The sequence below is a fragment of the Panthera leo genome, chromosome B3 (genome assembly GCF_018350215.1).
Source record: "Panthera leo isolate Ple1 chromosome B3, P.leo_Ple1_pat1.1, whole genome shotgun sequence".
Taxonomy (NCBI): Eukaryota; Metazoa; Chordata; class Mammalia; order Carnivora; family Felidae; genus Panthera; species Panthera leo.
In genome coordinates this window covers 103,902,585-104,025,052 of record NC_056684.1, presented here as the reverse complement: position 1 = coordinate 104,025,052, position 122,468 = coordinate 103,902,585, and the positions used below count along the sequence as shown (strand labels likewise).

Sequence of the window (122,468 nt, the reverse complement as noted above, 5' to 3'; positions counted from 1 at the left end):
CACTTGGGAAGTTCAAAACAAGATCAGCCAAGGAATTTATAGAATCAACATGTTTTGAATACTATGTGGAATGAATAGAGTCCTCAGGATTCAGGCATTTAAATCAATTCATCTGCTTTATTCCTCAAGCTCTTTATGATGATGATGATGATGATGATGATGATGATTATTATTTTTAAAGTTTACTTTATTGGGGCATCTAGGTGACTCGGTTGAGTGTCCGACTTTTGGTTTTGGATCGTCATGATCTCACGGTTCGTGGGTTTGAGCCCCACTTTGGGCTTTGCACTGATGGTACAGAGCCTACTTGGTATCCTCTCTCTCTCCCTCTCTCTCTGCTCCTTCCCTGCTCATGCTAGCTGTTTAAATAAACTTTAAGTTGTTTATTTTATTTATTTTGAGAGAGAGAGAGAGAGAGAGAGAGAGCGAGCGAGCGAGCAGGCAGAGAGAGGGAGAGAGAGAATCCCAAGCAGGCTCCCCACTGTCAGCACAGAGCCTGATGCCGGGGCTCAAACACAGGAACTGTGACTTCATGACCTGAGCCAAAATCAAGAATTGGATGCTTCGCTGACTGAGGTACCCAGGCGCCCTGTTATTTTTTTTTTTTTTTAAGGCCATTCTGGGTTTGATTTCATGTACTGTGTTCCTCTGAAATTGTATGAGAATGCTACTCACATGGGGATAAGGACATGGTCTCATATATATGTGATGAAAACTTTCCTCTTGACAGATAATACTTTTATAGCAGTATCTTTCTTCTCTTATATTAGATACCTAAGAATCTAGAAACATTTTTCCAAAAAACATGTTCTTCAAAGTCACAGCATCCAGCAAGGATGATTATGCTTATTATACATACAAGAGGCAGAAATGCAATTGTTGTTGAAACAATTTGTTCAAATGATATAACAACTTCACCACTGAGCTATAATTTATCCTGAATTGCTAGGGTCCTATCTTAATGATTCTTGCTGCTATTTGTTCAAATAAAAGGATATTGATTTTAAGGCAATCACAACTGAGATGTGGCTCATATTTCTAATAATTTTCTCAGCAATACTGTTTCATTTCTCACCTGGAAGTAGAAGCACGTGTAAATGTATTGAAATTGTGTATTTTGGTAGTACAGTCTCTACGTTTTCATAAATTAAAAAAAAAAAAAAAAAGATGGGGGCTTAGTCAAGAGACAAACGTAAGATACGTTAATATATATCCTTCTTATACTTGTTATTTCTTGGAGAAATGACAAGGTGAAGAAATCACAGAGTCTCAAAGAGGTAAAATATGTAATGATATTGAGACTGAGCTCGAAATGTGTCTCTATTAAACAAACAAAAACAATGGGATTTATTTAACTGGTTACCTGAATTTTTAAACTCTGAATTTCCAGATGACCATCTCCACGGACTAGTTCCTTTGCTTCAGCTGGAGCACTATTTATAGGCATAAATTATTATAGTGAATAATTACCCCATATTGATTTTCCTGAGATAAAGAGGGATATAATAAATTATGCTCAGTAACCTCCCTAGAATAATATAAAAATTACCAAAATTATGGTCATAGACTTTCATTTTTATGAAGCAAGTAAAAACAATTTTTAAAAAATGACCAATTGAAATTAATACACCTTCTGCAGCAGAAGTGAAACTAAGCACATTATCAAGCATATACAAAGAAGGGATATCTTATTTAAGAATTCTAGGGGGCATCTGGGGGGCTCAGTTTGTTAAGCATCTGACTTTGGCTCAGGTCATGATCTTATAGTCTGGGTTCAAACCCCACGTTGGGCGCTGTGCTGACAGCTCAGAGCCTGGAGCCTGCTTCAGATTCTGTGTCTCCCTCTCTCTCGGCCCCTCCCCCACTTGTGCTCTGTCTCTCAAAAATAAATAAATGTTAAAAAAATTTTTTTTAAAAGAATTCTAATAGAACAGTTAAACTTACATTGACTTCAATAGCAATGGCAAACATTTGTTTAAATATGCATTTATTATTGTCAATATCCTACAGCATCACATTAATGCTGACGATTATAAATGACAGCAAAATGGGCATCTCGATGAAGGCAAAATGAATGCAAATATACTTTGCAGTTGTATAGTTCTTTTTTTATCACAGGGTCTCACATTTATTATACTATTTTATTCTCAACATGGACTATTTTATACATTACACCTATTCGCATAATTAAAAATCTCTTTTCACGGAAGAAAACCAACCAAATATCCACCAACACTTCCACCAGTTTCTTTTAACCTAAGTTGGTTTTCAAATGTTACTTTCTTTTTACTAACTCCGGTATCACTCTATCTGCTTTCCCTTGTTTTATTCTCTGGAATACTGCTACGTCAGGAAAATCTTTATCTCCATGGTCAGGACTCTTTCGTGTTTTCTTTCCTTTTCCCATTAAATAGGACCACTTGAAGTCTTTCTTGGTAACTATGGAATATTCTTCCGTGTATTATAACACTATTCATCTTGTTTTGCCACAGGATGTATTATACTACTCAGGCCAATTTGTACATTTCATTCAAAACATAACAATAGAACAGAGATAATAAAGATTTAATAAAGTATCAAGTTTAAAATTAATTATGTTTGCTGTATAATAAAGGCTGTATTTTAAGACACCAGAAATACCATATTCCATGTTTTCATGTTTTTACTACAACTGCTTCTTGGTTGAAACAGTTACAAATGCATAACACCATGCACTTAATAACTATTTGTTAGCATAGAAATATCTTTAAGATATTATCTGAACTGTCTTTAAAATGTATCACCTGTGTACATGAAACTAGAGACTTACTAAGATAACTTGTCTTATTTTTATGCTTCTTCATTTAACTTTTTCCTCTGCCAAAACTAGTCTACTTACCTTTGTGATAATATTTTTATTGAGACAGTGGTATCAGTTACTTCTCCAAAAATTAATTGGTTTTTTAACATCGTAGAACATTTGTGTTGAGTCTGTTGGCTTACCACTGTACAAGTTATCAGAACTTAAAATCTCATCAGTACTGCAATACTTGTACATTTTCTATATATATGTTCATTGTTGTACTCAGAAACCAGATCTACTATTTTATTCTTGAAGTCTTCTTGTCTAGGAATTTTTCTCTTGTGAATTTCCATAGAAATTATTATTTTTTTAATGATTTTTTTTTTTTTTTTGAGAGAGAGACACATACAACACAGTGGGGTAGGGGAAGAGAGAGAAACACACACAGAATTTGAAGCAGGTTCCAGGCCCTGAGCTGTCAGCACAGAGCCCGACGCAGGGCTCGACCTCATGGACCACGAGATCATGACCTGAGTGGAAGTCAGACACCTAACCGACTGAGCCACCCAAGCGCCCTTCCATAGAAATTATTTTTGGCAAGTGATCGACTTGTATCTTCTAGAGACTTTTGCTTCCACCACTGCCCCTGGTGGCACTTGCGTGTCTCATGGTGGTGATCATGTCTACACTGAGGAATTGTGTGATTGACCATGAATGAAACAATCCCAGTGTCATTTTTACTTGTTTTGTCTTTTTAAGTTGGACTCTGAATGAATTGCTAACCATATGTGGATTACTAGCTATACTGTGAAAAGCTATGCTGTTGACCTTTTCACAATGTATTTTCTTAACAAGCTGTGGGAATGGGCTAGAGGGGTGAATTTTAAGAGAGTAATAGTTGCAAGGGTAGTCATCACAGTATTGTAAACTTCTTGCATGTCTTTATATGCTACAGTCACAGACGATATTTGAACTTAATCCAGCACCATTTCCATCTTGTTCAAATAAGAAAATGGCTCTCGTGGGAATTCTTTTGACTCTGTCCACCTGCCACGGGGTATTAGCAGATTAGAACAAATGTTGGGAGGTGCCTCATGCCATCTAAGTGAACAATAGCACATTTGTTTGCCTTTCCACCTTCAAGGATATTAGAAGGTCGAATTTTTGTTTGTTTGGGCCAATATTTTTTAATCATCAGGCTAGACGTTCCAAAAGGGCAGGGAACCATCACTATCTCGAACAAAAGGAGCCCTCCTCAGTCAGCACCAAGAATATCAAAGTATTTCCTCTGAAGCTCTTAGGAACGAGTTATGAAAATATCTCAGTTACAAGTGGACAGCTATCTCACTTGTTCTCGGGACTTCTCCTTTATTTTTTTAATTTTTTAAATTTACATCCATGAAGGTCGACTTTTGAAGAGAGTGCTTTGTGAACATAAAAATAGCCATGTACTTGTGTAGAAGAAGACCGACCCTTGATTGTAAGGAGGGCCTTCCAACTACACAGCTACAAATCAGAAAGAAAGCCCAACATGACAGACCAGTCCTCCTTGTGTCCACTGTTCCAGAACGCTGAGGGTTCCATTCACCCCTAGACATCGCCCACTCAGGGAGGCCCTGTCTTCGAGATGCCCAGGATCACACTGGAGCTGTAAACAGCGATCAGCAGTCCTGTCCTACTGTTAGCACGGGAGAAAACCCAAAGGGGAGGTAGTGAGAGAAGTGTTTTTCCTTTCCACAATTTTGCATTCCATATAAAGAATCGAAATGTGCAGATTTCTTGATGCTATTCCTGCACTGAAAGAGAACAAAATAATACAGTTAAATCACCTTTTGGATAGTATTGCAGGAATTTCTCATGTCCCTACTACAATGGTAGGGGTCTGTAGGAATCATGCAACTGGCCTTTATTTCCTTTTCTATAAAATAGAGTAATGGGTGCCTCATTCTTACGGAATGGGATGTTCTATACACATTTAAGAATGTTTACTTAAGAAATAAACCCTATGAGCACACTGTTTTTAAGATCCAATAAGTATCTTATTATTTTTGACATCTGTGATATTAAATGAAAGAAAATGCTTTTTTGTTTTACTTCTTATTGAAGAAAACAATGATATTTTCAAAAAGTTGATATACCATGACAAGGGGCAGAAGAACAGTGGTCTGTGAAGATTAGTTTCGCAGTAAACAGTCAGTGGATAATTGAAAGAGTGATTAGTCTGGGTTGTCAACAAGTAATGTGGGAGATAGAACTAATATCCAAGGCACATGGCTAATTCCATATCCTCTGGAAAAAGGAAACTGCACTGGGCTTCAGTTATTGAAGGAGAAATTATTTTTAACAGTGTGTCGTGCCTCATTTTATAGTTCATTTAAAAAAAGCTCAAGCTTAAAACTGGTGAAGCCTGAGGAATAAAATCTCCATCTGCATACACATTCAAACACGTACAGAAACCAGGGGCTTCAGTGGCCAGAGTCGTGCCTGCTCACCGAGGAGAGTTTTCCAAAGGTGGGAGGAGATGCGGCCACGCTTCACCCAGACACAGGTGCAGCCTGTCTTCTGCAGAGAAGGAACAATGTCCGGAGTCGGCTGGCCTTGGTTTGTCGTCTCCTGTGGCGACTGCCAGTCGTTTGCGGGCTTTTGTCTATGCTTTGTGTACTACTTGACTCAGCTTGAGCCAAAAGCATCAGCAGCCGAAGCTGGAGTCTACCTTTCTGCAGAGAGCGCAATGTTTGATGTTTCTGAACATTTTTGCAACACATAACCACCCTGAGCTCCTGCTGCCTTACAAGCTCTTCTCACATGAAAGTACAAGACTCTAAAACGGCACCTTCCGCACACTATCCTTCCATTTAGGAGGCAGGCAGACAGTGTGTGCTGACAGCTGGCTGTCCATCTGGTGTTTGATGTGTGGCAGAAAAGCACCGTGGGGTAATAAGGGAGATGGATGTTTCTCTAGGTGACAGTCGGGCCTTCCTGAGAGCAGACTCCCCTGGGCTTCCTGCCCTTGTGCCCTGAGCACTGCCTCTCCCCACAGGACCGCAGGCTCTGCCTTCTTGGTGTAGGGCAGCTCAGCTCTCTCTATGTACCTCCCTGGCTTTTCATTGATTTGCAATATCCTGATCACAACAAACATTTCTAGCACTTTCGTTGCAGTGCCGCCAGCATGAATGCATTGGTAAAGGTTTGTAACAGCTTCCGTTCTTTTTCAGTTTTTGTTCATACCTGAAATTCTCCTTTATTTTTATTCATTCGTGAACCTTTTCTAGTCTCTGTTCTATAAAACTAGGAGGAACATTTAGACTACACAAAAAGCTATCACCTTGCAAGCTGTGTCAGGCCAAAGAATTTTTTTAAACGTGGGTAATCTTCAGTTTGCTACGTTTGAAGTTTATAAATAGTTCAAATATCTGTCTACACATCGCTGTATTATGCATATCCAGTTTAACAATTATTTGGACAGTTAGCTTCTGAAATGACTCCATTTTTTAAAAATTGCACTTGGTATCTACAAAGATGTTTTGCACTTTTGACAGATAAATGCCTTACAAGTAATAAAATGTAAAAAAGCAGCATGAATTTTTTAAATGTCAGAACTGTCTCAATTCCCTTATTAACGGTAAAAGGACTATTTTTTTTAAATTTTTTTTTTTAACGTTTATTTATCTTTGAGACAGAGAGAGACAGAGCATGAACGGGGGAGGGTCAGAGAAAGGGAGACACAGAATCAGAAGCAGGCTCCAGGCTCTGAGCTGTCAGCACAGAGCCCGACGCGGGGCTCGAACTCACGGACCGTGAGATCATGACCTGAGCCGAAGTCGGCCGCTTAACTGACTGAGCCACCCAGGTGCCCCAAAAGGACAATTTTTTAAAAAAACATAAATAGCACACTTAGAAAAACGAATCGTGTGTATACTAAAACAGAAAATATTTAAAAATTTGTTCTCACTGTTACCTTTTTTTTTTAACATGAAATTTATTGTCAAATTGGTTTCCATACAACACCCAGTACTCATCCCAACAGGTACCCTCCTCAATGCCCATCACCTACCCTCTCCTCCCTCCCACGCCCCATCAACCTTCAGTTTATTCTTAGTTTTTAAGAGTCTCTTATGGTTTGGCTCTCTCCCTCTCTAACTTTTTTTTTCCTTCCCCTCCCCCATGGTCTTCTGTTAAGTTTCTCAGGATCCATGTAAGAGTGAAAACATATGGTATCCGTCTTTCCCTGCATGACTTATTTCACTTAGCATAACACTCTCCAGTTCCATCCACGTTGCTACAAAAGGCCACATTTCATTCTTTCTCATTGCCAAGTAGTATTCCATTGTGTGTATAAACCACAATTTCTTTATCCATTCATCAGTTGATGGACATTTAGGCTCTTTCCATAATTTGTCTATTGTTGAAAGTGCTGCTATAAACATTGGGGTATAGGTGCCCCTATGCATCAGCACTCCTGTATCACTTGGGTAAATTCCTAGCAGTGCTGGAATTGCTGGGTCGTAGGGTAGATCCATTTTCAATTTTTTGAGGAACCTCCACACTGTTTTCCAGAGCGGCTGCACCAGTTTGCATTCCCACCAGCAGTGCAAGAGGGTTCCCGTTTCTCCATATCCTCTCCAGCATCTATAGTCTCCTGATTTGTTCGTTTTAGCCACTCTGACTGGCGTGAGGTGGTATCTCAGTGTGGTTTTGATTTGTATTTCCCTGATGAGGAGTGACATTGAGCATCTTTTCATGTGACTGTTGGCCATCTGGATGTCTTCTTTAGAAAAGTGTCTATTCACGTTTTCTGCCCATTTCTTCACTGGATTATTTATTTCTCGGGTGTGGAGTTTGGTGAGTTCTTTATAGATTTTGGATACTAGCCCTTTGTCTGATATGTCATTTGCAAATATCTTTTCCCGTTCCATTGGTTGCCTTTTAGTTTTGTTGAGTGTCTCCTTTGCAGTGCAGAAGCTTTTTATCTTGATGAGGTCCCAATAGTTCATTTTTGCTTTTAATTCCCTTGCCTTTGGGGATGTGTCAAGTAAGAAATTGCTGTGGCTGAGGTCAGAGAGGTTTTCCCCTGCTTTCTCCTCTAGGGTTTTGATGGTTTCCTGTCTCACATTCAGGTCCTTTATCCATTTTGAGTTTATTTTTGTGAATGGTGTAAGAAAGTGGTCTAGTTTCATTCTTCTGCATGTTGTTGTCCAGTTCTCCCAGTGTCTTAAAGAGACTGTCTTTTTTCCATTGGATATTCTTTCCTGCTTTGTCAAAGATTAGTTGGTCATACTTTTGTGGGTCCAGTTCTGGAGTCCCTATTCTATTCCATTGGTCTACGTGTCTGTTTTTGTGCCAATGCCATACTGTCTTGATGATTACAGCTTTGTAGTAGAGGCTAAAGTCTGGGATTGTGATGCCTCCTGCTTTAGTCTTCTTCAATATTACTTACCTTTTTAAAAAAAATTTTTTTTAACATTTATTCATTTTTCAGAGACAGTGAGAGACAGAGTGTGAGTGGGAAAGGGCAGAGAGAGAGGGAGACACAGAATCCAAAGCAGGCTCCAGGCTCTGAGCTGTCAGCACAGAGCCTGATGCAAGGCTCAAACTCAGGAACCATGATACCATGACCTGAGCTTAACTGACTGAGCCACCCAGGCTCCCCCTTAGTGTTATCTTAAAATAAGCATTACTTAGAGTTGATTAAAGGACACTACCCAAAGGCTGTTGCTTGAAAAGGAGCAACTCTTGAGCTGTGATTATCAGAAAATCCATTCACTAGGAGGGAGAGAAACATCCCAACCATCTCAGTGGCCTACTCTTCAGGATTAATGAACATTTTGCTGCCAAGATGACACCAATCCTCTTTCTCCTTATCCAGTGTTGTCTCTGTTTTGATTTGTCCTCACGTTCTTTGCCCATTGGCAGTGAGGGTGAGGCCATCTTGATTAGCTGTGGCCTGGCATCTAGTCTCAGGAATCCTTTAGTTCATGAGATGGGAGAAAAGAGCCCAGGGATGGCCAAAGTCAGCCAGCCATCTGGTCATTGCTCCCACCTCCTATTTTGGAAAACCAAGTGTTTCTGTCCTCCCTAGAAGACAGAAGAAAACAATGGATTGAATTTTCTTGCTGGTCATGGGGCCAAATTGGCTGGATATGGAGTATAATGAAAATGGAAATCTTTGCTATGAAATGTATGGTTTGGAATAAGTGAATCAAGGAGTTCTTCTGAGGATTAGGACATAGTTGTTTACCTTGTTTAAAATGGAGAAGAAAAACTCTTTTTAAAAAATATTTTTTTTAATGTTTATTTTTGAGGGAGAGATACTGAGCGCGAGCTGGAGAGGGGCAGAGAGACACACACACACACACATACGCAGAATTGGAAGCAGGCTCCAGGCTCTGAGCTGTCAGCACAGAGCCTGATGCGGGGCTTGAACCCACGATCTGTGAGATCGTGACCTGAGCTGAAGTTGGCTGCTTAGCCAACTGAGCCACTTAAATACTCCAGAAAATCTCTTGTTTTAAGAAGCACAATTTTAAGGAGACTACTGAGGTATCAACATTTGCAAGTAAGTAGACTAAAAGGTAGTAAGTATCATACTGTCTTGAAGGTGTACTAAAAGGTAAATCAAGAAGAGGCAAAAAAATAAAAAGATGCCAAAACAATGTAACAACAAAATTTGTTTACAGAAATGTATAATCGATATTCCAATGTGCACGAATTATGTAGTTTCTGAACTTCGAGCAAAGTGAAAAGATAGAAAGAAAAAGCAAAGAAGGAGAAACCCTTTAGTGAAATGGAAAAAAGTTTCAATACCTAAGCTTGGTTTTAGATATTATATTTTTTTGTCTAAAACATAATATTTTAATATGCTTTCAGATTTTAATTTTTTTCTGAGATGGCCATCCTGCAGAAAATGTTGCTCACTCCCATCTAGAAAAAGGACAGAAGGAGAGAAAGTGAACAGCAGGTAGCAAGCAGCAAGGTCAAGTGAAAGAGTGTGTGATCAGAAATGAAAAGACATAGGACAGCCTCTGTCTCGCCCTCATCGAAGCTGAAGTAGGACTCTGGTACAATTTCCCAGAAGCAGGCACATACCCCAAGGCATCAGAGAGTTTTGCAGTTCACACTGAATTTCACACAGTGTGGAGATTGGGGCTACTTTGTAAGACCACAGATTTCATTCAAAATTAGTGAATGCCTCATTTTCATCTTTCTATTTATCCATCAACTCTCAGGTATTGAAACTCCTTCCCCTTCACAGCCTCATCCGCCATCTTTACCTTTTGGTTTTCTGCGGTTTGGATGATGTCTGGACATGGTTTTCTTTGAATTTATCCTGTTTTGCATTCACCAAGCTTCTTGAAATCTGTAAATCTGTATCCTTCACCAAATTTGGGAACTCTTCAGCCTTTATGTTTTCAAATATTTTTTCTCCACCAATCACTTTCTCCTTTCCTTCAGCGACTCCAATACCATGAGTGTTACACCTCCCATATTGTCCCTCAGGTCCCTGAAGCTATTGTTTTGTTTTGTTCTCTCTTCCAAATGGATCATTTCTATTGATCTGTCTTCAGGCATATTGATTCCTTGCTCTGCCATCTGTATTCTGCTACAGAACTTATCCAGTGAGTTGTTTTTTTTTAATTTCAGATATTATATTTTTCAGTTCCAAAATTCCCACTTGGTTCTCTTTTATACTTTCTATTTCTCTGCTGAAATAATTTATCTTTCCATTCATGATTTCATTAATATCTACCTTTATCTCCTAGACATTGATTATAAAATTTCTTTAAAGTTTTTGTATTTTAATTCCAACATCTGGATGATTTTGGAGGTGCATTAACTGATTGTCTTTCTCATGCGAATTGGGCAGAGTTCAAGGTTCTTTATATGTTAAATACTTTAGGATGGTATCCTGGACATTTCAAATATTACATTGTGATTCTCTGGGTCCTGTTAAAATGTCTAGAAAATGTTGAACTTATTTTTCTGGCAGGTGATCAGCCTGCATAGTTTGAATCACAAGTTCTAGCCCATCTGTGGGTGGTGTGGTTCCAATATCAGTTCAGTTCTCAAAGCCTTCACGATGCTTGTAGGAGAGCCTGGGACTTGTGTCAGTTTGTTTACAGAGTTAGGTTCATTCTTCAGATCTCTCTTCTCGGAGATTTTCTTCATACTCTCCAGTTCCCGTGGATCTTTTTTCCAGGCTCCTCTGGGCATAGGAATGGTTTTCTTTCAGAGTTTTATCCTCCTGGGGCACCTGGGTGGCTCAATTGGTTAAACATCTGACTCTTGATTTCGGCTCAGGTCAACGATCTCACAGTTTGTGAGATCAAGCCCCACGTCGGGGTCTGTGCTGACAGCATGAAGCCTGCTGGGATTCTTTCTCTCCCTGTCTCTGCCCTTTTGCTGCTTCTCTCTCCCTCTCTCTCTCTCTCTCTCTCAAAATAAATAAACATTAAAAAAAAAAAAGATTCAACAAAAGGGGTTTAGCCTCCTGTGTTAAAGGAGATCCCAGGTCCATACAACTGACCCATCTTCAGGGTGAAAAAGTGAGAAAAAAATGAGAGAAAAATAATGGGGCTTTCTCTATACTCTTCACATAACAAGACACCCTTTTCATGCAGTGACAGTGCCTCAGGTTAGGGCTGGGAGAGGAAATAGAAAATAGAAAAACAAGACTCCTCCCTTACCCTTCAGCTTGTAGGGATTCTTAAGTCCTCTGGTCAAAAAGTGTTTGTTGTCTGCAACTACGGAGCATTTCACTGATCTGGCCCACCCTCTAGTAAAAGCTAAGAGATTAAGAAGCAGGAAAGCCAAAAACCAAAAAATGGCCCCAAACCCCACAAAACTCTCAGCAGAAAAACTGCCCCCACCACAGCGGGTATTTTTTCCCTTCCAAATTTTGAATTCCCACCTTAATCTGCCCTGTTTTATTTTTCAGAGTCTCCAGGCAGTTGCTTTTTGTCTTTTGTCCAGAGTTTTTATTTATATTCGATGGGAGAGGTAAAGTTAAACATAGAGTTTGATTACATTATGTAAAAATATATGTGATCGTATATAAATATTTTTTAAAAATGTTGATTCATTTTGAGAGAGAGAGAGCATGGGAGGGGCAGAGAGAGGGGGAGAGAGTGAATTCCAAGCAGGCTCAGCACTGTCAGCACAGAGCCTGATGCGAGGCTCAAACCCAGAACCATGAGATCATGACCTGAGCCAAAACCAAGAGTTGGATGCTTAACTGACTGAGCCACCCAGGTGCCATTTGTTTTTTTTTTTAAAGACCAGAAGGTCAAAATTCTCATCTTGGTCATTTGGGACTGGTAAGATTATGGTTTTTTTTCCTCATTTTATATTTTCTAAATATTTTATAACACACCTTTTTCAACTCTTCATATTTAATTCTGTTTCTTCCAAATATTTGGTTAGCTAAGTCTTTGCTGAAGGAGCATGTAGTTTACAATCATTAGAAACCATTAAATTCTGTACCAGCTAGATTTCTTTCAGCTTCAAGAAACAGATCACCAACTCAGTGACTTAAATGATAATGAAAATATTTTCTTACATAATAAAAAATCCACAGGAATCGTTGGAAGTTTGGTTAACTCTGTAGCTCTGTCTTACCACCTGCCATTCTTATGTTTGGCCCAGGCTTCAGGCTTAGTTCCTTCATGGTTGCACAATGGCTGCAGTAGTTCCAGACATCACATCTAGAAACAACAACATTTAGAGGCTGAAAATAGGCCATCTTTCTTTTTTAAATTAAAAGGCATTTTCTTTTTAATTTAGAGAGAAAGAGTGTAAGTGGAGGAGAGGGGCAGAGGTGGGGAGAGAGAGAATCTTAAACAGGCTCCACACTCAGCATGGAGCCTAATGTGGGGCTCGACCCCATGACGCTGGGATCATGACCGAGCTGAAATCAAGTGTTGGATGCTCAACCCACTCAGCCACCCAGGCCCCCTCTCTCTTTCTTTGAATTAGTGTTTGATTTTATTATAAATGACAGAACACCCAAAATAACAGTGGGTTAGGTGTGGCTTCATTTTGCTGTTGTTGTTCTATACATGGTCTCCATTCCCAAGGTTGTCCACAGTCCCAAGTGATTGTTTTACCTCCAGCTATCGTATCTGCATTCCATACAGCTGAATAAAGGAAGAAGGTAAAGTGCACATGTCAGTGTCTAATAAGGAAGATTGTCAGGAGTTGCCACACCACACTTCTACTTTTATCATATTGGTAAGAACTTATCAGGCTACAATGGGCTGTAAAAGAGAGTCAGAAATGTATTCCTTAATCTGGATGTCCGTGTGCCCAGCGAAACTTTCTACCACTATGGCTAAGTGAAGCATGCATGTGGGCAACAAGGAGACACTGCCACTTTCTTGTACCTCTCAGTCACTTTTCTCAGAAGCCACCAGCAGACCTTCCCTTATGTCTTATTGGACAGACAAGCATTGCATGAACATGCCTAGGCCAATCCTGGTAAAGGAATGGTACCATCATAATTAGCTTGTGTCAATCAAGGTTCACCATCTAGGTTTGGGGCTGGAGTTATCCTCTCCCAAAAAGACATGGCTTCCAGAATGAAAGCAGCCACCTGACAAAAGTTAGAACTCATAAGAAGGAGGAAGAGGCATAGGAAAAGGAGGGGCCCAGGGTGGATGTGGTAGGCAAGGTCACTTGCACACTTCTTTCTCCTCCTCCTCCTCCCCCTCTTTCTTCATCTTCTTCTTCTCCTTCTATAACGTTTGTTCATTTTTGAGAGAGACAAAATGCAGGTGGGGGAAGGGGCAGAGAGAGGGGGACAGGGAATCCAAAGCAGGTTCTGCACTGACAGCAGTGAGCCCAATGTGGGGCTCCATCTCATGAACTGTGAGATCACGATCTGAATGGAAGTTGGATGCTGAACCAGCTGAGCCACCCAGGTGCCATCCTTCTGTATAGAGTACAACAATGTTCACATCTCTGATTTTAAGTACAATTGAAATATCTATCTGTTGAATGGATAAAGAGGATGTGGTTTATGTATACAATGGAATACTACTTGGCAATAAGAAAGAATGAAATCCTTCCATTTGCAGCAACATGGATGGAACTGGAAGGTATTATGCTGAGTGAAATAAGTCAGTCAGAGAAAGACAGATACCATATTTTCACTCATATGTGGATCTTAAGAAACTTAACAGAGGATCATGGGGTAAGGGAATGGGGAAAAATTTACAAACAGAGGGGGAGGGAGGCAAACCATAAGAGACTCTTAAATACACAGAACAAACTGAGGGTTGATGGGGGGTGGGGGAGAGGGGGAAGTGGGTGATGGGCATTGATGAGGGCTTTTGTTGGGATGAACACTGGGTGTTGTATGGAAGCCAATTTGACAATAAATTTTTAAAAATATGCCAGGATACTGTCCATTAAAAAAAAAAGTAAAGAAAATATCTGTCTGTGATGGTTCTTGTTATAGTTTCATCTCTTCACAGCTCCCCAAATAGTGAATTTATTGTGTATTTGTGGGAAGAGGAACAAAGCCCAATCAAACCCAGTTACTGCTAACAGCTCCCCCATATGCATTCTCTCCTTCTACTTAAGAGTTAATTTGAATTAAATTCTGAATATTGAAACTATTTGCATTAGACAAGCTTCCCAGGAAAAATATAACTGTTCCTTACTTAGGGTTATTGAGGAGGATCCCTGAAGAGAACAAAACGAGAAAACAAAGTTGGCATTTAAAATTTAGGGCATTTTGATTAGTCACATGGACTCTTTTTTTTTTTTGCCATACATGAACTTTTTTGGGAAGAAGGAACCAATATATGAAAAGGGATGAAAAAAAAAAAGGATGGAAGAAAATGGCAATGAATGAAACTAGATGAGAAACAATAAGAAGGCACATATGTGAGAGGGAGAGAAGGGCCTGTGTGCTTTTGTCACAGTTATGTTGCTATGGTAATGAAGCAAAATTGGGCTGATGCTGCGCTATTGGTTTTGTTGGGAATGAAGAACCAAATATGTATAAGCAGAATGACAAATCAAGTCTTCAGTAAACCGAAGAGATAGTCTAACTGTATTTCCTCTAAAAATTCAATATAAGAACTCCTACATTTTCAAAATAATAAAATCTGAAGAAGATTCTGTAGACTTACACAATAATATTGAAGTTTCTTCTTAGGAATTAATATGAAAGAAAATGTCTCCATTATAAAATATATGTTCACCGTAGAAAAAATTTAAATACATAAGAGAACAAAGCAGATTATTAAAAAAGACACCTGATCCTGTCCATTAATGTTTCGATGTATAGCTCTTCAGTCTCTTCGTTTATATGTTTTTACCAATTGGGATCACATTCTATTACTGCACGTTGAATGTCTAAGTTAATTCCAGTTCTTCACTGTCTTAGTCAGCTTGGGCTGCTATAATAAATTACCAAAGACTGGATGGCTTAAACAACAAATATTTGCTATTCCTCACAGTTGTGGAGGTTGGGACATCCAAGATCAAAATGTCCGCAGATAGAGTGTCTGGTGAGAGCCTGCTCTGTTCTCACAAGGGGCGCATCCTCATGACCTAATCACCTCCCAGAGGCCTCACCTCCAAATACCACTGGAGGTGGATTAGGGCTTCAACATTTGAATTTTGGAAAGACAAACGTTTAGTCCATAGCACATCGTTACAAATAAGATTTCAAGGAAAGAATTTTGCATACATTTTTGTACCTCTATAAAGTACCTAGAGCTACTCTTGACACACATGGGCAAATTAATACAAAATTTCTCATTGGCAATGAGAAATACAGAGAAATATAGCTGCTAGGAAGATGGTGCATTTTTATCTGCAAAACTAGTACATTCTCTTCTTATAATCAAATAATCAGGTAAAATGTAAGTGCGTATTCACAGAGGTAGCTTACTTTCCTCACCAGTTCATACACTCTATTTCCAGTTGTGGTACCACATAATTAATTTACTATACAAGTTTATCCTTTCTAAACACAATTTCCAGATCACCTTGATTGGAATTGAGGGTGTTCCTAACTGCGGGGATTTAGGTCACATATTTATAATATCTTGGTTTATTTCCTTAGGTAGCTGTTGATGTTCATTTTATGTAGGTGTGACTTACTTAACTCTAGGAGTAACTGGGTCACCTCTTCCTCGCCATATTCTTCAATGGACCCTGTTGGTTGGGTATTTTGTCAAGAGAGGATTAAAAGGTTTCATTCTATTTATTAAAATGCTCATGGAATAGAAATTTAAAGGCTATGGATGTCTGCTGAAAATTTCATTTGCCTGACAGATATGTATTGAATACTAAATGGGAAAAAATGAGTTGACTGGGGAACATTTGTTGCAACATTTGTTGCTTTCCACAGCACTCTTATACCCTTTGGGAAATAATCCTTTCAAGTAAATGGTCCTAGTAGAGGCTGCCTTCTTGGCCATAGGGTTGGGCATACCATCCAAGTCAATCAGAATCCTTCCACAAGATTTTTCAGTACTTAGTTGGGCAAGTGGGTGGTGCTTAGAAGGTAGAAGGCAGTTCCTCTCAGGGCAATGAACTATGAGGATACACTACACTGTCCTAGACAACGCTCCAGACAACTCCCAAATCTGTATCTCTGACCTGAATCTCTCCATTATCCTCTAGAATTTTTATAGACCTCTCCATCTGAATGCCTCATCAACCAATGACCCAGACAGAATTCTTCACACCCCCCCCCCCAGCCAATGCACTCACCTCCTGCCCAAACTGATCATCCAACATTGCTGTCAGTGTCCAGCCATCCAAGCCAGAAATATGGAAGGCATCCTCAACATCTCCCTCTCTCTCACCCCAAACGCAATCAGTCACTAAACCCTGTCAATTCTACTTTATAAATACTTGCACATTTATTCTCTTCTATTTCCATTGCTGTGGTCTTGGTACAGTTCTTCATCACAAGCTTTTAACTGGTCTGCTTGCCGCCAGTCTTAAAAACCTTCAATCTGTTCCATTCTGTCCCCATGCCCAGCCTCACCCCAGGCAGAATGAGCTTTCTCCTTCAGCACTTTAGGGACATTCCTGCTCCCTCTGCAGCCTCTTCTCTGAACACAATCTTGCCTCCAGCCACACTGAACAGTCTGCAGTTGCCTGAACGGTGTTCTCTCCCTGCTCTAGGCTGTTCACTTTGCTTAAAATACCTTTAAATACCTGTTTTCCTTTTTTTTTTTTTTTCCCATGGCTAACTCCTGTTCATGGTTAAAGGTGGGAATTGGGTAGGGCTGTTCCACACATCCTGGGTGACAGTTTTCACCCGTGCCTGCCTGGTTGAGATCCTCTGGACACACTCTCACAGCACTGTGGTCTATACTAGCAGAGGACTCGCTACCCTATGCTGTGAAAACACGTCTAATTGTCTTTTTTCCTTACTAAGCTGCAAATTCTTTGAGGAAAGAGATTGGGTTTTGTTCAAATTTGTATTCCATCCCCTGGTTTGGAGTCTGACACATAGTAGACCCTTAATAAATAGCTATTGAAGAATAAATAAATGAAGGAGTGAACCCAGGGAAGATGTGCCATTAACTTTAGTTCTTCGATTCTGTGAACCCATTCTCTTCCTGACCAACGATGATTCTATGAAGCACTGCTAGATCAGGTCTTGTGTGAACACGGTACCCTCATGAAAATTTCTTTTGCTATAAAAGCTGGGAAATAGAGGTCTTCATGTTTACAGATGAAGAAACTAAGGCACAGAGAGGTTAAACGACACTCAGGGACACACAGCAGGGCCAAGCTGGGTTAGCAGTCTGGGCTCCTCTGTCACCACTCTTGTTTTTTTCCAGCTACTAAATTGCTTCCCTCAGGCACCTGTAATTGCAAATACTTTTGATCTTGTTTCTTTGAGAACTGTGTTGAGAGCTTCTAGCCTCAGGAAATGAACATTCCCACCTACAGACAACTCCCAACAGCTACTTAGCTCCTTTCTGAAACGAATTTACTCCATATTTCAGGCAAGAGAATTAAACAGAGCACCTTCCAAGTCAGCTGCCCCTGGCCTCCTCCACACATTTCAAAAATTCCAGGGAGGGAAAGTCACCTTCTTGTTTGGCTGGGAGCATGAACACGGTCTCTGAGATAGGATCCATTTGGTTGGGGAATGGGCCTCCCTGGTAGGTTTTTATAAAAACGATTCACAGGTTAGTCATGGAACTAAAGCATTTGGTGCTGGAGGTGGTGGGGTGGGTGTTCAGAAAATAAAATGCAAAGATGAGAGTTGTTTCCATGATCATTTTTCATAATAGTTTAGGCTTCTTTTCAACCAAACCTGGTGTGAGTGCTTGCTTCTATTTCCTTTTCTCCCCTAGTCACTCTGTATCTGCCCCCATCTGCTAAAATGATTTCCCCTGATTTGTCTTCAGTTTGTCTGATTTCTGTACTTATTGCTATGGCATTTAAACATGTTTAGCACATCAGCTTGACTGAGGTGTCCTTTAGTATAGAACATAACCCAGTTTAAAAATATTTTATTTATATGAATTGTTGAATTCAAAATACTGTTGGGTATTTTACATTAATTTTACTTTATTTTTTTAAAAATTTTTAATGTTTATTTACTTTTGAGAGAGATAGAGAATGCGCGCAAGCACGAGTGAGGGAGGGGCAGAGAGAGAGAGGAGACACAGAATCCAAAGCAGGCTCCAGGCTCTAAGGTGTCAGCACAGAGCCCGATGCAGGGCTGGAACTCACAAACTGTGAGATCAGGACCTGAACCGAAGTCAGATGCTCAACCAACTGAGCCACCCAGATGCCCCTATGTTAATTTTAAAAAGAGGATGTTTTATATATGGCTAGTCTGTTTGTCAAATGATTGCCTTTTACTATTCCTCAGAAGTTTTCGTATTTCTTGTGGTCTTTAAGGTTGTTTAGTCACTCAAAGAATAACATAGAAAAAAAAGCTGTAAACCTGAACCCTAAGGGACAAATTGATGATGAAAGGTTGCCATCTCACCAAGGCTTCTCAAGGGTCCACTTTGAACCATAGACTGCACACAGTGTGTGTGTGTGTGTGTGTGTGTGTGTGTGTGTGTGTGAACACATACTGTGTGTACATATGTATTTGTATACATGTGCGATATATACATGTATATTTGTACATAATATATGCTGTGTGTACATATGTATATATATATACACATGTGTATATGCATACTGTATGTGTGTATATATATGTATATATATGCTATATGTGTGTACATATGTATTTGTATAAAGATGTATTAAGTATAGCCACCATGCATGCTTGTTGAAGTATTATTAGATCAAGGCACCCTATGAAACATTCTCTACTAAGGACAGGAATAATTTTGAGCACTGTGGGGGAAATTCTAAGGAAGCCTAATTAAAACCACTGCATGAACAGATATTGCTTTTATATTACTTTCTCATATCAAGTATTTATCACAGAATTTGAGCTTTCTTTAAAAAAAAAGGCACTCTAAATGTTTACTAATAAAACCTTCAGAATCAATTTCCTTCTGAATTGTAGTTGAGAAATAATACAAATTCTAGGTGATATATACCTAAGGTTTATGATTACACAATAGAGAAGAAGTGATTCTGAGACTGATGATGCCTCCATCTGCCAGGTGGAGGTCTGAGCATCCTCTCAGCTTCCTTCCCTTCCCCCCCCCCACCCCTGCAGCCTCCAAGAATGCCTGTCCAGGCAGCCTCAGGCTTCCGGTAGGGGTTGCTGTTGTCTAATACAAGGCCTATTGTTCTCAGTACAATTTGGTTATCCCTTCAGATCATTTCTCACCTTTGCCCTTTCCCAGGATTTAATCTATTTAAATTGATATGGGTTATTTGCTCTTGAGTTTAATGTGAATTTAATCTTATGTTACTGTCTAATACATGAAAGTGCTATTTTGGTTGCTGATTAGCATTAATTTTCCCCAGAATGTGTTCTGAATATCAGTGAGCTTGTTCAGGAGAATGAATGATAATTTTGTTTTAAAAGCAGTGAAATATTTGATTACTTTACAAAATTCAGCATGGAACTGAATTTTGAAGTGATCAGTTCTGGAATCAAATGAAGCCTTTAAGAGGAATTGAAATACTGGCCTTAAGAGACAAAGTTCTTTCTTAAAATTTTTATTTTTCTGCTGTAGAGATGCATTATATTTGCATTTTTGAGCCTGAGTAATTTTAATTCCATTTTTATTGTACAAACCCAAGAGGAACATTTACTTTGTTTTCAGTGATTGGTTATACAATTATTCTTTTCAGATACTACAAGAACCATGAACCATAATATTATATTCCTTGCTAATACATTTTGGCAAAAGTATTTACTTGAAAACACAATACATAAATGTAATGACTTTCTCAAATGAGTACATTGTTGCCATGAAGCAATCACCTTTATTTTAATGCAAGTAAAATTCATTAAAATTTTCTCAATTAGCAAAGCGACTTTTCCAAATGAACTAGTGAAGGAAAAACACTGTCTGTTTTATCCTAACCCAGCTGATTGGCCTTTTATTACCAGATGCCTATTTAAGGAGGAGAAAAAAAAGAGTAGTTTTTAATTTTAATACACTTGATGCAATGCTGACTTCCAGGAGATTAGGTATGCTTCTGATACACTTAGTTTCTTTTTGGTTAGTTTCAAAGTAAAAGTTAGATGCGAAAGCAAAAGCCTTTCAAGCAATGATTTTACCTTCAAGACTCTCTTGTGTTGAAAGAAGGATCTTGAAGGCCCAAATGAACAAATCCTTTGAATTACAAAACTTAATTTAAACAAAAGAATGTTGTATTTGTCTCCTTTCACTAAAATGTTTAAATCCCTCCATAAACCCAATAACCAGATTAAGTCATTTGACACACGCAGTTGAGTTGAGCCTTATATCTGTAAGTGCAAATGTAGCTTTTTGGAAAAAGAATACAATTAACTTTGAATTCACATTTATATAGTATAGATTTCAGATTAATTGAACTGCCTCTTTCTAAAGTAATTTTTTAATTCTAGTGTTGGTTATTCATTTTATGTATAGAGTGAAAACATCTTTTTCTTTTCTTAAGTAAAAAAAAAAAAATGACACTAGCTGTGCACACACTGAATGACTCAGAGTATGGGATTTATAAAATCTGTTAGATATTCCTAATAAAAATGCAAAGACTAAGAAGTTAACTATCCTATGTATTGATGGGATTCCTGCTCTTAAAATACTTAATATCATGGAATCTAATTCTTGGAATACCTGTTTAGCATTCTTTGGATGAATTGTAAAATGCTGGTTAAATAATATTTCTGAGGGTATAAGGTTAAGATTGAAAATTCCAATTTCTAATACTGTTCTTTTAGGATAAGTGACAATTAATATAGCCTCTGTCTTGTAAGGAGCTAGAGTGAGGTGTTAAAATAAAGTCTACCTTAATCCTGAGGAAACTTGTCAAAATTTTGCTCTTTCCCTGATATTCCCAATAGCTCTTAAGTTGACAGGGGGTAGAGTCCTAAAAGAAAAAGAAAAAAAAGAATCACAGCAATAAATTAGGGGCATATGATATTCTCTAATAAAATGAACCAGACTCCTTGGGAAAATGACTGATTATAGACCTGAGGGAGAAAATATTCCAGATGAACTCAGAGGATCCTGTAATGCCAGAGAGTAGAGAAGTACTCAAAAAACAAACAGAAAATGAGGCATATCAAAGGGGAACAGGAGCCAACCTAACAGATCACCAGTGGACAAACCTGGAAAAATTTAGGCAACAAAATAAATAAGGTAGTATCGGATTATAATCCAAAGAATATACAACTGAACAAATAAAAAATAAATAAAGGAGAAGGGTATAATTCTAAACGATTTAAGTAGATACTCACCACCTGTCTCAGTTCTTCACCCCTGAGCGTGGGCTAGGCTTAGTGACTTGCTTCTGAAGAGTAGAGTAGGGGAAGGAGAAATAATAAGTAACTTTACATGGATAAATGTGGGAAATGCTATCTGGGCCAGGTCATCCTGGTTAACAGCATCAGTGATGTAACATTGATAGCGTGTACCCCGGACATGATGTGACGAGAATGATACTTCACCTCCATGCTCTTCTTCACAAATACCCATATCCCCAGTCTAGCCATGAAAATAAACATCAGACAAACCCATATTTAGGGACATTCTGTATTTCTCTAATTTTCTTAAGTCTGCTTTTATATTTTCTATTTGCCTTTTAATCTGATTGCAGGAAGACTTTCTCAATTTCTCTTCCAATCCATTTACTGAATTTCTCTTTTCTTAAATTTCCAATAATTCTTTTCTTCTACATTTTTCTGAATGTTCCTTTTTAATAGAACATGTTTCATGGATGCAGTATCATCTTTTATTTCTCTGAAGATTTTGATGATAGCTTTTTAAAAAAGTTTTCAGCTCCCCCTGTAGTCTTTGTTTCCTCCAAGCAGCAACTTACTTATGTTTTGCTTTTGGTTCATTTTGGACTATATCTTTTATTTTGGAAGTTTCCCTCAGATATCTAAGAATTCTTAACTGCTTGATGATAATTAAGAGTAGATTACTTAAAAGCTCAGTGAAAGTTCTCTGGTTAGCTGGGAGGCTTGATGACTAAGGTCTCACTCTAGAGTGATCAGGCTGTTGATGAGAACTCCCAGCCCACAGCAGTATTTCTAGGTCATCTTTCCTGGTGGGGTCAGGTTTCTGAAGAAGAACCTTTTTCATTCCTCCCTGAGTGGTATAAAAGTGACTGTCTGCTGTCTAGAAGCCAAGTTGGGAGGCATGCTGGCAGTAGTTTCAACATTTAGCATGTATACGTTATTTAACTTCATCCTTTCAAAATAAGGTCAACACCATTAACTTGTTTCTAGCACCTCCCAGTCCAGGGACCCTCTTTCTCCTAGCTCGGTAAGAGAATCAGGTACTGGTTCTCTGCCAGGTAGAAGAAGGGATGGGATCCAGTTATAACCTTCTACCACTCCTTTCTCATATAGAGTTGACCCAACTCCTCAAAATCAACCTGGTTTTCCAAGGTCCTTCCGATCAAAATGGATCCCGTAATACTATCTAGCTGCATAAGGGATGAAGTTCTCTATCTATTGATAGGAAGAGATTGACAAGATACATTGTTAGATGAAAAAAGCACATTGGAGAACAGTATGTCTAATATACTTCCTGTGTTAAAATAGAGAGAATAGGGATGTATTTTTATAGTTGCTTATATATGCATGAAGAAAATATTTAAGGTTACATATAAACCTCTGCACCATCCTTCTTGATCCCTGAACCAATCACTGTAGTCAGGATATAACATACTGTATTCTGATTGGCCAAGCCTAGATCACAAGGGGATGGCTAGGTTGCCCTCACTCATCATACCACACAGAAAGGGGAAGAATATTCCCCCAAGCTAGGGGAGATGGGTAATGAACACATATCTACTACAGAACCAAATGTGCTTAAAACCAGAACAAACCTAAAGGCTCAGACCTTTATATCTAGACTTGCTGCAGAACCCAGGGAGCCACAATACTAAGGATATGGAAAACGACCATTAACTCTCCAAAAGCATGCTCTCCATTTCTGTGGGCTTTGAAGTTAAAACTGGAATAGGACATCTTTCTCTAAGACCCTACCTGACTGAAGTTACTATTGCACACTGAGAAACACATTAAACCCCTTCCACTCACAGACTGTTTATTCCCTCCTGGTCTAATTTTTGAATCTAAACTTAAATGGTGAGACAAAGGAAAACGTTTGCCAAAAGAGAGCAATACAGGAAGCTCCGGTTTCAGAAATGCTGAATTAATCTTCACAAAAACGGCCAACTTTTTAGAAAAGAAAAAACTCAGCTAAGCTCATTAGAAAGTCATCTAACCTTATGTTGAAGACAAAAGTGTGGATGTGCAGTTAGTGAATTACCTACCTCATGCGTCTTGCAGCTTTTTCGGAACCTTGGGAGAACCCAACTACTTGAAGAGAAAACACAGGTACGCTCAAAAATAGCTACACTCCATGCACTGGGAGAGGAAGCAGGGTGAGTTAAACCACTTGAGTCCCTGAAATATCATTTCCTCAATCTGCAAAATGGAGATAGGCCTGTTTTATAAAATTGTGGAGAGTTATATAGTGCCCTGTTGCTGCTATAACAAATTACCACAGATTTAGTGGCTTAAAATGACACAGCCTTCTCGTTTACCATTCTGATGGTCAGAAGTCCTAAATGGGCTGACAGGACTGCATTCTTTCCAGAGTCTCTAGAGGGATAAGCCATTTTCTTGCCTTTTTTAGCCTCCAGAGGCTGCCCACATTCCTTGGCTCCTGGCCACATCACTCCAACTCCTGCTTTGGTGTCACATTTTCTTTTCTGACTCTGACCCTCTTTCTTCCCTCTTATAATGACCCTTGTGATTATATTGGTCCACCCAGATAATCCAGGTTAATTTTCCAATATCTTATCCTTACCTTAATTACACCTGCAAGGTCTCTTTTTCCATAGAAGGTAAGAGACTTTCAGGGGTTTCAGGGGTTAGGACATAGACATGTTTGGAGGCCATTATTCTGCCCTACTACAGGAGTATAAAATGAAATAATATCTGTGGAGATTTATAGTGTTGTGCTTGCCACGTAATAGCTACTTGACCAAATGCCAATTTTCAGATTTTAAGTTTTAACAATTTAGATATTTGACTATGCATTCAGTCCACTACTGAATTCTTTGATATTCAATAATCTAATGGGGGTGGAATACATAATTCTATGTTCTCATGGATGCCAACCTAATTTGTTTATATTTATGAGCTCTGTGTACTGACCTTAGAAGATACTTTCTGTTCAGAAGTAAAGGGCAGTCCTTGAATGGAACCATTTTAAACAGCAAAATAGTTAACATGCTAGTTCTCTTCAGTGACTCTAATGAAAGCCAAATGGAACACATAGGTTGTGGACAATATCCAGAGAATACTCAGTGTCCTAAAAAATGTTACATCTTGTAAAAATTAAAAGGTTATTTCATCAAAATATGTTGTAGGAGGCCAAGATTTGACAACACAGATGTTTGTGCCTCAGCAGATCTCCTCATTTGTATTTGGGGCAACAGGTTCCCAGGTCATCCCCTGGGATGCCCTTTGGGAAGGGTCCTGCTGGCCCTAAGCTGTACTCAGCACACCCCAGTGCCCTGAATCAGGGTGGTAGATGCTAAATACTTATGTTTTTCGCATGGCCTGTTACACTCCAAGGACCTCAATGGCCAAATAACACTTATCACTTTGAAGATATGCGGTAGCCTTGAGAGCCTCCCAAAAAGATTCATGAAACTATATTCATACATCTAAAGAAAGATAGAGACGATGGCTTTATTAATTTTAGCGAAACAAATAATCACCCATGATACCCAGAAGGGTCAATCTTTGCAGTAATGAAGTTTATATTTGGTATGATGGGCCATCCCTCATACGTGTTCTTCCTGGTTAATAATAGTCTTTGTTTGGTAGGCGCTCTCCTAGTAGGGAATGCTAATGTAATACTCACTGAGTTTTTCTGCTGCCGGCTGGGAATTATCAATAGGTCATAAATAAACTACCACCACATAGGAAAGACAATAAGATTATATATACTCCTACTACCTCCAATTATAGTAAGAGCAACAATTATAAGGTTGCACTCCTACAGCCACCCTGGGGAGAAAATGAAAGGAAAATGTTCCATTAGCTTAATGAAGAGAGCACAGCAGAGCTACAGTCAAATTTTCTCACTATTAGCACCTATGGTGTGCCCCAGCACACAAGGGAAGCTCGATACACAGAGTAACAATTAAATTTCCTGACAATTAGCCCCTACCATGTACATTCCCTGAACCCAAAGGAGACATTTCAAAGCATCACATTTACATTCCCCACCTTTCGATGATGGAATCTGAGTGAGTCATTTGCTTGTGGAGATGGAGCTGGGACTAAAAGTTTATTTTATAGATGACTGCAAAGTGTCACTGGCAGACTTGCCAGAGAGTACATACAAACTGAATGGTGGGTTTGTAAAAGGGAGGGCTTTGAAAGATGAAAGCAGAGAAATGTTCATGCCAACCTAATTAGGAAAAGATGGACTGGATCCATGTTGGTAATTTCAGTGTTTAGAGTAACTTCACTGTTACCTGTGTTAGAAAGACCAATTGTGGGGGAGGTGCTGGAAATAGATGTGAGGTCTCTCATTCCAACTGCCAAAGAACCAGGTTTGCTTCCCGGAAGGCATTATAGAGGAGAGAGCTCCTGAGACTGGCTCCCCTGTGTCCAGATTCTGGTCTACCACTCCACCTCACCAAACTCCAATTTCCTTCCCCTACAAAGTGCAGGTAGCAAATTTCCATGGGTTATTGGGAGGATTAAAAGACAAAAAGCCTAGGGATCAATCAACAGTAAGTGCTTAACAAATGTTAGTTATTATGATCTACATTCAGAACCAGCCTAGAACAGTATGCATTTGTATGGCCTAAGTAAATATTGGTGTGCAAAGAATACTCTCAAAATTTTCTTCTGGAGACCAAGATTTAAACTTTACTTGGGCAGTAGACAGGGAACAGTTCACTTTGTTTCGTCTCAATTTAAGAAGTAAAAGATGTTTTTTGCAATTTGGAGATGAAACTATCTGAACTGCTCTACAAATCATCCATAAATATATGGATAAATGTGGACAAATAATGGGTATCTCCCTCCCCCATCATCTAGAGCACAAGAGGCTTTTGCTTGGTCCAACTTCTCCACCCCACGAAGTGGAATACTGACCTTGAGCACACCAATCCACTACTGCGACTGCTTCTCGTTGCCACATAGAGTTGCTGTCGAAAAATGGGTGCTCCACTGTCCAACAGGCCTGACACATAGCGCTAGGAAGTCTCTGGGCAGCACAAAGCAGTTCTTAGATGAAGGTCAAGTCCTCTTCCTTGGAGCTAGCTTTGACCAAATGTGCACTTCCAGCGTAAGCCTTCACCTGTCTTATACCCCATGGCCTCCAGGGCACGCGTTGGCCTCAGTAACTCTGGATCAGAGTGGGTTCAACCCAGAAGCCTCTCTCACCCTTCCCTGGAGTTCACACCTCCAGGAATCAGATAACTTCTCAGTTTAAATCCTCAAAACACCCTCCGGAGGGTTTCCTGGATTGCAATTTCTCAACCTTTGACTTCCAATAGTAGTTACTGATAGAAAGCTGAAAAGAAAAATGGCAAGTCAAATAGCAGACTTTATCTTATTGAGAAACACTATTCCCTAGGATAGTGATTCAAGCATTATTATCCTTAGTGTCTGTGGATTGTGCTGGTGTTTCAGAAGGTAGTTTGGAACTGCAGTTAGAATGTAGGTGTTTCGTGAAATTGCCCCAGTTGTTTTAATATCATTTAGTTTGAATCAAGATACTGAGTTTAAAAAGTGAAAGCACTTCTCAGTAACACCTTCACCTGTCCTTGTGATACCTGCCATTTTGTGACAAGCAAGGTCACTTCTTTCCCGAATGGTGTGGAAGCTGCTTTTTACAGCACTCGCTGCTCTCTTCCTGATTACCAGAAGGTTCACTCTTGTCCTCAGTTGCTGTGACAGTTGTACATCATGTAAAAATCATACCTTGCTTCCATCCCCCAGAACTCTTCATCCTTCTTCTTTCCCCTTTTTTTTAACTGTAAAGAATTTATCACTACTGACATACCACATATTTTACTTATTGTTGTGATTTTGTTAACATTTGTTAAGTAGAGCCCTAGGGTGTTGGAGGGTGGGCCACAGTTCAACAAAAAGCACAAGGGAAAGTAAAACAGAGAAGCTTATTACTCACAGATCCTGGAGGAAGTACATGGCACGCCTCAAGGGGCCCGCACGATGGTCAAGGCAAGGTGCCAGGGGAGAGAGTGTGGTAAGACATAGGGTGTTTCCTTAATAGAGTCTGCAGGTAGACCCTGGTGTTCCTGGCCAGATTGGCCGATTCAAACCAAAAAAAGCAGGGTTTTCATCTCATTTAAGGGGTACACAAGGATAAGGCTGAGGGAGATGGGAGAGACTGCTTATCACAAAGGTCAGGAACTTAGATTTACTTGTGACTGTGGGCGTGTGTTCAAGGGAGGGGCAAGTGTGAGTTCCACACCCCAGCAGGAACCTTGGCCACACAAAATAGATGCCAAGGCAGCAATCTTACAGTGTAGTTTAGCTATACTCTCAACACCTGTTTATGTCTCTATTTTCTGTTTCTCCTTAATGTAAGTTCCATGAAGACAGCGGGTTTGTTTTATTCATTGTTGAATCCCCAGTGCTCAATTTAGTGCCTGAACATAGTACATGCTCTATATGTTGTTGAATTAAAGAAGAATCTGTAGGTTCACAAAATCATGTGTGTGTGTGTGTGTGTGTGTGTGTGTGTGTGTGTGTGTGAAAGAGAGAGAGACCCAATCAAGGGACTTCCATAAGAGAAGAAATTTCTTTTTAATTTTATTTTTTTATTTTAGAGAAAAAGCACAAGTGGGGGAGAGGGACAGAGGGAGAGAGAGAGAGACAGAGAGACAGAGAGAGAGAGAGAGAGGGAGAGAGAATCTCAAGCAGGCTCCATGCTTAGTGTGGAGCCAGACACAGGGCTTCATCCCATGACCCTGGCATCATGACCTGAGCTGAAATCAAGAGTCAGACACTCAACTGACTGAGCCACTCAGGTGCCCCAAGGAAAGATTTTCATAATTCTACAATTTGCTTTCTTAACCATGAGCCCTGTGATCATTGTCACTGCTATCACTTTTTCCTGTTATTAACAATTTGTCTCTTCTGTTTCCTCAAAATTATGTGCCTATAAACGACAAAATTTGGTTTATGTAAAATTTGTTTTATATGTACAATAGAAATATAGAAAGTGATAGGAACCTTAGAGATTATGTAGTCATCGTGCCTTATTCCTACATTTTTTGAATGAAAAAACTGACAATAAAGGATATAGTCATGATTGCATAGCCATCAGCACTGTCTTTTGTTTTAGTTTTGGGATAGAAAAGTCTTGTGACTTTAGAAAAATATTTGCAAACCTGTCCTCATCAGGATAGAAGCTCCCCTAAGCTCATGAGCCCTCATGTACTATTTGCAATCTTGAGGTGATGACATGGGCTAAGTCACTGTATCAGGCAGGCCATGGGAGTAAGATGAGCAGAGTGGTGGATGTGGTGTGATCTGATCTGAGAGGTGGTATGGAGGCCCTATAACGCAGGATACAGAACACTCTCCACGTCAGAAGTTGCACCTTTGGTCTTTGTGCTAAGCTTTACTCACTCTGCAATCCTATTTGAAAAGTGAATCCTCTGAATGGTGGAACACACAAAGTTCCTAATACTTTAGTGGGGACACAAACTTTGAAGTGATCTTAGATTTCTGGGATTTCACAGGAGTACTGAGATTCTAGGATTGGGGAAAGAACAGAGCGGAAACTAGGTTGTGCTCAAAGATGAAACAAACATGCTGAGAGCTCAGAGAACTTAAGGAGTTCTGAGTTGCTTCTCCAGTTAAATGGTTTTTTTTTGTTTGTTTGTTTGTTTGTTTTTTAAAAAGGCTTTATAGTGTCAATGGTGGGATATGATGCCGAACTAATCATGTTGTATAGTGGCTCTGGGAAGCAGTGACACACAGTTACTTAACAACTGTTAATTTTACTAATTAACCCTTGGTTCTCCTCACTGAGTATTGATGAACGTGTAAAGATCGGTGCAGAGCATCTCTGGATATTTTCTGCAGCTGGTGTACCTGGCACAAAACAAAGCATGTTTTGTGGGTAGAGATGAAATGAAAGTATGCAGTCATGTGTTGAGGGCCGGGTGGTGCCCTCCTGACATTGTCTGTAGAGAAGCTTAAACACAATAGTGAAACTGACCAACCATGGGTTTGCTTTTTATTGTCATGTGCCAATAATTCTAAACAATGTTAGTGCCAAAACAGTTCTCTCCCAAACTACCTCTTGTGTGTCTAAATTCTAAATAATTAGTTATTGTAGAGTTGAAATAAAATATATGTAAATTTCAGATTAGCACATTTTGATAATTTATCCTTTAATAAACAATGCATCCTGCATGGAAGTTAATGTGGAGAATTCCCAGTTATACCATCAGCCTACACACACGGACTTGGTTGCATCCATTCCTTTACATAGTAATAGCAGTTGGGGATGTTTTTTGGTTTTGTTTTTAATTTTTTTTAATGTTTATTTATTTTTGAGAGAGAGAGACAGAGTGCAAGCAGGGGAGGGGCAGAGAGAGAGAGGGAGACACAGAATCTGAGACAGGCTCTAGGCTCTGAGCTGTCAGCACAGAGCCTGACGTGGGGGTCCAACCCACGAACTGTGAGATCATGACCTGAGCTGAAGTCAGACACTTAACCTACAGAGTCACCCAGACACCCCAGTTGTGGATTGTTAAAGCCTGCTTTGCAGGTAATTTCTATCTACAAACTTTATGGTCCTACATAATCCTATTGAAATTAATAATTTAGCACAGTGATTTTAAAGATAAGAAACAGAACTTGAGTCATCTCAATCCAGTCATTCTGGGAAGTTTTATTACAATAGCAAGACAGCATGCTAAACCTGAAGTGTGAACTTTTTGTTTGAGAAGTATAAATCTTATTTCAAACATCAAATCTTTTACTAAATTTGAATAATACTTCTTTTTATTGTTTATCATTTGTTTTCAACTAAACAGTAACTCAAGAAAATGGAAGGCTACATCATGGTGGTATGATTTAGTTGTCTAAACTGTACCTTTTGTAGACATTTTGATTTTATTAAAATTCACATCAGTTACTGTAATGCATTACTGTGACAAGCCAATGTGAAGGTATAAATTCACCTTTTAAAACACACTAATGCAATTTAGGGGCACCTGGGTGGCTCAGTTAGTTAAGTGTCTGACTTGATTTCGGCTCAGGTCATGATCTCATGGTTCATGAGTTAGAGCCCCACGTCTGCACATCATCAGCACAGAGCCTGCTTGGGATTTTTGCTCTCTCCCTCTCTCTCTTCCCCTCTCCTGCTCATCTCCCCACCCCCTCTCAAATAAATAAATAAACATTAAACAAGTACATTAGTGTAATTTAAAAGTATTAGTATTTTTTCTTTACTTATTCTGCACTAAGTATTCCATTTTATTTTTTCCCCCACTGGCATAATTATTATGCCAGTAAAAAGCCCCCAAAATATCTATACATGAATGTTCAATAAAAGACAGTTTTCATTTATCTGCACTCCTTTTCTGGCCATCATTCTTATTCCTTTCATGATTATCACTGAAAACCACATGGAGGTGATAGGTATTAAAAATAATCCACTCCAGGTGTCAAATAACCTAGTATGCCACTAATATCTACACTGAGTCTATACTGAGATCTTCAACTAGGATCTCCAGTAACCAGTTGCAGCTTTGCAAGTGGGCTTTGCATTTTGGTTGATTTGCTAGGGATTACTAAGCCAATGAGCTGTATAAGAACAATTTGAGTTCCATTTTTAACTTCGTCGGAAGAAAGGAATTCTTATTATTGGAATTACTTTGTCTTTACTGGTTAAATTAACATTCAGCTATTGAGGTTGCTGTGCAACAGACGACATTACTTTACCTACTGTGTGTTCAAAGTACTCTTGTCACAGAAACAGCATGCTAGCATGAAAAGCCATGGCAAATACGTAAATACATGTCTCTTGTGAATTAAAAAGGGGTAATTATGTCAGCCTCGCTGCATTTGTGTGTGAACAGCTAAAAATAATAGAAGTAAAAGTGTCAGGTAATATTTAACACTAAATACAAATAATCACAAGATTGTTATAAGGAAAAGGAGGACCTATAAAACATCATTTTCAGTTTCTCTTGAGAGTATCCAAATTAGAATATGAAAACACATGCATGAATACTCGTTTATTTTCCCTTCTTTTTAGGCAGTTCCAGTCCTACACGCTACAGATTTGATGGCTGCAATTTTCCTGTCAAAATAGATCTTTGCTCTAAAAGGGCCTCAAATTGTTATTTTTATTGAAAAAATTATCTTTATGCTTTATACAAACAAAACTCAAATATCCTGATATTGAAAATATTTTGGTTTCCTAGAAGAAACAAGCAGAATTATGCTGTATGGGGTGTGCTTATGAATGAGATGCATTTAAAAACAAACACACCTAAACTTGCAACAGAGCTCCAAAACTGTCTCTTTGGTTAACTACACACTTATTCCAGTGATTTCTGTCCTCATACCAAATCTTTCTGGAAATCCCTTTTTCTTTGTGATTGGCCTTCAAATCATGTGGCATACTCTTCCAAATACTTGACTTCTTAAAAATTGAATCCTATGAATATAAGATGGTTGATTAAGCTAGATAAAGTGGGTGTTATTTAAAGAGGCAATCAGAAAGTTCATTTTTTCTTCTGCAGCGTCTAACTTAGCTTTGAAGGCTTTTGCAAAGAGAAGTCCCCTCATTACTTTTCTAGCTATGATGGTTTCACTAGAATCATCTCTGGAGGAGACTAATTTGAAAGACAATATGTATGTGAATACATAAGCTGGTAGAGTTAGTGAAGTGAGTCTCATTTTTAAAAAATGGTCAAACAGATTCTAATGGCTTTTGACGTAAAGTCATGATTGGTGGCATAACTAAGTTCACTGTGTTTTAGCAAGAATGAACTGCTTAAAGTTAGAAGTCACCAGGGGACTGTCTGACATGATCAGTTTCAGGATCATATTAAATTCTCTCTAATCTTTTTCTTTTAAATTTTGCCTAGAACTTTATCAGTTGTAGATTAATAACACTATTTTGGATATAATTATTAAATATAAATAAATATATAATTAAATAATTATATAATTATTCTTAACCTTATTCCAAAAATGACTTGAGGAAACTAAAATAAAGGATATAATAGCAATAAAGATTGAATAAAGATCAATATAATAGGATAAGGTAGTATAATAGAATAAAAATAGATGCATTGAAATAAAAAACAAAATAGTAAAAGGAATACAATACAAAAATAATAACCAAAAATATATTTTAAAAGCTCTGGAAAAGGTCAAATAAGGTCAACATGTCAATTCTTAGTCTTTTTAAATAAATTTTTAATGTTTGTTTATTTTTGAAAGAGAGAAAGACAGAGCATGAGATGGGGAGGGGCAGAGAGAGAGGGAGTCGCAGAATCTGAAGCAGGCTCCAGGCTCTGAGCCGTCAGCACAGAGCCCAATGCGGGGCCGGAACCCGTGAACCATGAGATTATAACCTGAGCCGGTCAGACATTTAACTGACTGAACCACCCAGCCACCCTCAGCTCTTAACTTTTGGTTACCAAAGCAGAGAGGAAAATTGTGTGTGTTACAAGAATGAGTACGTGTGTAGGTTCACTTACTGTGTGTGTGTGTGAGGAGAAGCAGTGAGGCTGGTTAGCTTCACTAGATGAAAATCTACATCTGACTTCGCCAATAACACAAACTTTTAATTTTTCTGTGCTGCACTAAATGTGGGAATTCAATATATTGCTTTCCTCTATTTTGCTAAGACATTCCAAAAAAAAAAAAAAAAAAAAAAGGACTGGAAATAATTGTGACCTACTTCCAGTTCACAAGTCATTAATAAAATAGAAACAGCTCACATTATATGAGGGTGAGTCGAAAGGAACGAATGAGATCACCTATGCACTATCCTCTTTATATGTGTTATGTCATTTAATTCACATACCAATCTTATAAGGTAAGATTCCTATTTTACAAATGAGGACCCCAGGCCCAAGGTTTACTTACATGAAGATGGTATTTGAATTGTGTCTGCCTAACCCAAAAGGCAGAGTATATACTCCGTAGACTACACTGCTTATCAGCCCCTCTGAGGACTTGACTGAAAAACTATCTCAAGTAGCATAATGAAGAGCTATTCCTATTTTAGATTCCCTAAGTGTCAAACTTTGCTTTTCCAAGAGCTCCTAAATAATTTTTGTGCACTCATCTGTGTCTCCACCTTTCTGTTCACCACTTACCACCTGAACTATTATTTACTCAATATTTTTCTTTATGTGTATTCATTTTTATTTTTTAAATTTAATTTTAATTCCAGTACACTTAATACTGTTATATATTCATTTTTCATTTAAATTTAAGGAGGAGACTTTATATCACTATTAAAAATGTAAAACCAGTGTATTTGCTAGAAATAGAAACAAAAAGAGAAATACCTAGGAGAACTGTGGGTTCGAGCAGCCCCTGGGAAGCTCTCAGGCGCCACCAACCGGACAACCATAGGGAACCCTCCAGCGCAGGACTGGGAATTTAGGAAGCCCCTCCCCTCCATGGGTGTAGGGGCGTGGTCTTCAGCGGGAGTTTCCTGAGGGTCGCATAGGCCTCGATGTTATCTTGTTCCTCACTTCTCCACTTTCAGACAGCAGGCAGAGAGACTCAGACCTTGGGAGGATGAAGGAATATACCCATTGCTATTAGCACCCTGCAGCCGCAGCTTATTGTACTGTATTCAACAGAGCTCATTTGGGCAAAAGGTCCAGTAAAACAAAACAAAACAAAATGTTCCTAGTCTGTTGGGAAAGAACAAACTATTTTCAACCCTTTTTAGCATTACTAAGATTTAATTGCCTGGTTCTGTAACTTCAGATCTCCAGCTAAATTTGACAACTCAAATGGTGCTTTAACTCAATAAATCAAGCAATTTGACATTAAAAAGAAAAAATTATGTTGTCAACTAAATCAATTTTTTTCTATTATTTATAGGAAAAAGTTTCAAGAAAATCCAAAAGGTAACAACTTAGAGCCTTTGTATATCTTAGATTATAAATTCTGGGAAAGCAAGCACTTAATCTTTACATTTTTTCCTATAGCCTAGTACAGTAGGTTACATTAAATATGTGTTTCAGAATATTCTGAATGTATTCATTTCCTTACCAGACATTAGACTCAGGCTTAATCAGTGGTTCACCTTATGAAGAAATGACTTTCACATGTACCTATTAGTTATGAATGGCACAGACTATATCTTGGATGAGATACAGAAAAGACTTCCAGAATTAAGCTCTATCAATAGTTTGTGCTATTACTGCATTTGTTCAGTGTTCCTGTGGATAGATTTTATTTTCATTCAGTCTCACTTTTGGCAGATTGCTATTTTTTCAAACCTTATAATATGTAAATTTTGAGTGAATGTCCTTCCAGGAATAATGACAAATTGTTAAACTTCAGTGAGCTTTATAAAACTTACACCCACTCAGTTCTACAGCCATTTTATTAATTCCAAGCACCCAGTCAAGCAACGGAGTAGGCATTCCTGCAATATAACATAAAGTTGAACATTTAAAACCAAGGCCAAATAGGGGCACCTGGCTGGCATAGTCGATCGAGCAAGCAACTCTTGATCTCGAGGTTGTGAACTCAGGCCCCATGTTGGACATACAGGTTACTTAAAAAACAAAACAAAACAAAACAAAAAACAGCAAGGCCAAATGTTGTCCCAAATGGACAACTCATACAATTTGGAGAATCTGAAGGCATAACTGTCAAACTATGGGCAGAAACAGTGGCATGAAAAGGCCATTCTGAACATTTGCTACAGAAGGGAAAAAGCACTGATTGAATACCCATGCAGAAGACTTGGTATCCTTTAATACTCAAAATAACCCTATGAGGCTAGGAGGAAAGTGAAGTTCACAGAAGTTAAGTAATTTATCCAGGACCACCCAGCTTGTAAATAGCAGAGATGGGTTTTGGGATCAGCTGTGTATGACTTCAAAGATCACGTATTTCCTCTACAGCACTTAATTATATGGATATGTTCCATATATGTTAATGGATATGCTCAAGATAATCACTTGGGATTCTTGGATACTAGCAACTCTATTTCATCAGTATAGGGAATCACTGAAAGCTGTGGCTTTATGGGATGAGAGGAGTCATAGCAGATCAGGTCATACTCTATTGAATACAATCAGGATCAACTCTGAATAGTGGGGAACTCACAAAGCCATTGTAGAATGAGTTCCAGAAGGGATTTCTAAGATGGAAATGCCCAGTGCTTTAAGGTTCACTGAAGCAGAACTGCAAAGAATGTGTCCTATGATGGGCAACAACTGCAGGCCTCAGCTGTTGCTGGCCCAACAGGCTGAGCCAAAGCTCTGCACAGTGTGTCTGAAGAAGTGTCATAAATGGTGGCATTTCTTGCAGTAGTGCTACAGATGGCAGTCATGGGGCAGAAATCACCTATGCTGAATGTGGACCGAACCACTGTTTGCACAATGAACTTTTTATATACACATGCAAAACCATAATCACTGAAACATCATTGATTTAAGTGGAAAGACAATCTGCTTTATTATATATTTAACATTTTGCTACTTCATTGAATCAAGACTAAGCTTCTTTTGTGGCATGGGGAATACAAAGATGGGAAGAGGTCATTGTCCTCAAGAAGTTCAAAATATTGGTGTGGGAAGCAGGGGAAAGGCTTGCAAACTAATACATGAGACCAGTGCTTGAGAACTTGTATTTTTCTTATTTTACTTATACACATATATATGTGTGCATGTATATTTATTCAAATGAGACAAGGCTAAGAATGTGTTCCAAAGGTACCAGTTCTACTACAGGTGAACTAGAGAAAATTTTAGCTTATTAATTGACTATAACATATATTACCATATCAAGTTATATAAATTCTTCACTTATAATTTTCTTTATAATCCTATTTATACATCATCCTATTTCCTTGATATTACAGAGGCAAATCTCAAACTATGGATTCAAAATTATCAAGGAAGGGGAGAAGGGGAAACAAAATAGGGTAATGTATACTTAGTACGTAGAAGTGCTTTCATATATTACGTACGTTAGGGTGGAAGTTAAATATTGCAACAACTGTTTCGCTTAGAAATTTGTATTTATCTCTCCCTCCAAATTTCAGACATTTGGAAGCAAAAAATATTCCTTTACATGTATACACTTACCACGTTAGATGTTCAGGTTTCTGGAATTCTGTTTGTCAGATAGACCTACACAGATATGATGTTGCCCTTCTGATGCCCTTCTTTGTTTGCCTGGTGAACATCTACTACCACTTCTTTGAACAAGTTCTGTATTAATAAATGTATAGAAATAGTCTTCCATATTACAATGCTAATACATTGTGGGAGTTATAAGGTATCATTCAAAATCAGATATTATCTGTCTTTGCGTCTAGTTCTCGAGTAGCATTTAATAAGAGTACAATAAAAGTTTAACACTGAATTTTTATTGACCAAATTAAGGTCTCCGTTTCAACTAGATTACTCAGCAGTTTTTAGTTCCAAGTCATACCTTATGTTCAATTGTGTTTAGGCCTTTAATGTTAAATCAAATGACTTGTGCTTTTAATATGAAGGAAATACATATTATGGACATGAAGCCACTGATAGCCACATCAGTTAAAGTCCTCTTGCGGGGTGTCTGGGCAGCTCAGTTGGTTAAGTGTCCAACTTCACCTCAGGTCGTGATCTCACAGTTTGTGAGTTCAAGTCCTGCATCAGGCTCTGTGAAACCTGCTTGGGATTCTCTCCCTCTCTCTCTCAAAATAAATAAATAAACTTAAAAAAAAAAAGTCCTCTTGCCAGTATTAACTAAGCTATACACATTACTAACCACTTTTCCTTGGTTACTTCCTTAGTAAAATCAGCGTTAGAGGCATTTGCTTTTTTTCAGATTAAAAATTTTTGTTTTTTTTAAATATGGACAAAGATAAGTTTTTTTAGTAATGTTAAATAAAATTCATTTAAAATATAAACTTAAATATAGCAATTCATAACTTTTAAGTAATTTTTATCAATTCTTTCTGGACTTTAAAGTATATGTTGTAGAAATGGTAAGTAATAAAATATCTGGCTGAGAGGTTCTGAATAGCCTACAGCATGTGCTAATGATCTTTGCTAATTGTGATAGATCTATTTTTTAGGCTGAAATGTAGAAGATTGACAACCTGTCCTATTGGTGAATCTAAGAAAACTGTCTTCAAAAATTAGTCAATCCATAAGAGACTGCAGAATACTGAATTACACTCAACAACACTTATTAAGAGACCAAGTAAAATATGGTATTTTAATCCCTGTTAAATACTATACTTTTCCTACTTCTAAAATATAAAAGTGATTTCAATTGTTCATTTTAGATAGGTGAAAGGCTAAAATTATTTCTGAACCTTTAATTATTAATTTCCCATCTTACCAGTACATACAATACTTCTTAAAATTTTTTAAATTTTATTGTTTATTTATTTTTGAGAGAGAGACAGAAACACAGAATCTGAAGCAGTCTCCAGGCTCTGAGCTGTCAGCACAAAGCCTGACACAGGGCTTGAACCCAGGAACCATAAGTACATGACCTGAGCCAAACCAGGCGCCCCGTTACTTCTTAAATGTTTAAATGTTAGATTGACATGTTATCATTTGCTGTCTTGTCTATTGTCAACTTAGTTTTTATGAAGTAGTTCAAGATAACTGCAACTCACAAAAGCTCTCACAATTATCATGCTCTTTCTCCAATATACATATTACATATTGTTACACATTCACTTCAATAATTTCACAGCTGTTTTGTTTTTTTTTTTTGGTTTATTTTTAGCTCATTATTTCTTATGCATTGTTGTTTTGGGGAAGAAAATTTTACCAAGCATTTAGAAGTAATTGGAAGGTATATTCAAGCAAATGAGTCTTTTCTTATGGGATACATTTCTTAGATGAAAATCTTCAAAAAAGAAAGTATTAAAGTCTGATACTTAAATATTTTGAAGATAGATCAGAAACAAATTAAGTTAAATGTCAGTTATTTTTCTAAAATGTACACACAGCTCATTTTTATTATGACTCATGCACTAGGCTAGAGAATAGCAGGTTGAAGATGCAACAAATATTCTTTGAACACTTCAATAAACACAATGTAAACATTCCCTTTAATAATGTTTCCTTTGTTAATACAAAACTGAGTGCATTTTTCCCTTGCCTCTGGCTAAGCCATGACTAGCTGAGTAGCAACAGCAGAGTGCTGAAAGAATTTTTCAACAGTAATTTGCTTGTTCTAATTTACTTTTCAAGGTTGATGATCAGGAGCATTATGTTGCTTGCAAAAAGATCTATTTCTATTAATTTGATCCAGTCATTCCTGTTCTCATCATATTTAGTTTCCCTGGTAGCATTAAGTGAATCAGAAAGCCACTGGCACTTCAGTTCTATAGTTTATATACAAAATGAACTTCTAGATCTTTAAGAACAGAACTGTTACACCTGTTGAGAAAGTATGGGTACACTGAAATGAGGGACTCAATGAAACCTCCGCCGTTTGCTCTTCCAATAGAAATGATCCTTCTATTTAGCAGACTTATACAACAATACTGCAACGAAGCATTATCTGTTCAATCCTTTCTTTAAAGAAATTCTAAGAAGCCTTGGTTTTTAACTTGAACACAATCATCACTCATCAATAAGATCAATACATAGAACTCATATGTAATTTAAAATTTTTACATGGTGCACACTGAAAAAGGCTTTATCAAATGTATAATATTCTAAAATGTAATGGGAAATAATCAAGTTATTCTCCACATCTCCAACAAATTTGAAAATCGCTAAATGTTTTCCTGATCTCCTTTCTTTGAGGGAGTGTGTATGGTTAGTTCCAATGTGTATAGTTCCAACATTTAAAGAGTCCCAGCTAAGTGATTTGGAAAATTCAATGGTAGTATTTTTCACACTACTGGCAAAGAAAAGAAACTCTTTCTTCAATCACTGGCAAATGAAAGAGTTAACAATATAAATAAAATGGATTGCACTTAATCCAGGCTATGCTTCTAAAAGGGAAAAAATCACAGGGTTTAAATGTAGTCATTAATTATCTCTTTATAGCCTGCAGAGGGCACTCAAGTCCTTTGAAAGAAAAAGTAAAAATTTTAAGAGGGATAATAATTTTTTTATTTTTCATTTCTATTATTAGTATGTTAACTAAGCAATATTGTTTTTACAGAAACTGTCATTTAAAAAGAAGACACATATAAAGGAAACATACAATTTGACCTCAAACGTTTAGTGGATTATTAAGACATATAAATTTCCACATGTCTTACTGGAAAAAACAATTTAGCAGGTGGTTTCCATCCCAGGGTACCTGACAATCCATAAATGGCGTGCATCTTACATTAGCACCACACTGCCAACAATTACACAGATTAGTCAGGGCCTAGAGAAGTCAATCTGGACCTCAGAGTAAACTGATCATACAGAAAAGGCATTGACTTCTCCAGGCTACACATAGACAATATTATCATCTCCATAAAATAGCTGATGAAAAAAATTAGAAACTAGTTGAAAAGGCTTCAGTTCCTAAGAGCTGTAACCGTCTTCTAGAGTAATTGCATGAGTTCTTTGGCAATTTTCATTTTAATGAACCTCTCCATCACTATTAATAAATATGTTTAGAGAGAAGATACTTGACTTCAATATTCTTCCTTTGACATGATACACAAATATTTCATAGGGAAACCCACCAAGTCACACATACTAACATATACATTATACAAATACACACATACATATGTATACACGTTTGATATAGTCTTTCTCTGACAGCATATTTCAAAATACATTACATTTTATTAACTAAATATTGACTGCATAGAGTAGTAATTATTAAAAATACTAGTTTCTTAGCAACATAGCCAGGGGATCCTGCCCTTCCATCTTAAGTCTTTTTCTGCTTTTCAATTTTCCTCTGGCTAAGTAACTTGGTATCAAAAAATATTTCAAAACAGATTGGTTACTAAATTGAAACTAGAGAGACTGATTCGGCACCAACATGAATTAGATATGCATAAGACATTGTTTCAATTTAGAAACTGGATCACAAAATGTTTGAGCCAAAAAACGTGTAAGAAAGTTATGTATATATGCAACTTACAATGCAAACTGCTACTAGAATAATGAACAATTATTAAGCATTTAAAAAATGCCCTGTCAGTAATAATAAAATTAATAATAATTTAATACTAAAAAACAATTTTGTTACACACCATTGTTTCTTTTTTTAAGAGTCAGTCTTGAAACCTACTTGAAATATACTTGAAAATAAATCTCCAAATTTGATATCTTGGATGATAAATACTGACATTGAGGTTGATAATAGTTTTAAGTGAACTTCTTGAGAAACCTAGCATAAAACACATCTTAATATTTTATTCTTAAAATATTGTGCAAAATTACATAAAATATTTTAAGGTTTAAAGTTATGGAAGAAGAGGTACTCAATTAAATGAGAAAAAGGCAGAAAAAATAGTGAGCAATACAGTGGGAGGCAGTTATTTTAATAATTTAAAATAATCTGAATTGTTTTTATAATGGCATCATTTACCTTCATAGAAAAAAACATCATTCTGAAAAAGAACATGATTATCTTATGATGGCAATGTAACAAGCCTTTTTTCCTCAAGAAAGAACAAAGTTAACAAATAAAGCTTTGAAACCCTAAGTCTTAAGATGAATAATTGTGTATTACATGTTTCCCCCATTGGATTTCTTTACCACATAGCATGACATTTTTTTTTTAATGGGGGGGAGGGCGAGGAGAAACCATGCAGTTTAATAAAAATAGAAGCATTTTCTCAGCCTAAGTTGTAGCCATTGCTTTGATTTTGGGTTTATCGCAGGGCCAATAAGTATACACTCTAGTACATGAAATAAAACTAGAAGATATACTTAGAATATAGTCTTTGTTTCTTCTTTCTTCAAAGCCTATGTTGCCTAAAATCATTGTTAGTCAAAGCAAAAAGAAATGTTTGTTCTATTACGTAAGAAATAAACTTCATTTGGTATTCAATTGACTTTCTAACTTAGCAGACAGGACTTTACATCTTCAAATACTGAAAATAAATTGCATTCTTGGCCCTTGCTTTAAAAGGTTAGAGAGAATAAACGCACACCCTGGTAGTGTTCTAGTGATCTCCCTAATCTCAGTTGCACTTTGTCAGAACGAGGTAACTGGTAGTTAAGTGAAATACCCTAGATCAAAGGGGGATTAATCACCAACTGAATCCTTGCTGAATAAACCTGTCATTCAAGAAAATTATTTCCACTGAACTTAGCAGAGGATTGAAGGTATTTGCATAACAGGGACCAACGTACTTCAGCCAGGTTAAAAGGTTCAGAATTCATCCCATGTTTAGCTTTTTGCCTCCTTTTCCTTTCAGCAGCTGGGTACAATGGTTTCTAATCTGATAATACAGCTAACTATCTAAATGATGTCAGAACAGGAAAGTATTGCAAAGTTTGGATGAGGGATGGATCAATTTCACTTTCAGTAACTCCTAAATCTGATTTGTTGGAATTTAAGATGTAATCCTAAAAAAGTCCCTTAAACCTGAGGACTGTTTATTAACATCCCTTTTCTGACCTTTGTCTTAGAAACGACCGTTCTGCTATGGCAGCAGTCCCCACAGAGGCTCTGGATGATAACTCGACCTACCTACCTCTCAGGGGTGGTACAGGGGTATATGAATATCTATAAAGCAGCCTGAAATACTATAATACAACATGAAAGAAAATATTAGTTGTTACTGTATATAAAATTGTGCTTTGAAAGATCTTAAATCACACAATGTATAAAAACGACAATAATTTTAACTGAGAAACACTGAGTTGGTGTGAAAAAATTAGTTTATGAGACAGACTATTCTTTAATCAAAAAAGCCTTTTTATATAAATAATTCTCTTAAGAATTCCTGAGAAGGCCATTTACTTCAAACCTGACGTTCACACTGATTATCTAAAAAAGAAAAGTAAAAAGTGCCCACCAGTGTAAAGGTATTAACTTATACTCTAAGAGTACTGCTGGCTTTATAAAGTTTTAAAAATATTGTTTAGTAAAAAATGAAGAAGGGTTTTATGAAAATCATGAATTATTTTTTTGAGTCCGTTTTCAGAAATTTAACACTTTTTGTACCTTTGGGGTCTACTGAAGAATAATTACCCTTACGACAGACATCAGATTTCATAATCATATTTTGGCACTAAAAGGGAATTTAGCAATTTTGCGTCTAGAGTATGTCTGACACCATCCAAATCTTTAACTGGAAGTAGATGCTCATATTCACCACAAACGCAAAGCATCTTTCAAGTTAAAAAATGCAAAGAATAGTTATCAAAGAAAATGAATAAAATCCATAGTGAGATAATTTTTTAGAAAATGATTGAAGTTTTAACCCAAGAAAGGACTCTTAGAGTGTCTTATAGCTTAGAATAAGAACATGTCAATCACGATTAAGCTTCTGGAATCGGAATCCCTTTGAAATGCAGCTGTTTCTTCTTTAATTGTGGCAGCGGACTCTGAAGAAAAGAAAGGTCCAGCCTTAAAGATGAGTAAGGAATACAAAATAGCTCAGGATTAGTTGTGGAGTTCAAAGGTCGCTAATTACACTAAGGAGTTCCCAGACACAGGGAAAACATTAAACAGGTCACCTACCAAACGGGAAACAGACTTTGTCTTCAGAAATTATCCTGAAGTGACAGGTTTCTAGACAAAATCAAAAGCATCACAGTGTGCCCAGCTGATCTCAACAGGATGAAAACATGAGTTGGTTTTAGTTCTGTAGCATTATGTTAGAATGGAATGGCAACAGATGGCATCAGGTTCCCCTTCGCCCTATACTTTTCCAGGACTCCCTACATTTTCCTCAGGCTTCTAGAAATGTCAAACCAAAGATTCACTGGTTTTTCTGATAGCTTGTAAGGAAAGTTTTCCCTAGGGGATTATTATACTGACTATCTGTGTACTTACTAGATAAATGCCTCTTGCCTATCGTAGTGTACTCTACCCAACATTTATACAATAATCAAGATGTCCAAATGGCTCCATTAATATTAACATAAGTTAAATGTTAAGCTTCCCTTGAGTTTAAGAGAGATCAAATAACTTAAGGGAAATGGCTTTTTCCTTCTTTCAAAAGAAAAGTTTTTACTACTGATTATCTATGATTAAGCTAGAATAATAAGTTAAAGTCCTGGTCAGGCAGTTATTCTATTTTCTTTGTTACTTGGGATAATTTTGAACATGGAGCATTCTGCCATGATAATGCCTTGAGAAAATGAGAATTTATAATGAGTGAGATTGACCCTAATTAAAAAAATCATATTTTAAATCCTAAATTTATTTGCAATATCCCTTCAAACTATCATTGCTCTCTTTCAAGGAGTTAGAAGCTTTCTTTAAGCTCTTCCTTAGGAGACTCATTAAGAAATAGAAACCAAGAGATAATTTAATTGAATATTAATCTGTAATGCATATTTTTTATAATGCTTCTAATGCTATTCTGTAAAAAGAAACTTGACATGGATTAAGTTTTAAGGATCTTGAGATTTCATGTTTTCTTGAATGGTCACTTTAAGTCCAACTTGACAATGAACTGCTTTGAAAATAGAATGAGACATATAATTGTAAAGACAGGTAGAGAATAAAGAGTACAGGTGGTTCCTAAAGAAATCAAGAGAATGCTAATAAGAAAGCAGGAGTGACAAAATATGCCACATGAGATTGAAATAAGACTAATACTCTCTACTCACAGAACAGCTTTTGAATTTTTACCTGAATTCATTAAGAACTTTCATATAATAAACATGAAAAACAGTATTATTCCTAAACTTATTTTTAAAAATTTGCACGCATTAAGTGATCACAAAAACACTATGCTCATTTTTTGAAGGTATCCCACTCCTCTTAGTATGCTTACTGACATCCTGAGCAAAATGTTGTTGTGGCAGATTAGTAAGTTCACCTGAAAAGTAAAGTAACTCTAGAACAGATAAACAAACACCTTATATAGAATTATGCAGATTCTTTATTAGTCAATAAGATAGTTCTGATTAAGAACAGGTTACTAATTAAACAACATTACTTTGTTTTCATTGACTGTTTTTTTGTTTTTTGTTTTTGTTTTTTTTCCAAGAGACTGACAGTGGTTTCTGATGTGGTATCTGGTATTCTGCAACAACACATTGTACTAGGAGCTTACTACTCAGGTTTGAAAGGTTAAAGAGTTTTTTTATCTTGCACACCATCTACAATCCATTGGGAATGGCTGCCTGCACCTTTGCAATGAGGAGACTGAGCCCGTATCCAGGAAGGCTCAGTGGAGAAAGAAGCCTGTGACTGATTGGCCATGTCTGCCACAGGGACAGGAAAGAGCATGTATGGGAGAGTGACCCAGGACTAGTCTAAAATAAGCCTAAAGTGAATCATGACTGTTTTATGCTCTGAATCTTATTTGAATAAAATCAAAGGGTAACAAAATAGGAGACATTAGCCTTTAAAATGTTCTTTCAAACTATGTCAATCTAAAAACATTAAACAATAACATTTTTATAATTAAATCACTCAATGATTTTTTTTCATTCATAGTTTATATGCATACACATTAAAAATAAAAGACAAATGATTTGAACTATGTTACCATTATATAAATCCTATTTAAATATGAGATAATTACAGTAATAATGATCCATATGTTACTGGAGCAGGAGCCTTAGAATTCCAGATGTAATAGTCAGAAGAAATTAGTTTCCGGTCTATAGAAAAAGGAAATAAATGGTAAGACTGTATTATCTTAACAAAAATTCAATGAGACAGCAAAGTCATGATATTTTAGAATTGTGGGACACAATTATTTCAAGAAAGGCAACACTCTGAAATATTCATTTTAATTTCACTTTATCAAGGCATTATAATTTTTACAACTTTAAAAATATGGGCTTATTAAATATATGAATCCATCTTTGAGCTTATGCCAAATTTATGCCAATATCCCTTACTCATATTACTTCTATCAATTTTCTCATGGTTTCCCTAAATTGTTTCTTATGGACCATTATGTCAACTACAAAAAAACTAAAAATTTTTTATTGGTTTCCCTTCAGTAACCTCTTTACCATGGTCCTAACTCTGATCTTACTATTCTTTTCCCATTCAAAGTTTCAGAGATAGAAATAAATATCCAACTTTCTAGTAATAGTCTTAAAAAGTTGCTTCGATGGTTTCTTAAAGTTCTGATCAAATTTAAGCTTTTTGTTTTAATACCTTTATAGCTTTGAACAAATGACAACCTCTCCGAACTCAAGTTTTCTGATATGTAAGTTTGAGATAATAATGCTCACTTGGAGCTAGATCCATGTAAATTCTAGTTATGACACGTATCACTAAATATCTAATTCTGCCTTTTTTACCTTCCTTCTTCATAATGAAGAAGATAAAGGTAGGATGTATTACCTTGTTATTGATTTATCTTTTTCAGTCTGAGAACCTAGTAACATCGAAAGGCAACACAGCATATTGGTTAAGCGCGCCGGCTCCAAAGCCAGCCTGCTTGGTTTGAGTCCCAGTCCTGCCATCTACTACCTATGTGACCCTAACCCCCACGTTCCATTAGCATCCTCATCTGTAAAATGGAGATAATTCTTACATAGGATGCCATGAGGATTAATGAGTTAACACACATAGAATACTTAGAACTGTGCCTGGCACAAGGTGAGCAATAACTGTTAGCTACTATTACTTAAATAAACATTATTATCGTCGTTAATAGTTTCAGAACTAAGTTATATATTACAAAAATAGATTTTACTGTGAAGATGCACAAAGTGGTAGTCATGTTCTGAAACTAACAGAGGAAGGAAATAAAAGACTGGTCATAATTATGCATTTAAAATGATCTTTTATTCAACATAGTAACATATTAATTTATATTAAAATATAAATTAATTACATTAAGAAGCAGGTATATTACTGAAATGTCCCATCCTATATTATGTTCCCTGAGAATTACTACAATATGTTAATATTAATAAGATACTTAAAATATTTTAGACATTACCTAAAGAGACAACATAGACAACCTAAAATATTGTCCCACAGTCTAAAATTTTATCTGTTTGCATTCAGTATCCCATAGATAGAATCCAAAATATTTGTATTTAGACAAAACCACTGGTTTGTCTAACCTGATATATCTCATATTTTGCCCTCATTAAAAAAATGCATTATGAAGACTCTTTCATGTTTATGCATTTCTTTAAAATACAACCAAAAGAATGATGAATGAGAGAACAGAGAAATCCTAGGGAGATAAAGAATATGACTTATTCTGGTTACATTACACAGAATTTATTATTGCCATTCACAATTGCTTAGACTTCTATAGTTCTAAGTTCTGTAATTCTTTTGAAACTTTCAAGTACAAAGTCCTGTCTTATCCTACCTATTTTGGGGACTACAATCCTTAGTTTAAGAACTATATATCTGATTTTAATACCTTTATTCTTCTTAATACATGAGGTAAAGAGGTCTGCTTACATTTAACTAACTTAACCTCATTCTAGCTACTTTTCTGTTCTATGTTATTATAAATATTTGATCTGAATCAAATAATTCTGATTCATTTATAAATGAATCATCTTTTTGTCTCCCTGTATTTTCAAATACAGTATATATATTTATTTACAACCAACAAACTCACTGAAGGCTGGAAACTTTCTATTGCACTCCCATTTGTAAAATGCAGAGGATGCTAAATACTGCTCATTGACTACAGCATTTGCTAAAAATATTTAAAAATTTAAGTAATAATCATATCTAACATTTATTGAATCCATACTATAGGCTATAAGCATCATGCTAAGTACTCGGTCAATATAATTTTATCAAAATCTCATAACAATCCTGAGGTAAACAGTACTATTATTTCCATTTATGGATGAGGAAACTAAAGCTTTGAGAAGTTTACTAACTTGCCCAAAGTTACACTGGTAATAAATTGTCTGAACCAGACTCAAACCTTTGTCTGTCCAACACCAAAGCCCCTGGGAACAACTTCTGAATCAAAGAATAACCATAGCAAAACAAATCCAACTTTATGCTAAAGCTTGCCTCTATGCCAGTCCTTGCTCATCCAGACCACTGTATAAACAAGAGAAGGCAGAGTGCAAGGTAAAGTACACACACTGCTGGGGCGCCTGGGTGGCTCAGTCAGTTAAATGTCCGACTTCGGCTCAGGTCATGATCTCCTGGTTTGTGAGTTCCAGCCCTGCATCGGGCTCTGTGCTGACAGCTCAGAGCCTGGAGCCTGCTTTGGACTCTGTGTCTCCCTCTCTATCTGCCCCTCCCCTGTTCATGTTCTGTCTCTCTCTCTCTCTCTCTCAAAAATAAATAAACATTAAAAAAAATTAAAAAAACAAAAAAGTACACACACTATTACACAGGATAGGATCAGGTCAAAATTTTTACAAATTGGCATTATTCTCTAATCTATTTCTGTTAGATTTTATCTTAGGTAGTAAATGCATAGCACCATTTTATTCCCTCAAGTTAATCTGAATCTCTACAACTTACGTGTACTTATTTTTGGTTTTCCTGATGCAAAAACTTGAACTGAATGCTGATCCGCATAACAACCAGTGAGTGTATAATCTAAGATCCTAAAATGAAGCTAGAAAAAGAAGAGAAATATACCAAATTGAGATGATTATTTGGTAAAAGTGATGGCTACATTTTTTCCCTTGACACAATTTTAGGAATTTACTTCACACAGTTCTCAAAATAAAAATGTGTGTACGCACATGCATGCATAAACATATACACTTTTTCCCCCTTTATTAAGACCATTTCTTTGTGAAGTTGTCATTATGAAGTGCTTAATATACACCAGATGCTTCACTAATATGGACACTAATCTACACTGCAAAGCATCCTTATTTTATAAATGAGGCAATGAGGTTCAGAGATGGGAAAGATTAGCATCCCAGAATGTAAGGAGCAGAGCTGGCATTTGAACTCAGACCCAAATGACAACAAAAGCTGGTGCTTCTTCCCCTAGGGTGTCTGGTGCTCTGTATGTCCTCTCTAGCTCTAAGGCTATCTTGCTGTGATATATTTCAGATCATAATTCTTTTACAGGCAGAAATGTATGTATACACTTTTCTAGCAAAACCCAACAATGCAATTACTAAAACTGAAACAGTTTATCTGGTGTTTGGAGGGAATGAGATATTCTGCTTAATTTTCCAGAAAACTGAAATTTAATTTTTATAGAATTAAGCTTAGAAATCATCCTTTCTCTCACCTATAAAACCTTTCTAGAATGTAATCCATATTTCTGGAGTTAATTGATAATGTGGCATCATCGGTATAAATGCCAATTATTATATTGTAGAAAGGGCTCTTAACACCTTCTCTGAAGGCATAGTGGTGGGGTGCCTGAGTCACAATGATATTCAGATGAACTATGAAAGGTATCTGTCTTATGAGGGAGCACCAGTCTCCTTTTGCTGTGGTTCTCATATTTGCTGCTCAAAGCTCCCAAATTTGTAATATCCTGATACCTTTTCTATGTTTTTTTTTTCTTCTAGCTCCCATCCCTGCAATTTTCTCCCACTTCCTAAGTTTCTCCTTTTGATTGCCAAACTAACTGATCCACATACATAGAATGTAAATTTTCAAGTCTTCAAAGCAATTTTTTTCCTATTGCATCTCAAACTTTAATAGTAAAGGGCTTTTGCTTGTTTGTTTGGTATAATTCTAGATGCTGAAAGTTATGCCAAGATTGATTTCCACATAACTAGATATTATAAAAATAAATCTATTCAGTAAACACAAATATGTATTATGTTTATACATATAACTGAGTAGGGGATGAAAGATTATAACTGAGTAGGGGATGAAAATAAATTACAAAAGTCAGAATCCCTACGTTTGCCAAGACCTACAATGTAGTGACATCCCACATTTTTTCTGAAAACTATCTGGAAATAGGAATTTTTATAATAATCTCTGAAATAAAGCTTGTGGGCATAGCTGAAGTCAAGATGGAAGAAACAAATATCACTAGTGTACTTCAGACTTCATTACCATTTCCTCTAATTATCTTTATATATAGATTTCAATCTCTATTCTTTGATTTCTTTACCATTCTATTTAGATTTTCCTTACTTTTCTGATCACCCCTTCAATTCTTCTCACTGGTTCTTCTAAATCATTCTCTTATTTTCTCTTTTTCTGATCTTATTCATTTCCACTGCCTCAACTATTTTTTCCGCACAGATAACACCTAAGCCATTATATACTGTTGAGCTCTCTCTTGAGACTCAAGCTTCAGGTTTTTAGCTGCCTACTGGACACTTACACTGAGATATGTTGCTATTACCAGCAACATACATGATATGAAACCCACTTCCTCCCAACTTTCTCCATATTAGTACTTTCTTCTAAATATATTCATCCTTCATCAAATATTTATGTGGTAGAGAATGAACTAGATGTTGGTGATAAAACAATGAATGTATGACACTCACATGGTCTCTGCCCTCTTGGAGTTTCAAGTGTGATTTAAGCCACATTTTTCTTTTTTTAATCTTGGGCTTAAAACCATTTCTTGTTTCTATATTTAATTAGTGATGAATACTTTACCTTTATCACAGCATGTCCAGCAGTCTCTCTTTCTGTGACCTTCAGCATCATTAACTTACTACCTTTCATCAGGAATACTAATATAGCTAAAAAATAGTTCCTCTCTCTCAAGTTTCATTATTTTTTTTCTACCTACCTTCTCACATCCATTCCAGATTGATCTTCGTAAAGTATTGTTTTCTGAGAGACCAACCACTCCCATATTCAAAAAAAGTATAACATTTTCTAACAAAAGAATAAAAGTTAGAATGCAAACCCTCCAAAGCTATAATCTAGACCTAAATCACTTATCCAGCCTTATGTGTTACTACTGTTTCTAGCACGGCCCCTAAGCATGCTTTGTTACCATTCATTCCTTTGATTAAGTCATTTATTTACCTATATAAATGTTCATCAATCTTCAAAGCTTCATTTTCATGTTTATCTGGGCCTCAGAGTTTTGCTTAAACTCCATCTCTACTGCAAAACTTTCCTTGACCACTTTGGTCAGAAGTGCTCACTGTTTCCTTCAAATACCAAAAGCAGTTAGCATTGATCAATTATTGACATGTATTGGTGGAAAATCCCAGAGGTCAAGGGCTACATCTTATATTTTTTGTATACAAATGTTGAATGTGATAACTAAGAGCTGGGTAGATAGAACTTGGTTTATTTGATGTGTTAAAGTTATAGTTAAGTGTTTCACCTTAAAATTTGTTACATATTAAGTGAAACAGAAAGTGACTAATACTAAATAGAAATTGCACAAAAAAATCTTAAAAAGGACTTAGCGCAGACAAGAAGTTTCTCCAACAAAAAATGCCTAGAAAACGTTAAAAATCAATTAGATGTATTTAAAATTTAAAAAGAAACGCAAGTTTTCTAATGTGGTGAGCCATATAAATGTATTTACCTTTAAATATGCTGTACCTCCAATGCAAATCTCATCAAATGACTGCTTCTCATGACTCTTGGCTCCAAAAGTTACAGTTCCAGAAAGATTAATTTCCATTGATTTGGGGAACTTCTGTCCTAAGAACACAAATGCACCAACTGACTATTTTATTTTATTATTTATTTATTTTTATTTAGAAAATTGGTTTAATGTTTATTTATTTTTGAAGGAGAGAGAGACAGAGTGTGAGCAGTGGAGGGGCTAAGAGCGAGGGAGACATAGAATTTGAAGCAGGCTCCATCCAGGCTCTGAACTGTCAGCACAGAGCTTGATGTGGGGCTCGAACTCACAAAGTGTGAGATCATGACCTGGGCTGAAGTCAGATACTTAACTAATCACTGAGCCACCCAGGTGCCCCTACCAATCAACCATTTTAACTATTTAACAATTTTAACTATTTTATTCTACAACAAATGAATGAAAAAAAGTTAATAAATAGAAGCTTACCAATAATCCAGACCAATGAGCTTTTCTCTCGAAATACTTCAAGCTGGCCAAAACTCACTTTGTATTCCACATGTGTGATTGGACCCCTTTAAAAGAGAAAAGGACACAACTGAAAGAACAAGTGATCATAAATAGAAAAGTTTTAAGAGATCTAAGTCAAATCTTGCTAGTGTTATTTATTATAACATACAAAGCAGATCTGTATTCAAGTTTGCAGAATAAAGTAGAACAAATAACGAATATTATACCTCAAAAAACACCAGAAACACAATAAACATTTTTGGTGATGATGTGCATTTCATTATTAATTCTAAAAACAACTATAAAATCATATAGCATGTATTAATACAGTTATATAGATTGACATAGCATTAAAACTATGATTTTGGCATCCTGTGAAAAGAACTATACTGTAGAACAAATAAAAACAGAACTGATGACAATGTAATCTTATGATATGATTGGCTTAATTCACCAGGTAGCTGATAGTTGGGTTGACTTGTACGTACAGCACAGAGAAATTGCTAGAAATAAAGCCAGGAGTGAAATAATCCCTAAAGAAGCTACACTGCTTTTAAATTTATATTTACTAGCAAGTTTAGAGATTAAACTAGGTTAATCTCTTAAACATGGTCTTAAACAAGTCTCTTAAAGAGATTATTTATATGACTAAGTTTTGAGTCAGAATCAGGATTCATTTGAATAAAATAAAATTTTTAGATCTTAAAAATAAGGTAAAAAACAAAGACAAATAATTTATTGTAGGGCAGTGGGAATGTACTAAGAAAAGCAGAAATCATGGCATCACGTTTTATTCCTACCTATTATAAAAAGGTATATGAGCTTCACAGAACTCAAAATTATTTTTCACACTTTCATGAAGTTTTAAATTAACTGTTATTTTTACTTGTATTTCTTCCTCTTTCATTTGATAAAAACCCAAAATCGGTGGAACAGGGACCTGGAAACAAACATAAACAAATTTTTGTATAATTCCTAGGTTAATGGATCTAAAATACCAATGATGATTGAGAAAAAGGCCTTGCAGTAGTTATTATATACAGATTACTCCAAACTGTTTTGATAATAGATGATGGAGCTCTATTTGTTCTAAAGGTAGGAATTTTTCTATTTCCAGTGATGAGAAAGGTGCCTTACAAGGTATGCAATACATCGTTTTTCCTCTTACTCATCCAGCTTCCCCTCCTCCAGGTTCTCTATGACCTGCAACATAAGACATGCACTAGACATATTGCTCACTGATGCCTCCTCACAGCTCCTGCTGTCCTATGACAGCAGGACTTACCCACCCTTTGGCTCAGCAGTAGCTTACTCAGTTGATTACCAATAACCAATTGGAGGAGAAACTATCTGTAGGCTGGAGAGAGCCAATCATTCTTCTAGTATATCTAAAGTAATAAGTAGACTCTATTTATGTAGTATAACTTAGAGCTATAGGTCATGTGGAAGCAGAGAAATCAAGTTGGAAGAGGAAACTGAGAAGCAGAGATGAGACAGACAGTGTACACCTTGGTACAGAGTGACTTTAATTTTCATTTTCTGGTTCTATTCCTAGTACAGGCTAGGTATGCTTTTTATCCTTGAATGACAAGATTGCTTCTTGCATTATCAAAATAAATTCCTTTTATGTAAGCTAGCTTGAGTAGGGTTTTTTTTTTTTTTTTGGTTGCCTCTACCTTCTTTTTTTAAATTTATTTTATTTTATTTTTTATTTTTTTAAATTTATATCCAAATTAGTTAGCATATAGTGCAACAATGATTTCAGGAGTAGATTCCTTAGTGCCCCTTACCCGTTTAGCCCATCCCCCCTCCTACACCTCCTCCAGTAGCCCTCAGTTTGTTCCCCATATTTATGACTCTCTTCTGTTTTGTGCCCCTCCCTGTTTTTATATTGTTTCCCTTCCCTTATGTTCATCTGTTTTGTCTCATAAAGTCCTCATATGAGTGAAGTCATATGATTTTTCTTTCTCTGACTAATTTCACTTAGCGTAATACCTTCCAGTTCCATCCATGTAGTTGCAAATGGCAAGATTTCATTCTTTTTGATTGCCAAGTAATACTCCATTGTCTATATATACCACATCTTCTTTATCCATTCATCCATCGATGGACATTTGGGCTCTTTCCATACTTTGGCTATTGTTGATAGTGCTGCTATAAACATTGGGGTGTATGTGTCCCTTCGAAACAGCACACCTGTTTCCTGTGGAGAAATGCCTAGTAGTGCAATTGCTTGTTGTAGGTAGGGTAGTTGTAGGGTAGTTCTATTTTTAGTTTTTTGAGGAACCTCCATACTGTTTTCCAGAGTGGCTGCACCAGCTTGCATTCCCAGAGTAGGTTTTTTTAATCTACTGATTCACAATTAGGACAAGAGACAAATGGTATAGTAAAAAGAAGGTTAGGTTTTAGAGTGTGGAAAGTGTGGGTTCAAATCTAAGCTCTGTTATTTACCAGTTATATGACCCTGGGCATGTCATTTAACTTCTCTGAGACTCTCTTCATCTGTAAAATGGGGCTAGTAATACCTACGTTAAAGGTTTTAAAAGTACTGGAGAAAACACATGTAACATGCCTAGGACAGTGTCTGACACAGCAGTTATTCAATAAGCAACCTTTAAAAATAGTATTATCTATTTGTAACAACAGTTGCCTGAGATTACAGGTATTTTATGTTCATGATTCAAACCATGACGACATCATAGTAGGATCTACCTTATGTTCATGGAATCCTTATTAGGAAGCATTAAAAAAAAAATAACTCCCATGACTTTGAAAACAATTCAGTGCTGTAACAGACACCAGAGAAAAGAGGCATCCTATTCAAAGAACTGAATCTTCATCTTCATTCATCAATTATTATCTGGTAAATAAATAACCAAAAGTTCTCATGTGGGCCAAAAGTATGAATGATTTGTTTACAATGATTCATAAACATGAAGATTGGCAAAGTCTCAACTTTGCCAAGATTGCTTACCTGGGAAGTATAGTAGCATAAGTTAAATGACTCTAAGGGAGGTGTGAGTGGAAATTTGTAAGGTCCGCTAAATGCAGAATCATCCATTGCATCAATGCTACTAGAAGTCAGAATGGCAGAGTCAAGAGAAGTCACACAAGGATGAACTAGAATATCCTGAAGTGGAGACCCATTGGTGGGGAGACTCAAGCTGATGGTAACATTTGGCATGATTCCTTCTAAGTCACACTGCAATGAAAACAGAAACAGATATTACCAAGATCTTAGAAGCATACGTCTTCTGGGTGAGGCTTTTCTGAGTTTATCTAAGTCATTTCTCACAGCTTAACTCACTTTTCAAGGTATTGCTCTTGCTTTCTGTGTTCTGGTTAGTTGTTCTATCATACTCAGATTCCAAGCCAGAGACTAGGAGAGACTTCCTAAAGGCCTGTAAACCCTTGAAAAGCTATTTTAAGTCCCTAGATTTGCTTTCCTCTAATCAATCCACCCTCCAGAGCTATCTTAACAAAACAGAACTTTAAATATATTGTATCCATGCTCAAGGTGTTTCAATAGTTCCCCCTCAGTTTTGCATTACTTTTAAGTCTTTCATTGTTTGGCTCCCAATCTACCTCTTTCATCATTTTCTACCCTGAAGCTGTGAAGCCAGTGTTTTGGGAAGGTTATGGAAGCCAGATATGACAGCTTCACAGAACCTCTCCCTGAGCTCCTGCTTTAAGGCTGTGCTGGCCAAATGTAGCACTTTGCAGTCCTTTCCATGAATTTCTTCAAGGCTGTCAACATGGTGGCATCTCAGAATTCTCTGCAAATTCTGACTTCTCCAGACCACAGTCATTAGTGACTATTTCTAGAAGGCTGCAGCCAGAAGATCAGAAACTTTTATTCTCTCAATTCCTCTTCCATCTGGTATGAGCTTCACAGATTTCAAAATCATTTTTCACACTTTCATGATGTTTTAAATTAACTATTATTTTCAGTAAGCCCTAAATCCTATATTAAATACCTTTACTCCCCTAAAACTTGTAATTTTTTTTTTTTTTTTGAGAGAGAGAGCATGTGAGTACATGTGAGGGAGTGCAAGCAGGGGAGGTACAGGAGAGGGAGAGAATCTTAAGCAAGCTCCACGCTCAACGTGGAGCATGATGTAGGGCTTGATCTCAGGACTGTGAGATCACGACCTAAGCTGAAATCAAGAGTTGGACGCTTAATTGAATGAGCCACCTAGGTACCCCTAATGGCTCTTTTTCTGACCCAACCAGAATGATACACCTTACCTATATGTTCATGATAATCGGGTTCTTCCTTTCTATCAACTCTAACTTGACATTTCCCTCTATTAAAACCCCCAATTAAAACTAGTCAATTGGGCCATAAAGGCTTATTGATATGTTTTGTTTGGTTAGATATGAACAAGTATTTTAAGAGTCAGTAGAACCCAGCAGGTATAATGCTCAGCTTCAAATGCAAGCAGCTAGTTCTATCATATACATAGTCTGCATCATGCAATAACTGCCCACCCCCATAGGTATTTGTGCCCTGTTTGTTTCCCTCTTGAAGCTTTAAGTTCTTTGAAAGCAAAAATTGTTATATCTTTCTTTGTATTTCTAGTGCCTAGCACATTGCTATGTATAAGAGACACTCAAAAAATGCTTACTGATTAGGTATCTTTTTCTAGTTGTGGACCCCACCTTTGTTTTCCATTCTAATATGACATGCTTCACTTTTTTATGCTTTTATCTACTGCTTGACATATGTGTGAATTCAAGAATACATCTACTATACAACGTAAGCACTTAGACAGCAGGCAGGCATTATGAACAGTACCACATATAATTAGTACCTCATAAAGGTCTTTTGGTAACAGTTACAATAATGTCTATCACATTTGGGAAAAAAAATGCCTAATAACCTTACCATAAAACTTAAAAATATTTTAGTGTTTTGACTTTTAAACCATCTGCTACTTCACTCTCTATATGTGAACTAGCAAGAACCAAAAAAAAAAGGTTTTTTTGATATTTATGGAGATAATAAAATGAGCAAATATTAATAGCAAATACTATTACAATGTTTAAATATTCAGTTTGTGCTTATTAAATTAGTCTAATATCCTAACAATCTAATATCCTTTTTTTTTTATTTTTTTAAATGTTTATTTTTGAGAGAGAGAGACCGAGCACAAGCAGGGGAGGGGCAGAGAGAGATGGAGACAGAATCTGAAGCAGACTCCAGGCTCTGAGCTGTCCGCACAGAGTCCGTTGCAGGGTTTGAACTCACAGGTAGTGAGATCATGACCTGAGTTGAAGTCTGATGCTTAACTGACTGAGCCACCCAGGCACCCCCTAACAGTCTAATATTCTTAAAGGGATCGGAAAATTGCAACCACTACGAAAACCACCAATGGATTATCTGCCATCTAGTCATTTAAAATATCAGATCATCAGTCTTTTACTATTAAATGAGGAAATTCTAGATGAAACCTGAAAACTATCTTTTAAACAAACCTGGCATATATAAATTTGAACTTTTAACCAGGAATTATAAAACACAGAAGGGACCTAGAACTTACCTGATTTTTTTTTTTTTTTTTGAGACAGCGTACAAGCAAGCACAAGCAGCGGAGGGGCAGAAGGAGAGGGAGAGAGAGAACCTTAACCAGACTCCACGCCCAGTCGTACCCAATATGGGGCTTGATATCATAACTGTGAGATCATGACCTGAGCCAGAATCAACAGTTGAGACACTTAACTGGACTGAGCCACCCAGGGATCCCAAAGTGATAATAGTATTATTTCTATTGTCATTTCCTATTTTCTAACCTTAAACCAGAGAACCCTACATTAACCTACCAACTTGTTTAAATAATACAAGAGCCCTTCAAAATGGTTTTAGATATTAAGTCAGAGATTTGTCAATTTCATCCTTTTTAGAGAAAATGGAAAATAGGCATGATGGTTTTAAAATATTTTCACAAATTCTTTGACATTACTCTTCAAAAGATGGAGCTTAATTCTAGTTGCCTTGAATGTGGACTGGACTTAGTGACCTTTTCCTAATGAACAAAGTGTTGGAAGTAATGTCATCTGACCTCAGCTTAGGTAATAAAAAGGATAGCTTCTACCTGCACCTTCTTTCTCTTTCTCTGTCTCCCTCATCTGATCTCTCATTTGATCTATAGGAAGCTAGTTACCAAATTGTGAGGAGATTTTTAAATAGCCTACTGAGAAGTCCACATGGAAAGGAAGAGAATCCTCCCACCAACAATTTGCTAGCCATGTGAGTTAGCCACCTTGCAAGTAGATTTTCCAGCCCCAATCAAACCTTCAGGTGACTATAGCTCTAGCTGCAATCTTGACTGTGATCTCATGATGGACTTCATGCTAGAAGTTCCCATCTAAGCTGTTCCTGAAGTCTTAACCCATAGAACACTATGAGGATAATAAATGTTTATTTGGGGGATAATGAGGCAAATCAATATGCAGCAATATATAACTAATACAATTCATAAGGAATGCAAAAAGGTAATATTACAAAATTTCACACAAATCTAACATTTAATGACTGCTGTTTATGAGAAAAATCAAGAATGTCATATAACAATGTAAAATAAAGTCAGAAAATTTTACTTTTCTCCGTACGTGTTAAATGGTATGATAAAACAAGTATGAGAGAAAATCTTACCTTGCAAGTGACAGTTCCAACGACCTGCCATGTATCTGCTATATCCTGTTTATCGTATTGCATGGATTTTACCTTTTCGGTGATAGAAATAGAAACTTGTGGTTTTCCTTTGTATGTTCCAACTTTCCAGGCTGGCTGTTTTTGTGAATGAGTCACAGAAGCAAAATTAATACTATCCAATGAATTCTGTAAATTGGCATCCAACAAAGTTCCAAATGGACAAGCTTGTAGAAGCAAATCAGGTAATTGGTTCAATTTTGTATTTAGCTCAGTGTCATTTTTTTGACTCAAGGAAAGAAAATCCTGTACTCCAAAAAGAAGTTCAAAGCCTTGTGAAATTCCACTAATGCTAATTAACGGTGGATGAGGGGATAAAGTTTGTTCAACTAGTGGAACACAAGCATATATCATGTTATTCTTCAGAAAAGCAACAACTGGCCAGAGTTCTCCACCTCCTATGAGGAGCCCATAGACGGATGTTTTATTGATGTGTGAACAGCTATCACGACTCTCTATGAAGTCCTCATCATCATCCAATAATCTAAGTTCAAAGAGTAGTGCTTTAAGAAAGGGACCATCTTCAGGAATAGGCACATAACTTGCTCCATTGAAGACTTTGGCTCGTTTTTCAACAGTTGGATACCGTCTTTATTGTGGAAACAAAAATATTATGAATGGTTCTTCCAAGGAAAATAAAAATAGAAAAAAAACCCTAAAACACAAGGCTAACCGTAATAACAAAACACGATAACAAATACATACACATATCCACAAAAACCATAACCAAAAAAATATATTCCATGTTAAATTTCTACTGTAACAACTAACTTTTGTATAACAGTTATGTAACTGTTCGCATATTATCTCAAATTATAAAGTCATTTATTACTGAACATACTTCAATTTAATTTTTTAAATAGGCATAGCACACAGTTCTCATTCAAAATTCTAGTCTCTTTGGCCACTCAGATTCCTACTTGGTCAGCCAGGTACACATACTTGGATACATTTTAGGCATCTATAAGGACTTTTTTTCTGATTCCATCTTAGCAGGTTCAATTTAACCCTCCACAACTTTGGATTCACTAGTTGAGATGATACAAATGTAAAAGGAATGTTCTATTCTACTCAACTAATAGTGAATAGCAAAATACCCTGAGTCTTCTTGCCAACTCCTTAAAATATAAGAACATTTTAGTAATAAAACTGCTTATCTCTATGGCCCTGAAAGATATTATGAGATAATAAAAATAATAAAAACTGAATAATCTTTTATGGTTTGCATGTCCTAGACTTAATAGTAAGTTACTAATTTATCCTTTTGGCGGGAAAAAGACTAGAAGATGCTTTTGTTCATTTGCAGAATGATATGTTACAGTTTAAAAGAAAATGTACTTTTCCTACTCTTTTTCCCTCCACTCTAATGTCCAGAATAAAGTCATTTATTGGCTATTAACTTCTGTGTAAATCACCCACTTTCCTAAATCTATTTTCTTATTTGTAAAATAAAGGGGCAGCTAAAGAATATATAAGCAATTCTCACCAAGGATCAAGAACAAACTTAGCCAAAATAATTTTTTTGCACTAATACCACTAATAAGTTATTGATGTTTACTAATAATTTTTAAGAAGAAAAATAAGAATGTATTCAAAGTTATTTATATATTAATGAACCTCACTCACTTATATTCTGATGCACTTTTTTGATTGAGAAAGGAAAATAATTAGCTCTCCAGTAATGGCTTAGAAAGAATGCCCTTTCTTTCTCTGAGTCTCTGGATAAGAAAGGTTGAGAATTTTGAACTAAACTCTAGCCCAGTGTCTTATCCTCTGGTTATCTAGAGGATAATTAAAGTCCTTCTTAAGTGTAAGAATCTCAATATTGAATGTACAGATAAGAAGTTAATCTGGGAGTGTATATAATGCCTTGATATGTGCTCAATAAATATTTTTGTTGGATAACTCAACCTATCATTTCAGATTTATTCTATACCTTTTCTAAAATAGAACTCAGACCTTGGCCCTATAATCATAGAGTACAATAACAACCTAAGCCATACTTAAGCTGATACTATTACTGTGTATCTGGACAGTAAACTTCTAAATCAGAATTTAGACCAAGTTTTGTTTTGGGAAAAAGTAACCACATGCAGGAAAGGTCATCTGCTTTTAAAAATCTTAAATGATAGCCATTATCCTTTGGCATATATATGGGTAATATGCCGGAGCATTTATGTTTAGCCCTTACATCAGTTCCAAGGAATCAGAAAACTGAAAACAATAAAACTTACTGCCTCCACAGAGATGTTGAAAAGCCCACCCAAACATATCTGAATTTTTCTTCTGAAATTCCTAAGTACAATTGAGAAAAATCTTCTGAAAACAACCATGACTTCTTTAAGGAACTTATTTTTATAAGCATTAAAAAAAATCTCATCTCTGTGAGATATTAAGATAAGCTACAAAGCCACAGATATAAATACAGTATGGTACTGGTGCAAGAATAGGCAAATAAAGTAATAGAACTGAAACAGACCAATATTTATATGGGAGACATATCAACTATCAATAATCCCAGAAATCAATGAAAAATATATATACTGAAAAAATATACTAAACATATGCAGGAAAACTGGCCCACACAATAGAGAAAAATATAAGGGGATTCCTCTATTAACACCACACCTGAAGATGGATTAAAGTTCTAAACATGACAAGCAAAATGATAAAGTTAAGAGAAGATAATTTAAGAATATAGCTTGTGAAATAAGGGTAGAGAAAAACTTCTACAAAATCCCCAAAGTACTACTGTGATAGTAATAAAATTAGTGGTTTCTATTTAACCAAGGGATAAAGTTGAAAACGACAAATGAGAGAAAATATCTATCGTAGCTAGAAATGACATAGGCCTAATGTCAAGAATACACAATGAACTCGTGCAAATTAACAGGAAAACAAACAGCAACTCTCAAAGATAAAATGGACAAAGGATATGTACAAGCAATCCACAGAAGAGGAAATCCAAAGGGCTAACAATCATTGCTACACAATGAAATGCAAATGAAAATAAGATATCCTTTACACCAATATTGGCAAAAACTGGAATAAATGTTGGGATGGAATGGAGATATAGGAACCTTTGCTCACTGCTGATGAGAAGAGTGTTGACTGTTAAAGTATTCCGAGGAGCTAATTAGTTGGCAATATTTAGTCAAAATCAGCAAAGATATGTCCTATGGACCTTTTGAGGCTATCTACTGCATCACTATTCTGGATGGCTGAGTTGGAAGCAACCCAGGATATCATCATTAAGGGAAGGATATAGGTAAAATATGGAGGATGTAGACCACAGGGTACAACAGAGCAATGGGCTTAATCTGCACTGTCCAAAACAGGAGCCACTAGCCACGTATGACGATTTAAACTTAAATTAAAATTAAACGAGACTGAGTTCCTCAGTTACAATAGCCACATTTCAAAAGCACAATAGCTACATGTGGCTAGTGACTACAATATTAAAAAGCACAGATTTAGAACACTTCCCATGTCCATTACTGCAGAAAATTCTATTGGGCAGAGCTGCTCTGCATGAACATAAAGTAACATGGACGTTTCTTTAAAATAGTGCTGAGAAGTCTGGCAAATGCAGAAAAAGGAAATGAAGTCTATAGCACACTTAATTGTGTAATTTGAAAAATGCATAGACAAACACAGAAATAAAAGGGTAGCAACAAACATATGAGAGTTACCTGTGAGGAGGAGGAGAGTGGCAGAAATAAGGATACTCAAGGTAATATGTAAGTTCTTGGATAAACCAGTGAGGCTGATTAACCGTACCAATGAATACTATTAAAACTCCTTGCTTGAGGTACAGCAACAACAAAGTAAGCCAGGTATATTAGGGGGAAATGATAAACTATAACTCTGATGCCCTCAGGAACAAAACAAATGTTTAGGTTGCCAGGAGGGAATTTTTCATATCCACGTTGCCAACCACTTTCATTTAAAATCACACTCATTTTCATCTGCAATTCAGGGCTATGCTACCTCCCTACAGAGCTTTCCCCAGGGAAGAGTAACAATGTTGGCAAGAAAGAAACGTCCATAGCCACTGAGAATAAAAGGTCATAGGTCACAGAATTGCCACCTATATCTTACAATGAGTTATTGTATAATTCTCATCACAGAGCTCTTTTGATAAAGTGTGGCAAATGCTAAAAGTGGGGCCAGATCAGCTCACACCATCTAAGAAAAAGTGAATACGGTTCAATTTTTTGTACTTTTTCAATTTTCTTCAACAATCCATCTGAAAATTTCTAAACATTTCTAAAATAACAGTCTTTTAATGATCAGCAAAGATTTTCCGGAAGAATGAGTTAAAATGTCCTTGAATGATCTTTATCAACAAAAGAAGAATGTGAAACCTGTTTAGTGCTCAGTAAGTTTCCTTTCTTTCCTTTGGTCATCTCCATCTCAATCCTAAGCAGGTGGAATTATTTTAAGAGAAAGTAATAACAATATTGCAGAACACATAATGCTTAATGTGTGCCAAGCATCAACTCATTTAATTCTCACAACACTATTTAGTAGTATTAAGATCTTCATTTAACAGATGAAACGGAAGTTAAGTAAATTAATTGCCCAAGGTGGCGGACCAAAGACACATCCCCAAACTACAATACATCATCCATTCCTCCGATCCAACACCTCTGAGAATTCAGACCTGCATTTACCTGGAGAATCTGACGGTGCCACAAAATGGAGTTCCCGGCTCGCGGCTTATGAGCCACACTGCCCGCTGGGCCATTAAGCCACTAAAGCATCAGCTGATCCCTAAGGTCTCTACGGAAAAAGGACTGGCCTTCTCAGATGGACTTCTACCAGAAGACCCGGGGCTCACTCAACCTGAGCCACCTTCTGCCTCACCACAAACAGGTCGGGCTCTGCAGAGACGCTGGCTCCTTCTGGTCAAGTGACTAAAACCTCTGAGTCCGTCCTGTCAACACACGCCACAAAAGTTCTGTGACTCCTCACCTAGAATCTCGAGAAACATTCCTCCCCACCAACCCACTGCTTTCTTCCTCTACCGTCCACTTCCGGGACGGTGGCCCGCAAGGATCACAGTTCCTCACTCGCCCAGGCGACGAGCCTCTCTGCGGTTCGCCGGCTGCCGGCTTCCCTCGCCGGCCCCTCCCGACAGCCAACCGGGCGCGCGCAGCTCCACTTCCGGCGTACGAGGCGGTGACAATGGGAGCGGCGCGGGCGGCGCCGGGAGGCAGCTGACAGGCGTCTGCGCCTTCGCTTCATGGCCGCCCTCCCGCCCCGCCTGGGCTCTGTGGGGAGTGGGGGAGCCCGCGGCGGCCGGGAGCCAGAGCTGGCGAGCCGAGCAGGGGGCTGTGCGCGGCGCCGCTGAGGCGCAGCATGTGAAGAGGAGACGGCTTCCAGTGCGAGGCGAGCCTCTCAGCCGGCCGGGATGGCTACGACGGCCGAGCTCTTCGAGGTGAGTCCCGGCGGCTCCCCGGGGAGTGGCAGGCCGGGAGTGCGGGCCGCGAGGTGGGCGGGCGGGCGGAGGCGCGGGCGCGGCCCTGGGAGGAAAGGTGGGAAAGGCGAGGGGTGGGGTGGCGGCTCTGGGGGCCGCGCGGGCGGAGCGTGCAATGGGGGAGGGGTGGCTTGGGGACCTGGGTGGGGAGGTGGGCAGGGAAGGGAGCCCGGAATGGGAAAGGAGGAGGGTTGGTTTTGTCCGCGGGGCTGGAGGGGAGCGTCGGAGGTTTGGGCGTTGGAAGATGTACCGGGGATGAGAAGTGGGAAAGGCTGGCTCAGGGCGCGGAGAGAGCAGCCGGGAGCCCCGGGTTGGGCGAGTCTCCCGTCTTGTCGCTTGGATCCTCAGATAATATTCTAAGGGGGCCACCTGAGACTGGGACTACTGGGGGCTTCTCGCTGTTGAGTCATTAAAATTATTCCATTAGTGAACGTTACGAGTGGCACTCAGGTGCCTGCCAGTTTCCCCTTACCTTACATTCGAAGAGGCTGAAATGCTTTTTAGGACAATAAAGGCCCACTTAGCCCTTCAGACTGAAGGGGGGCGGGGGGAGCGAAAGTAAACATCAATGTTCGGGTCTCCAGGAATTTCAATGTGTTATAAAACCACCTAACTGCTAGCTAGAGAATCCTTAGTGCCTGAGACAATGAGCATTCTATTGTGTTTCTTTCCTTGAGCGTTTTCGCTCTCTGAAACTTAAAATTTAATTTAGTGAAATCCAATGTAAGAAGCTGTGGTGTTTGAGATGACTAGAATAGGAAATTGTAACTGGATCACCAAACAATGAAACGTTATAAAGGCTCTCCTTTTGTGAAAGAAGTGAAAACAGATGTAACGAAAAAGGAAGGAAAGGCCCTTTTTGTGTGTGCTCGTCTTTCACAGCAAAAGTGTAATAATTGAGACGACTGTAGTTGACAATAGAGAATTTCTCCGCAAGTGAAGATTGGATTTTTCTGCTTCAGAGTCAGCAGTTTTGGCTTGAAATTTGGCCACAGTTTTTGCAACAATTGGGAACTTTTCATATGTTACTGTTACTATATTTTGGATTTCTTTCAGCTCCTGGATAGATCATGCTTTTGTTGAGAGGAATAACATTATTATTGTTATAATAGCTAATAATCAAATAGCAATTTGTGAGTGAAGAGAGAGAATTACAAGAGAGAATTTGGGAATATTAATTGTATGTTCTCAGATATAAGTGTTGGGAGGTAGATTATATTAACTTCTCAAATTTCATAATTGTGCCATCTGTTTATTGATTGATTCAGGAGCAGGAAGACACTCCTTTGCTAAAAGCTTTTATTGTATGTTCCTGGACAAGATACTAAATAGTTCTGTAGTTTCTTGTTTTATTTTTCACGTCTCATAAAGGTAGAAAACTGTTCATGAAGTTGAGATCTTTAATATACTTCATGAAATACTGTTAACAGAAAACTATTATTCTGTTACATGATTCATAAGGCATTAACCTGTGACTTAATCCTGCTTGACGTTTCCAGTTGTGTTTTGGACCATCTTATATCTATTTTTCTTTAAATGTTTGACCACATGAGTCCACCTAACTTTAAAATATATTTGATTTCTGCCCTCCTTCCCCTCCTGGGGTAGAGGGGAGGAGGTAGAGAAATACATATATATATTTGGGGGGGGGGAGTAAATATTTATATTTGCTTTCTAGGGTCATGCCATTTAGTAAAGTAGTTAAACCAAATTAGGATTTAACTTAACTGAGTGACTCCTTATGTATAGCTGGTAACATTCACTTAACTGATCAGTGATGGCAGACTAGTCCTGTGGCCACAGGGTTCATAGGACAACCTTACACACGCATAGATCTTAATTCATGTGACTTTCTCTTCTTGCTTCATCAAAATTAAAAGCATATTGTGTTAAAAGTTACAATTAAATGTTAATAGTTATGATTAAGAAATGCATTTATCTTTTCAGCCCTGCAGTGGACTCTACTCTTGAGTAAGCTTTCATCCCTCAGTAAAAAGTTGGTCTCTCTGCTTTTGAGTGAGGAGGAAAACAAAAAACAAACCCCAGTCATCGCTGCCGTTTCCTGTTGCTACTACCATGGGATCTAGATTGTAGGACATGTTAGGGAGGGTCTTTTTCTCTTCCCGTTTTTTAGACATAGCTAGAGAACTGTAGGAAACAGGTCAGAATGTAGTCAGGATATTTTGTTTTTATGCATCCTGGTTTCTGCTTTCATTTTTCCACATTGGAGATGAGGTTAAATCAATACAAAATTATGCTTTCAATCCATGAAATTTCATAAAGTGTTAACTCTCCTTTTAAAGTCTTATTGTTGATCCTATGAGACTTCCTCTTATCATGTAAACACCCTCATACAACAAAATAAAACTCCAGGATATGATTTAGTGATAGATGTTTCAGTTATTTTAATAACATGTGTCCTGGAAATTGACCGGAATATCTTCATAGTTTCAACCCTTTTTGACAGATTTGCTGAAAAGTTCTATCTCCGTGTTTACCTCAGGATGGGCGTTGTAAATAGGAATTCCTGTGTGGTTTGGATTAATTATGTCCTCTGCATATAAAAAGTGGCTGAGGTAGTAAATTCTTCTTCTGTTGTCACAGATATTCCTCTCTTCTCTTACTGCATTACCGAGGACATTGTACTCTTACTGTTTTTCTCTGCTGTCATTCTTGGAGTCTTCTTTTTGGGCAGGCTACCTTTATGGAGGAGTTCTTTGTTAACCAGGTCCATTACCCATTCATTCAACAAATGTTTGTTGAGTTCCTATTAAGTTCAAGAGAAGATGCCAAGATTAATGAGACTGCATGTCTCAAAAGGAATGCCATAGAAATATTAATCCTATGAGATGTGCTGCAAAATAACCCAAATGGTTTAAAGGCCAAATAAGTTTTGGAAATGGGCATACTTTGTTTCATTAGAGGTTTACAACATACCTTCATATATTAAAGATTGTTATATTTTCTACTGCTTGTTAATTTTGTGAATTCCATGGAGCATACTTTGGGAAATGTTTAATTACATATAGAACTTGCCCTTATTATTAAATATGGAGAGAGAATATAGATGCATAACTGTGTACACTTGAAACAAAGTTGTAAATGGTGTCAAAGATAAAGTGCTGTAGGAGTTGAGAAGATGGAAAGATTACCTCTAGAAGTGGGAAAGGATTAAGAGGTGGCATTTGAATGATGTATAAAGGATCTGTTAGATTTGAGTTTGTGCAACTGCATGGAGGGACTTTCTAATAAAGTAGACAATAAAAGCCAACACACAAAGGGAGGCAAGTATAGATCCTTGAGGCAAGGGGAAGAGTTCCACTTTGGCTGGAGTATAGCATGCATGAAGAAGAGGAGTGGCATGTAAGGTAATTTGGGGTTTAATTGTGGAGGTCCTAAATGCCAGGATTAAGAATTTGACTTTTTTCTTTCCTGTGAATGTAGGTATCTTGATAATTGTGTTTGAAGTCAAGTAATTTAACTGTGGTAACAATGTTTGTTTTGACCTCCAGATTAGAATTTAAATAGCCAAGAACACATTTTTTGCACACAAACACATTTATGTTTCTTGGATTTTGAAACTAAGTTACAAAAGTTATTTAAATGTACTGAAAAATCTCTCTTGTTCAATTAACTAGCTAAATATAAGTCAACATGAGATATGCAAGTAAGCACCACTCCTTTACCTTCTCGCTGCTGAAATGCTTCTTGTTATAGCCATATTAGCTGTTAGATAAGGGTTTGTGGAACCTGGCTACCAATTAATTAATTATTGTGTATTTTATGAAATGTGTTTATTCCCCAAACAATTATTGAGTACTAGGACAGAAGTCATTTCAAGTACTGGAGTTAAAAGATGATTTGAGTTAAAAACCTACTTGGGGGAATGAAAGGAAAAGAACTCTGTTCTCTCAACACTCTATCACTAGTCTCAATTATTCATTTCTGACCCCAGATGTGTACAGCTTTTACCCACAACAGTGCAGTTTTCCAGCAGACAGTGACTGGGTGTTCTACAGTTCAGTTCAATTCTGACACGGTGTACTTGGAGTTAGCATCAGATCTCACAAGTTAAGGGCTCAGTACCACAGGAATGCCACCACTTCAGATACCAGTGGCAGTCCAGGTTGTTACCTGTGCTTCTAACAAACTAGCTGTAAATTAGAGGTTCTCATGACCACCTCCTCAGATTCGATAATTTGCTAGAACAGCTCACAGAACTCAGGAAAACAGTTTACAAACTAGATTATGAGTTTATTACCAAGGGATGTGACTTGGGAACAACCAGATGGAAGAGATGTATGTGGCAAGGTATAGAGGAAAGAGCATAGCACTTTCATTCCCTCCCTGGGTGTACCACCCTCCCAGCACTTTGATGTATTCAGCAACCTGGAAGTTCTCTGCACCCCATACTTTAGAGATTTTTTAAAGATTTTTATAGAGGCTTTATCACTTAGGAATAACCAATTATTAACTCAGTTAATTCAGGAGTAGAGGGGCTTCTAATCATGCTTGATCTTTCTGGCAACCAGCCCCCATCCAGGAGCCCTGTTGCTTCAGTAGAACAAAAGACACCCAGGAAATTCCAAGATTTAGGTGCTCTACGTCAGATGCTCCTATCAACTACATCACTCAAGAAATTACAAGGGTTTTAGGAGCTCTGCATCTGGAACCAGAGCTAAAGACCAAATATTAGAACAAAAGATGCCTCTAGCACATTTTTCACTTAGGAAAAACAAAGGCTTTAGAAACTATAGTCAGGAGCTAAGTACAAAGACTAAAATGTGTATTTCTTAAAGTATGTATATTTTAGGGGCGCCTGGGTGGCTCAGTCGGTTGAGTGTCAGACTTCGGCTCAGGTCATGATCTCACAGCTCATGAGTTCGAGCCCCGCATCAGGCTCCGTGCTGACAGCTCAGAGCCTGGAGCCTGCTTCAGATTCTGTGTCTCCCTCTCTGCCCCTAACCCACTTGCATTCTGTCTCTGTGTCTCTCAAGAAAAATAAATAAACATTAAAAAAATTTTTTTTAAATATGTATATTTTATATACATATATATGTATTTGTTATATTGCAGTATTACAGGGAGATATATATTAATAGATAATACAGTGTAGTACAAGTACACAATCTCTTCCTGGCATAATTAGGAAAGCTTTCATATAGTATTGACATATAAACTGGGTATTGATAGATGACTAGAAACTTCTCAAGCAGAAGAAGGGCATTCCAAGGCAGAGAGAGAAGTGACTAATTTTTAAGGTGAGCTGTGTTCAGGCAAACATTGAGTTGAGAAGAGATCGGGTCTGTGTATGCATGTTTTAGGCATGTGGAATGGTGGTTCATAGCAAGGCATTCGGACCACAGAGGCAGTTTGGGGGAATCTTTGAGAAAGCCTTATAGGCCATGCTTATGGGGGCTGCCATGACTTTTGTTGGAGGGGGGTAGGAGTGGAGAGGCAGATAATTTTAATGTTACTGTGAAGAATGGCCTTCAATGAGGAAGAAATTGTTAGCTGGTAAAATACAAGTCATACCCTGCCAGGCATAGTTCTTGTCTAGGCAGGTGACATTCTGACCTAATTCGGTGGGGACAGAGAAAGCAGGAAATTTGGGAAGACATTTTGGAAGCAGAATCAAAAGATTTTGATTACTGAGGAGTTAATTCCAAATTTATGAAGTTAGAAAAGTAGGTGGTTGGTGATTGATTAACTATGACAGAGAAAATAGGAAGGACCCTTTCAGAGGGAAGGGATCATGTATTCATTTTTTAAACATATATTTTAAGTTTTTAGTAAGACATCCTGGTGAAGAAGTCCAGAAGGCAGTTGGAAATATGAATTAGTATTTCAGAAAGACACCACAGGTGGAGATAACAAATTATGGGAATCTTCATCTTTTATGTGTGGCTGTTTAGACCTGGGAATGGATGACATCTCTCAGCTTTATCCCTTACTATTTTATGATCTTGGACAAGTTACCTGACCTTTCTGTACCTGTTTTCTTATCTGTAAAATGAGGATAGTAACAGTACCTACCTTAGAGAGTTATCTCTAAGATTAAACAAATTGATGTTTGAACTGCTTAGAAGAATGCCATTAGAAGAGTAGTAGCTTTTGGGACACCAGGCTGGCTCAGTCGGTTGGGCATCCGACTTCAGCTCAGGTCATGATCTCACAGTCCGTGGGTTCAAGCCCCATGTTGGGCTCTGTGCTGACCGCTCAGAGCCTGGAGCCTGCTTCAGATTCTGTGTCTCCCTCTCTCTCTGCTCCTCCCCTGCTCATGCTCTGTCTCTCTCTGTCTCAAAAATAAATAAAAACATTAAATTAAAAAAAGAAGAGTAGTAGCTTCTTAAAATTAATATTGGTAAGTGGATTGAGAACAGGACTAGATTGAGAATAGGTCAGGGAGGAAAAGCCTTCAAAGGAGACTAAGAAGAAATAATCCTGGAAGTAGGAGATCACACTAGGGGAAGAATTACAAAAAGGTGACATGGAGACTTGTGTTTTCCAGGATGACCACAATTTGCTATCCTATAATGAGATGTCGACACTCCTCACGTTGAGAGGTAGGGTCCATGTTGCCTTCTTGAATCTAGACAGGACTATAACTATAGAAGTGATGCTATATGCTTTCCAAGGTTAGGTCATAAAAGGCGATATGCTTGACCTTATTTGGATTCCCCCTCTTAGAACCCAGCGACCATACCACGTAGTCCAATGAGAAAGCCAAGGCTTTCAGTTCTGACTGAACTCCTAGCCCATAGTCAACATCAACTTGCTAGCTTGAAAGTAGATCTTCTAGCGCCAAGTTGAACTGTTTCAGCAGATGTGACATGGAACAGAGACAAGATTCCCCTCCTGAGTCCTGCCCAAATAGCAGATTTGTGAAGAAATAATCATCATTGTTATTTTAAGCCACTAATTTATTGGAGTGGTAATTATGCAGCAATAGATGTTTGGAACTGGGGCTGATCAACTCCTTATCTACACCAAGATTTAGTAGGCTTCTGCCACTCTCAGTACAGTGGTGGAGGTAGAGGCAGATGCTTAAAGAGTAATAATGGTTTTATATTTAAGTATTTTGTAGACTGAATTTTGCAGTCAAGCCAACCTGGTAGTGAACTTTTGGAATGGACAAGCCTTTAAGTGGAGGATCATTTATTGACTGTGTATGTGTAATTAGTGTAAAATATTGAGTCCCTGGTGTGTTCCGGAGCTGAGTGGTATGTAATTTAAAAGTTTTGATTGCTAAAAGTTTATGTATATAAGATATTTTAAAAACTTGTAGTGTTCTGATTCTGTTTTCTTTCCTTGGAATGGAAATATGAAAATAGTAATAACAATATAGTTAACTATATCATATATATACATTTTTGTTAAGGATATAATAAATCAAAAAAATGAACAATTCCTTGGATCCACATGCTTAATTTTATTCCAGAAGTGTTTATTAAGTGCCTGTAATACATTGAATGTGTAAATTGGTAAATGCATTTGATTTGATTTGAAATGCTAATGTAACATATTGTTACATACACTAGGTGATGATTTTCATGGTCTTTGTATAATTTTAAAAGATACTGTAATAGAATGGAAAAATCTCTGGTTAGAATACTGGATTAATACCTTGACAAGGCTTAAATTTCATTGCCTCAGTTACTTATATATAAAAAGGAGTTGAAGGGACTAGGGTAAGATGATATTTAATAACCATTCTAGCTTTAAAATTTTTAAACCTAATTTGTGATTCTTTTGAGACTGGTATAAAAAATGCTGTAATGTTCTGTTACCTTTCTCTTTTGGGCATGGAAATCAGATACTACTTTACTGTCAGAAGTGAGATATACTCTATTCTGAAGAGAGATTTTGTGTAAGAGAAACTAAAATGTTTCATAGGAGTCTAAAGTACCACCATGTAATTGTCTTCAAAACAGTTCTGCTAATAAGATTAATTGGCTCATTTTATCATAGTTTAAAGAGCTGCCATCTCCTTCAAGATGGATATTAAAAATGACTTTAGGGGCGCCTGGGTGGCTCAGTCAGTTAAGCGGCCGACTTCGGCTCAGGTCATGATCTCACGGTCCGTGAGTTCGAGCCCCGCGTCAGGCTCTGTGCTGACAGCTCAGAGCCTGGAGCCGGTTTCAGATTCTGTGTCTCCCTCTCTCTGACCCTCCCCTGTTCATGCTCTGTCTCTCCCTGTCTCAAAAATAAATAAAAACTGTTAAAAAAAATTTTTTTAAATGACTTTAAAAAACTAAAACTGTTCATCTCAGTGTTGCAAGTAGTTTTCAAATTTAACCTTGTAAAAGTTTGCCTTAGTTGTACTTAGGTGTCTTTTAAAAATCTTTTTAAATGTTTATTTAGTTTTGAGAGAGAGACAGACAGACACAGAATCTGAAGCAGGCTTCAGGCTCTGAACTGTCAGCACAGAGCCCAGTGTGGGGCTTGAACTCATGGAGTGCAAGATCATGACCTGAGCTGAAGTCAGACACTTAACTTACTGAGCCACCCAGGTGCTCCTGTATTTAAGTGTCTTAATGTGCTTTGTCTTCCTACCTTTCCCTAGGTAGAATGAATCCATTTTGTGTGCTTTAAAAAAAAAAACCAACCACCAATACTCAATAAATGTAATTCATTTCTTAATCTGTCATAAAATACATAGTCTCATGAAAACCAAATCAAGTGGGGCTAAAAAAGGAGAGGCAAAATGTAGTAAAACTCATTTAGTTCCAGTGTTAGAATTGCATAAGGTTCATATTTGGTTTCTGATAAAATTTTGGATTTATACTACCATAGAATGCTTGTTCTTTATTTTTGGCATGTGGGGTGGTAGTACTGCCTTTCTGATTTTGTATGTATGAATCAGGGCTTGATTTTCAAGATCTTCTGCAGGGGATTTGGCCATGGTCCTAACTAGCAAGTGTTTTGATTTATTGTGCATCTGTGGTGCTCAACATTATTCTATTGACCACAGTTGGAAAGCAAGAGAAATGTATGACATTTCAGCAGATGCTGCCTCTGCTTTCAATTTAAGTGTGGGGAAGAGTGAAACTTACAAAAGTTATTGTAAGACAATAAATGATAATAGTATAGTGTTCTGTGTTGAGGTTTGAATTTCTAAGCCTCTTTCGGGTTTAAAGAGTGAAGAAATCAGTGGAGGTCATGTAGGGAAGGAATTCTTCAAGGAGGAAATGGGAATTGAGCCAGGCTTTGAATAATTATATAGAGGTGTTTAAATTGTGGGAGGAGAAAGAGTAGCCTTGTGGGATGAGTTACCTGGCCACATGTAAGGAAGCAGAAGTAGCATGGGTATGAAGAGAAGACTGAAATTGGCTGATGCTAGCTAGTGTGGCTGTTCATTTTGGGGAGCAAAGAAGTTGGGTAGGAAATGTAAGATAAGAATCTAAAAGGGTAGACAGAAGAGTGTGAACTTGATAGTTTAGGAATTGCATAGGGAAGTTTCTGATGAAAAGAAAGCAGTGCCTTTTTTTGAATTTTATTTTTTTATGTTTGTTTTTGAGAGAGAGAGAGAATGAACGAACGTGGGAGGGCAGAAAGACAGGGAGACACAGAATCGGAAACAGGCTCCAGGCTCTTAGCTATCAGCACAGAGCCTGATGCAGGGCTTGAATTCGCCAACCACGAGATCATGACCTGAACTGAAGTCGGATGCTTAACCAACTGAGCCACCCAGGCACCCCAGAAAGCAGTGTTTTAAAGATTAGTTTGGCATGATATGCACAATAAATTTAAGAAAAATACCTTGTAGGTAGTACTTGAACCCATGGTTTGTTGGCTTAATAGGATACAGAAATACTTCTTTCGGAAATCCTTTGAGCCTTATTTTTTAAATAATTAATTAATATTTATTTATTTTCTTACATAGGCTAGGGCAAAATATTACAGTTTCTTTGAGTTTCTAGGTGGTTGTAACACATTGTATTGGATCTGTTTTGGGAAAGGATGCTATAAGAAAATATAAAAGTTCACTTTTCTCAAACAGTGTTAAATTAGGGATTCATGTTCCTGTCCAGGGGCTTGATGTCTTAGTTTTTAATAGAAATAACTACAAACTCCATGTTTTTCTTGTCATTGGTAGCATTTGTAAAAAATATGAAATCAGTTTGACTACAATAATGAGTTACATAAAGTTGAACTTAATATAATAGCATTTTAGTCTATAGTGCGTAATTCATAGGTATTTGTTTTTGTTGGGACAATTTTTGCTTTTAATTACTATAGTGAAATAGAAGGTAAAGATAGAACTTTGTCAGGTTTGTGAAATTCTGAAAGATTTTTGGGGGGATTATTTACATGTATTTTTGAGAATCCTTTGGGGTGACTTGGTCATTTGGAGGTCTTAAAATCTGTTAACTTGGCTATCTTTCTTATTGTAAATGCCTCTGCAGCAACATTAAGTATTAGAGAGCAAGTTATTGGGATTCATTTGTTTGGTTTTGCTTTTTGCTTTTTTGGAACTTTCATTCCACTGGGAGCAGTAGCTGATATATCTTAAACTCTAGTGATAATTTGCCTCTGAGATAAAACCTGCACTTTGCTTCCAGGACACTCCTTCACTCCTGAGTTTTCTTCCTCCTTCTCTAGTTCCTCCTACTTGGTCTCTTTTGTTGGATCCTTTTCTTTCATTTATCTCTGAATGTTGTTGGCATGCTCTTCTCCTTCCTAAATTTCATCTAGTTCTGAGATTTTAAATAACTCTAATTTTATATCTAGCTCTAGTTTCTTTCCTGTAATACAAACTTATTTTTCTAATCACGTGCTATTTTCAATTACTGTATATTTAATAAGCCTCCACAACACGTCATATGCAAAACAGAACTCATTTCCTCACTCCCTCTTGCATCTCTTTCCAGTCTCAGTAAATGACACTACCCATCATTCACACAGTTGTTCAGTCTGTGTTCCTCATGAATCATGAATAATCATGATTTCCTTTTTAACTTTGTCTCCACATCCAATCCAGCAATTTGTGTGAATACATTCTTTAAAATGTCGTGAACCTGACCATTCTTTAGCATCTTCACCACCGTCACTTCCGTTTGAGCCATTATCATCATCTCTCCATTGGACTACTACAGTGTTGCAGGTTGAGTTCTCTGAAAAGCACACTTTGAGACAGAGTTTCGTGTGCAGAATATTTTTTAGGAGATACCCTTGGTGTGAATATCTGTGAAGGGACAGAGTAAGGATGCAAGATCGGACGTATGGAGAAATAGTTACAGTGTTGGCCCAGTGAGAGTGTTTTTGGCCCCTGGGGCGAGTTCTGAAACAAAAATAAACTGTCAGCGTTGTCCTGCTTTAGACCAAAATTGTCCCTATCTTAGTCATTTATATAGACCACACTGGGAAAGGTATGATATTGAGTGAATTGATTCTCTGCAGTTGAGGTGATCCCTGAAAATACTGCCAGCTGAAGGCTCTCTACTGACAGCATGGCACTGGTAGCAGCTAGAACAAGTCCCTTCTTGAAGGGAGATCTGGATAATACATCAGTGTGTCTACCACAGACCACTCCTGTGCCACTAGGCTCCACTTTTTCATACGCATTTGGGGAGCAGCTCCTTTGGCATTCCAGTTGGGAGGAAAATTAGAAGAAGGTTAGTGGGATGAACTGTGGTTCCTACTATTGTGACTGGTTTCAGGTTGCAACTGATAATTCTCTCTTCTATGTTTCCCTTCTCTGTTCTCCATTCTAATACCCCCTTACTTTCAGCTAGTGCCTCCACTACTCTTGGTGGCTTAACTGGTTACCATACCCATCTTAGGCCAGGGTTGCTACACTTGTTCGTGTACTTTCAGAATTGGTCAAAGGAGTACCAAGAGTACTCCACGAATATATCTGTGTGTCACAAATACTGTTACGGCACCTATTGTGTAATAGCAGCCCTGCCTCCTGGTAATCAGAATCTGTTGCCTCTGCCAAGATGGTCACTCCTCTTCTTGCCTTTTATCCTCTGGATATAAGCAGCCAAAGCCCAGGCAGCACTTGTAGTTATAGTTTAATGGGACTCTTACTATATTCTCAGGCAAAGAGATCTTTGCCTTTGGAGATCAAGACTTCCAGCCCTGTAGACTCCAGAATTGTGGGAATAGCAAGTACAAATAGAGAGTCATTATAAGCAGGACCACTTCTGCTTTTATACTTTGTTCTCAGACTCTTGTTTTTCCTGTGGGAACACAGCATCATGTAAACGTTTTATTTTTTTTTTTAAGTTTATTTATTTATTTTGAGAGAGAGAGAGCACAAGTGGGGTAGGGGCAGAGAGAGGGGGAGACAATTCCAAGCAGGCTCCACGCTATCAGCACAGCCTGACATGGGGCTTGACTTCATGAACCGTGAGATCATGACCTGAGCGGAGATCAAGAGTTGGATGCTTAACCAGCTGAGCCGCTCAGGTGTCCCTCATATAAAGGTTTTAAATTTGGAATATATACCGCATCTTGTAGAATAGTGCTCCATCTTTATTGAGTTATTGTCTCTGAACTGGCGCTTCAGCTATGCCTTCAGCAGACTGTTCCAGTGCCCTATTAGACTGACAGCTTCTGGGTGGTGTACTTTGTGATATGACCAGTGGATCCATGGTGACCTTGTCTGCTGTAAAATGGGTCCTTTACTCTGATGTGATATTTGGGATCCAGTGCCACAGGAACAGACACTCCCTCTGAGGGGAGGCATACCCAACTTGAATGTTTTTATTCTTGTCAGAATGAATTACTCATCCAAAATGGAAAGGAACCAGGTAATCAACTTGCCACCATGTGGTTGGGTTAGTAGTCTTCTTGAAGGATGGGGTGATTTCAGGGGCTCAGAGTTGGTTTCTATCACTGTTAGGCTAGATATTCAGCTTTGACAGTACCTGGATCAGCCATGGTAAGTAGGACCTCATGCTATGGGGGCCATGTTGTCTCTGTACTGTGTTCTTTCTGTTCATGTCCCCAGTGTGCTAATGCTGGGTAAAGGCTGGCTGACGTCAACTGGCAGAATCATTTTGTCTACTTGGTTGTTTGATTTTTCTTCCATGGTGGATGTCCTCTGGCGAGTGTTAACATGTGACACAATGATCTTCACACTCTGTGCCCACTTTCATGTGTCCATGCACATGCCTCTATCCCAGATTTCTCTGTCTTTAATCTTCCAGTCTTTGTCCTCTCATAGTCAGGCCCTTTGCCATTGTCTGTGAGTCCATATATATTCTAAACTAAGGTCAGTTCTCTGTCTACCCAAGATGATGGCCAGATGTCTTTACCAAAACTTTGACTATTGAGAGGATTTTTCTTGCCACTGAATTTTAAGGCTTCCCCTGAATGAATTTTTGATTACTGCTGCTGTCCATTTTTAGTTGGCACCCACATGCCTAGCCAACTCTCTGCATGAGCCAAGTTCAGGCTGTTTCCTTCTCCATCAGCAGGTTGTAAGAGATGCCCCATAAGGCTATCCATGTAAATTGAAGGAGAGAAGCTAGCACAGTAATGGTAGAAGTTTGGCTTCCTGCTTATGCAGTTTGCTTTCTGGTCCTATTCATGTTTGGTTCTGGGTCTACCACATCCATCTAGGTTAAATAGTTTCTCAGTCCATTGACATAATATCTTGGTGAGTCTTTTAGAACCCAACTCATGCTATGTAGTTCTGGATGCAGGTTCACTTCCTGCTCTGTGGTTAGGTGTGCTGTCTCTACCAGGGTCTAGTAGCACACTGGGAATTATTGCTCAAAAGGTGTGTAATCCTCTGCCTTAGATGGCATGATCTTGCTTTATTATCTAGCAATTTGTGTTGTGATTATTCACTGAGGTTTGCCACAACTCCACGTGACATTGTTTCCCAATACTGATACCTTTAATACTTAAATTAAGACTGATTCTTTTAATACCATAGGGTCTGCAAAGTTGTATGGCCCAGACAGCAAGGTTGGTTGTATGGTCCCCACTTCTTCAGAGCCCTTTCTTGCTTTTGTGTCACTTGGTATATGTGCCAGAGCATGTGTGCCCTGCATGCAGAACCTGGAAAGTCCTGTCAGGTATTGTGTGTCTTTCCTTGTGGTGGGATGTGCAAGGTACAATAATTGTCCTTTACTTTGGGTGAGATGTCCTGGAGGGCCCCTGACTACCTTAAAATTTTACTGATTCAGTGTGCCCTGGAATCTTTGTATAGTATATACATGAGTACATGTATCTTACCAAGATTCCACCAATGATGTCAATTATGTATGATGGATCAGTAAGGTGTTCTGCAGAATGTTCATATGGTACAAATCATGTTATAGTAGGAGAGTTCACATAGTCCTGAAGCAAAGCTATAATTGTATACCACTGTCAGTTCTGTGTGACTGTAAACTGTCTGATCCTCTTCCCCCCCCCCCCAATAGGGACAGAAAATAGTCTATTTGCCATAGAAAATAATGTATTTGCCAAATCATTGGCCATATACCATGAGGCTTGGAGAAACTATATCTGGCATGACAGATGTAATAGGCTACTTTTTTGTTGATTTTGAGATAAACACCTTTCAGGATTTATCTGGTTTTTGTAAAAACCCAGACTGATGAATTAAATTAGAAAATTGTGGGGAATATTGCCCGAACATCCTTTAGATAAGGGGTTGGCAAACGTATAGGCCCTGGGATAGATACCTGTTTTTAAAGTTTCACTGATATACAGCTGTGCCCATCTGTTTATGTATTGTCTATCGCTACATTTGTACTACAGCTATAGAACTGAATGGTGATAAGAAAGACTGTAAAGTACTTACTGTCCAGCTTTTTGAGAGAAAAATTTGCTGATCCTTGCTTTAGAGCCTTAAGAATGGCACTAAATTTTGACATTCCACTTGATTTACTACATTGAGTACAGAGGGGCAATTTCAGAGACTTCTTGGACTTCCCTACTGTGAAAGCTCTTACTCTATAGACCACGGACCCAATGTGGGAATTATATCAGCCATCAAGTGTGCCTGTCCCTCTTACATGTTTACGGACTGGGAAAATGGCCAGTAGTTGGGCTAATGGACCCATTGGATCAGTGATGAGCTGGATCTTGGCTCTTGTATATCTTCACTCTCTTGAGTGCATGATGCTTGGAGTCCATCAAGTATCGGAATCAACTAGGACTCTGTATACAACAGACCTCAAAATGTTTGAGTATTTCCCTTTACCTTGTGTACAGTTAGTTATTCAAGTAAATGGTTGTACCTCTTTTGGCGGGGGTAAGGAATAGTAGAATCATTACTGCATATACTTGCTAGTATATTGCAGAGTCCTTCATCCTGGGAACCTGCCTTTTCTTCGTTCATAGCTGAAAGTGTATCAAGGTGCATCCTACAATCTCTGGGCTCTACTACCTCTTGTACCTTATCTACAACTGTTCTCCCATTCACTCACTCTGCTAGTTAAACTGGTCTCTTGTCATTGCTCACATACTGTTTGTTCTCTGTACTTGGAGCATTCCTTTCCTTGATGGCTTATTCCTTTAGATGTATTCAGGTCTTTGTTCAAAATTTATTTTCTTAGACCTTGTCTGATCACGTTTACCAAAATAACCACTTTAATCCATCACTCCGCATCCTTTTTAATTTTCTTCATAGTTCTTATTTATCATGTATCTGCTCGTTTGTCTGTCATTCCCTTTCATGATATCCATTAGGGCAGAGATTTTCTCCTGCCTTGTTTACTGCTATTTCCTTGGTTTATAGAATAGTCAGTAACATCTAGTAGACTCTCAATGAATATTTGTTGAATGAAGGAATATTGTATTTTGAGAAAATTGAAATATTTCATGTGAAAAATTCTTATTTTTCTCCATGTCAGTAATATTTGTCGATGTTTGAGTTTTGGGGCATATATCATTTGATAAAACTTGTGTATTGAAATTAATGAACAGTGTAACATATTTAATTAGAAATTGCAACTACTATAGGGGCAGTTGTACCCCAATGTTTATAGCAGCACTCTCAACAATAGTCAAATTATGGAAAGAGCCTAAATGTCCATCAACTGATGAATGGATAAAGAAATTGTGGTTTATATACACAATGGAGTACTATGTGGCAGTGAGAAAGAATGAACTATGGCCCTTTGTAGCAACATGGATGGAACTGGAGAGTGTGATGCTAAGTGAAATAAGCCATACAGAGAAAGACCGATATCATATGTTTTCACTCTTATGTGGATCCTGAGAAACTTAACAGAAACCCATGGGGGAGGGGAAGGAAAAAAAAAAAAAGAGGTTAGAATGGAAGAGAGCCAAAGCATAAGAGACTCTTAAAAACTGAGAACAAACTGAGGGTTGATGGGGGGTGGGGGGGGAGGGGAGGGTGGGTGATGGGTATTAAGGAGGACACCTTTTGGGATGAGCACTGGGTGTTGTATGGAAACCAATTTGACAATAAACTTCATATATTGAAAAAAAAAATTGCAACTACTGAATAACTAATAAATAAAATTAACAAATGAGAACTATGATTATTAAGTATTTACATAGGTATGCATGTGCAAAAACTGACAGGGAAAAAGAACATTACTAGGTAAAGCTATTTAATGGAAGTATTGTGGAGTTTTGGAAGAGCTGACTACTTCATAATTAATTTAGCTTTTTTTGAAGAAAAAACTCTGGATTTTACCAAAACTGAAAACTTGGACCTTTGAAATCAGATAAATCTATATGACCTTGGATTAAATAACCTTTTTGTATCACACAATTGCACAGGTCTAAAATGAATGAATGTTAATAAAACCTACCTTATAGAGTTGTATTAAATGATACTAAGTATGTAAAGTGTTAGGCACCTAATAAACACTTAAAAATTAGCTGCTGTCAGCATTTTGTCATTATTTAGGAGTAATTCATATGCTTGTCAGATTTCCTGAAGTTTGTAAGTAGCTGAGTTTCTAAAGATCTAAGTATTCGCTCTAAACATAAATTCCTTGATCTTGAGTCAATGTTTCCCAATTTATGTATATAAATTAAAAAGTATTAGACATATGTCAACTTTTGTTTCAACACAAATGAAATTGACTAAAGAGAGGTATGATTATCTAAATGATGATATGTTTGCTAAATGAGTTAATTGTTATTTCAGAGGGTCAAAATTTTTCCTTTGCAGGATATCTAATTCATCATTAGGGTTTAATTCTCAAACATGTCAGCACATGGATAAACTGATTTATTTTTTAAGTAGTTAACAATATTCTTTATTTTCTATGCCTTCCTCGTATCAGATAGCTTTCCTATAATGGAAATCTTATGAGAGAAACTGGATTAATATAACTGCTATTTTTTAGTTATTTGACCACTATAAAAGAGCCTCTTGTAGGTACAATATAAAAAGTCTTTAAAAATTTTTAATGCCCATTTATATTATTTTGTGTTCTTACTGTTTAGTGTTTACTTTTTTGGGGGGGGGGCAGTCAGCGATATTAACGGTCGTAAAAGCTGTATGGTTTTCTTATAAGATATGATCCAGTTTGAAAGTTGATATTAGATCTTATGTATAGATAGGCATGTGACAGTTTATCAGTTGTCTGAGAAAATTATTAGTTTACATTATTGATGGGTCATACAATTAGAATGTTTATAAATTTAAGTAGAAATTTCAAAAGACATGATCAGTGATGTGTGTGGGCCTTCATGTGACAGTTTTCTCCTTTTTAGCTTCACCTGTTATCCTTACCACCTAACTTTAGGTACAAGGAGCTACTTGTAGTTTCCCATATTTGCCGTTCAGTTTTACCTAGTAATAGAATAGAATGATTTAAATCTCAGCCCAGCTTGTGTTGTCTTGAGTAAGTAATTAACCTCTCTTACTCTCAGTTTCCTCATCATAAAGTGAGGATGAAATAGGACCTCCCTTCTAGGTCTTATGAAGAGAGTAGTAAATGAGGTAATGCGTGTAAACTGTTTACGTGAGCTGTTATTCTTGTTGGTACGTATTCCTGTTTTTGGTACATGTTCCTGTTTTTATGATGATGGTTATCCATAGTCTGACTGAAATTCATCCTCCCATTCCTCCTCTCACATCAGACTCACGTCAGTGAACCAGTCTCTCGAGTACCAGTGTGATGATAATGATAAAAAGAGCAAACTTGTTACCTGTTGGCGTTAATAGTCACCTCTCTTGTTCCATCCAGATAAGCTCTTTGTGATCTATCCATCTTCTCAGTTCCACAACTAGGTTAAGTTCTATCTTCTTTTTCCCTAATGATCTGGAAAGATATTTGTTCCATTTGTGTCTGGATGATTTTTCTTCTTTCTTTTGGTCTCAGCTTAAGTGTTAAGCTCTCAGAAAGTTTGCCAGTTGTAATTCCTGTGTCTTACCAGTCTTCTATCCCTTAGTGTCTTCCTGTCATCTCTGTTTCTGTTGTATAGTCTTGGATCCAGGACTTTTTTTTTCCCTTACATTTATCACAGTTGTAACTAGTTATTTCTGTAATTGTTTAATGTTGGCATCCTTACCTAGAAGATCATTTCTTTGAGGCCTTTCAGGAACCCTGTCTATTGAATTACAATTTGTATTCTCAATACCCACCACTGTGCCCAGCACATAGCAGTTGCTCAGCAAAATTTGCTGAATTAATAAATAACCCCTTTTTTGTTGTCCCAACTACCTGTTGAGGTAGCGACTTATTCAGCAGTGTTAATATTAAAGTTTGGGCACAGGTTCTTAATTTTACTTATCACATACTTTTGCATTCTTTATAATTTCTTCTCTATTGGGTTGTGAGTTTCCTGAGGTTGCAGTTTTTTAATACATCTTTTTATTCCAAAGCCTAACAGCGTGCTTGGCACTGGAAATTTTATTGTTTAATGAATGTTTATCAATGAAAATATGTTTTTAAGATATGATTAACAAAGAGGAAATTTTGCAGATAATAAGAATTCAGACTGGAATCACCAGCAAATGGTAGCAGTCTAAGTTACATGCTAAGTGGGAAGCAATACAGGATACCCATTTACATGAAAGAAGATGGTATGAAAAATATGTACACTAGCGTGTATTAGTCTAAAAAATTCATTGTCAGCTGCTAATGGTAAACATTTGAGTGTTTATTTTCTTGATTGGGTCATCTGCTCTAATATTCCTTTTTTCATAATAAATGCTTTTTTTCTCAGAAAATTTAGAAAATTTTGTATCCTACTTTTTTCAGTATTATAGATGAACATTTTTTTCTCATTGCATGATTTTTCAGCATGATTTTAATAGGAACATGGTTTTCATCCTGGAAGTTTGTCATAAATTTTCAATAATGATTTCATTAAGTACTTATATGAACAATTTTTCAGTATTGTACATAATACTTAGTGGATGTTCTGTAAAAAATTTTGTGTTCATATCTGCTTTTCCCTTAGAATTTTAAAAGTAGAATTACTAGGTTAAAGGGTATGAGTATTTGTAATACTGTTATGTTACTAAATCATTATTTATTATCCTTTAAAAATATTGTACATGTTAGATTAGATGAGAGTGTGAATTTCAGTTTACCCTCTCCGATATTGCATATTATAATTACCAAAAACAAAACCAAAACAAAACAAAACAAAAAAACCCACCCACTTTGCCAGAGTGTGAGGTTAAAAACAAAAGTGATAATTTGACCTCATTTGATTACTAGTGAAGCCACATATATTTCATGTTTCTTGTATTTCTTCTATAAATTGTGTCCTTTGCTCATTTTCCCACTGGGATGTTCTAACTAGTCATGATACTGTTCTGATATTTTAATATCCTAATTTTTATTAATTTGATTTTTTTCAATTGAAAAAGCCTTGTACATTTTAATAATGTAGATGTATTTAAATGATAATTTAATTCTATTTTAAGTTCTCACATAGTAGAACCTGTTTAATTTTTGCAAGTAGCATTAAGTTATCTTCTATGAAACTTTTTAAAAGAACACTTATTTTGTATACTAGGAGCCTTTTGTGGCAGATGAGTATATTGAAAGACTTGTGTGGAGAACCCCAGGAGGAGGCTCTAGAGGGGGACCTGAAGCTTTTGATCCCAAAAGGTGAAGTAAAAATGTTTTTTCCCCATAGATCCAACCTAGTTCAAGTTTGTGTTTGGAATAGAGGTGACTATTGAAATTCCTTTCAACGTTTATGTAAAGGGGTTTTAGTTAACAGTTGGACGATAAAGACACAAGCATTAGAAGTCAGGGATTGATTTATTTTCTTTTATATTTCTTTTAGAGAAGGATTTTAACTGGTATGAGGGGAGGAATTTTATTGTGTGATAAGAATTTAATATTTTCTTCAATTAATAATAAATCAGAAAAGGTTGGTTCTACCTGTAAAATAAAAACATGTTGAATATGTTGTTTTAAGTGTAGTTATAAATCAGAGGAACAGAAAGTCATTGTTCCCTGGAATGCACAGTATTATTTTTATATAGCATCTTTATCGTTTTGACTGTTTTCTATAAAATTGGTTTCTATTCTGGCAGAGATTCTGAGTGAGGTTTTCATTCATGTTAAAGATAATTCCTAAGATGCTATAGAGAAAATTAACATCATTCCTACCTTAAGAGATGCTTATTAATATTCTGTTACAGATGAACTGGTCAGTTCCTAATGATTAATCATAGATGGATTGATACATACTCTGATTTTCCTCTACTAGGTTATTAGAAGAATTTGTAAATCATATTCAAGAACTCCAGATAATGGATGAAAGGATTCAAAGGAAAGTAGAGAAACTAGAGCAACAGTGTCAGAAAGAAGCCAAGGAATTTGCCAAGAAGGTACAAGAGCTCCAGAAAAGCAATCAGGTAAACACTAATTAAGCAATGAATAGTTTATACAGATTATATTTTTATTCCCTTCCACTATTAAGTTCTTAAAGAACTCTAGTCAAATAATAGTAACCATTGAGGTTTCTCTCCACCGTTTGCATCCCTGGGGGAAAATGTCAATGAATTGTTGTGAGGCACTCTTAGCACAGACTTGCTGTTGATCCATGGTTTGGGATCACAGTATTCCCTTCTGAGGTTGGAGTGGCATCCAGTACAGTCACAGTGCATTCTTTGAAGAATGTCACTTTAGCTGACCTGCATTTTTGGGGGCTCATGATTAGCTTGGATATTTAAGTGTCATTTGCATTCTCATTTAAACATAAAACAAAGCAATAACAGAACAGTATTGCCTGGATCACATTTTTCCCTGATCTGGGAAGTTTTACAGAAGTCATGGAATATGTGTCCCCATGAGAATTGTAGTATAACTTGGGGAAAGTGAATGCAGTACTCTTCCTCAATCCATTTTGAAGTAAAATCAAATCACAGCCTGGCCCTGGGGTAAGTAGGCCAAATTTCTTAGCCCTTCTTGGGTCCTACACTGAATCTGGAATCTGTGAACCCCTTTTATGGCCTGGGCCTGATCTGGAACTTGATTGCCCTGTATAAGTGTAGTTCATGGAGCATTGTGTAGCATTGCTGCCTCCCAGGGGCTGTTTGTTCTTTAGTGTTAGGGATTAGCAAACTGATTTCTGCTCAGATTTTATTTAGTTAGATTCCTTCGCTCAAGCATATATGGCTGTGAGAAAACATTTAATAAAGTCAGTAGTTTACGTAAGATAGAGGATGTGTTTTTACATAGTCCAAGTGATAGATTCCAAATACTTCCAATGCAGTTTTCTCTTGGTAATAATAATGGTATTATTAGTTAACCTAACAAGCTCTGGAGATAAGTCTGCTCTGCTACTTACTAGCAACTTAACTTCCCTGTGCTTTAGTTTTTTTCATCTATAAAAATAGGTGGTTACAAGGATTAAATAAGTTAATACATATAATATGCTTAGAACAGTGTCTGGCCCAGAGGAAGTCCTTAGTGAATGTTTGCCTCTCCCCCCCCGACCCCCATCTTAACTTAAAGTAAGAACGAAGTGTCATACTGAATTATCACCAATTTTGTTATCGGCAGTTCTAAGGCATTCATTGTGTATAATTTTCATACACCACAGAACAATCTCTGTAGTCAGAAAAGAGGAAAAATATGTTAGGAAGTATTGTACCTTTGCTTCATTTAAATAATTGTTATAGTCTTTTCTGTTTTCAAAACTGGGCAAGAACCATCTTACCTTATTTCTAATGTTGGCATTGCTCTTCAAATATTTAAAATATATGTTAACTACTCTATTTTTGAGAGAGAGAGAGAGAGAAAGCACGAGCAGGAGAGGGGCAAAGAGAGAGGAAGAGAGAGAATCCCAAGCAGGCTCTGTCTGTCAGCGCAGAACCAGACATGGGCCTCAATCTCACAAACCATGAGATCATGACCTGAGCCAAAATCAAGAGTTGGACGCTTAACCAAATGAGCCACCCAGGTCTCCCAATATTCTATTTTTAATTAGTGTTTTTCCCATCTGACGTATTTTGACTCCGCGTGATGGCAAGCAAATTGTCCAGATCATGGGTCCCTTTGATACTTAGTTCATTGTTTTCAGGACTAAATGGTACTGGGAATGTTGTTAAACAGGATACTGTTTTGTTTCTAAACAAATGTTCTTGATAAAATGTTTTAATAGTTAAAGGTATAAAAGTGTGCAAGTTTGTTAAAAAGTTTTCAGATCATGTTATGCTGCTAATGGGCATAAGTTTGTTTTTGTAGTTTACCTCATATATAACTCCTATATTATCTTCAGTTACCTAAGTTAGAGAGTAGGGATGAGATTGGTGCTCTGGGTTTGATATGAATTAATTTATAAACTGGATTCTCTGATTATATTTTATGCTTGTGTACATTTTTCCTAGGTTGCCTTCCAACATTTCCAAGAACTAGATGAGCACATCAGCTATGTAGCAACCAAGGTCTGTCACCTTGGAGACCAGTTGGAAGGGGTAAACACACCTAGACAACGGGCAGTGGAGGCTCAGAAATTGATGAAATACTTCAATGAGTTTCTAGATGGAGAATTGAAATCTGATGTTTTTACAAATTCTGAAAAGGTGAGCACTATCAGAATGATAAAAGCAAGCTGCATCATTAATAGCAATGCCTAATTATTACTTTCAAATCACTGAGTAGCTGATTTATTGAAACTTTTTATTGTCCTGAAATGTGTATTAGTACACTTGCCTGCAGATTCCTGATGAAGTGTGTATATTCAGATTTTTAACTACGGGATTGTCTTGGCATTTTTGTTTATAGAATTATGTGTGGTTTGGAAATGCTGAGTTAACTATGTTAATAGTTCTTTCCCATAATTGACTTTTAATATTAACAGAATTTAATAGTTATATACTGTTGGGTTTAGGTGGTGGTGTGACCTAAATCATTGATAAGCTGAAATATCTTTCTGCACAAGGAATTCAGAGTTTCTGGTTTCTGTTGCTTGAATAAAGAGCTCTAGTTTGGACCAAAGAGATTGGAAAAATCTGAATTGTTTATGTTAATCCTTTTCATGGCACTAGTCACTTAATACTGGTCTGAGGGTACACGGTATTGACTGTTCTGCAATCTTGAAAGAAGGTTGTTTAGCTGACTTTCTCCCCCCGCCCCCCGAGGGGGAAAAATTCAAAATGCATGAAGAAATAGACATTCTTATAGATAGTATATGCACAAGGTAACATTGTCCACTAATACATTGAATATACAGTCTTCCTGCATTATTCCAAGTTTACTCCATGGGATATTTATGATAGTGGAATGTTAAAAACTAAGTATTGTTGAAGTTTACTTTGAATTCGGCAACACTGTTTTTTGTAAGTAGGAACTGTATAAGCTTACAGAAAAAGCAGTTACATATTATACATAATTCCTCTAAGGAAAAGACAGTATTTTAAATAATGAGTGTAAGGAATTCTATTTATTGTATAAAGGTAGAATTGACAAGATTAACATTAAGAATGTTGTCGAACTTAAACACTTGTAAGACAGTGGCAATATCTAGCTTTTGTTACATTTATATGATTTTTAAGTATAAAAGTATAGTCACACAGACACACACCCTAAAGCTTGAGCAATGAACTGTTTTTCAGGATAGTTTATGGAATGCTTTTATTTTGTTTCTTAAATATAAAAATATATGGTTATAATATAAAAGTACATATTTATGCATATTATAAAATATGTATTTATATATGAAAAATTGTATGTAATTTAAATTTTATAACGTGGATTACCTGGTATTATACCTGTTGGATTGTGTAATCTGTTTATGCTGTTATAAACCAAATGCAGATATTTTACCCAATGTGAGTTGGCCTTTTATTTGAAGGCAGCTCAAAGTAGCCATTTAGAGTCTAGAGAAAAAAATATTTTAAAATTGACTGATCATACATACTTTTAATCCGATTTGTATTGCTTGTAATGTTTTACATCATGAAATTAAGTTCTTTATACGCTTATTTAAACATTATAATTATCCTCAGGTCATTGTGTAGTTCTTTGTATTATCTGTTAAGTTCTAATTGAAAGAAAAAGTCTTCATATTACTATTTCATTCACTTGTTCACTCATTTATCTGTAGTTTTTAGGGTGCAAGTATAAACTAACAGTTTTTTGTTCTTGTTTTTTTAGACTAGTAATTTTTAAGTGAATTCTTCTTCTTTGCTTCACTCTCTTCTATTTTCCGTTTTCTTTCATCTTGTGTTCCTTTTTTCTTATGTTTTGTTCCTTTTTTCCCAATCATCTTGTTTTTCTCTCCTGTCTTCCATAAGTTTGGGGTTACTATTTGCTAGTTATGAATCATTATTTTTGGCTTAGTATTATCACAGTTAACTACATTTAAGAACTTATATTTGGTATTAGATTGCCAATTACAAGATAAACTTCTAGCTATCTCAGTTTCTATACTCTTGCCAGCTCTCCCTTCCCAATGGAAAGAAAAGGCAAATCACCCACACCTAGAGAGATGTGTGATTGCAGGAGGAATTAGAATAGGATAACACATCTTCTTCCTGCTCCATAGTCATTTTTATTTCTTTTAACTTTGCTTTAAAAAACCTATTTTCTGTCCATGTCATATATATTCCCTCTTACCTCTATTCTTACAAAGTTTGTTAGTTGTTTTACTCCCTAGAATCACAGCTTATTGTTCTTCATGTAGATAATGCCTGATGATTTGATTATCTTTAACACTGCTGCATGGGTGGCCTCTCACCTTACTCTACATGTAGACAAATTATTAGATTGTGGATTTGACAACTTCTGTACTTTTGTACTATACTTGTAACTGATTGATGCCCTTGACAACTATTGTGCTTTAAATGATTTTTATAAAATAATTACTTGTGGAAATTCAATAAAGTCAAGTGTTATTTATTGCTATATTCCTACTACATTAAGGAAAGTTTGCAAACAGCACATAATGGGGACTTCCATCTCTTAAAATAATAGGACAGATTCCTGGTGGAAACAGAACTGGCTATAGACCAGGCAGGTCTTTTCTGAAGGGGATATTGGTGAGGAGAAAAGGTTGGACATTGCTAGTCCAACTAAATGGCATGGTGCAAAGTGATATTGGAGTGGTACCTGTTCCCATGTGCAGCAGGATGGAGTGAGTGTTTATAACTGAAAATCACAGTGACATACAGACAAGGAGAGAAGAGATAACTCAAACCAGAATGCTATGTTCACTATTGTTTGGCAACAGTTTGTTGGGCCCTGCTGTTGTCCACTTTGCTTGCCAGACTTCACATGAGGGCTTGGTTAGAAAGATCTGTGTTAATGTTTTTAGCTCTTGCTTCATGTTTGTAAGAGTCTCTTTATTTTTTAGTGTAAAAGAAAGTGAGTGATCATAAATCAGTTACTGAAGGTGTGCCAAAACTCAGTACTTAACTGAAACTTAAAGAAAAAGTGAATATTGTATAACTCCCCCCACACATTAGTGTAAGTAAGCATGGTCCAATATTTGCATTTCAAGGACTTTAGACCCTTGGCCTGAATCCTTTAGTTCCACCACTTAAAGAAGTACACCTCTGTACCATATTTCATTCAGGAGGCTTCATATTCAACTCTATATTTGCTTTTAGAACAAGTTTTATAAATTTATGTGTTTATTAAATGATAGGTATTTTAGCTGTTTTATTTCGTTATATTCATTCAGTTCAGCTTAAAGTGGGATATATGCAGCAATATGATCTGAATTATTTTCATAAATCTTGTTTGTCTTTTTTGGGTTCATAAACCAGAAGAGACACTTAGGCTTTCAGCAAGCAATGATTTTAATTTTTTCAGAGTAAACTTGAACTGCAAGTTTTACTGGGAAGGGATTATGGCATTATAAAATCACAAAATTTCAATACCAGAAAGACAGATTTTTATGTTTTATTGATTCATTTATTGATGATAATGTATTTCCGTTGCTCACAAGGTTTTATTTGTATGGATTTTAAAAGATAATTGTTGGAGTGAGGGTCTATTGGCATACATAGGGGATTATTATTATTTTCAAATATAAAGATATTTGGTATGTATAGGGTTTGTTTTTTTAATTATTGCTTTCATTTATTTTTGAATAGATAAAGGAGGCAGCAGACATCATTCAGAAGTTGCACCTAATTGCCCAAGAGTTACCTTTTGACAGGCAAGTTCATTTCTCAAGAGCTAATTTGCATGTATGCTATAATTTATAAAGTTTTGTTTTTCCCTGTATGTTTTTGCTTATTCAACAAGAGTTTATTGAGTACCTCCTTTGTACAAGCATAGTATATAAGAGTTGATTGAAGAAATATAGTTTCTTAATATCTAAATTTAGTGGTATACTTTGACATACTTTCAACCTTTTGTCTTTTTTTTTTTAAGTTTATTTTATTTTGAGAGAGAGCGCGTGCGTAAACGGGTCAGGGGTAGAGAGAGAGGGAGAGAGAGAATCCCAAGCAGTCTCCACACTGCCAGCAGACCCCCAGACACGAGACTTGATCTCATGAACCCATGAACCGTGAGATCTTGGCCTGAGCCATGATCAAGAGTCGGACACTTAACTGATGGAGTCACCCAGGTGCCCCTCTTTGTCTTTCTTCTGAAAAAAAAATTGCTGAAGAATTTTGAAATTTCCTAAAGTGATGTTTTAAATTTTCTTTTTTTTTGGACTCTGATAAGCTGGAATGGAGGGAATGGGGAAAGTTTAAACATGGGGCCATTCAGCTGCTTTTTCTTATATCTAGATGAGAGTCCTTAAACTTTATGGAGTTTTAGACACCTTAAAAGTTGATGAAAGCTAAAAAAGTTTCTTCAGAAAATTCAGATCCACACAGATTGTTATAAGCAACTTCATGGAATTTTAGACTCTTTAGCCTAGCCACAGACTCCTCCTTAGGGACTTCAAAATTGGACCATTTCCTTAAATGGGTAAAATGTGTAGATCACAATAGGTTGCCTGATAATTGTTGGATAATCTCTCCATTCTATTCTGCATATACTCATCTTCTCCTATTTTTCAGTTACATATTTCTCTTACAATTCTGTTTTAGTCTCTGCCAAGCCTTGGAGTTGAATATATGTCCTAATTAGTTTTAATTCTTTCACAGAGGTCAGTATGGCCTTACATGCATTCTATTCCACCATGACTTTGATACATCAGTTTTGTATAACTCTACTTTTTAAAAAAAATTTTTTTAATGTTTATTTATTTTTGAGAGAGAGGCAGATTGCGAGTGAGAGTGGGTCAGGGGCAGAGAGAAAGGGAGACAAAGAATCTGGAGCAGGCTCCAGGCTCCAAGCTGTCAGCACAGAGCCCGACGTGGGGCTCGAACTCACAAGCTGTGAGATCATGACCTGAGCCAAAGTCGGATGCTCAACCGACTGAGCCACACAAGCGCCCCTGTACAACACTACATTTTTGTCACCTTCTTTATCTGTCTTTGCCATCTCTTTTGCCAACCATCCTCCTCTCTCTCCAAACTGATTACATAGAATCTCTCAACATTACTTTTTCATAATGTACATTCTCCCTTGATATGTAAGATTTTAAAAAATTCTAGTGTAGGGGCGCCTGGGTGGCTCAGTCGGTTGAGCGGCCGACTTCGGCTCGGGTCATGATCTCGCGGTCCGTGAGTTCGAGCCCCGCGTCGGGCTCTGTGCTGACAGCTCAGAGCCTGGAGCCTGTTTCGGATTCTGCGTCTCCCTCTCTCTGACCCTCCCCCGTTCATGCTCTGTCTCTCTCTGCCTCAAAAATAAACGTTAAAAAAAAAAAAATTAAAAAAAAAATTCTAGTGTATGGTAGTATGTAATGTTTTAGTTTTTGAATTTGCAAAGATTGGATGGTTCGTCTGTAACACACATTGCTGGGTTCTTTTTATGACTTCTATTTTATGTTTCATATACTGTTCTTGTTATTTTTCTTTTAAATAACAGTAATGGAATTTTTTTTATGAAAAAAATCCCAACAGAAGGGGCAAATAAACAAATAGGAATTTAAAATGTTAGCGAATAGGGCCACCTGGGTGGCTCAGTTGGTTAAACATCCGACTTCAGCTTGGTCATGATCTTAGGTTTCATGAGTTCAAATTCTGCATTGGGTGAGCTTGAGCCCCTGCTCTGAGCTCCACATTGACAGTGTGGAGCCTGCATGGGAGTTTCTCTCCCCCTCTCTCTCTGCTCCTCGCTCACTTGTGCACACTCTCTCTCTCAAAAATAAATTAAAAAAAAAATCTTTTAAAAACTTGTTAGTGAATATAAGCAGAGACAATAGCTCAGTGTTGGGGCTGGTGGGGTTGTTAATGCCTCATATAGAACATCTCCCTCTTTAACAAGTTATTGTTTATTCAGAGTGAATTTCATAAATGAGAACTAGCCACCCCATCTGAATGGCCCAAATTCAGTTTTGTTACCTGGCATGCTTACTATCAGTACTCTTTCCCTCCTGGTTGGCTGACTAGCTGGTTTGTTTGCTTTCCTTCTTTCCTTCCTCCCTCCCCCCCTCCCTTCCTTCCTTCTTTCCTCTCTTCTTCCCTTTTCCCCTCCCTTCCTTCTTTCCTTGATGATGACCTTTAATACAAAGGTTTCCCTTATACTCCCAGACCCCGTTTCCCCTTTTATTAACATCTTAGATTACTGTGGTACATTTTTCTCTAGTATGAACCTCATCATTGGTTTTTATCTTCCAGATTTTCAGAAGTAAAATCCAAAATTGCGAGTAAGTGGAGTTTGATTTATTTAATAGTTGTGAATAGGTGATAAAAATACTTCTATAAAAGAAAAATAGTAAAAGGAGAGATAGTGGGAACAATGTTATCTTCTCACCTTATCCCTGAGTTTGACTCCTCTTCATTGAAGCAGTCATTACCAGTTTCTTAGGTATTCTTCTAGAATATCCTATGGATATACAAGCATAGGACATAAATCACATATACATGTGTAGAATTTAGTCCTGTCCCTGGTTGTTTTTAAATAATTGGTAGCATCCTATACAAATAGCTTTATACCTTGTGTTTTTAATTTAACAGTGTATCTTGGAGGTTGTTTTGTATCCATGTATCTGTAAAGTAGGTTCTTTGTCTTAAAAGCTAAGAGCTTTTAACTTAAAAGCTTGTGTGAGCATTTCAGTATCTTTATAACTGCTTACATGATTAGTTTTATCCTTTCCAGTCTTTGGATTATATTTTAAGCAGATCATTCTGGGTCTCTGGAAAAGCCATTATATTTGCAGGCTCCCATGGTAATTTGAGTCATGTTTGGGAGACCATTGCATAGAAGGTTCAGAGAGCCACCTATTTTCCCAAAAGTGTTACAATAAGAATGACATAGATAGTTGGACTTCTTGGCAACGTTTCTGATTACTGTAAGATTAACACAGCATTCAGGTTTTCACACAGAACATTAGTAGCCTCAATAATGTAGTGAATCAGACACCATGTATTATCTTAAGGTGATATTTGGTGTTAAATCCATGATAGTTCATGGTAAAGACATCTGAATTCTAGTAAAGAGTTCTGTAGTCCTCTTCACCATTTCTACAGCTTTATGTTTAAGATTTTTCCTATCTCATACTATCAGAAATGACATCCAGAGGTTTATCTCAGTCAGCTGCTTTTTTAAGTAACAGTGGTAAGTGGTAGTCAGACCAAGGGAGTTCAGCTGTTTTCCTGGTTGGGAAGATTTCTTTGTCTTTAAAAATATAGATTTATATTATATCATAGTGTATTTTAGGGGCTAGACTCAACTGCGTATAATCACATATTGTTTTTATAAGTCTTTCAAAAGAAGGCTAGATCCATAGTCAATATATTTGTAAATAATTCATGTGCTTGTAAATAACTTGCATACATTGTCCCGTTGTAGCTGAATTACTTCCTTTTTACTTTTAGGCAAATACCATGATTTAGAATGCCAACTGATTCAGGAGTTTACCAGTGCTCAAAGAAGAGGTGAAATCTCCAGAATGCGAGAAGTAGCAGCAGTTTTGCTTCATTTTAAGGTAAATAGTAATTATTAGAAATGAAGATTAATCTTCAAGATTGTGGAGATTATATAAATTCTATATATTATAGTCACCGATTATCCTGTTAGTTGTATGACTCTCACAGTGATTATTTTTATTGTTTTGAACAATTTAAATGTATATTTCATATCTCTTCCATAAATTATGTTAAATTTTAGGTATTTAATATTATATTCAATAAAATTTTATCAATGACTTTTTATATTGGTTGACATAGAAAATCATACTGTCTTCTTGTCTTTTTATTTTTTCAGTCAAACATGTTATGAAATAGGTCAAAAGTAAAAAGATTTAGCTTTAAATATCTGGTGGAATGTAGGAGCCAGAGATTAGATGGAATATAATTAGTAAAAGACTTAAATCCAGAAGATCTTAGGTGGTAATACAAAGAAATACTGTCTTCTTGGATTTTGAATTAGGGAGAGAATCCCTATAAAGAAATTAAAGAAATAGTGCTTTGCAATTTGTTTCCTTTTTTTTTTTTCAGAGAGAGAATGCAAATGGGGTAGGGGGGCAGAGGGAGAGGGAGAGGGAGTGGGAGAGGGAGAGAGAGAGAGAAAATGAATCTTAAACAGGCTCAGCACAGAGCCTGATATGGGGCTTGATTCCATGAGCCTGGGATCGTGACCCAAGCCGAAATCAAGAGTCGGACTCTCAACCACCTGAGCCACCCAGGTACCCCCGATCTGTTTATATTTGTATCTGAGTAGGAAATAGGAGTTTTTTGTTGGACTTTTCACTTACAAGTAACATATTAAGTATTGAGAATGGCTCTTGACACAATAGTGTACTTTGGCATTGCTTACTTTACTTGTTTTTATGTATGATTTGTTAATGGACAAAAATCATTATAGAGAGCTTAATATGACACATTATTTTGTTTAAATACATTCTGCTAAAATAGATTTAATTTTAAAAGTAAATTTCCAGAATGCCAGTTAAATGCAGCTCTGTTCAGAGTCTTGCAAGGGAACACAAATGCTTTGAATCCAAGAGTAGAAAGAAGGAAATATATATATATATTAACATGAAATACATAATGTATTTATTTATATATATTAAAAACCTTTTCTCAAGACTGAATCTGTGTGTGTGTGGGTGCATGCATGCATATACATGTTTTGGAGTTGAGGGAGATTGGCTAGGTGATCATAGGGCAAAATGACTACAAAAAACTCATACCAGTTTTCTTCTTTCATTCTAAAATCTTGCAAGGATATGAACCAGGTGATCAATTTCATAAAAAGCAACTGGGAGAATTTCATTTAAATCCAACAACTGTTATTATTGGTGATTTATTAGGGCATAGACATAGCTTTATTACATATAATAATTTTTATTGAGATTATTACTGTTGTGATTATTGTTATTAAAACAGAACTATTATAATGTATTTCTTTCTTCTTTGTAGGGTTATTCCCATTGTGTTGATGTTTATATAAAACAGTGCCAGGAGGTAACCTAATAGTACACTTTTCTGGATTTTATTTTATGCTAATTTGTGTTTTAAAAACCATTTTAAAATCATACATTAACTATGTAAAATGCCTCTGTTTAGGGTGCTTACTTGAGAAATGATATATTTGAAGATGCAGCAATACTCTGTCAACGGGTAAACAAACAAGTTGGAGATATCTTTAGCAATCCAGAAACAGTACTGGCTAAACTTATTCAAAATGTATTTGAAATCAAACTACAGGTAATTTTAAACTATGACTAAGTAATTCTTAAGGCAATAAGTGATTTTTTTCTCTGTTTTGAAAGTTATTTATTTATTTTTTAATTTTTGGTTTACTCATGTAATGCCCTTTGGAATAGTAATCTCCTTATTCAGTGAATGGGAAAAGAATAACAACGTCATGCTTTTTTAAAAAAATATTGTTCACCAAGAAAAAAGGTGCTAACCACCAAGCATCATCAGAGCACATGTTTAAAATTTGTGTAGCAGCAGTACAAGTCATAAAAGGTTGTAGAGGGGTAGCCTCAGATTGTTGTTGTTGTGGTTTTTTTTTTTTTGAGAGAGAGAGAGCATGCTAGTAGGGGAAGGGCAGAAAGAGAGGGGGACAGAGGATCCAAAGCAGGTTTTGCACTGACAGCAGAGAGCCCGATGTGGGGCTTGAACTCATGAACCATGAGATCATGACCTGAGCCCAAGTCAGACGCTCGACTGACTGAACCACACAGGTGCCCTGGTAGCCTCAGATTTTTATTTTTATTGGGTCCTCACTTTGACCAATGAATGTATTTATGAAATTGAGTAAGAATTGTAAGCACAGTCTGTAGAATTTTCATAATATGGTACTAATATGAAAAGAAAAAACATAGTAATTTCTAGGTGTGTAGGATGGTTTAGTGTTGTTTTGGCTGTATTTCATGGACGTGAGACACACAAAAAAGTTCCATGCTGTTCCGCCATCTTGGCTCCTCCCGAAAACAGTAATTTAATGTACAACCTGGACTCCCATAGCACTATACATTAAGGCAACATTTCCTAAACTATGTTTTCTACTGGATTAAGCAACATAAAAGAAGTTTTTGTTTTTAAAACACAATTCAGAACTTTTTATAGCCTTTAAAAGTACTAACACATATTGTGATTCTCTAGGAGGAATGTAAAGTACAGCATTTCCCAATTTTAGAGTAATGCCTGTTAATCATAGGGGACACTAGTGTTAGCCAGGCCACAGTTTGAGAAATGCTGCTTTAAGGAATTGACTATATCGATACAGCATCAGGTTTTGTTTTTTGGGTTTTGTGGGGTTTTTTTGTTTCTTGTTTTTTTGAATATTTATTTATTTTGAGAGAGAGAGAGAGCATGAGCAGGGGAGGGGCAGAGAGAGAATCCCAAGCAGGTGCCACTCCATTAGCATAGAGCCTGATGTGGGGCTCAATCCCAGGAACTATGGGATCAGGACCTGAGCCAAAATCAAGAGTTTGATGCTTAACGAACTGAGCCACCTGGGTGCTTCTGAGTTTTGTTTTTTAAATGTACTTTAAAAAGCAAGACAGGCCAGTCTCAAAAGAAATTTTGAAATTCTTAATACTTATTCCCAAGACTGCTATAGATGAACATGTAAATATGAGAAGCATTAAAAATTAAAAGCCTATTAATAATTTTTTTATATTGGTATACTTCTTATGCATTGCCTTTCCATTGTATTTTAAGTAAGAACAGCCCCAGAATGTGGAGTAATTTAGAGAAAAAATATAATGTTTACTTGACATAATGTTGGCCATTTTTTTTTCCCCTCCAGAGTTTTGTGAAAGACCAGTTAGAAGAATGTAGGAAGTCTGATGCAGAGCAGTATCTCAAAAATCTCTATGATTTATATACAAGGTATGTTTTTAATTACTAGAAAATAGTAACATCTCAGATTTTCTTTCCTTTTTTTTTTTTTAATAGAAAATGGTGAAGTATTCAGGTATTTTTGAGTAAAAGTTTGTTAGTAATTTACCTTTCAGTATTAAATACTTGGTTACGTAGATTACTGTTATAGAAAGAGCAGCATTCTTAGCACATTAACTTAAGGAATCAGATATTCTTTATAGTCATGTACTTTAATGAAACTTTGTTTATGTTGTTTAAGACTCAAGAATTTTGTTTTGAATTTTAATTGTAAGCTAGTTCCCTATCATTTTTTTTCTAAGAGGTAGTATGATTATATTTATCTGCAGTTAAATCTTTAGAAATTGAGAAAGTCACAAATTCTTAACAAATTAGTTTCAGCCTTAAGTTTGATATGAAAATTTGCCTTAGGCTTTTGTAAATGAAAGTGTTACACTTAGAAATATTATATCAGAAGCTTCTTAATGGAGTTTTTTTCCAGTCCTATTGTTCTTTGTCAGTGACGTCATTTTGGGAGGAGGGTCTTCAAAAGTAACTATAATCAGGAAGTCCATCCCAACAACGTTTATTGTGAGTCTGTATTTAACAATGCAAAACAGAAAATTAAAGAAAAGTCCACATGGGCAAAGACAAAAGGGAGAATGAACAGAGAGTAGATCTTTCAGTATTCTGACTTGGGTACTATGTTATGAATGCCATTAGAGTGTAGTTGAAGTCATTCTGCCACTGTTGTCATTTCTAGACTGGTTGGTTGCCTAGATTTTTTCTCTTAAGTCGCCTATCCCTAGGAGATTATCCTTAGTCAGTTTGCAAAACCACAATGTTGTTTGTGATGTCAGTCTACTTTATATATAGCGCTGTGCAGCTTCTCTCTGTATCCTAAGCACCTTCCCAAGGTTTAAGAAATGGTGGTTTAACATAAGTTATTAAAATTACATTGTAAAAATATGTATTCCTCAGTGTTATTACTATACCTAAAATATACATTCATCTTTTTCTCCCTTTTTCCATGAAAAGAACCACAAATCTTTCCAGCAAGTTGATGGAGTTTAACTTAGGTACTGATAAACAGACTTTCTTGTCTAAGCTTATCAAATCCATTTTCATTTCCTATTTGGAGAACTACATTGAGGTAGAGACTGGATATTTGAAAAGCAGAAGTGCTATGATCCTACAGCGCTATTATGATTCAAAAAACCATCAAAAGAGATCCATTGGCACAGGAGGGTAAGTGTTTTTGTTAAATGTTACAGTTAAAACTAAAGATGTTAAGAATTTTATTGTATTTGGACAAACTTGTCAAATATTGACAGTTACTGAAATTTTCTATGAAGAACTCATTTAACCCAGCTTATTTATGACACCACTGATCAAATCCTGTCTCTTGAACCATGTATTGAAATGACCTAACATGATGTAATTAAAATGTAAAGCAGAATACCAGCACTATAAATAGTCGCCTTTTTTTTTCCTAGACTGAATAAATTATTCCAGGTTATTAACTAGGAAGCACATCATTTTTTGTTGTTGCAGGTGTGGAAAAAAAAAATAGCAAATAGTTTACATTTTAAGTACCCTGAGCTTTTAATGACTTGGGCATAAAATTACTTAATTAATACCTAAAGCCTGGGATTATTCACATACTAGAAGAAAATGATTTGTTCTAAGAATTGGTGGCATCTTAGTTATCCAGATCTCAGCTATGTGGAACCCAGTCACTTTTAGTATGAAGCAGAATGACTTATGCAGAGCCATGTAATTAGAGTCCAGAGTACACTCAAATCACTTTCTTGATTCCCAGTTTGTCATATACTACATAATGATCAGGGAGAAGTTATAGTTAGGAATAAGAAGTGACATCTTGGGGGCACCTGGGTGGCTCAGTAGGTTAAGTGTCCAACTGTTGATTTCAGTTCAGGTCATGATCTCATAGTCGTGAGATCAAGCCCTGCGTCGGACTCAGCATGGAATGTAGAGCCTGCTTGGGATTCTCTCTCTGTCCTCTCTCTGCTTCTCTCCTGCTTGTGCTCGTGTGCACGTGTGTGTGCACGTGTGTTCTGTCTCTCTCTCTCTCAAAATAAATAAAAAGTGACATCTGAAAGGCAGCAGCAAATAAGGGAAGAAAAAAACTAAAGAACAACCATGAGAATTAAAAAAAAAAAGTAGGTTGGGGCTCCTGGGTGACTCAGTTGGTGGAGCATGCAACTTTTGATCTTAGGGTTGTAAGTTCGAGCCCTCCATTGTGTGTAGAGATTACTTTAAAAAAAAAATATTCACAGTACTCCAGAGTTAGGTATACTAGGAGCAAAAGAAGTTTAACCTAAAGATACCACCGTATAATAAATGTTCAAAGTGACTGGTTACTCAGTCATTAAGAAAAGCTATATTATGGTTAATATATCTTATTTAATAATAATGAAGAAATAAGAAGTATGTTAAAATGGTTAAATGTATTTAAAAAAGCATTAAATTTTTAAAGTTTAAGAAGGACCATTTAGTTATATTAACTAATTTGGAATAGTCCACTTGCTAAGGAAACCAAATAAGGAGTTTTTGGCTATTGAGTCAGAATTATAGAGCTGAAAAAGACTTTAAAAGTCCTAACTCCAAATATACTAATTTTTCAGATGAAAGTCTTCTGTGTAGACATTAAGGCTTGTTTCACTTTATAGAACTAGAGTTTATTGGAATTAGAAGTTTTAGGTCTCCTGGCAGTTAGTCCATTTTTCTTTGTTGATGTATACTAAGTTGAACAGCATTTGAAATTGAAATCTGTGTATAATAAAGTGTTCTCTTTTTATTTGTTGTCATGATCCATTAGTATTCAAGATTTGAAAGAGAGAATTAGACAACGTACTAACTTACCACTGGGGCCAAGTATCGATACTCATGGGGAAACTTTCCTATCTCAAGAAGTGGTGGTTAATCTTTTACAAGAAACCAAACAAGCCTTTGAAAGATGTCATAGGGTAAGAGTAATTGTAAACTTATTTTATTTATATATAGTTGTGTATTTTAATTTTTGCCTTGTAATAAGATATAAATCTGCTATCTGGTTAGGTACAACTATTTTTTGTAATAGAGTTTTTGTTTTGAAGAACAGAATTATTTTTAAAGTTATTTAGAAGTATATTTTAATATAATTTTACAAGTTGAATATACCAATTTTTTTTGTAAGATATTAAATCGATACATGAAAGGGAGGTTTCGAACTATCTTATAAAAATATAGAGCATTAGGGAGAGAAGGATGTTTTAAGAACCCAGGTATTAAAGGAAAAGAATGAAAAGTTGACTCTATTAAAACCAACAAACACACTTTGACAAAGTAAACAGATAAGTCACAGCCTGCAAGAAGTATCTATAGCTAGTATTACCAGCAGAAGATTATGTGAAACAAATAATAGTGGCACGTAATTGTATAGCACATACCATGTTCAGAGCACTTTAGGTATACATTACTCATTTAATCATTGTAACAACCTTGTGAGGTTTTTATTCCATTTTACCGATGAAGAAACTGAGATATGTACCTCTTAAGCAGTGGAAATGAGAGTTGAGAGCATCTTAATTTTTTATTTGTATCGATGTGTATATGGTTTACATATTTTATATTGACAGACGGTAAATCAGTATAAATTACACACATAAATCAATAGGAAACAAAGGCTACACATAAACAAATAGAGAAAATGCAAGTTACCAATAAGATTTTCACTCTCACTAATAGGAAAATGAAACGTAAAATAGGGAAAATAGTATCTCATTCAGTCTGCAAAAATTAAGTCTGATGATATCAAGTGTTGGTAAGGATGGGGAGCAATAGATATTTTCATGCACTGCCATTGGAATAGAAATTGTATCTTTACTTTGGATAGTAACTTGAGAATTCCTTAGAGAAACTAATAGGTATATGTGCCACATTGTTTATAATGGTAAAAAATTAGAAGCAAATTAAGTGTGCCTCAAAAAGAGAATTGATAAACTGACATTGTTGATACACTAGAAAACTATATAACAATTTAAATGACTAGAGTTACGTGTATCAACATTAGCAAATCTCAGAAATACAATGTTGAATACAAGATGGGGAAAAGATATATTCAGTATAATACCTCTATATAAATTTTTAAAAAGTAAAACTATACCTTATATCGTTTAGGGATGTGGACAAGCATAGGCATGATAAATTCAGGATAGTGGTTGCCATGAAGGAGGAGTACCTAAGGGACTGTATCCATATTTATAATGTAGGTCCCCCTCACCCCCCAGATCTGAAGTACATTTGGAAAAATGTTAAGATATGACACATCTGGGGGTTATGGATATATTTGGTAAATTACTGTGTCTAGTTTTCTGAATGCTGGAAATAGGTTAAAATATTTCTAAAGATCATCGAACTTGAAACTGTCAACATTATATTGTTTGAGTCACAGTAACTAGCTCTAAATCATGACCTTTGTCTGGAAACTTACAAGATAGAAATTTAGTTCAATTCAGTGCATTCTGATCCAGCAACATTATGTGTTTACTTTGTACCAGCTGCCATGTTAGACATTGAGGATATAAATGAAAGACATATACCTTACTTTTGAATAGTGTGGAGAAAGGAGGTAGCATATAAAGAATCAGTGCAAAGTAGGTATATCGTGCTGGGACCAAAGAAGATGCAACCAGCTCTGCCTGGTGAAGGAATTGAAGAAGAGTATTTTTTATAAAAGATTACAAGAAGGGAACTTTTGAGGCCTGAGTCTTGAAAGCTACATAGGATATCTACAAGAAGGTAATTCTTGCAGAGAGAATACTACATATAAAAAGACATACATAGGGCTGTCTGGGTGGCTCAGTCAGTTAAGCGTCCAACTTTGGCTCAGGTCATGATCTCACAGTTGATGGCTTCAAGCCCCTTGTTGGGCTCTGTGCTCCAGCTCGGAGCCTGGAGCCTGGAGCCTGGAGCCTGCTTTGGATTCTGTGTCTCCCTATCTCTCTGCCCCCCCTCCGCTTGCACTCTCTCTCTCTCTCTCTCTCTTTTTCTCTGTCTCTCAAAAATAAGTAAAAATGTTAAATAAAAAAAAAATAAATCCTTGGTGGATGTCAAATGGCTTTCCTCCTGTAAAAAAAAAAAAAAAAAGACATACACAAAGATTGGCTGTGCAGCATAAAATGCTTGAAATAAAAATGTACATTGGAGAGTAATAAAAAAGGAAGTTGAAAATGTAGACAGAAACTTTTTGTGTACTCTGCTTAGAAATTTAGACTTGACCTTGTAGTTGATGGAAGCTTTAAAGGACAATTAAAAAGGACAGTGTAACTTTTGCACTGTTGATGGGAATGCAAGCTGGTGCAGCCACTCTGGAGAATGGTATGGAGGTTCCTCAAAAACTTAAAAATAGAGCTACCCTCTAGCCCAGCAATTGTACTACTGGGTATTTATCCAAAGGATACAAAAATGCCCAGTGTTTATAGCAGCACTATCAACAATAGCCAAATTATGAAAAGAGCCCATTTATCCATCGACTGATGAGTGGATAAAGAAGATGAGTGGATATACAGTGGAATACTACTAGGCAATCAAAACAATGACATCTTGGCATTTGCAACAGCATGGATGGAACTGGAGAGTATTATGCTAAGCAAAATAAGTCAGTCAAAGACAAATATATGATTTCACTCATACGTGGAATTTAAGAAACAACAGATGAACCTAGGGGAAAGGATGGAAAAATAAAAGTAGAGACCATAAGAAACTCTTAAAGAGAACAAACGGAGGATTGCTGGAGCTGTGTTGAGTGGGGGAGGGTGGGCTAAGTGGGTGATGGGCATTAAGGAGGGCACTTGTTGGGATGAGCACTGGGTGTTACATGTAAGTAAGGAATCATTAAATTCTACTCCTGAAACCATTGTTACACTCTATGTTAACTTGGATTTAAACAAAATTAAAATATTAAAATTAAAAAGGGCAGTGTAATTGGTCCTTTTTTTCCTTTTTTAAAAAATAACTTCCAGATATCTTTGACATTCAGTAAACTGCATGTATTTAAACCACATGATTTGATAACTTTGATAAGTTATATCTACATTTCTGAAGCTATAACTTCAATCAAGATAACAGATCCAGTACCCCAAAAAGTTTCCTTTGTCCTTTTATAATCTCCCTTTCCTCTCCCTCCACTTCTGTTCTCATTTGCATGAGACTGAACAGCTTTATGTCACTGTAGATTCATTTTCAAAAAGAAGTTGACATTTGAGGACTGAGTTTTGAAAGCCAAATAGGATGTCTTCGAGAGGTTGATTAATTTTCTAGAATTTTTTTTATAAATGGTATATAGGATATTATAATATAGTATTTTATAAATGGTATATAGAATATATGTACATGTGTTTCTGGCTTTTTCAGCACGATTCTTTAAGAATTCATCCATGTTGTGTATATTATTTACTGTGTTCCTTTTTATTGCTGAGTAGTATGTCTTTGCATGAATATACCACAGTTTATATATTTACCTATTGATAGACATTCAGATTGATTTCATTGTTTGACTATTAATGAATGAAGTTGCTGTGAACATTCATGCATATGTCTTTATGCAGACATAAGCTTTCATTTCTCTTGGATATAGACTTAGTAGTAATACAGGTGAGTCATGTATTTCTTTTAAAGAAACTGCCATACTGTTTTCCAAGGTGGTGGTTTCATTTGACATTCCCACCAGCAATATGTGAAAGTTTCATTTGCTTCCCCATGACCTCCAACATTTGGTATGATCAGTAATTTTAATTTTAGACAATCTAATGGTGGATAGTGATATCTCATTATGATTTCAGTTTGCATTTTCCTAACGACTAATGATGTTGACTGTCTTCATGTGTTTATTTGCTATTCGTATATATTTGAGGTATTTTTTGTACATTTTAAAAATTGAGTTCTCTTATTTTTTGAGAGTTCTGTGTTCTGGTTACATTTCATTTATCAGATATGTGATTTGCAAATGTTTTCAGTCTGTGGCTTGTCTTTTTAATCTCTTAACAGTAGTGTTTCATTTGATGAAATATGGATGATGAGAAGTTCTTAATATTGGTGAAATCCAACACTTTTCTGTTATGGATGGTATCAGAATTTTTGGTATCATATATAAGAAATCTTGGGCTAACCCAAGGACACAAAGACTTCCTATTATGTTTTCTTCTAATAGTTTAATAGTTTAAGATTTTGCATTTAGGTCTTTAATCAGTTTTGAGTTAACTTATGCATGTCATGTGATGCATGGATCAGAGGTGGGTTTTTTTTGTTTTGGGTTTTTTTTGTTGTTGTTGTTGTTGTTGTTGTTGTTTGCATTTAGTATCCAGCTGTTTAAACATTATTTATTGAAAAGCTATCTTTTCTCCACCAAATGCTTGGGAACCTTTGTCAAAAACCATTTGAGAGTTTATATGTTGATCTATTTCTGGACTCTGTTCCATTGACCTACTTGTCTTTGTGCTAAGACTACACTGTCTTGATCACTATAAGTCTTGAGTCAGGTAGTATAAGTCCTCTAATATTTTCATATGCCTTATAATCAGTTTGTCAGTCTCAGGGGAAAAAAGTTTGAAATTTTGATTTTGATTGCATTGGATCTGTAGTTCTGTTTGTGGACAATTAACATGTTAACAATATTGAGTTTTTGGTCTATGAACATCATATATCTCTCCATTTTTTTAGATCTTCTTTAATTTTCCTTAGCAATGTTTTCTAATTCTTAGCACACAAGGTTTATCCCTGAGTGTTTAGGATTTTTTGTGCTATTTTAATGTAATGTCAGTAGTATTTTTTTAATTTGTATTTTTGATACTCTGTGTTAGTGTATAGAAAAACAGTTGATTTTTATATGGTGATTTTATACCTGCAACCTAACTAAACTCACTTATTAGTTCTAATAGTTTTTTTTTTTTTTCTGTAGATTCCACAGGATTTTCTGAATAGACAATCATGTTGTCTGCCAATAAAGTCAGTTTTACTTACTCAAGTATAAAAACCTGTTATTTTGTTCTCTTGCCTCATTGCATTGGTCAGAACCTCCAGTTCAGTGTTAAATAGAAGCAGTTTGAGTAAACCCTGTGTGCTATTCTTAACCTTAAGAATAAAGCATTCAGGGGGCACCTGGGTGGCTCAGTCGGTGAAGCATCCAACTTCGGCTCAAGTCATGAGCTCATGTTTCATGAGTTCGAGCCCCACGTCGGGCTCTGTGCTGCCTGCTCAGAGCCTGGAGCCTGCTTCGGATTCTGTGTCTCCTTCTGTCTATGCCCCTACTCTCTCTCTCTCTCTCTCTCTCTCTCTCTCTCTCTCTCTCTCTCTGTGTCTCTCTCTCTCACTCAAAAATAAACACACACACACAAAAAAAGAATAAAGCATTCACTGTTTCACCATTAAGTATGATACTAATTGTAGGTTTTTCACAGATGCTCTTAATCAGATTGACAAAATTCTTTAATTTCTAGTTTTCTAAGTAATTTTATAAGATTAGGTGTTGTATTTTGTCAAATGCTTTCTTTTTATTTTGTTAATGTGCTGAATTACATTGATTTCCAAAAGTTAACCTTGCCTTTCTTGGATAAACCCCAATTGTTCACCATGTGTTATCCCATGTATATTTTGTTGGATTAGGTTTGCTGAACTTTTGTCAAGAATTTTTGTGTTTGTGTTCATGAGGGATATTGACTTAATACATATACTTTTTTCTCATAATGTCTTTGTCTAGTTTTGGTTGTCAGGGTATACTGGCCTTGTAGAATGAGTTGGAAAATAATCCTTCCTCTTCAGTTTCCTGGAAGAGTTTGTATAAAATTGGTATTATTTTTTCCTTAAATGTTTGGGAGAATTTACCAGGGAAGTCATTTGGGTCTGTGGTTTTCTTTGTGAGGGTTTTTTTAACTACAAATTCAACTTCTTGAATAGACTTAGAAATAGGTTATCTATTTCTTTTTAATTGAACTTTGGTAGTGTCTTTTAAGGATTTGTATATTTTACATAAATTGTTGAGTTTATTGGGATTAAGTTGTTCATGATAGTTCCTTATTGTCCTTTTAATATCTGTAGAATATATAGTGATGTCACCTTTTCATTCTTGATATTGGTAATTTGTATCTTTTTTTCCTGATCAGTCTAGCTAGAGGTTTATCAGTTTTATTGATTTTCCCAGAGAATCAGCTTTTGGTATCTTTGATTTTTCTCTGTTCTTTTGTGTTTCATCAATTTCCACTCTTTATTCTTTTTTTGGTACCTACTTGGGTTTCATTTGCCCTTCTTTGTTTAGTTTTTTAAGGTGGAAACTGAGGTCATTGATTTGAGACCTTTCTAGCTTATAGCTAGTTAAGGGCATCTGTTGAGCATCAGTGAGCAAAGAAGAGAGGTGAAGGTTGTGGTTAGAGTGACTAGTGAAGAATAAACTTTGGGGAGTGGTATTAAGAAGACCAGGAAGGGAATCGAGTAATATCAAATCAGTATTTATAATAGATCTTTTAAAGTGGGCTATGTATTTCAACTCCCCCCTCTTTATATCAGATGATAATCATTACTCTGAGAAAGGTACATGAATGGAGACTACAAAGAGGCAACAATCAATTGATAAACAATACAGGAAGCAGTTATAAGAAGTTGAGAGGTAATTTTCTAACTTTTTAAATAGAGATTTCATTTTCTCACTGTGACGTTAATAATTCTTTTACTGAGTAATCATCAGCAACATCAACAGCAAAATGAACACTTGTGAGTTTACTGTGTGCCAAACACTGTGCTAAAAATACTCTGTGTGCATTTTCGTATTTTATTCTCACCTCTGGACTAGGATATAAGTACTGCTAATAGTATTCCCACCTTACAGATGAGAAAGTGAGGCCTTGTGGGGTTAAATAACATCTTAAGGGGTTACTCAACCAGGGAGTGATGAAGCTGGGATTTGAGCCTGTCATAGTTTAGTGCATCGGCTACTGATTTCCCCATCTCCTCCCCCAGTAGAATAAAGAATCCTTCTTATTTTGAGTTTTGCTAGAATAGCTTTTGTTTAAGTTAGTGGCTCTGGAACTTCTTTCACCACAACCTACAATAAGAAATGGATTTTACAGGGGCACCTGGGTGGCTCAGTCAGTTAAAGCATCTGACTTTGGCTTAGGTCATGATCTTGCAGTTCATGAGTTTGAGCCCCACATTGGACTCTCTGCTATCAGCATGGATCCTGCTTCGAATCCTCTGTCCCCCTGTCCCCCTGTCCCCCTGATCCTTCCCCACTCACTCTGTCTCTCTCAAAAATAAATAAACATTAAAAAAAAAAAAAAAAGGAAATGGATTTTACATGGCAGCCCAGGGGACATTTGTTATATGTATGTTTGTGTATGTGTGATGTTTTGCGTGTATGTGCATCTCATTAAACTATATTTGGTTTTAATATGTACATTATACTTCATTTTCTATTGATTCTCTCTTCTCTCCTCTCTTTCTTGTCACAATCCACTAATGGATTGCAATCCAGGTGAGAAAAACACTGATCTAGTCTAAGCCAGGAGACTTGTAGACAAATAGGGAGCATTGTAACTATATGTCTATGTATGTGAGAGAGGCATTGGGGGTGGGAATGGGAGTATAAGTTATTTTGATATCTGAACACTGGCTACATCTTAGACAAAATTGATTGCTAAAAAAAAAGTTGCTTTTTTTTTTTAAGATAGACTTGAGGAGTAATTTGTTTGGTTTTTCTTTTTAAAGCTTTCTGATCCTTCTGATTTACCAAGGAATGCCTTTAGAATTTTTACCATTCTTGTGGAATTTTTATGTATTGAGCATATCGATTATGCTTTGGAAACAGGACTTGCTGGTAAGTATATTTATTTGTCTTACAATTTGCATTAAATTTCTTTAATCATGCTTAGTTAACTGTATGCATAATAATGTTTTATATATATTCAACTTTATACATCGAATTCAGTTCAATGCAATGAATAATGCTTTTTGAGCTTCTTTAATGCAAGGGTTTTCCAGGTGCTGAAAGTTACACAAAGACACAGTTGTCTCATATTTCTTACATCAAGCAGGGCAGGGCAAGCTACATAAGTTACTGCAGCGTATGGGCAGACTGTAGTACAATGCTATAAGTTATAAAATGTCAAGGGAGCAGAAATAAGGATGACAGCAATTCTTGTTGAGGCAATTGAGTAATATAAGGTGTAGAAAGAAAAATACTCCAAAATAAGCCTGGAAAGGAATGAATTCATATTAAAATTTTTTCTTTTGCTTTTGGTCTTTTGGGTTTACTGGTATTCATAGGGTAATAATGACTTCTTCCCTAAATCCCAGTCCCATTAATCCAGTTGCCTCTGAACTTTCCACCTATCTATTGTGCATCTCAGATATAACATATGCCTAATGAAGCTCTTTATCTTCCATCTAAATATGTTTGACTCCCATTTTTCTCCATGTGTTTGAAAGGTATTACTATTTATGGGTTGCTCAGGCCCCAAACATAGGAGTTGCCATAATTTTTCCTTTTCATGAATGCTGATAGCCAGTCTATCAGCAAATCCCATTAGTATACTTGCAGACATAACTCAAATTCATCTACTTTTCTCAAGGTCTACTGATGCCACTCTAATTTAAATACCATCATCTCGGGGCACCTGGGTGGCTCAGTTAAGCGTCTGACTTCGGCTCAGGTCATGATTTCATGGTTTGTGAATTCGAGTCCCGCATCAGGCTCTGTGCTGACAGCTCTGAGTCTGGAGCCTGCTTTAGATTCATGTCTCCCTCTCTCTGTGCCCCTCCCTAGCTCGCTCGCTCTCTCTCTCAAAAATAAATAAAACATTTAAAATACATACATACATACATACATACATACATACATACATACCATCATCTCTGTCTACTCCTAACTGGCCTTTCTGTGTACATTCTCACTTCTGCACAGTACTGACTCCACATAACAGTCAGTTTGATTATTATTTCTTTGTTTAAGACCCGTTAGTAACTTCCTGTTACTTTTAGGGGGAAAATAATAACAGACTTCACAAAAGCATGGCTTTTGATCTGTCCTCCTCTTCTGTATTCATCCACATCTCCTATTGCACTTCCTCTCACTATCTCAGCCGCTCTGGCCTTCATTCTTTTTTCTCACTCAGGCTTGTTGCGCTTGGTGTTTCCCTGTCCCTCAAATCCTTTTCCTTCAGCTCTTCAATGCCTGGCTTTTCAACCTCTGATCTCAACTAAGAGGTCACCTTCTCAAAGAGTCCTTTGCTGATCACACTAGCCAATGTAGCCCACCTCTCCCAGTCCAGTAACTCATTATTTCGTCACTGAATTAATGTTTTTCATAGCACTTCTCGCAATGAAATTTTCATCTGTTAACATCTGCCTCCGCTAACCAGAATTCATTAATTCAACACATACCTTTTAAGTGCCTACTCCTGCACTCATGGAGCTTTCAATCTCAGGGAAAGGATAGACAAATGACTAGAAAGTGCAATGTAAAATTGAGTAAGAGTTAATGAGAAGTGTTGGGAAATTGGGATGGGAAATTCAGGAACAGAGGGCTTTTTTTTTTTTTTTTTTTTTTTTTTTTTTTTTTTTTGAGGAAGGATGGTCAGAGACTGCCTGTCTGAGGAGACATGATCCAGAGAGCTGAATGAAGTGAAGGAGTGAATTGAGAATTTGGAGACAGTATTTTAAGAGAACAGCATGTAAGCTCTTGTGGCTAGGAATCTTAATCTTTCTTATTCACCATTATTGTCTGGCACCTAGAAAGCACATAGTAGATGCTCAAAAATGTTTATTGACTGTATGTCACATCATTTCATAAAGTTTTTAACATTGAAGCATACTCACCCATAATTCAGTAACCTTGTGGTTTATTCTTACCCATTTTTTTATTTGCTCTCATGATGTAGATAAACATTTGTAGCCTGCTTTTTTTTTAACTTAAGTACAGCAGACTCTTTTTTTTTTTTTTAAGTTTATTCATTTTCTTAAATAATCTCTACACCCAACGTAGGGTTCAAACTCACGACCCCAAGATCTAGAGTCACATGCTTTGTTCCAACTGAGCCAGCCAGGTGCCCTAATTACAGCAGATCTTGACATCGAGTATTTAACATTTGCCATTTGCAAATGACTTAATGTGGCAATTTGTATTGGGTAATAATACCTCAAAGGTATGAAGATTAAAGAAGATAATGAAAAAAGATAACATGAATTTGAATCCATATGGTATGAAGGACCTGTTATTAAGCTCATAAGGAAATCTAGCATCTTCATTTTAATAGTTGTATGTATTCACAATTTGGAAGGGCTTAGGGGTGAGAATGTTTCTTATATTCATAAACTTTCTTCCATGCAGCCATTTAGTTAGTATTTACTAAATGCTGTTTTTTCTAATGATAGAATAAAATTCTGTCATGCATATATATAATAAAGTTAAATAAACTTAACTATCCCCTATTTCTAGATATCTTGAATCTTTTCAGTAATATAAATAATGCTGCAGTGAACGTTGTAGAGCTTAGAGTGTTTTCCTTATTTTGAATTATTTTCTTCGTATGAAATCCCAGAAGTGAAATTAGCAGTTCAGAGTGTGGTACCTGGGGCCCCTGGCTGGCTCAGTTGGTAGGGCATGTGACTCTTGATCTCTGAATTATGCGTTCAAGCCCACGTTGAGGGCAGAGTTTACTTACAAAAACACACACACACAAAGTGTGTTACCAATTTCAAATTTTCTATACATATACAGTTTTGCAAAAGGGTTTTTTTTTTTTGCAGTAATTTACACTGTTATTGACCTTTATGATTGTACTAATTCTTTGCATAGTGTTGAATATTTTTTTAGAATAAAGGGATTTTTTTTTTTTTTTAATTATGTAGAGGGAGCGCACGCATGAGTGAGGGAGAGGGGCAGAGGAAGAGAGAATCTTAAGCAGGCTGCATGCTCAGGACAGAGCCTGAGGCAGGTCTCAGTCCCATACTGCTGGTTCATGATGTGAGATGAAATCGAGAGTCAGACGCTCAACCACTGAGCCACCCAGGTGCCTCTGGATATTCTTTAAAAACCTTTAATTTAATGGTTGAAAACACACATAAATATTACCTTAATTTTTGTATCTTCCATTAATAATAAGGATTGGTATTTTCTACATGTGTACTGACTTAATTTTCTTTCTAAGTTTGTGTTGGAGTCTTTAGTTTTCTTACTATTTGGTGATTTTATCGTATCTTCTTTTTTTTTTTTTTGAGAAAGAGGGAGAGCGTGTGCAAGCATGTGCACAGGTGGGGGAAGGGCAAAGGGAGAGGAAGAGAAAGAATCGTAAGCAGGCTCCATGCAGCCAACGCAGGGCTCTGTCTCACAACCATGAGATCATGACCTTAGGCGAAATCAAGAGTCGGACACTTAACCAACTGAGCCACCCAGGCACCCCTTTTGTTTTCATTTTTAAAACTTTGAAAAAAAATCATCATCCCATAAAGAATTCTAGGTATTAAACTTTTATTTTCTCATGTATGAATATTTTCCTTAGCCCATTATGCTTCTTAGTTTTCGCTAGAAACATAGACATCTAAGGTTAGAATGTATCTTAGAGTTTATCTATTGCTCTTCTACAAAAAAGATGAATCTGAAATCTGGAGAGGTCAGCTCTCTTTTTTGGAGTCAGCATGTGGAGTCACCTGAATAGCATGCTGGAAAATCAAGAATTTTTTTGTAGACAGCGAGGAGACTTTGAATATTTTTGAAGAAATAATAGAGAGCAAGATGAGTGAAATGTGTAAATTTAAATATATTACTCTGGCAACAATATATTAACAGAAAAGATAAAGTGATTTGAACCCAGGAAAGTAACAAAAAAATTATTTTAACTGAGATAATGAGGCCTTGTTATAAGAAAAATGGTGGAAGTGGTTCATGGCTCATGTGAACCACTGGGCATGAGAGAGTAGGAAAGAAAAGATATAGACCAAGATGATTCATTTATTGATGTATTTTTTGTTTATCTCAGCAAATAATGAAAACTGAGTAGATGGTGAAACTTCGTGTGTAAAAACTTTGGATTAATTTTATTATTAAGCTTAATTTTACTTTTCTGTCCACAAAAATCATTGCTGATTTATTAAAATAGCAGTTGCTTTTACTCATAATATCACATTCATTTTTTCAGTTAGCAAGATGAATTTCTTCAAGTGTGATTCTAATACATACATGCCTTCCAATTTTAGGAATTCCTTCTTCAGATTCTAGGAATGCAAATCTCTATTTTTTGGATGTTGTGCAACAGGCCAATACTATTTTTCATCTTTTTGACAAGCAGTTTAATGATCACCTTATGCCACTAATAAGGTTAGTCAAATTGATTTTTGTTGGTATGTCAGTGAATATTATAATGTTCTCTACATATAAAGACTTACAACAAAAATTTCATGAGATTAATAGGACAGATTTTAATATACGACATTAAGGTTTGGTTTATATTTTCCTATCAGTTTATGTGAACTTTTCAAGCATGTGAGGATTAAATAAGGTGGAGTATATGTGAACATGCCTTATAAAATTATATGTGTACTATTACAAGATGAACAATATATAAAAGAAAATATTTTAAACATTTTATTGTAAACATGGATATGCCAAAAAATTAGTCTAGAAACAGTCTTAAAGATAAGATCACTTGTAATCCCTAAATCACACTTTGAAAGGAAATGTACTAATTTAAAAACTGTAATGCCACATAGCAAAGAATCCACATAACTGTTAGAGTTGCATATTCCTTAATATTTTGTGTGTTTTTGACATTTAGGTGGCATTCAGAAGGCAAATATGATTGTCAAAATTATTTTTTAGTGTAGGAAAGCTAAATCAACTGGATTGGCTGTAGTCTCCAAACTTTAATTAGTATAATTGATTATATTCTTAAGATATCCAATGGATTTTTTGTTTTTTATTTTTTTATTTTTTACTGTTATTTAATTAAAAAGGAAACAAACAAAACAACAAAACAAGAAGAAAACAAAACAATCCCAAAATTTCAAAATCACATATATTTATATTCTTGAGGGATATCTTCTCTGAGATGTAAGTAATGAATCCAAAAAAAGAGAGGTTAGAGTGGGAGAGAGCCAAAGCATAAGAGACTCTTAAAAACTGAGAACAAACTGAGGGCTGATGGGGGGTGGGTGGGTGATGGGTATTGAAGAGGGCATCTTTTGGGATGAGCACTGGGTTTTGTATGGAAACCAATTTGACAATAAATTTCATATATTAAAAAAAAAAGTAATGAATCTAAATCTTCCTCTTCCTTCTCTTCTAAATGGTTAATTTTTCCTAGTGTGACTATTAGGCATAGTAATACTGCATAATTTCCTAGTTTGAATTGGGCACTGTAGTTACTACTTACGTGCTTCTTGGATTTGCAAGCAAATTAAAATAATATATATGTATGTTTGTGTATTTATAAATTTTTATAACAATATACATATGCATATGAAAAACTTTCAGAGTTATAAGGCTACTAACGTGATTTTTTTTTCCTTTTAAACATTGAATAGCTCTTCTCCTAAGTTATCTGAATGCCTTCAGAAGAAAAAAGAAATAATTGAACAAATGGAGATGAAATTGGATACTGGCATTGATAGGCAAGTTGTTAGTTTTATTTTTAGTTTTTTTTTTAAGATTTTATGTTATTATTTTTTTAAATGTTTATTTTTGAGAGAGACCATGTGCGAGGTAGGGGAGGGGCAGAGAAAAGGGAGACCGGATTGGAAGCAGGCTCTGTGCTGACAGTAGAGAGTCTGATGCAGGGCTCGAATCATGAACCATGAGATCATGACCTGAGCTGAAGTCAGATGCTTAACCAACTAAGCTACCCAGGTGCCCCTAAAGATTTTATTTTAAAATCCACACCGCCGTGTGGGCTTTGGACTCTCAGTCCTCCAAAAGCCACATGCTCCATCCACTGAGCCAGCCAGGCACCCCCCCCTTGCCTCTTATATTTTTTAAATTGTAAAAACACTAGGGGCGCCTGGGTGGCTCAGTCGGTTAAGTGTCCGACTTCAGCTCAGGTCATGAGCTCATGGTTCGAGAGTTCGAGCCCCACATTGGGCTCCGTGCTGACAGCTCGGAGCCTGGAGCCTGCTTCCGATTCTGTGTCTCCTTCTCTCTCTACCCCTCCCCTGCCTCACACTCTGTCTCTCTCTCTCAAAAATAAATATTTTTTTAAAAATTTTAAAATTTTTGTAAAAACACTATTATAAATGCAGCATGAAAATGGTTTTTAGTATGTTTAGATTCTTTTAAACTAGATTCAGTTGAAAACTATTCTTGGAAGCCACCGTTTTCTCCTCCTCCTCCTTTCTCCTACTCTTTCAGAACTCCTTAAAAATGGTATGTAACATAGAGGATTTTATTTTCATTTAGAATTTTCAGGGTTATGTCTGAAATGTTTTAAATAAATATGCTAATTTTCTGTAAGTAAATTTCATTAAGTGAATGCAAACTCTGTGTTCAAAAATTTTTGTAACCGTTTTTGTAATTATCTGTTTACGGTATAGAGCAATGGGTCTCTTTTCTTGAGATGATGTGGTGGTCTTATACTTACTAATGATGATGACAGTTACCATTTATCAGGCTTTTGCTGTGTGCCAGGCACAGTGTTAAGGACCTTCACTTGTGTTATTTATTAGGCAGAAAATACTATTTCTGTTTTACAAATGAGGAAATGGAGGCTTAAAGAAATAAAGTATTTGCTCAAGATTGCACAGTTAGTAGTGGTAGAGCTAGGATTCAAATGCTAAAGCCCTTGCTACTAGGTTTGGGCATATCTTCTTTATATATTGTAATTCTGTTCCTTTCTCTTTATTCAACAAAGCATATTTGAGTGCAAGTTAGTTAACAGTGCTGTTACAAGGATAGCCTGGAATTCACTCTAATTTGTGAAAAAGTAAATAATTTTTACTTTATTAGTAGTATCAAATTTGCAGGTCATCTCCCAATTACCTTTTCACTAAGATCAATATACCGTAGAGTATATGATAATGAGGGAAAGAAAAATAAAGTTAAAGAATAAAACTGGGAAAAGGGCATGTTATAGAATTAATTACTGAGCTTAATTTACTGATTATATGCTTAGAATAATCCTAAAAACTGGCCTCTACCTTTTGCTTTCAGTCAGGACAACAGGAGATTATACATACACAGTATTTCACGTAATGTAATATGTTTATATACATTATAATCATCCCTTCAAGAAGTGTGTATTTTCCTAACCTAAATCCCTCATATTAACTTAATTTGTTTCTTCTTGGTTTGCCTCAGAATACCTAAAAATCATATTTGGGACGTGGGGAGGTTGGATACATTAAGCTTTCAGAGGTACAGGAAAGATGTATTTGTTAGGCATCTTCTTAATATCTTTCTATATAAGCTTTAGTCTTGGGCGCCTGGGTGGCTTAGTCAGTTGAGCGTCTGACTTCAGCTCAGGTATGATCTCACGGTTTGTGAGTTCGGGCCCCGCATCGGGCTCTGGCTGACAAACTCAGAGCCTGGAGCCTGCTTTGGATTCTGTCTCCTTCTCTCTCTGCCCCTCCCCACTTGTGCTCTGTCTCTCAAAAATAAATAAATATTAAAAAAATTTTTTAAGCTTTGGTCTCAAAGTCTTTGTACTAGTTGACCAATTGAAAGCACAGTGATCTGTAGTGGTCTCATGAATGTGAACTTCTAATTTTTTTTACCCATTTTCCATGGATAATGGGTAAAAGAGGGAAGCAGAGCATCCACCTGATCCTTCTGGTATTTTCAGACCAGTGTCCACCTGTGGGTATTAGGTCAGAACCTCTTTGCCTTTGAAGCTCACATCATCTTTTCTTATTGCTGTTGTCTCTCAGTCATTTATGTTAGTCCCCTGTATTTATTGAGAATTTGGGCAACAGGCTCACAGTTTTTCTTTTAACCTTAGTGTAGGTTATTTCCACTTCCTTGTGTCTGACCCATTCATTTTCTTGATCATCTTCACTTTAGCTACCTACTCTCATATCCTGCTAGACCTTGTTATCATTGGTAACAAAAACCTCAAACTTGAATATCCCACTCATTGCTCGTAACCTCTTGTTCTTCCAACTCCACAACCTGCTTTCTGACCTCAGCAGGAGCTCTGGCCCTTAATTTATTAATCGTTTGCCAATTACCCTTTTCCTAGCTTTACTTTATTTTTATGCTTAGGTTGCTTGACCCAGCTCTTGAATTAGTCCCTTCTAATTCCCCTAAAATATATTTCCATTAACTATAACTATCTTACAGATCCTAAGTTTTGGATCAGTGCAGTCTCTTTTATTACCATAACTGGGTGACTGATTGCTGTTGGAGAATATCACATAACTCAGATGTTATTGGTACCACTACAAACCCATGCTCTCCTTTCTCAACTGGGTCTTTAGTACCACTTGTTCAGCCTACTGCTTGTCCTTAGAGTATAAACTCATATGCTTCTCACGTCTTCTTCCAAATGTTGGCCATTCGTCTTAAACCCTCTATCTTCCCCTCTTGCTAACCATTCTCTGTATATAATTGTTAAGGAAATAAATTAGTGACAGATTTCTAAGATCTTTAATATTACCTTAAATAAAGTATTGGGCAAGAGCAGGAATCTAAATAAAACCAGAGTTCATTGATAGCAAGACCTAGAATTTATTTTTTCTAAAATCTGAAGTCTACCAACAGTAAATAATTTTACAGAGCTATGAAATTAAGTAATTTCAATTTAGTATAAATAATATAAAGTGAATATAAAATAAAGGGATCAAGGGGCTCCTGGATGGCTCAGTTGGTTAAGTGTCTGACTTCGGCTCAGGTCATGAGCTCACAGTTCTTGAGTTCGAGTCCCACGTCAAGCTCTGTGCTGACAGCTCAGAGCCCGGAGCCTGCTTCAGATTCTGTGTCTCCCTCTCTCTCTGCCCCTCTCCAGCTCACACTGTCTCTTTCTCTCTCTCTCTCAAAAATAAACAAACATTTTTTAAAAATTTTTAAATAAAGGGATCAAATATATGGTGTTCTCAATTCTCTAGGACGTTAAATTGTATGATTGGACAGATGAAGCATATCTTGGCTGCAGAACAAAAGAAAACAGATTTTAAGCCAGAAGATGAAAACAATGTTTTGATTCAATATACTAATGTGAGTAAAATGATTCAATATACTAGTAAGAATATCTGCTTTGCTTAATAATTTCATTAACATTTTCATTGGTGCATCTTACTGTGCTCTAAGTTATTTTCTTTTATACTTAGAAATCAGTGAGACACTATATGTATTTTCTCCTCATCTAAGTTGATATCCATTTCTATGTAATAAGTGTAGAAAAAATTTTACAGGCCTGTGTTAAAGTCTGTGCTTACGTGAGAAAGCAAGTGGAAAAGATTAAGAATTCCATGGATGGGAAGAATGTGGATACAGTTTTGATGGAACTTGGCGTACGTTTTCATCGACTTATTTATGAGCATCTTCAACAATATTCCTACAGTTGTATGGGTGGCATGTTAGCAATTTGTGATGTAGCTGAATATAGGAAGTGTGCCAAAGACTTCAAGGTACGTATTCACAAATCTGAAGCTTGTAAGTAGGCTCAGGAACATAAGTCAGACCGTTAAGAATGCGTGCTGACTTACTGTCATTACTGAAAAGTTTACAACTTGTTGATATTGTAGCGAGACAGATCTAACATTTTCTAACTGGAAAAGTGTTGTTCCAATCATATTTTCAGTATTAACACATTTTTGCTTTGTGCTTTATTTTAGACAAGGCCATATTTCAGTTCCACAATTCAAATGACATTGTTGACTTTCATAACTAAAGCTGTATATATCACACATCAGGAAAATATGTTCTTTCTTCATGTACATCTCTCTGAAATCAGTTTTCCTTAAGGTTTAAATTATTTAAGAAAAGTGCTAAATTAATGATAACTAATTCTAATCCACAGAAGTATAAATGATTGTTAACTATTGAAGAAAACTGGCATACTATATATCTTTTCAAAAAGATTATACCACGTTTTTGTAATGTCTGAAATATTTGAGTTTTAATACTTTCTGAAGCTTTAAAATTTTTTTAATATATTGAACCTCTCCCACATTAGTAACTCCTGAATAACAGTAAATAAGTGAGAAGGATTAAAAACTAATTGTAAAACTAGAAATCGTTTTGTTTCAATGCTGTTTTGTTTTTTTTTTTTCCTTAATTCAGATCCCACTGGTATTACAGCTTTTTGATACTCTGCATGCACTTTGCAATCTTCTGGTAGTCGCCCCAGATAATTTAAAGCAAGTCTGCTCAGGAGAACAACTTGCTAATCTGGACAAAAACATTCTTCACTCCTTCGTACAACTTCGTGCTGACTATAGATCTGCCCGCCTTGCTCGACATTTCAGCTGAGGTTGAATTTACAAGGGAAACATGTTGTACTTCAGCAGGTCTTGGTTGACAGAAAGCACAGGAGATTTCTTATGACACAGCCAACATTTTATGGAAAAATGACTGTTTGGAAAAACAGCAGCCATACTTACCCTTGAGATTTTATTTGAAATTTGGACACTACCCAGCCATATTTTGCTTTTTTCCCCTTAAGTTAAATTTTAATTCCATTCTTGAACTTAACAAATTTCAAATTCTAAATTTCAAATTATGTGAAACTACGTGTCACTCTTTTCATCCTGGAAAATGCTGGTGTCAGAAGACAAATGAGATGTTATCACTGTTCCAGTTCATGTTCTTTGACATATTCCATTGGAAAGTTTCACCATCCTATTTTTCATTGATGGTAAAATACAGCAAAACTGCATTTATTATTTACCAATTTTTAAAGACCTTTTCAGCACTTGGTAATTGTTAACCAATTGTTATTTTAGGTTTTCTTAGAGAACTTTTGCCTCTTTCAAAAGGTTAACAACTGAGCATAATTTCTGTAGTTGGTTAATTGGATTTTTCCCTGAGGTACAACAATAGTATTCCAAGAAAAATGTTATAAACTGAACTAATATGATGAAATGTTTTATGTAGATATTAGGAGTGGATCAGAATACATCTGCTTTCTGGGTAAAAAAACTTAAAGTTTACTATTTCTTATTTCATAAACAGATTTTAAGCCAATGCTAGCAAGAAATTAATAAGTCTACCTTATTTTATATTTCACTTAAGGTAAGGTGGAGGACCTTAACTGAAGGACCATATTTATTCATTATTTTAATATTATAAGGGAAGTAAAGTTGAGGTATAGTCTAAATGGTGAATATGAGAAATATTGACAGTGTTTAGCAACAATGCAGCCCTTTAAGATTACTTTCTTAATACTAAACTGGAATAAGATGGGATGGCTGAACATTGATAATCTATTTTAAGGGGAATCAGTAATTGATAGATAGCATTATATATTCTAAGTCTGGAGACAAGCTTTGTGAAGACTGATTGCTTTTCAGATCTATAGTTTCTGTCATCTTTTTCAAGGCATTTCTGAAGCAATTCTTGAATGGAGTTAACTGAATTGGCTTAATATGGTGACATAATAAATCACTTATAAAATTTTAAACGTCAAGTGGAAATTTAGCAAGGCTATTTACTCTACAATCTCTCTAAACTTGCTCTGCAAGAATTCATTCTTATCTGTGTGTAGTATTTCAGTTCCCTTTGTGTTGTTCGCAATCTTCTAAGAACAGATAAACTTTAATGTTCAGCTCATTCTTGGCATTTTTTTCCTTTAATGTAGGCTTTTTGGCCTAATTTTGGCAAACTACTTTTCTTTTAAGGCTATGTTTCTGAATAGTCATCAATCTTACCAAAACTTCCAGATCCAGCACTACCTACTGTTTAAGTTACTATTGACTGAATTTTCTTAATTTTCTGTTTAGCCCAGTGTTATCAAGGTAAGCAAAAGAAACAAAGTATGCCAACTTTTATCAAAGCATTTTAGAAAATTATGGCAGCTTTAGAAAGCTGTCTAGTTTTCTATTCCCTAGCCAAGGGGAGAGCCAGAACAGATTTTGGATACTAGAGAAAGTCATATGCTTGTACTATTGCCATTTTAGAAAGCTCTGATGTGAATTCAAATTATACCTCTGTTACTTAAAGCCAACAATTTTAAAGCAGTAGTTTTACTGGCCATTTGAACTCTTTGTACAGTGTCAATTTGTAAAAAAAAAAAAAACAAAAAAAAAAAGAGAGAGAGAAAGAGAAAACAAAATCTTAAATAAAACACAAGAGAACATTTTAAGACTTCCAAATCAGAGAAGTGCTTCAAATTATTTTGTTTGGATTAATTTTTTTAAATGTAAAACATAAACATGTTGCTTAAATATTTTGTTAATTATTATTTCCATGCTTGAATTTTGTGCAATATTTTCCATTATGTCCATTGACCAAGGCAGTGACAAAGAAAACTCATAAGTGAATACTTAATTTAGAAGTGTTAACATTAATGCTTAATAAACAAATTCCCTGCAATTGTTTTTTTATTTCACTCCATTTTTTACATCTTAAGGATATCCATACTTAATTTTCTAAATTATTGCTATTTAAGTTTTTAAGATGTTCCTTATTTTTTATAGGTCTTCTCACCTCCTTTTTTTTTTTAGAAGAAAAATACTTTTTTTTTCTAAGATTAGAAATTTAACTGATTATCTTTCTTTAAAAAATTTTGTTCTATAAAGCCCTGTGCATTCCTTGCATTCTTTTTATTCCAATTTTTAAAGCATTTTTTATATTTATGACCACTATAAAATTTTGCCCACAATTTATGACTCAAAAAAGATGATCAATAAGTAAGATGTTTTTCAAATGCACATGATAAAATTTTAAGTAGCAATAATGGAACTTTGTATATTAGTAACATTAGACAACATTTGATTAAAGAGAATCCTTAATAGTTTTCTGCATTTCTACAGGAGCTAACAGACAATATCTATGTAATGTTTTGAAGTGGAAAATATGCTCCAAAACACTGCAAGTTATTTTTCTGAAACTTAAGTATATTATGTTAAAATACAGGACACAGGTTTTAGCCTCTTTAAGTTATGGTATTGAAAATGACAGTCGACCACAGTAGATGAATAGTCCTTATGAAGAATTATAAAATAACAGTTGAATGAATCTTTAGACAGATGACTCATTGACTATTTCAAGACAAGTATTAGCCTCATTTTGAGCATCTCCATGGTTGCAAGTACCTAGCACCTTCCTTTTTTAAAAAAGAACTGCTAAATACATTAACTTATGATATATTTAGATGATTTTCTTTCCTCTTTCACTTTAAATTTTCACTATCTGAACATCAGCCTTCTGGCTTACAGTGAAATAATTTTATTATTAGATTGATTCAAAGTGGAGAATGTACTGCTTCCTTAAAATGCCTTTTTCTCATCTAAGATGGTGAATATTTACAGGTATCCAGATAAAGAGATTTTGGTTCCTGAAATGCCACAAAACCTTTTAAGGTGGTCATGTTTATAAGGTAGTGCCTAAAACATGCTTGAACAACTGTTATGTGAGAGTCAGCAAGGTTCACTCTGTGCATAATTTGTTATTAACTTAAAAAGCTCAAATCTGGGATTTAACTTTTTTTTTATCAATACAAAAGTAGGTTTCATATTACCCACATACTATTCATTGACTCAGAAGTGTGAGGTACTTTCTAGAAGTGTACTGAATTCTCCTGATTTCTATTGGAGAATTTGATATCAAAAGCACTTTAAGCTTTCATCCAGTTAATTTCAGTATACTCAATTCGGTAGTACTTCTCTCCGCTTGAGAAACTTGGTCCTGAAATACGTTATGTGCTTTGGAGGAAAAGACCAGTTTATATTGTTAGAGTAAATAATTCTACATAAAGGAAAACAACAATTTTTAAATATTGATGCAT

At 36.4% G+C, this 122,468-nt stretch overlaps 2 protein-coding genes across 11 annotated transcripts; one reads left to right on the top strand and one right to left on the bottom strand.

Moving 5' to 3' along the window:
• Positions 1 to 4,128: 4,128 nt before the first annotated feature.
• AP5M1 (adaptor related protein complex 5 subunit mu 1) lies at positions 4,129 to 63,446 on the bottom strand. 10 transcript variants are annotated; one of them, XR_006203847.1, is made up of 16 exons: positions 63,034 to 63,446; positions 58,301 to 58,946; positions 54,620 to 54,847; positions 52,446 to 52,585; positions 51,625 to 51,710; positions 51,136 to 51,254; positions 48,171 to 48,267; positions 45,277 to 45,355; positions 33,962 to 34,187; positions 26,535 to 26,955; positions 25,288 to 25,433; positions 23,684 to 23,837; positions 21,636 to 21,688; positions 21,185 to 21,265; positions 12,339 to 12,483; positions 4,129 to 4,578 (listed from the first exon to the last, which is right to left on the bottom strand). XR_006203847.1 is itself a non-coding variant. In XM_042943337.1 (9 exons), the coding sequence occupies exons 1-9, from the start codon at positions 63,105 to 63,107 to the stop codon at positions 34,097 to 34,099; spliced, it is 1,560 nt and encodes a 519-aa protein (XP_042799271.1). In that variant the 5' UTR covers positions 63,108 to 63,446; the 3' UTR covers positions 33,903 to 34,096. The 10 variants fall into 10 exon arrangements, 5 of the variants coding, with proteins under 5 accessions (XP_042799271.1, XP_042799272.1, XP_042799274.1 ...); XR_006203848.1 differs by lacking the exon at positions 21,636 to 21,688; XR_006203849.1 differs by lacking the exons at positions 21,636 to 21,688; positions 23,684 to 23,837; positions 25,288 to 25,433.
• A 122-nt stretch (positions 63,447 to 63,568) lies between these two features.
• On the top strand, positions 63,569 to 121,145 carry EXOC5 (exocyst complex component 5). Its single transcript, XM_042943336.1, has 18 exons — positions 63,569 to 63,800; positions 83,763 to 83,857; positions 84,468 to 84,615; positions 86,593 to 86,787; positions 90,304 to 90,368; positions 92,890 to 92,918; positions 94,090 to 94,199; positions 95,635 to 95,679; positions 95,782 to 95,922; positions 97,478 to 97,560; positions 98,587 to 98,796; positions 100,391 to 100,538; positions 108,307 to 108,415; positions 112,792 to 112,912; positions 114,118 to 114,204; positions 117,628 to 117,736; positions 117,934 to 118,149; positions 118,805 to 121,145. Exons 1-18 carry the CDS (start codon positions 63,774 to 63,776, stop codon positions 118,991 to 118,993), a joined length of 2,127 nt encoding a protein of 708 aa, XP_042799270.1. The 5' UTR covers positions 63,569 to 63,773; the 3' UTR covers positions 118,994 to 121,145.
• Positions 121,146 to 122,468: the final 1,323 nt, after the last annotated feature.

Excerpts from the sequence above, each read along its gene's own strand:
- AP5M1 (XM_042943337.1), bottom strand. The coding sequence starts at position 63,107 with ATGGCCCAGCGGGCAGTGTGGCTCATAAGCCGCGAGCCGGGAACTCCA. Across the intron at positions 54,848-58,300 it reads TTGGAACTGTCACTTGCAAG|TGTGACTTAGAAGGAATCAT; the intron begins GTAAGATTTTCT and ends TTTTCATTGCAG. Across the intron at positions 51,711-52,445 it reads CATATACCTTTTTATAATAG|GGGTCCAATCACACATGTGG; the intron begins GTAGGAATAAAA and ends TCTCTTTTAAAG.
- EXOC5 (XM_042943336.1), top strand. The coding sequence starts at position 63,774 with ATGGCTACGACGGCCGAGCTCTTCGAG. Across the intron at positions 112,913-114,117 it reads CACCTTATGCCACTAATAAG|CTCTTCTCCTAAGTTATCTG; the intron begins GTTAGTCAAATT and ends AACATTGAATAG. Across the intron at positions 114,205-117,627 it reads TTGGATACTGGCATTGATAG|GACGTTAAATTGTATGATTG; the intron begins GCAAGTTGTTAG and ends TCAATTCTCTAG.